Here is a 126,286-nt window from a genome sequence, read left to right as displayed (position 1 = left end):
TATTTTACTCATTTGTACCACAGTAGTAAAGTATACATTTAAATTTTATAGAAAAAAAAAATTAAAAGATCAAAAATCCCCCCTTTTCTGTTTTATTTTATTTTAAAAGGTTTTTATTAAAATAGTACAGATTGAAATAGATGCCATTTATACAACAATTTTCCCCACACAAAGGGCATACATAGCAAAAAAGCAGGTAAAGATAACATTCTTATACTCAGATTAGAAATCTAATCGTAGATTTTCTTGTGGGTTATTACAAATTATACATGTTGCGGCTGCTTTAAGTCAGAATTTTTGAACTAAAACAATAAAATTTATTCAAACTTAAATTTTTTAACTCATTCTGCTTCTTATTTGCTTCTCAGACTCAGTAGATTCGCGGATAAAGTCAACAGGAGTGCTCTAAATAAAAAGCGGGTTGTGTCTAAGCTGTCCTCATGCCATGTGCTCACTTGATAGCCACACCACACTCATGTCTAATTATAAGCGCGTCTTGGAGGACTAGGAACCGGAGACACACACTGCAGAGGGTTGGCAGGGCCTGGCGGCAACCTTCTTTGAAAGTGTGGGTGGTAGCCCACAATGCTGATGAGAATTGATGATAAATTGACGTACGATCATAATTCCAATCCCATGCCACTTCTGTCACAAAATTGTCAGGAGCCGCTAACGTGGGCATGAAGGGTAATCAGATGCCAGTACTTCTATACATCTCCACAATGCAGCAGCACATACTAACTCCAAAGATTGGTTGGAAGCAGGTGGTGTTGCAAAAGTAGCCACCACAGGTATACAGTGAAAGTCTCATTAAATCAGTTACTCTTCCCGTGAACGCTCCAATCCAGTATCTTGGATAACTGTGGTAATACAAAACACGAGAGATAATACATACCGACCAGCGCTGTTCCCCAGACCCCAAGGAGGACGTGGCATAATAAGCCCGAGAAACCGTGACCGAGGTACGACCCACCATGGTCTGTGTCGGAAGCAAGTTTATGGGGCCCAGGGTTAGGCTCGGTCTCAGCCTCCACCTAGTTGACCCAATGTGCCATAAGTTATGGTTCCTTTCATCGTTCCAAAGATGGGATGAACCACAAAGAAGTTCCACAGGCCAAACCTGGCGCAGTTGTCCCCAGCACCCTACCCCCAGGACCTCGGCCTCTGCCCACACTCTCAGCAATCTTGAGCATAAAGCAGATTTGGATACTAGTACTGCTATGAACTTCTCATTAATTCAGTTACACTTCTTTTGATTAGTCCAAACCAGTGTCTCAGAAAACTGGTTACACGAGACCAAATACATGTTGCCCAGCGCTGATCCCCACCCTCCGAGCAGGAGGGGGAGGTGGCATAATAAGCCAGAGAAACTGTCACCGAGGTAGGACCCACAATCCTCTGTGTGGGAAGCACGTGAGTGGGCCCAGGGTCAGGCTCGGTCCCAGACTCCACCTTGTGTGACCCAAGGTGCCGTGAGTTACATAGCTATGGGAAACCCATGTGTACCCACACAATTCATTCTGTGTATGTGTCAGATAGCTAAACAACGCAATGGGAAAGCAGTCTGCACCCTACCCAAGTCATTCAGTGTATTTGTGCCAGACAGCTGGACACCGCGCTGGGAAACCTTTGTGCACCCACAACATAGGTAAGCCCACGAAACCCAAGGACAGTATTAAACAGAAAAGAGAGTGCCCAAACATGGCAGAGTTTCACCCCGCCCAGGACCTCGGCCTCGGCCCACACTTCTGCCCAATTCATTCAATGTGTGTGTCAGATAGCTGAACAACGCAATGGGAAAGCCTTTGTGCACCCACAGTATAGGTGGACCCCTAAAATATTTCTGTAGCAAGAGTATAGGTGGACCCCTGAAACCTTTCTGTATCAAGAGTATAGGCGGACCCCTGAAACATTTCTGTAGCAATAGTAGAAGGCGGACCCCTGAAACATTTCTGTATCGAGTATAGTTGGACCCCTGAAACATTTCTGTAGCAAGTGTATAGGCGAACCCCTGAAACATTAGTGTACCAAGAGTATAAGCGAATTCCTGAAACATTGGTGTACCAAAAGTATAGATAAACCCCTGAAAAATTGGTGTACCAAGAGTATAGGCCAACACCGGAAAAAATTTGTTTACCAAGAGTATAGGCGAAGCCCAGAAAAATTAGTTTTCTAACTGTATAGGCGAGGGCCTTAAAAATTGTACAAGTGTACCCCTGAAAAATTGCTTTACCCCAAAGCAGGTGAAACCCACAAACATTTTTTTAAATACAGAACTTGTTGTTGCTTTATTTGTAACAGAGCCTAGAGGCAGCCCTCCCAAAAATTGGTTGTAACAGAACCTTTTGGCCTGCAGAAAAATTGGCAGTTCAGCGTGATGACATGCTGTTTTAGGAGGAGGAGTAAGATCCGAGAGGGATAGACCAAGCTACTTCTCCAATGCTTGTGTTAGCGACAGCTGAATGCTACGCTGAGAGACATTGCTGGAGGGAGTAGAGCCGGGAGGTGCTCGTGCCTGTGTCCTGGGAGGGGGATTGGATCTGTGTGCCAGGTTGTGGCACAGGGTTAAGAGGCAGTGGTGTGATCCGGAGGGGGTGAATAGACTTCGTTCCACCTTGTTGGGGTGCTTGTCCATCATATGCCTGCGCATGCTGGTAGTGGTGAGTCTGGTAGTGGTGGCTCCCAGGCTAATCTTGGTACGGCAAAGGTTGCACACCACTGTTCATTGGTCGTCCGCGCTCTCACTAAAAAACATCCACACCTTTGAACACCTAGCCCTCACCACGGAGGCTTGCCGTGAGGGGGTGCTGTGGGAAACAGTTGGGGGATTATTTGCTCTGGCCCAGCCTCTCCCCTTGGCCACCCCACTGCCTCTTTCAACCTGTCCTGCTGCTGCACTTGCCTCCCCCTCTGAAGCCCTGGCTTCACTAGGCTTGGCAAGCCAGGTGGGGTCAGTCACCTCATAGTCCACCAGCTCTTCCTCTGAATCCTCTGTCCACTCCTCCCTCAGACTTACTGCCCTTACAACAACCTCTCTGACAGACAACTGTGTCCTATCATCCTCATCCACCAAAAGCTCTTGAGACAGTTGCCGGAAGTCCCCAGGCTCATCACCTGGACTCTGGGAAATTTCCAAATGTTGGGCATCGGTCATGACAAACTCCTTAGGTGGGTGAGGAACTGTTTTTTCCCACTCAGGGCAGGGACCCGAGAACAGTTCCTGGGAGTCTGCCTGCTCAGAATATGTCATTTTCCTGGAGTGACGAGGCTGGAAGGAAGGAGGAGCAGCCAGAGGATTCAAAGTTGCAGTCCCTAGTCCGGTCGGAGTGGACTGCGTGGAAACTGGGTGTTGGATAAATTGCTGGATGCGTTATCCGTGATCCTTGAGAGGACCTGCTTGCACTGCTGTGCTTGTAATAAAGGTCTGCCATGCGCACCCGCAAAATATGAAATGAAGCTCAGGAGTGGAGAGACGCTCTCCTAATCCCTCAGCAGCTGACTCTGACTTACCCCGCCCAGGACCTCGGGCTCTGCCCACACCTTCACTTGGACGCCCACGTCCACATCCTGGACCCTTGCCCTTACTCTTCATCATGTCAGCTAATTCACCGCACACAGAGACTTGAAGATACAGGCTCTATGCTGTGACAGAAAAAATTAAACCGCTGTCTTGCGCTGATACCTATGGGTAATTTACCGCTCACCGATACCTGTAGATTATAACCCCTTAGTGACAGCCTCATTGGGATTCTACGTCCTGGCCTGCTGGGCTTTATTCCTAGAGGGTGTAGAAATATGCATCCTCTAGGAATGAAAGCCCTGCAGGCTCAAGACGTAATAGCTCCATGCTGCCAATTATTGGAGGTAGCCGACAGCATGGAGCTGTCATCCAGGGCCGCGGGACCCCAATCCCCGTCATGCGATCGCGTTAAAGTTGATGGAAAGAAAATTAAAGTTAAAGTTTCAGCTCCCCTTACGGATCTGATCCGTAAGGGAAGCTGAGAGTACTTACCCCCCCCCCCCCCCCGTCCTCCGCGCCGTTTGGCATCTTCTGGGTTTTCCCCGACCCTGCCGCCGGCGTATGCGCGCCAGACGCATTACATCACGCGCATGTGCAAAGAGCCGGTAGGCCTGAGAAATTTAGAAACTCCCTGCTCTCGTCTAGTATGTGTAGCCGAGAGCAGAGAGCTGTCAGCGGGAGCCACTGTATGCAGTTCCCGGTTACATGATCGCTGCTATCCAATGGATAGCAGCGATCATGTAAAAGTTAAAAAAAAAGTTTAAAAAGTGAAAAAGAAAAAAAGTTTGTTTCATCTCCCCTCATGGATCATATCCATGAGGGGAGATGAAATTAGGTACCTTAAGCCCCCAGAATTATCCGCGGACCTTGCCCGGCTTCTGCGCACGCGTCCGTCACCAAAATGGCAGATGCAGGCGCAAAAGCCGCAGATTGACGGGGTAATTTAAAATCTCCCTGCACCTGGCTACTAAATGTAGCCAAGAGCCTGGAGATTTCATGGGGTGCCATGGTATGCTTTTCCTAGTCACATGATCGCCGTTATCCAATGGATAACGGCGATCACGTAAAAGTTAAAAAAAGCTCAATTTTCACCTCCCATCACGGATCGGATCCATGAGGGGAGGTGAAATTACTTAAATAAGGCCATCGGCGATGTCCCCTGATGGGATCCTTATCCGCAGACCATCCCCCAGTTTTGGCGCATGCACCCGTCGCCAAAATGGCGGACGCAAGCGCAGAAGCTGGGGAGGGCAAGAGGAAATTTTAAATCTCCTTGCTCCTGGCTACTAAAGGTAGCCAAGAGCTTGGAGATGTCACAGGGGGCCGCGGTGGATAATGGCGATCACGTAAAAGTCAAAAGACAGTTAAAGTTTGACGCTCCATTCAGTTTGGGCCCCGTTGTGCATCCAGACAAAAAATTAAGGCCACAATGGGTATGTTTCTGAACACGGATCAAATGGGGGTATACATTTTGGGGCGAACGTCTTCATTCCTATGTATGCTGTACAAAAAAAACTTTTTAAAATGACATAATTGCCAAAAAAAACAAAAATCGTAATTTTTTCCCTCTGCTTTGCTTCCATTCATTTAAAAACGGTTGGGTCAAAATACTCAGTACACCCCTAGATTATTGCGTTAAGGGGTATCGTTTTTAAAACGGGGTCATTTGTGGGGGTTCTCTGTTGTTTTGGTCGCTCACGAGTTCTACAAGTGGGCAATGGGGCCTGAAACACCTTCAACCAAAATTTCTGTTCTGAAAACCACCCGCTGCTCCTTCCAGTTAGGGCCCCGTTGTGCATACGGACAGAAGATTAGGGCCACAATGGGTATGTTTCTGAACATGAGACAAACGGGGATATCCATTTTTGGGTGAAAGCCTCCATTTATATGTCTGCTGTCCAAAAAAAAACATTTTTAAAATCACATAATTGATAAAAAAAAAAAAAAAAAAAATCGTACATTTTTACTTCTGCTTTGCTTTGATTCATTCAAAAACTGTTGGGTCAAAATACGCAGTACACCCCTAGATTAATGCGCTAAGAGGTCTAGTTTCCAAAATGAGGTAATTTGTGGGGGTCCTCCGTGTTTTGGCCGCTCGAGGGGTCTACAAGTGAGCAATGGGGCCTAAAACGCCCTCAAGCAAAATGTCTGATCTGAAAGCCACCGGCTGCTCCTTTCAGTTTTGGCCCCGTTGTACATATACGGACAGAAGATTAGGGCCACAATGGGTATGGGGGTATGCATTTTGAGGTGTAAATCCTCATTTTTATGTGCACTATAGAGAAAAATCCTGTGTTAAAAATTACGTATTTGCAAAAATATGAAATTTTATTTTTTCTACTCTAAATTTCATTAATTCCCGAAAAGAAACTGTGGGGTCAAAATACTCCTGACTCCCCTCAGTGAATACACTAAGGGGCGTAGTTTTTAAAATGGCGTCATTTGTGGGGGTATCTATAATTCTGACACCTATGAGCCTTTGCAATCTTGGCTTGGTGCCGGAAAATAAAGTGTTCCTCAAAATGTTGATAGATAATGTTAAATTTGTACATCTCCTAAATGGTTAAAAAAAAACCCCATTTTTCCAATGTACGTCCAGAATAAAGTAAACAGATGATAATATATATCTTAGCAAAAATTTATACAGTATGTTTGCACATATTTGAGATATTACAGTTGAAAATGTAAAAAAAATGACAATTTTTTCAAAATTTTCCCATTTTTGGTGTTTTTAATAAATATACACAAATTCTATGGGTCTATTTTTACCACCTAAATGAAGAACAACATGTGGCGAAAAAACAATGTCAGAATCACTTGGATATGCAAAGCCTTTACGAAGTTATGATATGTTAATTGAGACACATCTCAGATTTCCAAAATTTGGCTCCGTCACTAAGGCGCAAACAGGCTTCATCACTAAGGGGTTAAGGAGTGGCAGAAAAAAAGTAACCCAGTGGATAGTGCTGATCACTGCGGCTACTTCACCGCACACAGTGAATGTTAGATGTCAGATACTCTGCACAGGGGCAGAAAACAATTAATCCAGTGGATAGTGCTGATAACTGCCAACACAGAGAATGGTTGATTTGAAATGCTCTGCAGTGCCCCAGGAAAAATTAGCGTACTGTTTAGCGGTGAGAACTCTGCCTAATGCACTGCACACAGAGAATGGTATAGGTGAAATGCTCTGTACAGGCCTAGATGCTTGAAAATAAAAATTGGTGCAATACTGCTCCCAGCCAGCCACAAAAGTAATACACACAATGAGGAGTAGCCCTGAGAAGGACTGTTGGGTTCTTGATGTCAGGATCCCTGCCTAACCGCACCCTACACTTGCACTTTCCCTATCTCAGCGTAGGCAGCTCTTTTCCTAACCTCTGCCAGCATGCTTCTGAGACGAGCTGCGGGCAGCATCAGTTTAAGTACTCAGTGATCACCTGATCGGCCCAGCCACTCACTGCTGTAGATGTGCAGAGGGCTGGCACGTCACAGCAGGAAATGGTAATGCCCTGCAAGTTCATTGGCTAAAATGGCGCTAAACATGCAGGGAAGTGAAAGTGACTCGAGTACCGCCTGTTGCTCGCCTCGAGTACCGAGCATCTCGAGTAGCTTAATACTCGAACGAGCATCAAGCTCAGACGAGCGTTAATTGCAGAAGAAAAGGGCTTGTGTAAGGGAGTCAATGGAAAAATAACAAGTTATGGCACTTGAAAAGTAGTGATAAAAAATAAATAAACTGCTACTGCATAGGGAAGGCATTAAAACAAGCTAAAGATACGTCATCAATAATATTTTTGCCAGGGAAACCCCTTTAATCTATAAAGCAGTTTGTTTTTATAGCCTGCCTTCATTTTTCTTTTTCATATCGTCAACCCACAGCTGTAAAATCATAAAGCAATATTCGATTTGATCGAAATGATCATCATCTGATTGTTATCAACAAGATTTGTTAATGGCTATCAAAAATACATGATTTTATAGTGAGCTTTCGAACCTACTCAGGGTTTTTCCTCAGACTTATGGTATAGATTCAAAGAAACATGCATTTATATATACATACATGAAAAAAGGCACAGACAGGATGTGATTAATTTGCACTTAAAATAAATGCCAGAACAGGATGGGCAGAGGTGTAAATAATTCACTGATAAGGATGTGAAAGTTTTATGGTCTCTGAATTGGTGTTAGGGGTCATTGTGTTCTAGTATTTTTTTAAGTACAAATTAATCACACCATGTCTCCGCCTTGTCATATGTATGTGTATATAAATGCATTTTTCATCAGATCTATTCCATTAGCATGAGGCAGAATCCAAAGTAGGTTTAAAAGCTTACCCCTACCCCTCATCATGGCGGATTAAGAATAGAGCAGGGCCCAAATAAAATACCCCACTGTACAGCACTGACAACTGGGCCTTAATTCACCGCACACAGAGACTTGTAGATAGCGGAGGCTCTATGCTGTGACTTGAAAAAAGAAACCCGCTGTCTTGCGCTGATACCTAGGGGTAATTTACTGCTCGCAGAGACTTGTAGATAAGAGAGGCTGTATGGAGTGGGAGAAGACTCTAAAGCCAGTGGATAGTGCTGGTAACTGCGGCTATCTCAACCCCACCAAGAAAAGGGTATTGTGAGACGCTCTGCACAGTGGTAAAGCTGAAATACTTTGCAGTGGCCCAGGAAATATTACAGTACTATTTAGCGGTGAGACCGCTGTCTAATGCACTGCAGACACAGAACGGTATAACTGAAGTCATTTGCAGTAAGCTAAGAAATGTTAGAGTGCAGTTTCACGGTGAGAGCTGGTTGTACAGCACTGCTGGCTGAGAACGCTATTACTGAATGGCTGGGAACAGGCCTAGATGCGTAATACAAAAATTGATGCACTACAACTCCCAGCCAGCCACAACTATAATGCACACAGTGAGCTGTAGCCCTAAGAAGGACTGTTGGGGTTCTTGCACAGAGGATCAGGAGGGCTGTATAACTTTCCCTATATAGGCAGCTCTGTCCCTAAACTCTGCATAATACACTGCAGACTGAGAACAGTATAGCTGAAATGGCCTGCACAGCCCGAGATACTTAAAAGAAAAAATTGGTGCACTACTGCTCCCAGCCAGCCACTACAGTAATGCACACAATGAGGAGTAGCCCTAAGAATGACCGTTAGGGTTCTTGAAGACTGGATTCTACTCGAACACTTTCCTTATATCAGGAGCAGCACTTTCCCTAACCTCTGCCAGCATGCATCTGAAGCGAGCCGCGGGCGGGACCAGTTTAAGTACTCGGCGGTCAGCTGATCGTCCCAGCCACTCACTTCTGTGGGGGGGGAGTGGCACGTCACAGGAGGGAGTTATAATGCCTTCCCTGAATGTCTATTGGCTAGAAAATGGTGCTAAACATGCGGGGAAGTAAATGCAATTGACTCGAGTACCGCGAAGTGTGCGTCTCGAGTAACGAGCATCTCGAGTACCCTAATGTTTGAACAAGAATCAAGCTCGGACGAGTGTGCTCGCTCATCTCTAGTAATGGTTCATAACAGTTCTCAGTCTTTGGTTTCAAAGGTGTATACAGAACGGATGACCAGGATCCTGGAAACCACTCAGTTAGGCAACTGGACACTTGTGATCAACTCTTTTTCAGACAACATCCTATCATGTCCACAAGACAGCTGAGCATTCTGTCTCTTCGATGTTACACATTTTGATCAAAACATGGGTGCCGAATAAATTAGGGTGGTCGCAAGAAATCATTGTCCAAATTTCTTTGATGGGAAGCCCTAAAAAGTTGCCAATAAAAATGAGATTGTCAAAATTTCAACTTGATTGCATAATGTTAAGACCTGCCTCATCAGCCTTAAAATATTCTAAAAACGCTATTTTTCTAAAAAAAAAAAATTATAACCGTTTATCTTAGGAATGTGTTATTGTTTTACGTTTTGTGGAGAATGTGCCCAACTTCAATTTTAACTCGCGCAACTTGTTTGATAAATGTACAGATCAGAAGATATTTGGCTTTTTCGTGGACCAGACCCAGGATTTAAAAAAAATGTAAAAATTCGCTATAAACGTGATAAAATTACTTTCTAACCATGCTTTTGTTGTTCAATGAATTCTTTGCTTTCAGACACATCACTGGATATATGTCCCGTCAAATTACTTGCAGTAAACTGCCATCCAATGGTCAAGTTTTAAGGCCCATTTACATGAAGAGATGAGCGGTCAAAAATCGCTAAAAAGAGATTGTTTGAGCGATCATCAGTGCATCTAAACACACGGCCATCATGCCCTTGCGTGCACTGCTAGCTGATCGCTAAATTCAGGCCAACCTAAAAATTGTCGTTCAGCCTTATCAGGAGTTCTCCACTGGTAGTGCTGTATAGCATTGTTTCCCGTTGGAGAGCTAAGGAACTGAAATCAGGATCAAAAGCATGTTCAATTAATTGTACGCGTCGTTACGGATGCGTCAATACCAAATATGTGGGATTTTTTATTTTTTTTATGCTAATATGAGAAAAAGCAGAAAAAAAGGGGTTTTTTTAACTTTTTTTTACATTTTTATTATTTGTACTTTATTTTGCTCTTATTTTTACACCATCTGTGTCCCTCTGAGAGACTTTTACTATAGCACTAATGATCGCTGCGATAAGGCATGTCAAGACTTCTCTCCTGCCATGCCTTATCGCTTATTACAGCGATCTTAGGCAATGGCAATACAGGACACCAGTATCTGGCGTCCTGTTGCCATAGCAACCAGCTGGGCTTTCGCGATGTTATCGCGAGAGCCGACTGGAGTCACAGAGGGAGCGCGCTCCCTCTGTGAACCCTTTCACTTCCGCGATCTACTTAGATCGCAGCAGGGAAGGGGTTAACAGTGGGGGGGGGGCGCATCTCTGATGACCCCCACAGTCGCAGCAGGAGGCCGGCTACTAGTGACAGCTGGCTCCCGCTGCGGGATAGTGCGAGATCTGCTATGATCTCACGCTATCCCTATGACATAAGGGTACGTCATTTTGCGGGAAGTACCCCGCTCCCATGACGTACCCTTACGTCATGGGGCGGGAAGGGGTTAAAAGACCAAGACTTAGTTTTTACAGTGTTAACATCTTTGGGTTGTTCCAGTCGAAGATATGCTGAAATATGGCGCTCACCCTAGGGTCGATCCACCACATCCAGGTGAACCTTATTAGATGGGTTTCAAAACTGTTTGAAATGCAGGGCAACCCGCCGAATTATCATGGCGTCATTAATAGGTTGCTGGTCTACATGGTGAACTACATATATCAGAATGGTCTGGCACCCTGTATCCACTGTGTGTGGGAGTATACACCAAGCAGCCACCCCCCTCATTATCAAGAGGCAGTGTGAGTGGCTGTCTCATCGGTGTCCTGCACAGGTGTTATTGGCTCCTCCATTTGGTAGTCAGCTACCTGCATGGTGAGAGGAGGATGCATCTATATGCACTCCTCACCCAGTAAGTAACGGCCATTTTCTGTGATTGTTTTTAATTTTTAATTTCCCCTTCTGTGATGCACTTATTAGATGGGTTTGTACCTATAAAAACACCCCTTTTGGGCAAAAAGCCCCCAATGAATGCAAGAGCTGGATACCTAGTGATATACTCCCACTAAAGCAATGGGGACAGATTATTGAATGGCATTCATGACATAAGTGGTTGTCTTCAAAACTAGACTGTCTTTAGAGCTAGAAACCCATCTAATAAGATTCGCCTGGACGTGGAAGATGGGCCAACATTTTTTGCTCAAAATGTGCACTAAGAACCTTGGATTTATATGCAGTTAGTATAAAAAGTTAAGCAATTTTAATTAGATATGAAGCACAAGTTTTTGTTACTATTATGGCAGTCTTAGCCTGGCCATACACATTGGATTTTTATCGGCTTTCTAGTGCTCTCAGGAAAGTGAATAATTGTTTAACAAGTTCATGTATTTTCATTGACCTTTCAAATTCAGGAATAAGCTGAAAGGGTGATAGACGACTCCAGTCTTTGTTGAGATACACTCGAGAGATACACTTGAGATACAGTAGCTTGGACTCATGGATGTTGAGATGCCAGATTATTGAAGAATGCTTGATCACATTTCGGATTCCTTGTTTTGTCTTCCGAACAAATAACTGCACTTTCCACATAAGTCCACATTCTTGCAAAAACATGGAAACTTTTATTTAACAAGTAACATTCAGTAATGGTTTATAACAGATCTCAGTCCTTTGTTTGAAAGGTCAATACAAACCGAATAACCAGGTACATAAGACAGCCATACACTTTCTGGATCAATAGTTGCGCCACACCTCTCTCTTTGACAGTGTCCTTGCTATAGCCCATGAGACAGACAGCTTAGCATTGTTTTTTCTTCTGTTGGAGTGAAATCTCCCTGTTCTCACCACATCAACAGCTGACAAATGATGTTATCGGCTGGACTTTGTTTTTCTGGTTCCCAAGTTTCCTAATCATCCCATCTTAGGCTGCCTGTCTACGGGCCAGTTTGCATTGCATTCGCCGCAGCGATAATCTGGCCACAGGGAACCCAGTGAATGCTCTCCATAGCTTTGCCATGGAGAGCGCAGCCGCCCTGTCCACAAGTGGAGAAGCATTACGATTCTCCGCTCACGGACGGCAAATCGCAGCATGCTGCGATTTTTTTTTCGTGGTCCTCCGCGGTCAGCCTGTCAGATAGGCTGACCGGCGGAGATCTGTATGCTGGCTCCTGCTCCCAGGCGGCGGCTTCCACGGCGGAGATCTGCCACAGGATACCGCAACGCCCGTGGACAGGCAGCCTTAATGTGACAAAAACAACCCAAAATATCAATAACAACATGGTAATAAAAGGGGTGCATCCCGTTAAATTACCTCCACTTTTAACTTTTGCCATCCTTGGCAAACCACAATGACCAGCAATAATAACAATATTAATAAAACAAAAAGAAAATAGAATTTCATAAAATAACAACCCAAACAGGTTAACACTTTAAGATGTGAATCTCAGTCTTTTATGAGTAGTGCCCTCTCTTGTCACAATCACAGGACTAAAGTAGGTTCCAGAGCCCTACTCTTGTACAGTGGAAAATCCACCTACGGCTCCTTTTTTCTCATAAAATGGACCAGTTTGACCCATATTAAGCTCATTGGCTGCCAGTTGACCAACTGTTTCTGCCTACATACCCCAATTCATTGTGTTAACAAGGAACAGCATAGTTTGGCTCAGAGTCTTTATAGTCCCTAGTTTCCAAAACAGTGTGTCTTCTGAATTGGGTTGATCCAAGGTTTCACACCATGGAAACTTACCTGCTGGCTCATGAGGTCTTGCTACCGCAGCTGCCCCAACCCCACTAGTTCCATCAGCTCTCATATGATCAATATGCTCATTAATGTGCAGGTTTTTTAGCTCCATCAGCTGCTCTGAGGGCTATGCAGAGCTTCCATAGACAAAGACCTTGTGCTGAAGCTCTTTATCTGTGATGAAAACACAGCATCTGAGTACATCAAATTTATTCACTACTCCCATGCTCGAAAGGTGGCCTTTACTCCAGGGATAGCATGCTGTACTGGAATTAGCGCCAAATGTGGTAATTTGGGAGACAAGATGACTAAAGAATTCTGAAATTTTGTCTTTTTTCATTGTTCACCATATTTGGGAAAATAATGTGATACTTTAATAAATTGGACGTTTTAATAAAATGGACAAGGCAATATCAATACTGTTAAAGATTTTATTGTTGGGATTTTTAGAAAAATTGGAAAAGGGATGAGAATGAAGGCAGCAGTTTTGTCATCATCTCATGAAATCTCAACAGTACACAAGTCCTTTAAAATGTATGTCGGCAGATTTTTTCACCTTACCTGCTGATGCTTTCTAGTTTTTGGATTCCATGACAGAGCCATTTTTACCAGTCTTGTCTCAGGGAGGTGTAGAATGTGTCCAGCAAAACAGAGTCCATCCATGACTTGAGAATAGAGCGGCCGCATACCAGAGCAATGGTAGATTTCTTCAATGGTAACTCGAACATCGTAAATAGCCTTAAACATGCAATGACCAAAAATGGCAACAGCACGCAAAATACATTTACTATCAGAGATATACATACCTATAATCTATACTCTAACCACAATAAATAAAGCAACGATCTTTGTATATAATTCAATTGAATTACATTGGCCCATCTACCAACGTCCAGGTGACCAAGCTCTCAGATGGGTCCTAACACTAATACCAGGTAGTAAACCTCAACCTGAGAAAGCTGAGTTCCTACCTCTCAGAATGCTCCGCTCTTGGGACCAAGCCCACAAATAAAAGCAGGGAAGGTAGGGTACAATTCAAATGCTCCAGTAGGAGGGACAGAAGGCAAATGGGCAGCAGGTGTGCAAGACCAAGTGAAGGCAGCCAAAATAAAATAGAATAGGTCAGCAGTACCCAATGGAAATATATCTCAATAGAAATATACAGCTGCACGTTAAACCGTGGCTGCAGCATACCGTAAAAGCAGAAACCAAAAATGGCAACAGCCAGCAAAATAAATTTACTATCAGAGATATACATACCTATAATCTATACTCTAACCACATTAAATAATGCAAGGTTCTTGGTATATAATTCGATCGAATTACATGCAATGAAACGGATGGAAAACATTAAGTCACCAGCTAATACATGTGGTTGCTTTCCATGTTTCAGATGGATACAGCACAGTTGGGATAATGATTGCATCGAGAACTTGTATCTTTATACATAATGGAAGTGAAGCACTATATAGGATGTAGACACTGGACATCATTTTCTGTATCCCCGTCTTTGATGGTTGCACTGTCAAACAAACTGTTCATCCTCTAGCAGCTGCTGTTGTTGGTTGACCAGGATTGAGACGTGTGGATGTGACGGATCCAACTCCCATAATCTGTGTCTTCTCACAGTTAATCCATAAACCAACCATTGGCATATCTCTTTCAAGAGCTGATACTGTTTTTTGGAGTTTAGGGAGCGATGGTGTGAAAAGTGCTATATCACCAGCAAAGCCCAAGTCAGTAAACCATTGTAGTGGGCTGCCTCCCACAATGCCTACTATATTTGGCCCAAATGCTCATTTCATGACATGTTTGAGCACTAGTTTAAAAGTGAATGGCGACAGGATATAGCCTTGTTGGACAACTGTGTTGATGTTGAAGAAATCTGTAGCTCCTGTGTCAGTTTGAATGTAGCAATTAGAGCTGGAGTACAGTACATGAAAAATGTTAATGAACTGATCGAGTTTGCCAGAGGATTTGATGATATTCATAGGGCATCTTGGTGGAGGCTGTGGAATGCCTTCTTAAAATCAATAAAGCACACACAGCTTCTGCTGGAACTCAATTATGGTTAGAGTTGTGAATATCTGTTCAATACATGACCAACCTTTTCGTAATCCTGCTTGCTCTTCATATAGTTGCTCATCAGCTGCTTTTGCAGGGCGCTGCAACAGGACATTACAGAATACCTTGCCTGTGACCAATAGAAGTGCGATACTACACAAGTTGTTGAAGCTTGAAAGGTTGTCCTTTTAAAAATTTACAATAACTTCTCTTGTCCAATCTCTTGGGCCTTGGCCACTTGTCCAGCAAGCACTGAAGAGGGAGGTGAGGGCATTAATCAAGCTTCAGTAGTTCTAGGCTGATCTCATCAGTACCAACAGTCTTGCTATTTTTGACAGTCTCAGCCTCAATGCTGGTGATCATTCCAATGTTGCCCGGAAGCTCTACAGCTTGAACTAGGGGTTCTTCTGATAGCAGAGTCACAGGGGTAGGCTGATTGAAAAGTTCTATAAAGTGCTCGACTGAACACAGGTCTTGGTCTGCTTGTGTGATAAGTGACCAGCCATCTTTGAAATTAACTATAGACATGAGCGAACGTACTCGTCCGAGCTTGATACTCGTTCGAGTATTAGCGTGTTCGAGATGCTCATTACTAGAGGCGAGTACCACGCGATGTTCGAGTTACTTTCACTTTCATCTCTGAGACGTTAGCGCGCTTTTCTGGCCAATAGAAAGACAGGGAAGGCATTACAACTTCCCCCTGCGACGTTCAAGCCCTATACCACCCCCCTGCAGTGAGTATATAAATCGGCCCCTCCCGCGGCTCGCCACAGATGCATTCTGACAGAGATCAGGGAAAGTGCTGCTGATGCCGGAGCTGCTATAGGGAGAGCGTTAGGAGTGATTTTAGGCTTCAAGAACCCCAACGGTCCTTCTTAGGGCCACATCTGACCGTGTGCAGTACTGTTGAGGCTGCTTTTAGCAGTGTTGCACAATTTTTTTTTTTTGTATATCGGCCGTGCAGAGCATTGCGTCCGCAGTCTGCAGTCATTGTACAGAGTATAGGGCCAGTACTGGTGAGGCAGGGAAAGAGATATTCAGGCTATATAAGCAGTGGGCTTTTTCCAAAAAAATTGATCGCCGTCATCCCGCCAGAGGGAAACAGTATACATAATATTATACGCTGCCTACAGTATCTACCTGCTGGGGGTAGTAGTTGTAATTAATACGCAGCTAAGCGTTACAGCAGGCTTGCGCAAAATTGTTTCCTGGATCTGCTGTCTCTGTTACATGATCGCCGTCATCCCGCCAGAGGGAAAGAGTATACATATTATACGCTGCCTACAGTATCTATCTGCTGGGGGTAGTAGTCCTAATTAATACGCAGCTAAGCGTTACAGCAGGCTTGCGCAAAATTGTTTCCTGGATCTGCTGTCTCTGTTACATCAGCGCTGTCATCCCGCCAGAGGGAAAGAGTATACATAATATTATACGCTGCCTACAATATCTGTCTGCTGTATCAGCTCAGCATTTTAAAAAAATAGAAGCAAAATACTTAAGGCCTACTACTGGCCTTTGGCCACTTGACTGCTTCTGCGCTGTGCATTCCACTAGCTCAGTCATACGCACCTACGTCTCACTACAGGCGTGCGCAAAATTGTTTCCTGGCTCTGCTGTGCGTTCCGTAAGGGAAGTCAGCCTCCAACCACAGGCCAATAAGCGGCACATTTAATTACAGCGTTCTGTTTCTGCACTACTGGTAATACAGCATGCTGAGGGGTAGGAGTAGGCCTAGAGGACGTGGACGCGGGCGAGGACGCGGAGGCCCAAGTCAGGGTGTGGGCACAGGCCGAGCTCCTGACCCAGGTGTATCGCAACCGACTGCTGCTGGATTAGGAGAGAGGCACGTTTCTGGCGTCCCCACATTCATCTCACAATTAATGGGTCCACGCGGTAGACCTTTATTAGAAAATGAGCAGTGTAAGCAGGTCGTGTCGTGGATGGCAGAAAGTGCATCCAGCAATCTATCGACCACCCAGAGTTCTGCGCCGTCCACTGCTGCAATTCTGAATCCTCTGGCTGCTGCTCCTCCTTCCTCCCAGCCTCCTCACTCCATTACAATGACACATTCTAAGGATCAGGCAGACTCCCAGGAACTGTTCCCGGGCCCCTGCCCAGAATGGCCAGCAATGGTTCCTCTCCCACCGGAGGAGTTTGTCGTGACCGATGCCCAACCTTTGGAAAGTTCCCGAGGTCCGGGGGATGAGGCTGGGGACTTCCGGCAACTGTCTCAAGAGCTTTTAGTGGGTGAGGAGGATGATGAGACACAGTTGTCTATCACTCAGGTAGTAGTAATTGGAGTAAGTCCGAGGGAGGAGCGCACAGAGGATTCGAAGGAAGAGCAGCTGGACGATGAGGTGACTGACCCCACCTGGTTTGCTACGCCTACTGAGGACAGGTCTTCAGAGGGGGAGGCAAGTGCAGCAGCAGGGCAGGTTGGAAGAGGCAGTGCGGTGGCCAGGGGTAGAGGCAGGCCAGACCGAATAATCCACCAACTGTTTCCCAAAGCGCCCCCTCGCGCCATGCCACCCTGCAGAGGCCGAGGTGCTCAAAGGTCTGGCAGTTTTTCACTGAGTGCAGACGACCGACGAACAGTGGTGTGCAACCTTTGTCGCGCCAAGATCAGCCGGGGAGCCACCACCACCAGCCTCACCACCACCAGCATGCGCAGACATATGATGGCCAAGCACCCCACAAGGTGGGACGAAGGCCGTTCACCGCCTCCGGTTTGCACCGCTGCCTCTCCCCCTGTGCCCCAACCTGCCACTGAGATCCAACCCCCCTCTCAGGACATAGGCACTACCGTCTCCTGGCCTGCACCCACACCCTCACCTCCGCTGTGCTCGGCCCTATCCACCAATGTCTCTCAGCGCACCGTCCAGCCGTCGCTAGCGCAAGTGTTGGAGCGCAAGCACGCCGCCACGTACCCGCACGCTCAAGCGTTAAACGTGCACATAGCCAAATTTATCAGCCTGGAGATGCTGCCGTATAGGGTTGTGGAAACGGAGGCTTTCAAAGGTATGATGGCGGCGGCGGCCCCGCGCTACTCAGTTCCCAGTCGCCACTACTTTTCCCGATGTGCCATCCCAGCCCTGCACGACCACGTCTCCTGCAACATTGTACGCGCCCTCACCAACGCGGTTACTGCCAAGGTCCACTTAACAATGGACACGTGGACAAGCACAGGCGGGCAGGGCCACTATATCTCCCTGACGGCACATTGGGTGAATTTAGTGGAGGCTGGGACAGAGTCAGAGCCTGGGACCGCTCACATCCTACCCACCCCCAGAATTGCGGGCCCCAGCTCGGTGGTGGTATCTGCGGCGGTGTATGCTTCCTCCACTAAACCACCCTCCTCCTCCTACGCAACCTCTGTCTCGCAATCAAGATGTGTCAGCAGCAGCACGTCGCCAGCAGTCGGTGTCGTGCGGCGTGGCAGCACAGCGGTGGGCAAGCATCAGCAGGCCGTGCTGAAACTACTCAGCTTAGGAGATAAGAGGCACACGGCCCACGAACTGCTGCAGGGTCTGACAGAGCAGACCGACCGCTGGCTTGCGCCGCTGAGCCTCCAACCGGGCATGGTCGTGTGTGACAACGGCCGTAACCTGGTGGCGGCTCTGCAGCTCGGCAGCCTCACGCACGTGCCATGCCTGGCCCCCGCCTTTAATTTGGTGGTTCAGCGCTTTCTGAAAAGCTACCCACGCTTGTCAGACCTGCTCGGAAAGGTGCGCCGGCTTTGCGCACATTTCCGCAAGTTCCACACGGACGCTGCCACCCTGCAACATCGGTTTCATTTGCCAGTGCACCGACTGCTGTGCGACGTGCCTCCTCAATTCTTTACAGAAGAGTGGGCCAGGTCCTTGGAAACTTTGAGGAGTTTACCCAGATGGTGAGCGGCGATGCTGCAATCATTAGCGTCACCATTCCTCTGCTATGCCTCTTGAGAAGTTCCCTGCAAAGCATAAAGGCAGACGCTTTGCGCTCGGAAACAGAGGCGGGGGAAGACAGTATGTCGCTGGATAGTCAGAGCACCCTCCTGTCTATATCTCAGCGCGTTGAGGAGGAGGAGCATGAGGAGGATGAGGAGGAGGGGGAAGAGACAGCTTGGCCCAATACTGTGGGTACCCATGCTGCTTGCCTGTCATCCTTTCAGCGTGTATGGCCTGAGGAGGAGGAGGATCCTGAAAGTGATCTTCCTAGTGCGGACAGCCATGTGTTGTGTACAGGTACCCTGGCACACATGGCTGACTTCATGTTAGGATGCCTTTCTCGTGACCCTCGCGTTACATGCATTCTGGCCACTACGGATTACTGGGTGTACACACTACTCGACCCACGGTATAAGGAGAACCTTTCCACTCTCATACCCGAAGAGGAAAGGGGTTCGAGAGTGATGCTATACCACAGGACCCTGGCGGACAAACTGATGGTAAAATTCCCATCCGACAGCGCTAGTGGCCGAAGGCGCAGCTCCGAGGGCCAGGTAGCAGGGGAGGCGCAGAGATCAGGCAGCATGTACAGCGCAGGCAGGGGATCACTCTCTAAGGCCTTTGACAGCTTTCTGGCTCCCCAGCAAGACTGTGTCACCGCTCCCCAGTCAAGGCTGAGTCGGCGGGAGCAGTGTAAAAGGATGGTGAGGGAGTATGTAGCCGATCGCACGACCGTCCTCCGTGACGCCTCTGCCCCCTACAACTACTGGGTGTCGAAGCTGGACACGTGGCCTGAACTCGCGCTGTATGCCCTGGAGGTGCTTGCTTGTCCTGCGGCTAGCGTCTTGTCAGAGAGGGTGTTTAGTGCGGCTGGAGGAATCATCACAGATAAGCGTACCCGCCTGTCAACCGACAGTGCCGACAGGCTTACACTCATCAAGATGAACAAAGCCTGGATTTTCCTGGACTTCTCTTCTCCACCAGCGGACAGCAGCGATACCTAAACAATACGTAGGCTGCACCCGCGGATGGAAGCATTGTTCTCTATCACCATCAAAAACGTGGACCTTTTAGCTTCATCAATCTGTGTATAATATTCATCCTCCTCCTCCTGCTCCTCCTCCTGAAACCTGACGGAATCACGCCGAACGGGCAATTTTTCTTAGGTCCACAAGGCTCAGTCATATAATTTTTGTAAACAATTTTTATACGTTTCAATGCTCATTAAAGCGTTGAAACTTCCACCTGAACCAATTTTTATTTTAACTGGGCTGCCTCCAGGCCTAGTTACAAATTAAGCCACATTAACCAAAGCGATTAATGGGTTTCACCTGCCCTCTTGGTTGGGCATGGGCAATTTTTCTGACGTACATTAGTACTGTTGGTACACCAATTTTTTGGGGCCCTCGCCTACAGTGTAATCCAATTAATTTTTTGCCCACCTGCATTAAAGCTGACGTTACATCAGCTGTGCTGGGCACTGCAATGGGATATATTTATGTACCGCCGGTGGGTTCCAGGGAGCCACCCATGCTGTGGGTCCACAGGGAGTTGTAACTGCATGTGTCTACTTCTAAAGAACCACAGTCTGACTGGGGCATGCAGTGTGGGCCGAAGCCCACCTGCATTTAACATGACATTACCTCAGCTGTGATGGGCAATGCAATGGGATATATTTATGTACCACCGGTGGGTTCCAGGGAGCCACCCATGCTGTGGGTGCACACGGAATTCCCATTGCGGAGTTGTACCTGCCTGTGACTATTTATAAAAAAACGTGGTCTGACTGGGGCATGCAGACACCTTGACAGAATGAATAGTGTGTGGCACATAGGTTCCGCATTGCTATGCCCACGTGTGCAGCTCCTGATGGCGGTGGCACAGGATTAGATTTCTCATTGCTTCTCTACAGCATTGTGGGCTATCGCCCCGCCCCTTTTAAAGAGGGTCGCTGCCTAGCCGTGCCAACCCTCTGCAGTGTGTGCCTGCGGTTCCTCCTCATGGCAGACGCACTTATAAATAGACATGAGGGTGGTGTGGCATGAGGGCAGCTGAAGGCTGCGCAGGGACACTTTTGTGCGCTGTGGACACTCGCGTCGTGCGGGGGGGGGGGGGGGGGGTTGGCAGCATGTAACCCAGGAGAAGTGGCAGCGGAGTGTCATGCAGGCAGTGATTGTGCTTTGTTGGAGGTAGTGTGGTGCTTAGCTAAGGTATGCATTGCTAATGAGGGCTTTTCAGAAGTAAAAGTTGTTGGGAGGGGGGGGGCCCGCTCTTGCCGCTATTGTGGCTTAATAGTGGGACCTGGGAACTTGAGATGCAGCCCAACATGTAGCCCCTCGCCTGCCCTATCCGTTGCTGTGTCGTTCCCATCACTTTCTTGAATTGCCCAGATTTTCACAAATGGAAACCTTAAAGGGGTTGTCTCGAGGAAGCAGTGAATTTTTTTTTTTGCCCAGTCCCCCTTATTAAGCATACATTACTAAGCCCCCCTGTAAATGACTTTTCTAGCTGGTTTGTACTTACAGTTCCAGCGTTTCAGCACACAGTCACCCACCGCCAGGCAGCAGGTAACCGGCGCTAGACCCCTGACAACAGACGAAGGCCCCCCCGGCCCAGCGGCAGCCCCCCCCCCCGGCCCAGCGGCAGCCCCCCCGGCCCATCACTTACCTGGGCGGCGGGACGGCAGGACGGCGGGACAGCTGGGCGGCTTCTCGGGACAGCTGGGCGGCTCAAGTTTCTGCACCTTCCTCTAAGAGAGGATGGTACAGAATGGCCGCTCCAGCGCGCTCCCGAGAAGTGACAGCTCGTCTGCGCATGCGCAGAAGAGCTGTAGCGGCTAGCAGGCTGAAGCGGCTCGTGCTGAGAGCAGAAGACCGGACTACGCAAGCGCGTCTAAAAAAGCAAGCTGCCAGCGAATTTAGACGGAACCATGGAGATGAGGACGCTAGCAACGGAGCAGGTAAGTGAATAACTTCTGTATGGCTCATATTTAATGCACGATGTATATTACAAAGTGCATTAATATGGCCATACAGAAGTGTATAACCCCACTTGATTTCGCGAGACAACCCCTTTAGCGAGCATCGGCGATATACAAAAATGCTCGAGTCGCCCACTGACTTCAAAGGGGTTCGTTACTCGAAACGAACCCTCGAGCATCGCGATAATTTCGTCCCGAGTAACGAGCACCCGAGCATTTTGGTGCTCGCTCATCTCTAATTAACTAGTATTCCTTGTCCAGTGCCCTTGGGGTAGTGCCCATGGGTCACAGACTTTCCTGTATTGGCTAGATTATGCACAATTCCGAAGCACTCTAACTGGTACTGGTACAGCTTCTTGTGCATCGCTTTCATTCAACTCATTCATGTTTGTCTCAGCGGCAACTGCGCTTGAGTTGGCTATCAAAGAATTGATACTGCTCTTTTGTGGCATGTCATTGGTCATTTGATATAGCATGGTATTGAATCAGTTTACTTACTGTCCTTTGTCTATCAATCGCCATGATGGCTCCTGGATCCATCACTATTTAAAAGTTCTGTTATGGACTGGCTGGGGCAAATGGACAGAGACCCCCTAAGCCAGCCCTCTCACGTGTCCCTACCTACTTGCCCTCCTGGGCTAAGCCCCAGGGCGACAACTGGGTGACGGTGCCTCCACTGCTCTAATGACAGGGACCCCAAGGAAGGAGGGACAGGGGGAACGGAGGTGAGTACCGAATAGCAGCCAGGAAACAAAACCATGCAGACCAGAGAGTAGTCGTAGCAGGCAGGGTCAAACCAGAGAAACACGTGCGGAGTACAAGGGGGCAAAAACAGAGTTAAAGTCAAAGGAACAGCTGAGGTCATAAACACTATAGTCAGATCAGTAACGCAGGTGCAGGCAGAGCAAATCCAAACCAAACACTGCGGAAGTTGCAGGTCAACTGTGGAGAGAAAACATCTCTAGCTGGGACCCATGACCGCTCCTCCGGACCAAACCCCTTCCACGATATAAGGTACTGGAGAGAACACCGTACCTTCCTAGAATCCAACACTTTGTTCACCTCATATTCGATCTCACCCTGCATTAGGGTGGGCGGCAGGGGACCGGAGGTGGGCACCACTGGAGGGACATACCTCTTAAGGAGCACCTTGTGAAAAACCCTATGCATTCTCCACATGTCCGGCAGTGCCAGCTCATATGCCATAGGATTAATCACCCTTGTGACTAGAAAGGGGCCCACAAATCGGGGAGCCAATTTCAAAGAAAGCACTTTTAACTTCAGATTTTTAGAAGACAAGTATACCAACTAGCCCACAGAAAAAGGTTCTGAAATGGCACGTGTACCTCTGCATCTCCTCAGCACCGCATCCCTGGACTGTTCTAGGTTGCCCTGCACCTTCTTCCACACCTCCCATAGACCCTGGATCTAAGTGTCTGCAGAAGGATTGCAAGAGGAAGAGCGGAATGACACAGCAAAACTCAGATTAAAACCAAAATTACAGAAAAAGGGGGAAACACCAGATGCCGAATGTGTGTGGTTATTGATAGCAAATTTAGCCAACGCTAAATAGTTGACCCAAAGACTCTGACAATTGTTCACATACATTCTGAAGTACTGAACCAGTTCCTGGTTCATACGTTCCGTCTGCCTATTAGACTCTGGGTGGAAGGCAGAGGAAAATGACAAATCAATACGGATATTCTTAGAAAAAGCCCTCGAAAACCAGGCAACAAATTGGACTCCCTGGTCGGAGACAATATCCTTGGGAACCCCATGCAGACTCACAATCTCCTTGATAAATATGGTGGCTAATTCAGGAGCAGACGAAAGCTTAAGAGCAGTAAAATGCATCATCTTGGAAAATCTATCAATGACCGAACACCCCTGGGACTCTGGCAAATCGGTGATAAAATCCATCGACAGATGGGTCCATGGTCTCTCTGGAACGGGAAGGGGAAGAAGCGGACCTTCAGGCTGTCTCCGTACACTCTTCCCTTGGGCACAATTAGGACAGGCCTTGACATATTCCCTGATATCCCGAGGTATTTGTGGCCACCAATAGAGGCGGCCATGCAGCTCCAGAGTGCTTCGGACTCCGGGATGACCTGCCAAGACCGATGAATAAACTTCCTCCAATATAAGAAGCCGCAAGGGGTGTCAGACGTAAGGGCAGCTACCACCATGCCCGGGCCCAGAATACTCTCCGGCTAGAGTCTCCTCTAACTGAGGTACCCCGAAACTGTGTGACAAAGCATCAGCCTTGACATTCTGGGACCCAGGCACATATGTGACTACAAAATTGAAACGCGAAAAAAAACAGTGCCCACCTGGCCTGACGAGCGTTCAAGCATTTGGTGAACTCCAGATAAATTAAATTCTTATGGTCAGCGAGGACCGTAATTGTATGCCGAGCGCCCTCTAAAAAATGTCTCCATTCATCAACTGCCTATTTTATGGCCAATAATACCCTGCAGCCAATATCCTAGTTGCCTTCCACCTGATTGAACTTCCTGGAAAAGAACGCACAGGGTTGGAGCCCAGGTCAGTCGGAAAATTCCTGTGAGAGAACTGCCCCTATTAATGCTCAGAAGCATCCATTTCAATGACGAACTGGTGATCTAGGTGCGGCTGAGCCAAAACCGGTGCTGTAGAAAAAACCCTCTTGACTAGTGTGAAGGCCTTAAAAGCCTCCTGTGACCAGGAATCAGCCTTAGCCACCTTTTTGGTCAGATCAGTCAAGGGTTTGGCCACCACTGAAAAGTTTTTAATTTCCGATAAAAGTTTGCAAACCCCAAATGCATTGTAACGCCTTCAAGTTAGTGGGTTGCACCCATTCGGTGAGTCCATCCGGATGACTGACAGAGAAATAACATATCCCAGAAAAAGCAATCTCCTGTACCCCGAACAGGCATTTCTCAAACTTAGCATACAGATGATGGCCTCGAAGGCGGGAAACAACTGTTTGTACTTGTTTGACAAGGCTCTCCCAACCAGAAGAGAATATCAGAATGCCATCCAAATATACAACCATGTACGCACCCAGGATGTCGTGGAAAATGGCGCGTTACTTAACCCGAAGGGCATGACTAAACATTCAAAATGCCCCAAAGGAGTATTAAACGCCCCTTGTTCAAGGCCCTATAATCAACACAGGGCCGAAGGCCACCATCCTTCTTTACGAAAAACAACCCTGCCCCTGCGGGTGATTCGGAAGGACGTATATGGCCCTTGGCGAGACTCTTGGTAATATACTCCTTCATCGCCTCGTGTTCAGGGACTGTTACGTTATATATTTCCCCCTTGGGGATCTTGCTACTGGGAATAAGATCGATCTTGCAATCCCATTCACGGTGCGGCAGCAATGTCTCAGAAAGTTGTTTTAAAAACACGTCAGAAAAGTGCTCAAGATACAGAGGTAACCCCTTTACCTTACACTCAGTGTAATGCACCTGGATCAAGACCAAATGCTCATGGCAACCTTGCCCCCACTGCTCCAGTTCTGCGGTCCACCAATCAAACTGGGGATTGCGAAGCCGAAGCCAGGGTAACCCAAGGACTAAATCAATGGAAATGTTCTCCATCACCAGGAAAAAACACATCTTTGAATGTAGCGCCCCTACAGAAAAAAAAAAACGAGTTCAGGAGTCTTCTTATTGATTAACCCTGCTAACAACAGAGTGGAATCAATACCCAAGACCTGGATAGGTAAAAGACATGCACACGTAGACTTGACAAATTCAAAATTAACTAAATTTGCAACAGATGACCATTATACGAAATAGAGAACGACACAAACAATTTGGAACATTCCGGAAGCACCTGAGCCCCTAGGCGATTTCCCTGGAGGTCGCCTAGGAGCAGAAGTTTCTGACGGCTGTTTTTTGGGACAGTTGACGACCGGATGACCTGGACCTCCACAATACAGGCATAATCGATTCCTGAGCTGGAATTCCTTGCGCTCCTTTGGGACATAGAGGCCACTTCCATTGCCTCAACATCGTTGGATGCTGAGGTCAAGGGTGGATTCTCAGAGCGGGTCACGGGCAGTTCTGTCCAAGTCTTGCATTGGGCTCTAGGACGACGGTCGGCCTTTACCGAGATTATCATCGCCTGTTCTAACGTCTCGGGTTCCGGGTGCGACAACAATAGATCTTTAACAGACTCAGACAACCCACTCAGAAATAAATCTTTTAGAGGGCGGTCATTCCATCTAGACTCCACATAAAACTGTCGAAACTTGGAGCAGAACTCTTCCGCAGGACATCTTTCCTGCCGAAGACTCAATAACTTACTCACGGTGTACCACACCCTATCTGGCTCATCATAAATCTGCCTAAGTGCTGTAAAAAAGGCATCTACCAATTGGCGGGTCCGGTAGTCAGGGGGTAGCAAGAATGCCCAGTTTTGAGGGTCGCCCCTCAAACTTGAAATATAACCTGCACGCCTCCTGGAAAGAGAAGAACGTCCTAAGGTCACCAGAAAAAACGTCAGGTAGTGCAATCTTGGGTTCGACCCCCGATCCAGGGGTGAAAATGCAAAGTTTACTGCGAGTGCATTGCAATTAGTGAAAAAGCTCACCACTGAACATGCGATTTTCATTCACATTTTTCAAGTGGAAAAATTGCTTCGTACTCGCATAAAACTCAATGGCTGAGATTTCTATGGGCTCACAGAAAAATTAGAAAATTCAATGGGAAACTTCACTCTGCGCGCCATGTGACGTGTTTTTTGGCCCCATTGAAACCAAGAAGTGTTACTAATAGGCAGTAAGCCTGCATGGTGCCCCACATATAACTGTGTGACCGACACCCTGTAGAGGCCTCATCTATGTACAAGTATAATACTAAGCCGCCTCCTCCTATGACCGGTCGCTGTGTGAGGGGCCGCTCCTCTGTAAGCCTGCATGGTGCCCCACATATAACTGTGTGACCGACACCCTGTAGAGGCCTCATCTATGTACAAGTATAATACTAAGCCGCCTCCTCCTATGACCGGTCGCTGTGTGAGGGGCCGCTCCTCTGTAAGCCTGCATGGTGGCCTACATGTAACTGTGTGACCGACAGCCTGCAGAGGCCTCATCTATGTACAAGTATAATACTAAGCCGCCTCCTCCTATGACCGGTCGCTGTGTGAGGGGCCGCTCCTCTGTAAGCCTGCATGGTGCCCTACATATAACTGTGTGACCGACACCCTGCAGAGGCCTCATCTATGTACAAGTATGATACTAAGCCGCCTCCTCCTATGACCGGTCGCTGTGTGAGGGGCCGCTCCTCTGTAAGCCTGCATGGTGCGCTACATGTAACTGTGTGACCGACACCCTGTAGAGCAGAGGTCCCCAACTCCAGTCCTCAGGGACCACCAACAGGTCATCTTTTCAGGATCTCCTATGGTAAGAACCCCTGTGGCAATGTCTGAGGCACCGACAATAATTACATCACCTGTGCAATACTGAGGAAATCCTGAAAACATGACCTGTTGGCGGTCCCTGAGGACTGGAGTTGGGGAACCCTGCTGTAGAGGCCTCATCTATGTACAAGTATGATACTAAGCCGCCTCCTCCTATGACCGGTCGCTGTGTGAGGGGCCGCTCCTCTGTAAGCCTGCATGGTGCCCTACATGTAACTGTGTGACCGACACCCTGTAGAGGCCTCATCTATGTACAAGTATAATACTAAGCTGCCTCCTCCTATGACCGGTCGCTGTGTGAGGGGCCGCTCCTATGTAAGCCTGCATGGTGCCCTACATGTAACTGTGTGACCGACACCCTGCAGAGGCCTCATCTATGTACAAGTATAATACTAAGCCGCCTCCTATGACCGGTCGCTGTGTGAGGGGCCGCTCGTCTGTAAGCCTGCACGGTGCCCTACATGTAACTGTGTGACCGACACCCTGCAGAGGCCTCATCTATGTACAAGTATGATACTAAGCCGCCTCCTCCTATGACCGGTCGCTGTGTGAGGGGCCGCTCCTCTGTAAGCCTGCATGGTGCCCTACATGTAACTGTGTGACCGACACCCTGTAGAGGCCTCATCTATGTACAAGTATAATACTAAGCTGCCTCCTCCTATGACCGGTCGCTGTGTGAGGGGCCGCTCCTATGTAAGCCTGCATGGTGCCCTACATGTAACTGTGTGACCGACAGCCTGCAGAGGCCTCATCTATGTACAAGTATAATACTAAGCCGCCTCCTCCTATGACCGGTCGCTGTGTGAGGGGCCGCTCCTCTGTAAGCCTGCATGGTGCGCTACATGTAACTGTGTGACCGACACCCTGTAGAGCAGAGGTCCCCAACTCCAGTCCTCAGGGACCACCAACAGGTCATCTTTTCAGGATCTCCTATGGTAAGAACCCCTGTGGCAATGTCTGAGGCACCGACAATAATTACATCACCTGTGCAATACTGAGGAAATCCTGAAAACATGACCTGTTGGCGGTCCCTGAGGACTGGAGTTGGGGAACCCTGCTGTAGAGGCCTCATCTATGTACAAGTATGATACTAAGCCGCCTCCTCCTATGACCGGTCGCTGTGTGAGGGGCCGCTCCTCTGTAAGCCTGCATGGTGCCCTACATGTAACTGTGTGACCGACACCCTGCAGAGGCCTCATCTATGTACAAGTATAATACTAAGCCGCCTCCTCCTATGGCCGGTCGCTGTGTGAGGGGCCGCTCCTCTGTAAGCCTGCATGGTGCCCTACATATAACTGTGTGACCGACACCCTGCAGAGGCCTCATCTATGTACAAGTATAATACTAAGCCGCCTCCTCCTATGACCGGTCGCTGTGTGAGGGGCCGCTCCTCTGTAAGCCTGCATGGTGCCCTACATGTAACTGTGTCACCGACACCCTGCAGAGGCCTCATCTATGTACAAGTATAATACTAAGCCGCCTCCTCCTATGACCGGTCGCTGTGTGAGGGGCCGCTCCTCTGTAAGCCTGCACGGTGCCCTACATGTAACTGTGTGACCGACACCCTGCAGAGGCCTCATCTATGTACAAGTATAATACTAAGCCGCCTCCTCCTATGACCGGTCGCTGTGTGAGGGGCCGCTCCTCTGTAAGCCTGCATGGTGCCCTACATGTAACTGTGTGACCGACACCCTGCAGAGGCCTCATCTATGTACAAGTATAACACTAAGCCGCCTCCTCCTATGACCGGTCGCTGTGTGAGGGGCCGCTCCTCTGTAAGCCTGCATGGTGCCCTACATGTAACTGTGTGACCGACACCCTACAGAGGCCTCATCTATGTACAAGTACAATACTAAGCCGCCTCCTCCTATGACCGGTCGCTGTGTGAGGGGCCGCTCCACTGTAAGCCTGCATGGTGCCCTACATGTAACTGTGTGACCGACAGCCTGCAGAGGCCTCATCTATGTACAAGTATAATACTAAGCCGCCTCCTCCTATGACCGGTCGCTGTGTGAGGGGCTTGTTGTCAGGTATTCCCACCTGTGTGACCTCCTCATATATCATTCTGCTTAGTACTAAGAGTTGGTGTCTTTCCTTCACCCTCCTCACAGATCACAGGAGCTCCGTCCCTCCCGTCACATCATCGGCATCACAGAGCCTTCATCTGCCACTTCACCTCACTGCTGAGCTCCGCCCCCTTATACACTGATCACATGACTGTGACATCATCACAGGTCCTTCAGCCACCACTAATTCCCACTGCTGAACTCCGCCCCCTTATACACTGATCACATGACTGTGACATCATCACAGGTCGTTCAGCCACTACTAATCCTCACTGCAGAGCTCCACCCCTTATATATTGATCACATAATGTTGACGTCATCACAGGTCTTTCAGCCACAACTTCTCACTGCTGAGCTCCAACCCTTAATATACTGATCACATGACAGTGACATTATCACAGAGCCTTCATCTGCCACTTCTCACTGCTGAGCTCCGCCCCTTATATACTGATCACATGACTGTGACATCATCACAGGTCCTTTAGCCACTACTAATCCTCACTGCTGAGCTCCGCCCCTTATATACTGATCACATGATGGTGACATCATCACAGGTCTTTCAGCCACCACTTCTCCCCCTCGCATATTAACTTTTACACAACATTTCTGCCCTGTTCAGCTATTCCAGCAATTTGATTAGTTGTTTGGGTTGGCTGATTCACCAAAAAACCAATCAGGTTGCTGAAACTGCGGAATAGAGCAGAAGTGCTGTGGAAAAAGTTAATATGCCTCCCCCTCACTGCTTATCTCCACCCCTTACATACTGTTCACATGATAGTGATGTCATCACAGTTCCTTTATCCACCACTTCTCCTCACTGCTGAGCTCCTCCCCTTATATACTGTTCACATGATGATGACATCACACAGGTCCTATTGCAGTGTAGCAGCCCCTGGTCCCTGCTGTTACCTCTGTTATCTGCTACAGGATATATATATACACATATACACCGATATCAGCTACATTATATTACAGTATCAGAGCTCTGCGTGTGACTCCGGCCGGCAGGTAAGAGACGCCGGAGGGGTTGTTGCTTGTGATGAGGTCAGACATGTTCTCTCTGTATCCGTGTAGTCGGCCACCTCTCGGACACTTTACGGATCGGCGCTCTCCACCGATCTGTGTTATGCAGCTTCTTTCAGTTCCATCATTTGCATGTTGGTGTGGGCTTCACCCCTTTCCAATCCAATTTGTATCCTGGTTTTCCTAGGGGGCTTACTCTTTTTCTGCCGTTAGACAACAGCGCTATCTGCTGGCTAAAGCCAGTACTGCATGAGGTGACAAATTGGATAGGCTCTGATAGCAGAGAGGCTGGCAATATACAGTAGGAGAACCCCGACGGACATCTGCCAACATCGGAGCTGTACAGCCTTAAATTATAATGACTTTAGAGGTCAGACAGTGGATTGGAAAGGGTTAATCCAGCGTGTTGTTTGGTGGCCGGGTCTTCTTTTACCGCTGACCGCTCCAAGCATCATCCATGTTCATAATGAATTAGCTCACATTATGTGGCCGGAGTACGAGAGTCTCTGTTTGTAATTTTGCCCTCCAATGACAATTTCGGTTTGCTGCGGTCTCGGACGGTTTTGTTCGTGATCTTGGCGGTCCGAGGAATTCGTAGGAGTTTCCTCCAACACCGAAGTGTGAAGGCATCAATCTTCCTCCGGTCTGTGCGCAGCCGTAAGTTGTGATTGGGAAGATGATTGCGTTGACCCTCCGGCTTTTCTTTACAATAGTTCTGTCTTTGTTTCCCCAGACCTCATCCATACATAACATTGCGCTGTGACCGGGCGCGGTTCGTTGTTTTACTTCGTGTCCTGATTCTCCATCGTGGTCGATTGTTGATCCGAGAAGATGACGTCTTGAACTGCTTTAATTTCTTCATTGTTGATTTAGGTTTTTTTTTGTACCGTCACCGGCTGTTGTCATGGTCTTAGTTTTCTTGATGGTTAAGTACGGTGCGGCTTTTTAACTTTTTTAACCTCTTAATGACCGCCCATATGTCTTTTGACGGCATCCATTTAGGGGCTTTTTTTCTGCAGTGCTGTCTTTTGACGGCGCTGCTTTAGAAGCCCGGTGTGGGTCTCCAGTTCCGGGGAGAGCGGGTGCTTGGCTGTCAGATGAAGAAACCTCAGATCCCTGGTGTTTAACCTTTCACAGGCTGCGGTCAGTGTGATCGTGGCATGTAAAAGGCTGGCATAGGGAGTGGGTTACAGTATTATTGTATCTTGACACCACTGGAAGTAGTGGTGGAACCAAGATACAAGGTGTTTGACAGTGGGTTGACTCCCCCGTTCGTGATTGGCTGCACGGCATTCTCACCTTCCTCAGGCTCGCAGGTCCTGCTTTTGGCCCTGCGGTGACTGTATGCGGCATCCGAGCAGCCCCGCTGTGACTCAACCTCTGCTGCCTTGTAGCTGCAATGTGGGTGCCTTGTAGCGGCCCCGCTTCTGGTCACGTCCTGCGGCTTACAGGTCCTGCTTCTGGTCCCACAGTGACTTTCTCGACCTCACAGCTCCTGTTCCCTCCACTGCCTTGTAGCAGCCCCGCTGTGACTATCCGTGGCAGACCTTCCTCACCCTCACACCTCCTGCTCCTGGCCGTGCTGCTCATTTCCATGCTGTCACTGTAGCGGAGCCGGTGAAACACTGCATGCCATTTTCCCCTACTGGGACCGCTGTCACAGTACCCGGCACACCCACATGGTGCTGCATTAAGGCTGGGTGTTTTTTGTATACAATTACATCCAAACAAAAAAAAAAACTTTATAAACTGGAACCATGCTGACCCGGAGATGAATGTTATCACATTATTTATTTTGTACACTAAAGGCCATAAAAATGAGATCCAAAATACTAATAGCAGAAATTTTTTTCCCCCTAAAAAAAAATATAAAAAGTTAATAAATTCATATGTACCCAAAAATGAAGCAATTAAAAAACAACCCTTGTCCCACAAGAAACACAAGCCCTCATATGGTTATGTTGATGGAAAAATTAAAATGTTATGGCTTCTGTAATGCGTTGATGGAAAAAAAACCTGAAAAATTAGTTGGTCATTAAAGGGGTTGTCCCGTGCCGAAACGTTTTTTTTTTTTTTTCAACAGCCCCCCCGTTCGGCGCGAGACAACCCCGATGCCGGGGTTAAACAAGAACACCGGACAGTGCTTACCTGAATCCCCGCACTCCTGTGACTTCTTACTTACCTGCTGAAGATGGCCGCCGGGATCTTCTCCCTCGGTGGACCGCAGGGCTTCTGTGCAGTCCATTGCCGATTCCAGCCTCCTGATTGGCTGGAATCGGCACGTGACGGGGCGGAGCTACAAGGAGCCGCTCTCCGGCACGAACGGCTCCATTCAGAAAAGAAGAAGACCCGGACTGCGCAAGCGCGTCTAATCTAGCGATTAGACGCTGAAAATTAGACGGCTCCATGGAAACGAGGACGCTAGCAACGGAGCAGGTAAGTGAAAAATTTCTGATAACTTCTGTATGGCTCATAATTAATGCACAATGTACATTACAAAGTGCATTAATATGGCCATACAGAAGTGTATACCCCAACTTTGTTTCGCGGGACAACCCCTTTAAGGCGCAAACAGTCTTCGTCACTAATGGGTTAACTTTTAGTATCAGTTGGTAAAGATCCTCCCGACTTTCTGCCACAAGGTTGTATCATCTGCAGATCTGAGATTGTTGATGTTTCTTCCACCGATCTTGACTCCGATGTTGGCTTAGTGTAAATTACATTGCCTCTAGATCGCCTCTGCATACAGGTTGAACAATGTAGCCTCGGCGTACGCCTTTCCTGATTCTGAACTATTTCGTGTTACCATTGGAGGTCCTGACTGTAGCCTCTTGGTTCACATATAACGACTCTATGAGGTTGCCCCGAAGTCACCGGATTCCCATTTGTCTTAGGCATGGCCACAGCTTCTCGTGTTCAATGCAAAGGAAGGCTTTGCTGTAATGGATAAAGCATATGTACACCATGATCCATCAGAGATTTGCAATTTGGTCTCTTGTCCCTTTTTCTTGGGGAACCCCGGCTTGTGCGTCAGGGAGTTTCCATCCCACTGTCGCTGTTATGCGTTCCTGTATAATCTTCAGTGGGATTTTGCTTGCAGGAGATATCAGGGCTATTATTTTGGGCATGAAAACTGACCGTACCCAATCTTTTGGCCATAATTGGGTGTCCCAAATCTTGCAGCAGAGTGCTGTTAGCATCTGGACTGGCAGGGCATTGAGGAGCTCAGCAGGTATGCAATCGATTTCAGGGGATTTCCGATTTCTTAGCTGATTCACAGCCCACTTAAGTTTGTCCTCCAGAATATCAGGTTCTAATTCTGTTAGGCTGGTTTCACATCTGCGTTTGAATCTTCAGCTGTAGGTCCCGTCATAGATGCGGCTGAAGATACCAGAAGGAAAAGCTGGGCACCTAGGTGGAAAGCGTGCAGACCGCATAATAGACAATAGGTTTAACCGGTTGCTGTTTGGTTCTCTGCTAACAGTGCAGTTTTGATGATTCTAGTGTTAGGGAAATCATCAGAGGGATTTTCTAGTGTTTCATTGCCTGGTCCGCATTATATGAGAAGTTGTGTATACAAATCCCTGACACATGACAAAGTCTGTATCATCCGACAACGATGCTCCTCTGAGTTTATTACAATGCAGACAATGCATATATAAGTTCACTTACGTATGATCCGTAATGCACGTCCCCTCTGTAATCATGAGAACTCATGATTGGCTCTAGATGCTAATGGTTTAACTGGGGTTATTGCCTCAAGACATGTCAAACACATAGTTCCCAGGAATAGAAACTAGATTCTGTATTCACTGTTCTAGTGGTTTCTATATGAATAGAGGGGGTTAGAAACCGCTATCTCTAGACAATTCGAATCCAGGAAAGGATATGGGCAGAGTATGAGCCTTTATCTACATACCAGTGTTACAACCTGAACGAGTTAACCATTTAGATGCTAGTTATCCACTAGGGAGGAAGATATACCTGTGTGTGTGTGTGTGTGTGTGTGTGTGTGTATGTACATATATTATTACTATAACACTAGTGAGACACCAACAATAGTACAATCTGTGCCGTGGATCTGGGTAATGGTTACACTATAAGTGAGTGAGCGTGGTGAATCAGAGGGTGGATAAAGCAAGAAAACTATTATGTAGCGCACATGTTCAATAGTGTAGAATAAATCACACAATTAAGGCGTGGCCTGATGTCTGTTTTGTTTAACCCCTTAGTGACTTATCTTTTTTTTTTCTATTTTCATTCCCCGTTCCCACCTCCCTTTTAAGAAACCCTAACTCCTTTGATTATCCATCAACGTTGCTGTATGAGGGCTTGTTGTTTTTTGCAGGACGACTTGTATTTTTCAATGGTACTATTTAATGTACCATATAATGTACTTGAAAACTTAAAAAAAATTGTAAGTGGAGAAAATGGAAAAAAAATGGAATTTCGCCATCTTTCGGTGCTATGGTTTCTGCGAAGCACAACTGCAACAAAAATGACATGATAACTTTATTTTATGAGTCAGTATGACTACTACGATAGTAAATTTATATAGGTTTTTCTTTCTGTACTACTTGTATTTTTTTTCAAAGATATATATTTTTTGTAAATTATTTTCTGCCACCATCTTCTGTGCACAATAGCTTTTTTATTTTTCCGTTTACATTTTTCTGTAACATTTTGGAATACATATGACTTTTCAATCACTTTTTATTGTATTTTTTTCTTGGAAACAGGTTGACCAAAAAGCGCATTTCTGCCATTATTTTTTTTTTTGACGACTTTCATCATGTGAGGTAAATAATGCGCTACTTTGATAGATCAGACATTTATGGATGCAGCGATACAAAATATGTATTTTTGTATTATTTACATTCTTTTATTATAAATATGGCAAAAGGGTTTTTTAAACTTAGCATAACCTTACTGATCTTATTTTTACTTTTTTTTTTTAGTTCCCAGAGGGTACCACAACTTGTGATGCTTTGATCGTACATCATACTGCGATTGGGCAGGCAGTCTATCAAGCCAACCCACAGGAATGGCTTGATAGGCATTCTGCCATGACAGCCCTGAGGCCTTTCAGAAGGCTCCTGGCTGCCATGACACTCACACAGCTCCCTGCGATCTCTCCACGGGGAGCCGTATGGGATCCCTGAACGTTGTTCGAGAGATTTAAATGCCACTGTCACAATTGACAGCAGCATTTCGAACGATAACATCCCAGTTCAGCCACGCTGTTTCCGCTGGGTGTTAGCTGTAAGAAACAGCCGGCACCCATGATGTATGGAGGGACATCAACCTGCACTATAGTCACTAAGGGGTTAAACCAGCATATATAGCACATTTTGGGCTGAGGCTGTATATCACACATGATTATGTCCCTTGTATGATTTAGAGTTCTCCTCTTTTATAAAGATGACGACGGGGCTAAAACCATCCAGTTGATCCAATGATCTCATATTATCCTTCAAAATGGTCCTTCTACCGAAAAAACCTACCAAAAATGGGCAAGGACAGGAATGAAATCACCAAAAGAATATCCCTTCATACATACCCCAAATGTGCAGGACGTAACTGTACATCATGTAGTGTTAAGGGTGTTCAGATCGCAGAATTCAACATGGATTTTTGCAAATTTGCGTGTTTAATTCTCAGCATGGAAATAGCATGGAATTAACGAAAAATGGCATGTAACTTTTTTTTTTTCTTTGTACTGGGATTTTAAATCTGCATGATATGGTTTATAGCACAGATTCCCATAATTATAATGGGTGCAGATTTGCGGTAGAATTTGCAAGGGAATGTCAATATCCACAGCAAACATCTGCCGTCTGTGTGGACATACCCGTATACATGTGGTGACGGCTCTGAGAACCTGCGTCTCTCAATGCTGAGTAAGTGAGGTTCTGTATATCACACATGATGATGTCCCCGTATGATTTAGAGTCTCTCCTTCTCTCATAAAGGGCCGGCAGTACTAGAACCCTCCAGTTCATCCAGTTCTCTCATGTCCTCATCCAAAATGGTCCTCATGAATGACCCACCGAGGATGGAGAAGACCAGCAATGAGATTACCAAGAGAATATTAAGCTTCACCTTAGAGATCATCTACCTGCTGACCGGAGAGGTAAACTGTTCTGCATTTCTATCATCTTTGTCTGCTAAACAGGTCAAAACCGTCAAATGACATTGCAGAATAACGGATGAGAATGCAATCATGTTGTGCCTCACAAACAGAACTTAATAGATATCTTACAATTATCAGGTTGCAAAAACCTGTGAGCCACAATGTGACCACATTCACTTCCATTAGTTTGCGATGTTGGTTGGCTATTCTGCAATTTCTGATGCCATGACCTTTTTCGGTCAAAGCCCTAGCCTTATATAAAGCATAGCTTACTTTTCAGAATAATCTGCAGTGTGTGAATGAGGAATCACTTTTTTTCTAGCCATTGTATGACTTTAATCCTGTATTTTCCAATGCCCCCGACCCTCTGTGCATTGTATATCTACGTGCCGCTGCTATGTAATGTGTTCTGTGTTCTACAAATTTTACACAGAGAACTGCAGATTCTACTCTCAAATGCTACCTGTCCATGGGCGTATTTGGGCGATAATCGGGCCGCGGGACACGCAGTGAACGCTTTCCATAGCGTTGCTATGGAAAGCACAGCCCCCTGTCCACGAGCGGAGAATCATGGCGATTCTCCACTGGCGGGTGGCAAATTGTGGCATGCAACGATTTGCCACGATCCTCTGCAGTGAGCCTATCTGTCAGATAGGCTCAGTGCGCAGAACCGTCAGCTAGCTCCTGCTCCCCGACGCCCGTGGACAAGCAGCCTAAGTCTCTGCAACAGACACAGACATAAAATCATCATGTAGAACACTATGATATAGAAAAAGTACTGCTCTCCCACGCTGTTTTCACATCATATGATGGTTTTAATCTAGGGCCAGATACACCCTGCCAGATTTGCATTGCAAAATCCGAGGCCAGCGTCTGCCTCCCAGTTCTTCAGCAAATACCTGCCATTTACATGCTATGAAAAACCGCTTTTTCTTGCCCTTGAGTGGAAATCAATTGCGATTTTCTGCTCGCGGGTGTAAAATTACAGCATGTTCTACTTCAGTGCGTGCTATGCACAGAAGGCTTCCATTGAAGTCAATGGAAGCCATCCATCCCGGGGACTTTAGCAATCAACTTTACAGAAGGGTCGCGGGTTCTACGTCATCGCCTAGCGACGGTGCGGGAGAATCAGTACTGCGCATGTTCGATGGCTTGCCAGCCGGAACATCCACAGCACAGGAGTCCGTCTGCACTGACAGATACGCGGGGTCACCAGCCAGGCACGGGGTTGGATTCCACTGCGGGATCCCGCATCCGGAATCTGACCCTTTCATGTGAAGCCAACCTAAAGGTATCTGGGGCACAAGCAAGCCATGAGTCAATAGTTTATGGTAAAACAAGAAGTAGGAGAATGCAAAGACCCCTGTTCACAGCAGTCATCAAAAAGCTACTCGGCTATGAAACACGTAAAAGCAAGGACCAAAGTCTTAATGGTACCTTTTTAGAACATGTAATTTTATTGTTTGGACTTAATAATAAGTTCTTTTTATGGAGCCGGCATTCTCCTACTTGATGTAGAACATTACAAGGTGAGTGAGCAGGAGAGATGTGATTTCCTTAACTAAACACAGTAAACCGTAGTTTACGATTAGTTTGTAGGCTGTATCTATGCTATCCTCTATTTCTCTTGTCCCTTACCCCTCTGCTATCTATAAACTTCAATGACCACAATGACTGCTCATCCTGTTCTAAAGTCCTCATGTCTTCTGTCATTTGACAATAGGCTAGTAGAAAGGGAGACCCCTGGTGGCCAGCATTGTAGGGGGACATTCTAGCACAAAAGCATCATTTTAGATAAGTAAAGTAAATTGTAGTTTTGCTAGTTATCACATCATATAAGCACAAGTTGTTTGAAATGTTAGTGACTATTTAACCAGTTAAACATAGGGAAGTTAAAATACATTCTAGGAAGTAATAGGAACAATTCAGTGTCCGGTATAACGGCTTCCAGACCTTCCAAGTGAGGGAGAACTAAAGAACTGAACAGCAGATAATGTGAAGATCGGCTCCCAATATGGTCAGTTCTGTATCGTGGGAACCAATGAGCTAATAGTAATGTTGTAGGAGCAGTGAGAATGGTAAGTAGGCTCGTTGTGATGAGGAAAAACCAACCAACAGCCAGAAGCCAAGAAGCCAACAATTAAATGGCCAGAGTTGGCCTGGAGACTTGGGTTTTTGCTGCTGGTTTGACATCTATATAGAAACAATGCAGACTGACGGCAGGAGGAGCACATGGTCCATCTAGTCTGCCCTTATATTATTACTTTTTATGTATCTGTTAAGATAGATATATGTTTATCCCAGGCAGGTTTACAGTCACTTATTGTTGGCTTTTCAACCTCTTGTGCTGGAACTATTTTTCCAGCATCTACTTCTCTTTTAGTAAAATATTTAGTGACATTGCTTCTGATCTCCACTAACTCTAATTTCAGATTGTGCCCCCTTGTTCTTGAGTTTAGTTTCCATCATGCCCTCCCTCTCCCTTCTTTCTTCCATGCTATACAGATGAGGTATTCTGTCTCTCCAGATAATTTTTGTGTTTCAGATCCTTAACCATCTTTAGACTTGTTCTATTTTTTATCAACGTTCTTCTGTACAAGAAATCTCCAGAACTGAACATAGTATTCCAGATGTGGTCTCAATGGAGCTCTATACAGCAGGATCACAATCACTATTCTTCTACTGAGGGAGGAATAAAGGGTTCAGTTCTGTACCTGTCTCTCTCCATATGCAGGATTACACAATGGTGAAGAAGACAGTGGATGATGGTATGAGTCTCAACAGCCATCTTCATGAGTCAGGAGGATGGAGCAGGAGCCAGAGCCCCATCACAGAGGCTCCTCCTCACTTACCGATACATGAGCAGAAGATCCTAGAACTCACCAACAAGATCACTGAGCTGCTGACTGGAGAGGTGACACTGCTGGGAATGCTGGGTAATTATATAGTAACAGCACTAGAGGAGTCTGGGTAATGACGGTATCATTGTGTTGTCAGGTTCCTATAAGGTGTCAGGATGTCGCTGTCTATTTCTCCATGGAGGAGTGGGAGTATTTAGAAGAACACAAGGATCTGTACAAGGACATCATAATAGAGAACTACCAGCCTCCGATATCAGAAGGTAAGAAGATACATACAGAATATATATTATGTTGTACAAATAAAAACCTATTCACAGCCAGCATATATTTCAGACTATTTTATGCACCTTTTATCAGAAAATGTCCTGGAAGTTTTTTTGTCTAATCCTCACAAGTTAATGGTGAGAAGGATTCATTTAGACACTGGCGACCAGCTTTTTTACAGGTGCCATAGCTGGGCTTAGTGGTCAATGATCATGAGGTGATGGGGTCAGATTGGAGTGCCTTGGGCCCATAATTGAAATTGATTCTTGGGGCCCACCCTAAAGTTACATACTTCAAAAGGCATAATGGTCAATATTGACTGCCGGCTCTGAGGGATTAAAATTTTCTGTATCATAGTTAAGGTTTTATTAACATGGGAGTAATTGAAGTGCGATGATAAAATGCCCAGAAAACACATATAATCTAGGAACCTGTTATGGCTACAGCTCTCACGTTAAGTTCCTTAGTGTACTGTGCTGATGCAAGGCATGGGCCAACTGGAGATAACATGTTATTTGTGTGTTCCAGTAATAATTTGGTGGTTTTATGTTACATGCTACAATGTTGTTTTTAAAAAATTAATAAAACACTGAATGAGAAGAAGTAGAGATCCAAAATGGAGTTAGACATGTTTGTATCAAGGCCTTCTTGTCTCCAGGTCCCAGGAAAGAACCAACTTGTTTAAAGAATTTTAACATTTAGCATACATATATATCAATATTAACTTCATATAGCCATTATATAAATCATTTATATGTTTGTAGCCTTCATTTTACTTTTAATTTAATGCAGAAACTCTGTAGTCAGCATGTAGCTTCCTTATGAAACCAATTTCCTATTTTGAGTCTAATTAATGTTAGTTTTTCTAGCACCGGCTGTGTTTTTAAATCCTGTGGTTAAGATAATACTGTCCGTCCTTCGCGGTGACCTCTCGCCATAAGGCCGCCTGCAGACAGCCGGGTCTCATCCGGCAGAGAGCAACGTGTACTTACCCGCGCCCCGCAGCTCCGGATCTTTCATGTGCTGGTGCCGACCGGAGCCGGCGGCGGGTGAGTAAAGTTTCTGCGAGCCCCGCACAGAAATATGGCATGCCGTGGTTTGTTTGCCGCACGAGATTTCGCGCGGCCAAACCGCGGCCGTCTGCATAGGAATGCGTTTATGAACGCAATCCTATGCAGGCTTCCAGCGGCAGAAATCCCACTGCGGAATTTCGACCGTCTCCTAGATTATATATTTATGTAGGTGGTGCGAAGTTGTGTCGGGCACAACTTGCATTGCACAGCACATGGACACATATTATAAATTTGTCTACTTTGTGATTTGACAATAAAGATATATAATTTTATCCATTTTAATCCTAACAGATTATCCCAGTGAGAACTCTGATGGAAACTTCATGTTATCGCCTACTTATACAGTAGAAGAAGATATTGTGCAGCACTCTCCAGGAGAAAACCTCACTACTCTTCATTTACAGCCTGGATATAACAGTTTAGATAAGAAGCCATACTCCTGTTCAGAATATGGTAAATGTTTGACAGATAGAGCAAATTGTATTATACATGAGAAAAGTCACTTGATGGAGAAGAAATTTCCATGTCCACAATATGGAAATTCCAAACTCAGAGATCATCTAACCATTCATTCAGAAGAGAAAACAATTTCAAATTCTGAATGTGAGAAATATTTTACAAGAAAATTAAATCTGGTTACAAATGAAAAAAGTCACACAGGAGAGAATCCATATTATTGCTCAGAATGTGGGAAATGTTTTGAGCACAAATCAGTCCTTGTTAATCATGAGAGAATTCACACAGGAGAAAAAACAAAAACATTTTCATGTTCACAATGTGAAAAATGCTTTACACAGAAATCAAAATTTATTACACATCAGAGAATCCATACAGGAGAGAAGCCTTATTCATGTTCAGTATGTGGTAAATATTTTAGAGACAGATCAAATATTGCTAGACATCTGAAAATTCACACAGGAGAAAGGCCACACACATGTTCAGAATGTGGGAAGAGTTTTAGAGATAAGCCAGATTTTGTTAAACATCAGAGGATTCACACAGGGGAGAAGCCATACACATGTTCAGAATGTGGGAAGAGGTTTACAGAAAAGTCAAGTCTTGTTAAACATCAGAGGATTCACACAGGGGAGAAGCCATATTCATGTTCAGAATGTGGGAAGAGTTTTACAGATAAGTCAGATCTTATTAAACATCAGAAGATTCACACAAGGGAGAAGCCATACACATGTTCAGAATGTGGGAAGAATTTTACATATAAGTCAGATCTTGTTAAACATCAGAGGATTCATACAGGGGAGAAGCCATACACATGCTCAGAATGTGGGAAAGGTTTTATAAGAAAATCAACTCTTGTTAAACATCAAAGAATTCACACAGGAGAGACACTGTATTTGTGTTCCGAATGTGGGAAGCGTTTTACAAGTAACTCATATCTTGTTAAACATCAGAGGATTCACACAGGGGAGAAGCCATATTTATGTTCAGAATGTGGGAAGAATTTTACAGATAAGTCAGATCTTGTTAAACATCAGAGGATTCACACAGGGGAGAAGCCATACACATGTTTAGAATGTGGGAAGAGTTTTACAGATAAGTCAGATCTTATTAAACATCAGAGGATTCACACAGGAGAGAAGCCATACACATGTTCAGAATGTGGTAAGAGTTTTACAAATAAGTCAGATCTTGTTAAACATCAGAGGATTCACACAGGGGAGAAGCCATACACGTGTTCAGAATGTGGGAAATGTTTTAAAAGAAATTCAACTCTTGTTAAACATCAGAGGATTCATACCGGAAAAAAGCCATAATTAGGTGCAGAATGTGGGAAAGGTTTTGCTACTTATGACAAATGTAGGGAGCATCAAGGACGTCACTTAGGAAATAAGCTATTTTGATCTTTATGTGTAAATTGTTTTACAAGGAAATTTTGAAAGCTCAGTCAGAATTCATATAGAGAAAAACAATATTTTTGTCTGAAAAGGAGAAAATGTACCATATAATGTATTGAAAAAAGTTTTTTTTTTTTTGGGGGGGGGGGTTAATTTCTACAGTATTTACTAATCAGCAAAAATATAAATCTTATTATGCAAGTTCGTCCAATTACAGCAATACCAAATTAGCTGTTAAGAATAAAATTAATCTCAAATTAAAAAACCTTGGTTCTTGTTACCAAATTTGAAGCACTGCTTTTATTTTTCCATTACTGTGCGTTTGTTTTTGGTGGGATGAGCTATAGTCTTTAGTGGTATCATATTTGGATGCTTACAACTTTTTGTTGCATTTTTGGCACTGTGTCCATCACCCCACCACCACCACAAGTTCTGGCTTTGCATATTATTTACAAAGATCATTTTACTCATTTGTGCCATGGTAGTAAAGTATACATTTACAAATTTATAGAAAAGGAAAATTTAAAAGATCAAAAATCCCCTTTTTTCTGTTTTATTTTAGTTTCAAAAGGTTTTTTATTAAAGTAGCACAGATTGAAATAGAAGTCATTTATACAACAATTGTCCCCACACAGGGGGCATACATAGCAAAAAAGCAGGTAAAGATAACAATCTTATACTTAGATTAGAAATCTAATCATTGATTTTCTTGTGGGATATTACAATTTATACAGTTTGCCAGATTACATAAAACTTTTTGAACTAAAACAATAAAATTTATTCAAACTTTAACTTTTGGTCATTCTGCTTCCTTTTTGCTTCTCAGTAGATTCGCAGATAGTCAACAGGAGTGCTCTAAGTCAAAAGCAGGTTGTGTCTAAAACCTTGAATATCAACCAGATTAATCCATAGTCCCCACCCTTCACCAAACCTCTCTAACACATTCGTCTCTATGGCATGTAACCTTTCAAATAGGGCTATTTGTGAAATTCTATCCAGCTCTTCACTAAAGGATAGGTGGGGCTGTTTCCATCTGGTGGCTATGTGAATTCTAGTCACCATACAGATAGTCTGTATGAGTTTGTGAGCTTGATATTTAACCCTAGACGGGCGGTCTCCCAGTAGAAACATTGCCGGGGATTTTTGAAATGAGCCTATAAATGACCTATGCAAAAAGCTATGTACCTGAGACCAAAGTCTGGATACGTCCAGACATGTCCACCAAATATGTAGTTGGGATCCCATCTCCGAGCATCCCCTGAAGCATAGGGGTGAAGAGGATGGATAAAATGTATTAATTCTCACCGGTACTAAATATGTACGGTGTAGGATTTTTATAGATGTTGCCATTAAGGTGAACTGATGACTGCCTTTAGAGATGCTTTGACAAAAATGGTACCATCTTTCTTCCGACAAGCCTCCTAGCGGAGCATGAATGGCAGTTTAGCTCCTGTGGCTGGACTATTCAGCATGTTATAGATTAGGCACAGGGTACTCTTTCTCATGGGGTCGCATCTGTATAGTCATTCAAACATTGTCAGGTCAGGAATTACTAGAGGCAATCTCAACGAGTGCAGGAAGTGAAAGACCTTATTGATCCGATAGTTCTTTGCTGCAGGGGAGTTAAATTTGGCCTGAAATTAAGCTAATGTTAAAAGATAGGATGCCACTACAAAATGGGCTAGATCCGTCACCTCATTATTCTTCTACCATTGGAAATGAACCAGATCCTGACTGGGTGGAAATTTTATGTTTGAAATTATGGGCAACATCTGTGAGAGTTTTGAAGAAAAATGGTATTTGACGCAGTTGTTCCTCCAAATCTGCATTGAATAATAATTAAAGGGGCATATTTCGCATAAATTAGGGACCATGGGGCCGTTTGTCCACGTCAGTTTTGGGAATGTATTAGGGGATATTCTAGATACCTCTGTCTACCCATAGCGGGGCTGTGGTGCCTCCCAAGATCTCTATCCATTGAGCTATTCTTGACGCAATATACTATTTTTTTCAAATTAGGGACAGCGACTACAGCCATCATACTACAGCCATAATAGTTATGGGAGATTAGAGTACATTTTTGTCTTGCATGGTCTTCTGGATTTGGCTCCAAATGCTCGATGGGTAACTATCTGGTCGGACCATGCACCAGTGTATAGGGCCCTATTAGATAAGGATACAACAGAGGGTTTGAACTCTTGGAGGCTAAATGATAATCTCTTAGGAGATGCCTGCTGTCTCAAGGAGATTAGACAGTCCATAGAGGCCTTTACTGAGGTTCACAAAACAGATGTAACGTCTCCAACCATACAGTGGGAGGCCCTGAAATGTGTGTTGAGGGGCATTTTTATTTCCCATGGTCCGAGATTTAAGAAAGACAAAGCAGCCAAACTAACAAACCTCATAAACCAGTTAGACAAAACAGAACAAGCAAACAAGGCAAAAGTGTCCCCATCCTTAAATGTGGAGATCTCGACTTTGTGACAACAGATTCTGGGGATACTGGATAGGGCTTACCTATGCATGAGGGATAGACTAAAGGGAGGGTTTTATGAATATGGGAAGAAATGTAGTTCTTGGCTAGCGAGAGCATTGAACCCAAGGGAAAGCCAGTCCTACATATTTGCACTAAATTCAGCCGATAAAGGAAAGGTTCATGCAGCTAACTATATTCTTGAGTGTTTCCGAAATTATTACAGTGAGCTATACAATATTGAAAGGACTTCAGAAGTTCTCACAGGGAATAATTTAATAGCACTGACCAATACTTAAACAACTTTGCTCTGACACCTATACCCTCGGAAAGTGCTGAGCTGCTAGAGCAGGATTTACCGGATCAAGAAATATTGGAATAAATTTAGAATCTGAAAATAGGAAAGAACCCTGGTCCAGATGGCTTTATCTCCAGGTTTTATAAAGCCTGTGGGAATCTTATCATCCCTGTAATGAGCAAGGCCTTCAATGCGGTCTCGGGGAGCTGCCCTTTCCCGCACCAGGCCTTACAAGCTACCATCACGGTCCAGTCAAAACCAGGTAGGGACCCTATATCGTGCCGGAACTATTGCCCAATCTCCCTACTAAATGTAGATACAAAAATATACGCAACGACACTAGATACACGTTTGCGACCCCTTGTTTCTGTACTCCTCCACAGAGACCAGGTGGGCTTTGTCCCGGGTCGAGAGGCTAGGGACAATACCACCAGGACACTCTTTGATGGGGAGAGCAAAGGAGGCGAAAAGTCCCTTGTCTCCTATCAGTCTACGCCAAAAAGGCATTTGATTGTGTTAGTTGGGCATTCCTTGGGGCAAAACTGACAGAAAATAGGGTTAGGCAGCAAAATTATTAATTGGATAATGGCCCTATATGATAAACGCACAGCCCAGGTTGGGTAAATGGGAAACTCTCTGGACTGATTAATATAAGAAATGATACGAGACAGGGATGCCCCCTCTCCTCGACCCTATACATCTTGGTCATGGAGTCACTAGCCAACACCATAAGGGCAAACAAAGACATTCAGGGTTATAAAGCAGCTCAAAATGAACACAAGGTGGCTGCATTTGCTGATGATCTTCTGGTTTATATCACTAATCCAAGTCAGGCCCTGTCTGCTATATTACAAGAATTTGACAGATATAGTTAGCTTAGTAACTTTAAAATCAATCTGCATAAATCAGAAATCCTAAACCTCACGCTTCCAGCACTGGAAATTCAGCAACTCAAACCACCATTCCCTGTAAATTGGCAAGATGGTCATATCAGATATCTAGGTGTTAACCTGTCCCCTGATACAGGGAAATGGTTCGATTTGAACTATGAACCCATATACTCCTCCATTGTGAAGGACTTTCCAGAGGTGGCGACTGCTGACTCTCTTGTGGTTCAGTAAAATTAATACAGTCAAAATGAATTCCCTCCCTAAACTTCTTTATCTTTTTCAAACTCTACCCATACAGATCCCAAGAAACTATTTCCTTAAATTGAGAAAGGCAGTGACATGTTTTGTGTGTGAGGGAAATCCGTGTGCACCTCAGCTATAGATTGCTGACCTAACGAAAGGGGAAGGGGGGACAAGCCTACCTGATCTACTCGTTTAGGTCCGCGATATGCAAAGCTGTTCTGGATATGGTACATGGGGGGCCCTCCAAACTATGGGTAGAGGGGTTGACTGGGACTCGGGAGATGGAATTCAGAGAGCATGGAAAAGGGAACTTGGACGTTCCTTGTCAGACAATGAGTGGGCAAGGTCCTTGCTCCTGTATCACAAGATGTCAGCTTCAGGTTCCCACCAAGAGCTGAATTACATACTGCTTACAAGGTGGTATCGCACCCTGGCATGACTATCAAGGTTCCATCACGGCATATCTGACTTGTGCTGGAGATGCTTAAAAGGGAGAGGCACATTTACTCATATTTGGTGGTCATGTCCACTAGTCTCTGGACTTTGGAAGGAGATTGAGGACCTATATAACTCCCTGAATCGGGGCTTGTTGTCATTTTCTCCTGAAATTGCTATATTGTCGGTCCTGCCGAGGTCCATAAGCATCAATAAAAGGAATATCCTAAGGTTCTTTATTCTAGTCATGAGAATAGTGATCCCTCGGGTGCTGGCGTTTGATGAAACTGTCCGCATGGAAGAGATGCTGGCTCGGGATGACGATAAATACTTGATTTATTACGCCACTTGGGAGAAATGGCTGGAGTTCAAGAGTCGGCTGGGTTTGAACACTGGCTGGCAAATGGGGTCCGGCCTACTCATTAGTAAGTTTATGGTCATATGCTAATACTAGTCTGAGGCTTGATTTTTGTCATTTTTTGACCATTCTTTTCCTTTCTTCTTGTCTTTTGTTTTTACCTTCTCACTCTTCCCTCCCCCTCCCCTTACCTAGCTGCACCCCAATCTTTTCTTCCCTTCTTTTCCCTCTGCTTCTCCCACACTTTACTCCTACCTCCATGAGACATCATCCCTTAGGGATCGTTTTTTGGAGGTGACTTAGCTTACAAATAATTTGGAAGAGCTACTAGGATTTGGCTGGTTATGAAAATAATAATAGGCTTGGTTCTTTGAGCATATTTCATTCCATTTTATTATGCTTTAATTTGGTATGATTTCATTATGCAGGATGCAGTGATTAGACATTTATGCCCTATAGATATTGACTGCACAACAACAATGCAAACCTAGGGAATGAAGTCAATTGTTCTGTCTGTACTGTAAAAGCTTTAATAAAACATTTTGACATACAAATAAGGTACAGAGAAACCCCCCTGTCTTTTATGATAATGCAAGAGAGCACTCTCAATCCTAGGGCACTTATTGGCCCTGATAAATCTGAATATGAGTCGTTGGAAATTTACTAATACTGCTCTAGGGATTGGGATAGGCAGCATCCGAAATAGATATAATATACGAGGTAATAAGTTAATTTTTACTGCATAAATCCTTACTACCCAAAATAATTTTGGATCATCCCATTTAGTCAATTCTGCTGAGAGTTTTTGTATCATAGGGGGATAGTTCCATTTATATATGGTGGCCAGGGAAGTGGTCAGGTTTATGTCTAAATAGGGGATGTATTGGAGTTGATGCTGGAAACCAAAATTTAAGTCAATGAGGGACGGTGGGGAATTTAGATAGCCAATATCACATGTATCAGGGTTTATTCTAAGCCCTGTGAGCTTCGCTCATTTATCTTGTAGCTCCATTAGGTTGGGCAGAGACCTTAGCGGTTGGGTCAATATAAGTAGTAAATTGTCCACAAATATACTTAGTTTGTAATCTACTCCTCCTATATTCACCCCGTTTATATTGGGATTTTGCGTAATTGCTATCGCGAGGGGTTTAATTGCCAATGCAAATAAAGTCGGTGAGAGATGACCTCCCTGGCGAGTACCCCTTTTAATTGAGATAGGGGATGCCTTGTTTGTGGGACGTTTTAACCAGGTAGAGGGTGTAGAGTAAAGAGACCTAATAGCTTGTGTGAAGGCTGCGTCAAACCACATCAACCTCAGAATATTAAACAAGTACTCCCATGACAGGGAATCAAGGGCTTTTTCTATATCTGGAGCCAGGAGCGTTACCGGGACATTTAGGCCCTTTGAATGGTCGATTATGTTTAAAACTTTTCGTATATTGTCCGGGGCCTGTCTAACCGCGATGAACCCCACCTAGTCCTTATGGACCAGATCTGGCGGAAATTGATTAAATCTGATCGCTATATTTTTATAATATAGTGCTGTAAGTCTTGGAGCCAATTTCAAGTTATCAATAGCCTCGGTGATTTCCTCAGGGGTGATATCCATATTCAAGTATTCTCTTTGATCTTGGAAAAGGGTGTGTAGCAGTAGATTTTCCAGAAAATTATGCCCCAGACATCTACATTACTTTTATGTTTTTTATATAATGATGCGTAATATTTAGCGATGGTATCACAGATTTTGTCTGGGTTAGTGGTGGTCGTATAATGGGGTGTATGAAGTTTGAAAACCGAGTTCATTCTTTGCCTCTCTTGCAGTTTTGATGCTAATAGCCTCTCTGGCTTGTTGGCAATTTTATAGTACCTATACCTGGTCCATTGAAGCGCCCTCTCCACCTTCTCTGACAGAAGGGCGTTAAGCTGTAGTTTAATGTCTCTGATTTCTTTGGTCGGGGCCCTCAAGGGAAGGCGCTGGTTGTAGGTTTCCAGTAAAAATAGCGTTCTCTGCAGGGCCAAGAAGGCCTGGGACTTCTCCATTTTTTTTTTTTGGGGGGGGGGGGGGAGGCCAAACGAATCAGCTGACCTCGGATATATGCTTTATGAGAAAGCCATATCCAATGAGGATGTGATTCCTGAGTAGAATTATGGCCAAAGAATTCTGATAGTTGACTGGAGATCTGTGCCGAAACATTAGGGTCTCCAACCAGGGCTTTGTTCAACCGCCATTTGAAATGGTTTTAGGAGTCTCATCACATTGAATCACTGTGAGAACTAGGTTATGATCTGACACATATGGGTAGTGCCTTGTGGTTGTAAGAAACGTAAAACGCAAAATATAATCTAGCCTAGAATACATCTGACTAGATGATGAGAAAAAAGTGTATCCCCTGTCATTCCCATGAACCTCCCTCCAACTATCTGCTAGCGCCAGCATGGACAGCTTCTTTTCCCAATCTTTCTATTGACGTACTGAGAATCTATCCAGGCTGTTGTTTGATCTATCCAAGGTTACGGAGAAGGGAAAGATTTGATAATGGGAATATGTGAGGAGTTTGTTAGCAATCAGTCTAATGGTGGGCAAGGGATTCTCTGAGGGAGTGTAAATATTAATTATGGCCCACAGCCGATTATGTAATTTACCTAGAAGGATCTATCTCTGTTTGACCTGAAAGTGGAAGGAGTTATGTAGTGGAGTGAGTTCCCCTCTATGTTTTTTAGGCGCAGTGGCCATGAAGTGTCTAGAATAATGCTGCTTGAAGTAACGGGGAGCTGAAGTGAGGGAAAAATGTGTCTACTGAAGACAGATCACATCTGGTTTATGTTTCGAATACATTAGGAAAGCCATTTTCCGCTTGCCAGACAAACCCCTTACATTATGGGAAATCAAACAAACCATTGGGAGCCTGGATTAATGCTTACATCTATCCTTCCAACCGAGCCTCCTATCTCTCCTGGTGTTGTCTGTCTGCTGGTTCTACTGTAACAGTGATGACCTGGAATCATAAAAATGTAAAAAAATAACACAAAAACACAAACGTAATGCCCCTTTCCTAATCCTAGAATGGAGAGACATCCTATTGGGAACAGAGAACAAAAATGAAGAGGTCCTAGGACCAATGTAATCAAGAATCGAACCGATCCTCCTTGTCAGAGGGCTGACAATCATTGATATTCAAGGTAGCTATCTATCCACTACCGGACTAGCACTGTTGTTATGTTGCCTGGTATTTTTCAACATTCAGAAACATTGGAATTCCAAAACATTAAGATCCAAACAAATATTAATATTGACAATAAAGCGATGACTTCCCCAAAATCATTTGACGGGATCCTCGCCTCCCCCAGAACTATTACAATACAACCTCTATATTAATATGGAGTTGAAAAAAAACTTTAAGTTGGACTAGATTGTTCCGCACTGGAGTACTGCATAGAGAGTCTGGCCAGATTTCATGGAGAACAAGACCTGTTCCAGGCACATCACGGGCAAGGTCGTGCAGACCCAACTTTCAATGGCCTCTCCACCTGGATTTGTGCTCTTCCAAGAGCACCATATGCTTCCTCTAGTGATTTGGCAGTATATACCCTTCCATGATGCTGAAAGTGGAGGGCGAAGAGAAATCCCCATTTATTTCGAACATTGGCTTGACTTGGAGCTTGCCTAATTGGCCGGAAAGCTCTCTGCTTGGCCAAGGTCGATGGAGCTATAGCAGCGAACAGTTGAACTGAGTTAGGCAGTCCCGGCAATGAAGTGAGATTCTTCGATGCTGTCAGCAGTTGGTCTCGAACCTCATAATAATGCAATTTAAGAACTACATCCCTTGGAAGGTCAGAATTAGAAGGACAGGCCAACGCTCTATGAATCCAATCTATTCGCAGAGATGTCTGATCGATTTGTGGCAATAGTGCTGAGAATAAATTGATTGCTGTCTCTTTAAGTCCTGTAATTGACTCCGGTAGGCTCCTAATCCGTATATTAGAGCATCAAGAACTATTTTCCAGATGCTCATACTTAGACTCTAAGAGTTCTATTTTAGCCTTCAGGTCTGCCACATGACTGCGGTCAGCCTCCATAGTGTCAAAATTTCATCAGCCCGTCTCTCCAACTCGTCCGTTCTTTGACCCAGATCTCTGATCTGCTCTTTAAACTCTTTTACAGCTGCTGAGAGTTCAGATTCAAAGATTGCCTTCATCTGGCCTAACAAATTGGAATGGTCGGTGGAAACATGACTGATTTTCTCTTTGAGGACTTGATGTAATGACCTTGGATTCTGGTGGGCTCTGAGAGAGCTTCGGGAGGGCCCGACTGGGATTGAGACGCAAACATTCTAGGTAAAGCAGCCTTAGATGGGGTCTGTGGGATCTTCAGTATTTTACCTTTGTTTTTGGCCATTGCTGTATTCAACTTTGAGAAATATACCAAATATTGCGTCAACCTATTGCACTCTGTGAAATTTGAAGGAAGACTGTAATGGCAAGTGGGGCTTAGTAAAGGCTCCCATTTCTACCATATTAGCACTCGGGGTGTAATAGGATAGTGCTGATGGCACTATACACTGCAATACAGAAAAATTACACTGCATTGTATATGTGATTCTTGGTTGCATTCTCAAATTTGCCGAAATAAAGAAAATGTAAAAAAAACAAAAATCCCTCTTTTCCATTTTATCGTGTATAAAAATCCTAAAATGTAATTGCTATAGCCACGTCTGTAAAAGTTTGAACTATTGCAATAAACAAAACAATTACACAATTCAGTTTAATTTATTTCACTCCACTTCAATTTTTTTTCAGTACACTAAATAATAGATTAAATAGTCCTCTTAAAAAGTATAACTTACTCTGCAATAAAAAGCCCTCACACAGTAATTCGGCAAAGCCCTGCAATTGTACTGTCTGAGGGGCTCCATTGAAAACAATGGGACAGTTATACCACGATTAGCACAGCGCTGAAAACGAAGCGTTAATTGCAGAACAAAGTGCTTGTGTAAGGGAGGCCTGAGTCAATGGAAAAATAAAAAGTTATGGCACTTGAAAGGCAGTGAAAAAAAACTTTAAACTGCTGCTGCATAGGGAAAGGTTTAAAACAAGCTGAGGATAGGTCATCAATAGTATTTTTGCCAAGAAAACAACTTTAATCTATAAAGCAGTTTGTTTTATATCCTGTCTTCATTTTTGTTTTTCAGATCGTCTACCCACAGCTGTAAAATTATAGAGCAATATTCCATGTGAACGAAATGATCATCATCTGATTGCTATCTACAAGGTTACTTGGTTTCTCTTGCTGGGATAATACCTTTAATGGCTAACAAAGATACATTATGTTATAGCAAACTTTCAAATCTACTCACGGTTCTTCCTCAGACTTATGAAATAGATTCGAAGAAGCATGCATTTATATATACATACATGAAAAGGCACAGACATGATGTGATTAATTTGCACTTAAAAAAATACCAGAACAGGATGGGCAGAGGTATAAATAATTAATTCACTGATAAGTAAAAGTTTTATGGTCTCTGAATTGGTGTTAGGGGTCATCGTGTTCAAGTATTTTTTTAAGTACAAATTAATCACGCCATGTCTGCGCCTTGTCATATGTATGTGTATATAAATGCATTTTTCATCGGATCTATTCCATAAGCATGAGGAAGAATCCAAAGTAGGTTTAAAAGCTTGCTATAACATCATATATTTTTGTTAGCCATTAAAAGGTATCATATCTACAAGATTACTTGGTTTCTTTTGCTGGGAACAATCAGATTTTGCTCTACTGGCTAACACCGTACCAAACTTTTTTTCATTTTACCAAAAGGATCATGATACAGTTTACTTAATATTTTTTTCTTCCCCTTTTTCTTTATCTACCTAAGATTTATTGCTTAAAAAGGTTGTCTCAATTATTTAAATACTAAAGCCTAAAAAAGGACATAACCAGACAAAAAACATAAAAGAATCTGCCAAATACTTGCTATCAGGAGGAGCTCAGGTGCAAGTTACTGATGACAGCCACTCACACATCCTGCCTACATGGAGGCGGAGGCTGCCTAGCACCATATATGCACTTAATTTAGTCTTTACTAGAGATGAGCGAACGTACTCGTCCGAGCTTGATACTCGTTCGAGTATTAGCGTGTTCGAGATGCTCGTTACTCGTAACGAGCACCACGTGATGTTTGGGTTACTTTCACTTTCATCTCTGAGACAGCGCGCTTTTCTGGCCAATTGAAAGACAGGGAAGGCATTACAACTTCCCCCTGCGACATTCAAGCCCTATACCACCCCCCTGCAGTGAGTGGCTGGCGAGATCAGGTGTCACCCGAGTATAAAAATCGGCCCCTCCCGCGGCTCGCCACAGATGCGTTGTGACATAGCTGAGGGAAAGTGCTATCGTGTTGGAGCTGCTATAGGCAGAGTGTTAGGAGTTATTGTAGGCTTCAAGAACCCCAACGGTCCTTCTTAGGGCCACATCTAACCGTGTGCAGTAGTGTGGAGGCTGCTTTTTGCAGTGTTGCACTTTTTTTTTTTTTTTTGGTATATCGGCCGTGCAGAGCATTGCGCCCTGCAGTAATACTCCAGGGACAGAAGTGTGGAGGCAGGGACAGAAGACATATATTATTGATTGAATATACGCAGTGGGCCTTTTCTAAAAAATATTGGGCAAAAAATCTATTTGGCCTGCCTGTCACTGTGCTCAGTGTTCTGGGTCTGTGTGTGCTGGGTGTAGTAGTTCTACAAAATCATACGCAGCCAGCTAAGTGTTACAGCAGGCTTGCGCCAAATTATTTCCTGGCTCTGTCTGGGCTCTGAAATCACCGCTGTGTTGCAGTTAACAGTGCAACACTCTGCAGTTCTGTGACACACTCCAGGGACAGAAGTGTGGAGGCAGGGACAGAGGACATATATTATTGATTGAATATACGCAGTGGGCCTTTTCTAAAAAACATTGGGCAAAAAATCTATTTGGCCTGCCTGTCATTGTGCTCAGTGTTCTGGGTCTGTGTGTGCTGGGTGTAGTAGTTCTACAAAATCATACGCAGCCAGCTAAGTGTTACAGCAGGCTTGTGCCAAATTATTTCCTGGCATTCCGTAAGCGAACTCAGCCTCCAACCACAGGCCAATTACTGGTAATACAGCATGCTGAGGGGTAGGGGTAGGCCTAGAGGACGTGGGCGCGGCCGAGGACGCGGAGGCCCTAGTCCGGGTGTGGGCACAGGCCGAGCTCCTGATCCAGGTGTATCGCAGCCGACTGCTGCGGGATTAGGAGAGAGGCACGTTTCTGGCGTCCCCACATTCATCGCACATTTAATGGGTCCACGCGGTAGACCTTTATTAGAAAATGAGCAGTGTGAGCAGGTCCTGTCGTGGATGGCAGAAAGTGCTTCCAGCAACCTATCGTCCACCCACAGTTTTGCGCCGTCCACTGCTGCAACTCAGAATCCTCTGGCTGCTGCTCCTCCTTCCTCCCAGCCTCCTCACTCCATGAAAATGAGACATTCTGAGGAGCGGGCAGACTCCCAGGAACTGTTCTCGGGCCCCTGCTCAGATTGGGCAGCAGTGGTTCCTCTCCCACCAGAGGAGTTTATCGTGACTGATGCCCAACCATTGGAAAGTTCCCGGGGTCCAGGGGATGAGGCTGGGGACTTCCGGCAACTGTCTCAAGACCTTTCAGTGGGTGAGGAGGCCGATGACGATGAGACACAGTTGTCTATCAGTGAGGTAGTAGTAAGGGCAGTAAGTCCGAGGGAGGAGCGCACAGAGGATTCAGAGGAAGAGCAGCAGGACAATGAGATGACTGACCCCACCTGGTTTGCTACGCCTACTGAGGACAGGTCTTCAGAGGGGGAGGCAAGGGCAGCAGCAGGGCAGGTTGCAAGAGGCAGTGCGGTGTCCAGGGGTAGAGGCAGGGCCAGACCGAATAATCCACCAACTGTTTCCCAAAGCGCCCCCTCGCGCCATGCCACCCTGCAGAGGCCGAGGTGCTCAAAGGTCTGGCAGTTTTTCACTGAGAGTGCAGACGACCGACGACCAGTGGTGTGCAACCTTTGTCGCGCCAAGATCAGCCGGGGAGCCACCACTACCAGCCTCACCACCACCAGCATGCGCAGACATATGATGGCCAAGCACCCCACAAGGTGGGACGAAGGCCGTTCACTGCCTCCAGTTTGCACCGCTGCCTCTCCCCCTGTGCCCCAACCTGCCACTGAGATCCAACCCCGCTCTGAGGACACAGGCACTACCGTCTCCTGGCCTGAACCCACACCTTCACCTCCGCTGTCCTCGGCCCCATCCATCAATGTCTCTCAGCGCACCGTCCAGCCGTCGCTAGCGCAAGTGTTTGAGCGCAAGCACGCCGCCACGCACCCGCACGCTCAAGCGTTAAACGTGCACATAGCCAAATTTATCAGCCTGGAGATGCTGCCGTATAGGGTTGTGGAAACGGAGTCCTTCAAAAGTATGATGGCGGCGGCGGCCCCGCGCTACTCAGTTCCCAGTCACCACTATTTTTCCCGATGTGCCGTCCCAGCCCTGCACGACCACGTCTCCCGCAACATTGTACGCGCCCTCACCAACGCGGTTACTGCCAAGGTCCACTTAACAACGGACACGTGGACAAGCACAGGCGGGCAGGGCCACTATATCTCCCTGACGGCACATTGGGTGAATTTAGAGGAGGTTGGGACAGAGTCAGAGCCTGGGACCGCTCACGTCCTACCCACCCCCAGAATTGCGGGCCACAGCTCGGTGGTGGTATCTGCGGCGGTGTATGCTTCCTCCACTAAACCACCCTCCTCCTCCTCCAACGCAACCTCTGTCTCGCAATCAAGATGTGTCAGCAGCAGCAGCACGTCGCCAGCAGTCGGTGTCGCGCGGCGTGGCAGCACAGCGGTAGGCAAGCGTCAGCAGGCCGTGCTGAAACTACTCAGCTTAGGAGATAAGAGGCACACGGCCCACGAACTGCTGCAGGGTCTGACAGAGCAGACCGACCGCTGGCTTGCGCCACTGAGCCTCCAACCGGGCATGGTCGTGTGTGACAACGGCCGTAACCTGGTGACGGCTCTGCAGCTCGGCAGCCTCACGCACGTGCCATGCCTGGCCCACGTCTTTACTTTGGTGGTTCAGCGCTTTCTGAAAAGCTACCCACGCTTGTCAGACCTGCTCGGAAAGGTGCGCCGGCTCTGCGCACATTTCCGCAAGTCCCACACGGACGCTGCCACCCTGCGCACCCTGCAACATCGGTTTCATCTGCCAGTGCACCGATTGCTGTGCGACGTGCCCACACGGTGGAACTCTACGCTCCACATGTTGGCCAGGCTCTATGAGCAGCGTAGAGCTATAGTGGAATACCAACTCCAACATGGGCGGCGCAGTGGGAGTCAGCCTCCTCAATTATTTTCAGAAGAGTGGGCCTGGTTGGCAGACATCTGCCAGGTCCTTGGAAAGTTTGAGGAGTCTACCCAGGTGGTGAGCGGTGATGCTGCAATCATTAGCGTCACCATTCCTCTGCTATGCCTCTTGAGAAGTTCCCTGCAAAGCATAAAGGCAGACGCTTTGCGCTCGGAAACAGAGCCGGGGGAAGACAGTATGTCGCTGGATAGTCAGAGCACCCTCCTGTCTATATCTCAGCGCGGTGAGGAGGAAGAGGAGGAGGATGGGGAAGAGACAGCTTGGCCCACTGGTGAGGGTACACATGCTGCTGGCCTGTCATCCTTTCAGCGTGTATGGCCTGAGGAGGAGGAGGATCCTGAAAGTGATCTTCCTAGTGAGGACAGTCATGTGTTGCGTACAGGTACCCTGGCACACATGGCTGACTTCATGTTAGGATGTCTTTCTCGTGACCCTCGCGTTACACGCATTCTGGCCACTACGGATTACTGGGTGTACACACTGCTTGACCCACGGTATAAGGAGAACCTTTCCACTCTTATTCCCGAAGAGGAAAGGGGTTCGAGAGTGTTGGTATACCACAGGACCCTGGCGGACAAACTGATGGAAAAATTCCCATACGACAGCGCTAGTGGCCGAAGGCGCAGTTCCGAGGGCCAGGTAGCAGGGGAGGCCCGGAGATCAGGCAGCATGTACAGCACAGGCAGGGCAACACTCTTTAAGGCCCTTGACTGCTTTATGGCTCCCCAGCAAGACTGTGTCACCGCTCCCCAGTCACGGCTGAGTCGGCGGGAGCACTGTAAAAGGATCGTGAGGGCGTACGTAGCCGATCGCACGACCGTCCTCCGTGACGCCTCTGCCCCCTACAACTACTGGGTGTCGAAGCTGGACACGTGGCCTGAACTCGCGCTGTATGCCCTGGAGGTGCTTGCTTGTCCTGCGGCTAGCGTCTTGTCAGAGAGGGTGTTTAGTGCGGCTGGGGGAATCATCACAGATAAGCGTACCCGCCTGTCAACCGACAGTGCCAACAGGCTAACACTCATCAAGATGAACAAAGACTGGATTTCCCCAGACTTCTCTTCTCCACCAGCGGACAGCAGCGAGACCTAAGCAATACGTAGGCTGCACCCGCGGATTGAAGCATCGTTCTGTATCCCCATCAAAAACGGGGACCTTTTCGCTTCAACAATCTGTGTATAATATTCCTTCTCCTCCTCCTGCTCCTCCTCCTGAAACCTCACATAATCACGCCGAACGGGCAATTTTTCTTAGGCCCACAAGGCTCAGTCATATAATTTTTCTAAACAATTTTTATACGTTTCAATGCTCATTAAAGCGTTGAAACTTTCACCTCAACCAATTTTTATTTTAACTGGGCTGCCTCCTGGCCTAGTTACCAATTAAGCCACATTAACCAAAGCGATTAATGGGTTTCACCTGCCCTCTTGGTTGGGCATGGGCAATTTTTCTGACGTACATTAGTACTGTTGGTACACCAATTTTTTGGGGCCCTCGCCTACAGTGTAATCCAATTAATTTTTTGCCCACCTGCATTAAAGCTGACGTTACATCAGCTGTGCTGGGCACTGCAATGGGATATATTTATGTACCGCCGGTGGGTTCCAGGGAGCCACCCATGCTGTGGGTCCACAGGGAGTTGTAACTGCATGTGTCTACTTCTAAAGAACCCCTGTCTGACTGGGGCATGCAGTGTGGGCCGAAGCCCACCTGCATTTAATCGGACGTTACCTCTGCTGTGATGGGCACTGCAATGGGATATATTTATGTACCGCCGGTGGCTTCCTGTCACCCACCCATGCTGTCGGTCCACACGGAGTTGTAAATACATCTGTGTCTACTTCTAAAGAACCCCAGTCTGACTGGGGCATGCAGTGTGGGCCGAAGCCCACCTGCATTAAACATGACTTTATTACCTTAGCTGTGATGGGCAATGCAATGGGATATTTTTATGTACCGCCGGTGGCTTCCTGGCACCCACCCATGCTGTGGGTCCACAGGGAGTTGTAAATGCATCTGTGTCCACTTCTAAAGACCCCCAGTCTGACTGGGGCATGCAGTGTGGGCCGAAGCCCACCTGCATTAAACATGACATTATTACCTCAGCTGTGATGGGCAATGCAATGGGATATTTTTATGTACCGCCGGTGGCTTCCTGGCACCCACCCATGCTGTGGTTCCACAGGGAGTTGTAAATGCATCTGTGTCCACTTCTAAAGAACCCCAGTCTGACTGGGGCATGCAGTGTGGGCCGAAGCCCACCTGCATTAAACATGACATTATTACCTCAGCTGTGATGGGCAATGCAATGGGATACATTTATGTACCGCCGGTGGGTTCCAGGGAGCCACCCATGCTGTGGGTCCTCACAGAGTTGTAACTACATGTGTCCACTTCTAAAGAACCCCAGTCTGACTGGGGCATGCAGTGTGGGCCAAAACCCACCTGCATTTCATCTGACGTTAGCTCTGCTGTCCAGGGCACTGCAATGGGATACATTTATGTACAGCCGGTGGGTTCCAGGGAGCCACCCATGCTGTGGGTGCACACGAAATTCCCATTGCGGAGTTGTACCTGCCTGTGACTATTTATAAAAAACCGCCATCTGACTGGGGCATGCAGACACCTTGACAGAATGAATAGTGTGTGGCACATAGGTTCCCCATTGCTATGCCCACGTGTCCAGCTCCAGATGGAGGTGGCACAGGATTGGATTTCTCATTGCTTCTGTACAGCATTGTGGACTATCGCCCGCCCCTTTTAAAGAGGGTCGCTGCCTAGCCGTGCCAACCCTCTGCAGTGTGTGCCTGCTTTTCCTCTGGCAGACGCACTTATAAATAGACATGAGGGCGGCGTGGCATGAGGGCAGCTGAAGGCTGCGCAGGGACAGTTTGGTGTGCGCTGTGGACACTGGGTCGTGCGGGGGGCAGCATGTAACCCAGGAGAAGTGGCAGCGGAGTGTCATCCAGGCAGTGATTGTGCTTTGTTGGAGGTAGTGTGATGCTTAGCTAAGGTATCCATTGCTAATGAGGGCTTTTCAGAAGTAAAAGTTGTTGGGGGGGGCACTCTTGCCGCTATTGTGGCTTAATAGTGGGACCTGGGAACTTGAGATGCAGCCCAACATGTAGCCCCTCGCCTGCCCTATCCGTTGCTGTGTCGTTCCCATCACTTTCTTGAATTGCCCAGATTTTCACAAATGAAAACCTTAGCGAGCATCGGCGATATACAAAAATGCTCGGGTCGCCTATTGACTTCAATGGGGTTCGTTACTCGAAACGAACCCTCGAGCATCGCGAACTTGTTTTACAAATGACAGCTTATTTCGAACTCAGAAATAAGCTGAATGGGTGAAAGACCTGAAGTTATATGGTTACATACCGGATTCTTTGCTTTCATCTTCTCTGACAAGTCCACTGATTCCACATGCTTGCAGCAACTTGGAAATGTTTATTTAATAGGTACAATCTAGTAATGGTTCATAACAGTTCTCAGTCTTTGGTTTCAAAGGTATGTACAGAACGGATGACCAGGATCCTGGAAACCAGAAAGTTAGGCAACTGTACACTTTCAGGATCAGCTCTCTGTCAGACAATGTCCTCTCATGCCTACAAAACAGCTGAGCATTCTGTCTCTTCAATGTTGCAGTAGAAGGGCAATCTCCAAGGTTTTGCCACATCAATGGCTGATGAACTACTGCATCACACTGATGTATCTGGCGACACGTCCTTTTTCCCTTTCCCAAGTTTTTTGCTCCCTCCACATCTTAAAGGGACAATAACATAGCAATGGCAGCAGCATGACTCAAAATATTAATAATAACATGCTAAGAAGATGGGTACACCCCATTCCAATTGGAAAAATGGAATTTTAACTTCACATCTTCACAGAAGGGGTGGAATTACAGCTAAGAGCTGCTGGCTGAATGAGCCGTGCTATATCATCATCTACTATAGAAGATGAGCTGCAACCTTTACATAAAGAAAATAAAGGTTTGGTACCGTGTTAGGCAGTAGAGCAAAATGTGATTGTTCCCAGCAAGAGAAACCAAGTAATCTTGTAGATATGATACCTTTTAATGGCTAAGACAAATACAAGATGTAATAGCGAGCTTGCAAACCTCTCTGGCTCTTTGTCAGGCTAAAATGGAATGGCTCTGAAGAGGCATGAATATTTATACACTATTATAACATACATACTTATGACAAGGCACAGACATGGATGTGATTGGTTCGCACTTAGGCCTTAGTCACACGGGCGTATATACGCGCGTAAAAAAAACGCGTGACTATGTCCATTGCCACCAATATGTTCTATCTTTAGTAGGTGCGTTTTTACGCGCGTATATACGCCCGTGGGTTTTTACGCGCGTATATACGCGCGTATTTACGCCCGTGTGACTAAGGCCTTAGAAGGAATACTGCAATAAAAAACAAACTTTTTGGACTAGGCACTGATAGCGGAGTGAAAGTTTTATGGTCCCTGAATTACTGTTGGGGGGGTTGTCAGGCCAAAAGGACATAGGGGATATGAGAGTTTTGATATTGAAGAGTTTGGTGCATATTTATTAAAAGAGCCAAAATTGGGAAAACTTTGAAAAAAAAATTTTACTTTTTCACATTTTTAACTGCAATATCTGAAATATGTGCAAATGTACAAATATCTGATAGGATATATATTTCCATCTGTTTACTTTATTATGGAAGCACATTTGAGAAACTATTTAGGAGATGCACAAAGTTAACATCAATTATTAACATTTTGTTTTCCTAGTACAAGCCAAAATGGCAAAGGCTCATAGGTGTCAGAATGAAAGATACCCCCACAAATGACCCCATTTTTAAAAAATATACCCCTCAATATATTCACCGAGGGGTATTTTGTCCCCAAAGTTTTTTTCAGGAGTTAATGCAATTTAGAAGAGAAAAAATAAAATTTTATATTTCTGCAAATTTAATTATAGCTTTTTTTCTATAGTGCACATGAAAATGGCGATTTTTACCCATAACGGTTACACCTGTTTGTGCTTGAAATTTTAACGTTAATTTTGTTTCTTATTTTACTTTTATGCAATCACTGTTATCCATTGGATAACGGTGATCGCGTGGCTGGGGGTCACATACCGTGGGCCCTGGTGACATCTCCCTGTTCTCGGCTATGTTTAACAGCCGGGAGCAGGGAGATTTTCAATTTCCTGGGCCCTCTGGCTTTCTGTGCATGCCCCCGACATTTTTACTGGCAGGACCAGAACACCGCAGGACATCGCGGAGAATGAAAGTGAGTAGCTGGATTAATGAGGGAAGCTGAAACTTTGACTTTATTTAACTTTTTATTTACTTTTATGTAATCGCCATTATAGTTCAGGACCTGTCGGGGCGTCTCAGCCATCGTGAGCAGCTCCCCTATTGTGCCCGCTGATCCAGTACCTGAACCTAAATGCCCATCACACGAGGTGTTCTTGAGGGACCGGAAAAAATTCTTTGTCTTCCGGGAGGCTTGTAAGTTGTTTTTTCGCTTGCGGCCTCGTTCCTCTGGGTCCGAGCCCCAAAGGGTGGGGATTGTTATGCCTCTGCTCAGAGAAGGGCCTATTCTTTACCGGTTGATTCCACTTTTCTGCAGTTGGTAGACTCTTTTTTCATTGAGCTCGGGAATATTTTTGATGAACCCGATGGTGCAGGTTATGCAGTCAGTAAGTTGTTGGCCCTACGCCAGGGCCGCCAGTCGGCAGGAGAATATTGTTCTAGTTTCAGGCAGTATTCAGGTGAATCTGCATGGAATGACTGTGCACTCAAAGATTTGTTTTTGGTAGGCCTGTCTGACGCAGTAGAAGATCTATTGCTGTTCCATCCGTCACCCTCTACTTTGAATCAGGCTATGGAATTGGCAGTCAGAGCTGATCGTAGACTCGGGTCCAGAAGGGAGGCTAAGCTAGAGTACCATCAAGAACGTGGTGACTGGTGACTACTACAGCCTGTACCCCATTGTCCACCCCCGGAGCTGATGGTATAGAAGTGGATCGGTTGAGTCCTGAAGAATGGAGGCATTTCCAGGTTTCAAACCAACTCTGTTTCTACTGCGGCAAGGCTGGTCATCGCATCGCGTCCTGCCAGAAAAGGCAGATACGGAAGCAGCAGGAAAACTTCAGCTCCTAGGTGACTGTTGGGAGGGTCATCTAGGAGGTCAGGTACTCCCTAAATTACTGGTGCCTTGTGTGTCTTACAAGGCTTTTCACGGGGGAGGGGGGGGGGGAATTTATTGATTCTGGGTCGTCCGTGAACCTTATTCATTTGCAGTTTGTAAAACCACGTTAGGTTTGCCGATCCACTTTACCAGTATCGATGCAACTCCTCTGTCCTCAGAGTGCGGTGGAGGACACCAGAACTTCGGTTCATGGTGGGCGCATTACATTCGGAGGTTATTTCATTTTTGGTCATGGAGAAGATGTCCGTGGATATCGTTCTGGGATTGCTGTGGCTAAGGACACACAATCCTCAGCTCGATTGGACTACTCTGGAGCTAGTTCAGTGGGGAGGGTGCTGTCAGGATCATCTAGTGCCTGTTACATTGTGCTCCACTGATACTATTAGTATTCCGGACTGTTTACGGGATTTTTAAGATGTGTTCTCTAAGAAGCTTTCTGAGGTATTACCCCCACATCGCGAATGGGATTGTAGGATTGATCTGGTCCCGGATAGTCCCATTCCTAAGGGGGCCGTATTTAATCTGTTGGGTCGGGAGCATGAGGCTCTTAAAACCTATATTTCAGAGGCTTTAGCCAAGGAACATATCAGACCATCAAAGTCACCAGCTGGAGCAGGCCTATTTTTTGTTGAAAAGAAAGATGGGTCTTTGCAGCCTTGTGTTGACTATCAGGCTTTAACCCCTTAATGACATGGCCTATTTTGGCGTTGAGGACCAAGCGATTTTTTGGTATTTTTCCATCTCCATTTTTCAAAAGCCATAACTTTTTTATTTTTCCGTCGACGCGGCCGTATAAGGGCTTGTTTTTTGCGCGGCGAGCTGTAGTTTTTATCGGTGCCACTTTTGGGTGCATAGGCTATATCGTAAAACTTTTATAATTTTTTTTCATGATAACAGGGAGAGAAAACGCATCAATTCTGCCATAGATTTGTTTTCCTTTTTTTTACAGCGTAAATCATGCAGCATAAATGACACACTTAATTTTTTTTGCGGGTCGGTACGGTTACAACGATACCAAAATTGTTATTTTTTTTTAGGTTTTTACACTTTTTTGCAATAAAACCCCTTTTTTTTGGAAATCTTTTTTTTTTCTCTATAGCTGCATTCAAAGTCCTGTAACTTTTTTATTTTTCTATGTACGGAGCTCTATAAGGGCTTATATTTTGCGAGATGATCTGTAGTTTTTATTGGTACCATTTTGGGGAATGTACGGCTTTTTGGATCACTTTTATTGCATTTTTTGGGAGGCAAAAAATTAGCATTTTGCCTCTGTTTTTTAGCGTTTTTTTAATGCTATTTGTCGTACAAAATAAAAAGCCTGTTCAACTTTTTGTACACGTCGTTACGGACGTGTCAATACCCAATATGTGGGGTTTTAATTTTTTGTTACCTTTTTTATGCTAATATTAGAAAAAGCATAAAAAAGGGGGTTTTTTTACATTTTTTTTTACATTTTTCTTTTTTTTACGTTTTTATTTTCATTTTTTTTACACAATTTGAGTCCCTCTGAGGGACTTGCAGCACTGTGCCTATGATCGCTGTCATAAGGCAGGGCAGAGCTACTGCCCTGCCATGCCTTATCGCTTGTACAACGATTATAGGCACAGGCAATACAGGACGCCAGTGTCTGGCGTCCTGTTGCCATGGTGACAGGCCGGGCTCTCGCGATGACATCACGATAGCCGGCCGGAGACACAGAGGGAGTGCGCTCCCTCTGTGAACCCTTTCCCTGCCGCGATCTACTTAGATCGCGGCAGGCAAGGGGTTAACAGCGGGGGGCGCATCTCCGATGCCCCCCGCTGTTGCAGCAGGACGCTGGCTGTGACTGACAGCCGGCTCCTGCTGTGGGATAGTGCGGGATCATATGTGATCTCGCGCTATCCCCAGGACGTACCGGTATGTCCTGTTGCGGGAACTACCAGGCTCCCAGGACGTACCGGTACGTCCTGGAGCGGGAAGGGGTTAAACAAGATCATCATAAAAAATCAGTGCTTGCTCCCTCTGATCCCTGATCTGTTGAATCAGGTGGTGGGAGCACGCTGGTTCTCTAAGCTTGACCTTTAGGGAGCTTATAATCTTATACATATTAAGTCTGGTGACGAGTGGAAGACCGCGTTCAACACCCTGTTGGGGCAATTCAAGTGTCTGGTTATGTCCTTCGGGTTATGCAATGCCCCTCCAGTTTTTCAGGGGTTTATGAACGCGGTCTTCCACGATTATCTAGGGGTTTTCATGGTTGTCTATTTGAACGACATTTTGGTGTACTCGTCGGATTGGGACACACTTGTCAGACATCTCCATTTAGTGCTAGAGCGGCTACGGGTGTACCAATTGTATGTTAAATTGGAGTAGTGCTCATTTGGGTCAAATGTGTGTGATTTCTTGGGTATATCATTACTCCAACTGATGTGTGTATGGTGTCAGACAAGGTTACAGCAATCACACAATGGGCTTAACCAGATAATTTGAAGGCTCTTCAGTGCTCTCTTGGGTTTGCCAATTTTTACAGAAAATTTATCAGAAATTTTTCAGTGATTGCACAACCGGTGACTGATCTCACAAAAAAAGGAGTGGACATGACTTAATTGTCTCCAGAAGCTCGAGAATAGAGATGAGCGAGCACCAAAATGCTCGGGTGCTCGTTACTCGTGACGAAATTATCGCGATGCTCGAGGGTTCGTTTCGAGTAACGAACCCCATTGAAGTCAATGGGCGACTCGAGCATTTTTGTATATCGCCGATGCTCGCTAAGGTTTCCATTTGTGAAAATCGGGGCAATTCAAGAAAGTGATGGGAACGACACAGCAACGGATAGGGCAGGCGAGGGGCTACATGTTGGGCTGCATCTCAAGTTCCCAGGTCCCACTATTAAGCCACAATAGCGGCAAGAGTGGGCCCCCCCCTCCCAACAATTTTTACTTCTGAAAAGCCCTCATTAGCAATGCATACCTTAGCTAAGCACCACACTACCTCCAACAAAGCACAATCACTGCCTGCATGACACTCCGCTGCCACTTCTCCTGGGTTACATGCTGCACAACCCCCCCCCCCCGCACGACGCAGTGTCCACAGCGCACACCAAAGTGTCCCTGCGCAGCCTTCAGCTGCACTCATGCCACACCACCCTCATGTCTATTTATAAGTGCGTCTGCCAGAGGAACCGCAGGCACACACTGCAGAGGGTTGGCACGGCTAGGCAGCGACCCTCTTTAAAAGGGGCGGGGCGATAGCCCACAATGCTGTACAGAAGCAATGAGAAATATAATCCTCCATGCCACCGCCATCAGGAGCTGCACACGTGGGCATAGCAATGGGGAACCTATGTGCCACACACTATTCGTTCTGTAAAGGTGTCTGCATACCCCAGTCAGACCGCGGTTTTTTATAAATAGTCACAGGCAGGTACAACTCCGCAATGGGAATTCCGTGTGCACCCACAGCATGGGTGGCTCCCTGGAACCCACCGGCTGTACATTAATGTATCCCATTGCATTGCCCATCACAGCTGAGGTAATGTCATGTTTAATGCAAGTGGGCTTGGGCCCACACTGCATGCCCCAGTCAGACTGGGGTTCTTTAGAAGTGGACACATGCAGTTACAACTCCGTGTGGACCCACAGCATGGGTGGGTGCCAGGAAGCCACCGGCGGTACATAAATATATCCCATTGCATTGCCCAGCACAGCTGAGGTAATGTCATGTTTAATGCAAGTGGGCTTGGGCCCACACTGCATGCCCCAGTCAGACTGGGGTTCTTTAGTAGTGGACACATGCAGTTACAACTCTGTGTGGACCCACGGCATGGGTGGCTCCCTGGAACCCACCGGCGGTACATAAATATATCCCATTGCAGTGCCCAACACAGCTGATGTAACGTCAGCTGTAATGCAGGTGGGCAAAAAACTAATTGGATTACACTGTAGGCAAGGGCCCCCAAAAATTGGTGTACCAACAGTACTAATGTACCTGAGAAAAATTGCCCATGCCCAACCAAGAGGGCAGGTGAAACCCATTAATCGCTTTGGTTAATGTGGCTTAATTGGTAACTAGGCCTGGAGGCAGCCCAGTTAAAATAAAAATTGGTTCAGGTGCAAGTTTCAACGCTTTAATGAGCATTGAAACGTATAAAAATTGTTTACAAAAATTATATGACTGAGGCTTATGGGCCTAAGAAAAATTGCCCGTTCGGCGTGATTATGTGAGGTTTCAGGAGGAGGAGCAGGAGGAGGAGGATGAATATTATACACAGATTGATGAAGCAAAAATGTCCCCGTTTTTGATGGTGATAGAGAACGATGCTTCCATCCGCGGGTGCAGCCTACGTATTGCTTAGGTATCGCTGCTGTCCGCTGGTGAAGAAGAGAAGTCTGGGGAAATCCAGGCTTTGTTCATCTTGATGAGTGTAAGCCTGTCGGCACTGTCGGTTGACAGGCGGGTACGCTTATCCGTGATGATTCCCCCAGCCGCACTAAACACCCTCTCTGACAAGACGCTAGCCGCAGGACAAGCAAGCACCTCCAGAGCATACAGCGCGAGTTCAGGCCACGTGTCCAGCTTCGACACCCAGTAGTTGTAGGGGGCAGAGGCGTCACCAAGGACGGTCGTGCGATCGGCTATGTACTCCCTCACCATCCTTTTACAGTGCTCCCGCCAACTCAGCCTTGACTGGGGAGCGGTGACACAGTCTTGCTGGGGAGCCATAAAGCTGGCAAAGGCCTTGGAGAATGTTCCCCTGCCTGCGCTGTACATGCTGCCTGATCTCTGCGCCTCCCCTGCTACCTGGCCCTCGGAACTGCGCCTTCTGCCACTAGCGCTGTCGGATGGGAAGTTTACCATCAGTTTGTCCACCAGCGCCCTGTGGTATAGCATCATTCTGGAACCCCTTTCCTCTTCGGGAATGAGAGTGGAAAGGTTCTCCTTATACCGTGGGTCGAGCAGTGTGTACACAGTAATCCGTAGTGGCCAGAATGCGTGTAACGCGAGGGTCACGAGAAAGGCATCCTAACATGAAATCAGCCATGTGTGCCAGGGTACCTGTACGCAACACATGGCTGTCCTCACTAGGAAGATCACTTTCAGGATCCTCCTCCTCCGGCCATACACGCTGAAAGGATGACAGGCCAGCAGCATGTGTACCCTCAGCAGTGGGCCAAGCTGTCTCTTCCCCCTCCTCCTCATGCTCCTCCACCTCCTCTTCCTCCTCAACGCGCTGAGATATAGACATGAGGGTGCTCTGACTATCCAGCGACATACTGTCTTCTCACGCCTCCGTTTCCGAGTGCAAAGCACCTGCCTTTATGCTTTGCAGGGAACTTCTCAAGAGGCATAGCAGAGGAATGGTGACGCTAATGATTGCAGCATCCCCGCTCACCATCTGGGTAAACTCCTCAAAGTTTCACTTTCCACTGCGCCGCGCAAGTTGGAGTTGGTATTCCACTATAGCTCTACGCTGCTCATAGAGCCTGGCCAACATGTGGAGCGTAGAGTTCCACCATGTGGGCACGTCGCACAGCAGTCGGTGCACTGGCAGATTAAACCGATGTTGCAGGGTCCGCAGGGTGACAGCGTCCGTCTTGGAGTTGCGGAAATGTGCGCTGACCCGGCGCACCTTTCCGAGCAGGTATGACAAGTGTGGGTAGCTTTTCAGAAAGCGCTGAACCACCAAATTAAAGACATGGGCCAGGCATGGCACGTGCGTGAGGCTGCCGAGCTGCAGAGCCTCCACCAGGTTACGGCCGTTGTCACACACGACCATGCCCGGTTGGAGGCTCAGCAGCGCAAGTCAGCGGTCGGTCTGCTCTGTCAGACCCTGCAGCAGTTCGTGGGCCGTGTGCCTCTTCTCTCCTAAGCTGAGTAGTTTCAGCACGGCCTGCTGACGCTTGCCCACCGCTGTGCTGCCACGCCGCGCGACACCGACTGCTGGCGACGTGCTGCTGCTGACACATCTTGATTGCGAGACAGAGGTTGCGTTGGAGGAGGAGGAGGAGGAGGAGGAGGAGGGTGGTTTGGTGGAGGAAGCATACACCGCTGCAGATACCAGCACCGAGCTGGGGCCCGCAATTCTGGGGGTGGGTAGGACGTGAGCGGTCCCAGGCTCTGACTCTGTCCCAGCCTCCACTAAATTCACCCAATGTGCCGTCAGGGAGATATAGTGGCCCTGCCCGCCTGTGCTTGTCCACGTGTCCGTTGTTAAGTGGACCTTGGCAGTAACCGCATTGGTGAGGGCGCGTACAATGTTGCGGGAGACGTGGTCATGCAGGGCTGGGACGGCACATCGGGAAAAGTAGTGGCAACTGGGAACCGAGTAGCGCAGGGCCGCCGCCGCCATCGTGCTTTTGAAAGCCTCCGTTTCCACAAGCCTATACGGCAGCATCTCCAGGCTGATCAATTTGGCAATGTGCGTGTTTAACGCTTGAGCTTGCGGGTGCGTGGCGGCGTACTTGCGCTTGCGCTCAAACAGTTGCGCTAGCGACGTCTGGACGCTGCGCTGAGAGACATTGCTGGATGGGGCCGAGGACAGCGGAGGTGAGGGTGTGGGTGCAGGCCAGGAGACGGTAGTGCCTGTGTCCTCAGAGGGGGGTTGGATCTCAGTGGCAGGTTGGGGCACAGGGGGAGAGGCAGTGGTGCAAACCGGAGGCGGTGAACAGCCTTCGTCCCACCTTGTGGGGTACTTGGCCATCATATGCCTGCGCATGCTGGTGGTGGTGGCTCCCCAGCTGATCTTGGCGCGACAAAGGTTGCACACCACTGTTCGTCGGTCGTCAGGCGTCTCAGTGAAAAACTGTCACACCGTAGAGCACCTTGACCTCTGCAGGGTGGCATGGCACGAGGGGGCGCTTTGGGAAACAGTTGGTGGATTATTCGGTCTGGCCCTGCCTCTACCCCTGGCCACCGCACTGGCTCGGCCTGTGCCCACACCCTGACTTGGGCCTCCGCGTCCTCGCCCGCGTCCTCTAGGCCTACACCTACCCCTCAGCATGCTGTATTACCAGTAGTGCAGAAACAGAACGCTGTAATTAAATGTGCCACTTATTGGCCTGTGGTTGGAGGCTCACTTCGCTTACGGAACGCACAGCAGAGCCAGGAAATAATTTTGTGCAAGCCTGCTGTAACACTTAGCTGGCTGCGTATGAATTAGGAGGACAACTACACTCAGCACAGACCCAGTACACTGAGGACAGTCACAGTCAGCCCAAATAGATTTTTTTTCCCAAATGTTTTTGGAAAGGCCCACTGCCTATATTCAATAAATATGTCTTCTGGCCCTGCGTCACCACTACTGGCCCTGGAGTATGTAAAATAACTGCAGACTGTTGCACTGTGGACAGGAATACAGCGGTGATGTAAGAGGCAACACAGAGCCAGGAAATAATTTAGCGCAAGCCTGCTGTAACACTTAGCTGGCTGCGTATGAATTAGGAGGACAACTACACCCAGCACAGACCCAGTACACTGAGGACAGTCACAGGCAGCCCAAATAGATTTTTTTCCCCAAATGTTTTTGGAAAGGCCCACTGCCTATATTCAATAAATATATGTCTTCTGTCCCTGCCTCACCACCACTACTGGCTCTGGAGTATGTATAATTACTGCAGGGCGCAATGCTCTGCACGGCCGATATACAAAAAACAAAAAAAGTGCAACACTGCAAAAAGCAGCCTCCACACTACTGCACACGGTTAGATGTGGCCCTAAGAAGGACCGTTGGGGTTCTTGAAGCCTAAAATATTCCTAACACTCTCCCTATAGCAGCTCCGGCACCAACAGCACTTTCCCTCCTCTATGTCAGAATAAATCTGTGGCGAGCCACGGGAGGGGCCGATTTTTATACTCGGGTGACACCTGATCTCGCCAGCCACTCACTGCAGGGGGGTGGTATAGGGCTTGAACGTCGCAGGGGGAAGTTGTAATGCCTTCCCTGTCTTTCTATTGGCCAGAAAAGCGCGCTGTCTCAGAGATGAAAGTGAAAGTAACTCGAACATCGCGTGGTACTCGTCACGAGTTACGAGCATCTCGAACACGCTAATACTCGAACGAGTACGTTCGCTCATCTCTACTCGAGAAGCATTTGAGCAACTTAAGAGGGCTTTTTCCACCGCGCCGGTGCTTGCTCAGCCTGGCCCTCGGAAGCCCTTTTTTTGTGGAGGTAGACACTTCAGAGGTTGGGGTGGGGGCAGTCCTCTCCCAGGAATTGGGGGGCCATTCAGGGTATAGTCCATGTGCCTTCTTTTCCCCTAAATTCAGTAGCGCTGAGCGCAACTACGATGTTGGGAACAGGGAACTGTTGGCAATAAAATGGGCATTTGAGGAATGGCATTATCTTCTGGAGGGGCTCGACACCAGGTGACAGTCTTCACTGATCACAAGAACTTAGTGTATCTTGAGGATGCTAAACGTTTTAATGCGTGGCAAGCCAGGTGGGAGCTTTTCTTCTTGAGATTCAATTTTACAGTCATGTACCTGCGGGGAGATAAAAATGTGAAAGCTCATGCCCTTTCTCGCAGTTTCGGGACTCCAGAGGTTAAGGACTCTTCTCTGGAAGGCATCCTCCCGCCCTGTGTCGTGGTGGCAGCCCTGACACGGAACCTTCTGGCTGAGCTTCAGGAATATCAACAAGAAGCCTCGGAGGGGGTTCCAGCAGGGAAGTTATTTGTACCGAATCCAATGTCTCTGCAGTTGTTGGTTCTGGAAGAGTCTCATTCCTCCATTTTTGCAGGGCATCCGGGGGTCCAGGGGACTTTTGAGCTATGTTCCCGATTCTACTGGTGGCCCGGCATGGCACAGGAGTTCGTAAATCGGTGTTCAGCTTGTGCACTTGGTAAGAGTCGCCGTAAGAGTCCTGAGGGACCATTAATGCCGCTGTCAGTACCTGGTAGTCCATGGTCGCACGTGTCCATGGATTTTGTCACTGACCTTCCTCTGTCACAAGGTTGTTCCATCATTTTGGTAGTTGTTGACAAGTTCTCGAAAATGGCTCATTTTGTTGCTTTGGAAAAATTGCCGTCTGCCGCTGAATTAGTGAAGACTTTCATTAGAGAGATTATAAGATTGCACGGAATACCGGTCAATATAGTTTTGGATCAGGGGGTGCAATTCGTGGCACAATTTTGGAGGGCCTTCTGTAAAAACTGAGGAACATCTCTGTCTTTCTCATCAGCGTTTCATCCACAGACAAATGGGCAAACGGAATGTAAAAATCAAGACCTTTTGAAGTTGTGTATCCCTCCGGTTGCGCATACCTGTGCACACTACTACCGTGTTTCCCCGAAAATAAGACAGTGTCTTATTTTAATTTTTGCTCAAAAAGGTTTAACTTTTTTACATGTATAGCTGCCTGGACACTATTTAAATTGACTTTTTTAATTAACTGTTAGCAGGGCTTAATTTTGGAGTAGGGCTTATATTTCAAGCATCCTCAAAAAGCCTGAAAAATTATTTTGCATCCTCAAAAATGCTGGAAAATCATGCTATGTCTTATTTTCAGGGTATGTCTTATTTTCAGGGAAACAGGGTAGTATTGTAAGAACTACTTTTAGAATATTAACATCTATTTTTTAACACAAAATAATACTACTTTCTGTCACCATATTCTGAGCCTCAAAATATTTTTACTTTTCTTTTTGAGCACTTTTTTATGTGCAGGGAACTGTAGTTTGTATTGCTACCATTTTGGTGTACATATGGCTTTTTGATAACTTTTTATTCCAATTATTTGGGAGACAGGATGACTGAAGAATTGTGAAATTGTGTCTATTTTCATCGTTCACCATATTTGGGAAAATAATGTCATACTTTAATAAATTGGACGTTCTAATAAAATGGACCAGGCAATATCAATACTGTTAAATATTTTATTGTTTGGATTTTTAGAAAAATTGGAAAAGGGATGAAGGAAACTGCTGATCAATGGCAGCAGTTTTGTCATCATTCCATTAAAGGTCAACCGTATGCACGTCCTTTAAAATGTATATGTGGTCAGGTGATCTTTCACCTTACCTACTGATGCTTCCCAGTTTTTGGGCTCCATGAGTCATTTTTGCCAGTCTTGTCTCAGGGAGGTGTAGAATGTGTCCAGCAAAACAGAGTCAGCCTTCGATGACTTAAGAATAGAGCGGCCACATACCACAGCAGTGGTAGATTTCTTCAATGGTAACCCAAACATGTTAAGTAACCTTAAACATGCAATGAAATGGATGGAAAACATTAAGTTACCAGTTAATACGTGTGGTTGCTTTCCACGATTCAGATGCATATAGCACAGTTGGGATCATGATTGCATCCAGAAGTTGTATCTTTATACATAATGGGAGTCGAGCAGTAGCCTATATAGGATGTAGACACTGGACATCATATTAGGTATCCCCATCATTGATGGTTGCACTATCAAACAAACTGTTCATCCTTTAGCAGCTGCTGTTGTTTGTTGACCATGATTGAGGCACGTATGGATGTGGCGTATCCAACTCACATAATTTGTGTCTTCTCACAGTTAATCCATAAATCAACCATTGCCATGTCTCTTTCAAGAGCTGATACTGTTTGTTGGAGTTTGGGGAGCGATGGTGCGACGAGTGCTATATCACCAGCAAATACCAAATCAGTAAACCATTGTAGTGGGCTACCTCCCACAATGCCTACTATATTTGGCCCAAATGCTCGTTTCAATGGCGACAGGTCATAGCCTTGTTGGACACCTTTGTTGATGTTGAAGAAATCTGTAGCTCCTGTGTCAGTTCGAATGTAGCAATTAGAGCTGGAGTACAGTACACAAAAAATGTTAATGAACTGATCGATTTTGCCATAGGATTTGATGATATTCATAGGGCATGTCGGTGGAAGCTGTGGAATGCTTTCTTAAAATCAATAAAACACACACAGCTTCTGCTGGAACTCAATTATGGTTAGAATTGTGAATATCTGTTATATACATGACCAACCCTTTTGTAATCCTGCTTGCTATTCACATAGTTGCTCATCAGCCGCTCTTGCAGGATGTTGCAACATGACATTACAGAATACCTTGCCTGTGACCATTAGAAGTGTGATACTACACAAGTTGTTGCAGCTTGAAAGGTCACCCGTCTTTGAAAACTTTACAATAACGTCTCTTGTCCAATCTCTTGGGCCTTGGCCACTTGCCCAGCAAGCATTGAAGCATTGAAGGTGAGGGCATTAATCAGGGTTAGATTGGCAAGCTTCAGTAGTTCTGGGCTGACCTCATCAGTACCAACACTCTTGCCATTTTTGACAGTCTAAGCCTCAATGGTGGTGATCATTCCAATGTTGCCCGAAAGCGGCACAGCTTGAACTAGGGCTTCTTCTGATAGTGGAGTCACAGGGGTATGCCGATTGAAAAGTTCTTTAAAGTGCTGGACCGAACGCAGATCTTGGTTTGCTTGTGTGATAAGTGACCAGCCATCTTTGTACTTAACTGATGCAGATACAGTTTGCAGTGCAAAAATAGATTAATCAATAATTGTTATCACTTGTTGTTTGAGCCGATCTATGAAAGCCAATGGTTTGTTTGAATCCATGACGAGTTGGACTAATCTGTGAATTAAAATCCCCTGTAAGTATGACCAGGTCATGCCGGGGAATCTCATTGAGAATCATTTGTAACTAATCATAAAAAGCGACTTTATAGGGGACATGGCCTTGATGGAGTTAATGGCGGATGCATAGCAGTTTAGCTTCATACATTACTTACCCTTAGCAACTTCTGAGGACCGAGAAAATCACCACAAGAGCATCAGAGAGCTTCCTGAACCTCAGGATGTCCAAAAGAAAGCCTTCCAAAGTTGGACTGAAGAGGTTTACAGATTTGTTCCCCGCGCGTGGAGAAGACGCAGAGCAGGAAATAGCTGTCACGTCAGATGCAGAGAAGAGGATAATGCCGGGGACGTCAGCCAGAGGAGCCCTTCATGTCAAGAAAGGGGGTAAGAGAGCTTCCTCATGTCCCCCAACATCCAACAACTCCCATCCCCACACTAGAGAGCAAAACAGCTTGTCACTGCAAGCAGAGAGAGGAGAGCAGACAGCCCTGCACAGTGTGGGGAGTAGAAGGAGGGGAGCCAACTACCCACCATCTTCACAAGAGGAAGAGGGGAATGGGGGAGATTAATCACCCTCCTCAAATCAGAGTCTAGAGAAAAGTAGGCCAAGAAGTCAGTCCACAATCCTCCTTAGAGCAGAAAACTGCAGAGGCAGAGGAGAGGTAGGATTCTATTGTGAATATTGAGTGCTCTAGCGAAGCAGCTTCAGAGTTCTTTATCAGGGACATGGTGCTAGCGCTAAGAGGTTCCTTGAAGAAGGAATTAACTACATTGAACAACAAAATCAGCTTGGCTATTACAGGATTAGGAGACAGAGTGGATCTGGAAGATTGCAATAGGTGCAACAATCTCAAATTTAGAGGAATTGAAGAGTCAGTGAGACCGGAAAAATTGTATGTACAGAACCTCATAAAAACATTATTGCCAAACGCTAACCCTGCTGAGCACATCTTAGACAGAATTTGCAGACTCCCTAAACCAAAGAATACACCTGAGCTGGCACCGAGAGATGTGATTGCAAGGGTGCATTTTTTCCACATCAAGGAAGGAATGATGCAAACTTCTAGAAATCTCTATAGGAAAATATCAAATTGTTCTCCGACTTTTCACAAATAACAATGCCTGCTTGCAAGAAACTCGCCCCAATTACAAGAGGTTTGCGCGAAAACAAAATAATCCATAGGTGGGGATTTCCGATTAAGCTAATTGTACTCAAAGAGGGGGAATCCTCCATTATTTCTTCTTATGAAGAGGGCATAGCACAGCTGAAAAGATTGAGTCTACCTACCTCTCAAGAGAACTCTCAACGCTTCATTGCAAGAGATTGGGTCCAGTAAAAAGGTCATCCATCTAACAAAAAGTCCTCTAACCCTCGTTGAAGTTCACAAGTTTCAACTTACCTCTAACTTCAAGACCAATAAATAGTGGTCCTCAAACCATTATTAAGGGTACCATCCTACAGTGGCTGAACTGCTTACACCCCAAGTTAAAACCTTTATACACAGGATCTCTATTGCCCTAGAGACTTGTAAAAGTCTTTTTCAGTTACATTCATTCACGTTTATTTTCACTGATGAGTTATCAAAAAACAGTTTGGTTCCCGCATTTTTATCCCTATTTTCCTTTTTCTTCAAAACCTGGACCTGAAATTCAATAATATCCTTTCCCTTGAAATGTTGTATCCGAGAGAAACATCCAGAAGTGTCCCAAGAGCCTTCAAGACCCGAACAGTCAACTAAAGCAAAAGGCCTCATCCCAACATGTAGGTAAACTTGCTGTCCCTGAACATTAGGGGTCTTAATTCACCTTATAAAAGGTCTGCATTATGGAAAGAGGCCCTGAACTCAAAACTGGACCTTCTATGTGCCCAAGAGACATATTTCGCCCATGGTAAAGAACCCAAGATGTCTCACTCTAAATTTCCCAGAATTTTTATGACAAACGCTCCAAAGAAGAAAGCAGGGGTGCGGGTAGCTGTAAGAGACACGATCGACTTTCAACTCCTGGAAATAGAGATGGACTTGGAGGGGAGATGTCTGATTTTTGTATGTAAAATTGGAGTATTCCTCATTACTTTAGTCAATATCTATGTACCTAATTATCGACAGATGAAATTTTTGAATAGGGTAATGAGGAAAATATGAAAGATGCAAATAGGAAGTCTAATCCTATGTGGGGACTTCAACTCGGTGGTGTATGGGGAACTAGACTCTAGTAACCCGTGCAGACGAAGAGGCACAACACTGTCCTCCTGGCTTCCCAGTAATGACTTGTATGACACTCTTACAAATTTGAATGTGAATTCTTGAGAATTTTCATATTACTCGCCATATTAGACACCTTTTTTCTCTGGGATTGACATGTCTCTGGTGGATCTCCCCACTCTTACAAAATTAAGGAAGGCATCCATCGGAGTGGCATCATGGTTTGATCACGCTCCACTGAAAATCACAATTTGTTTAGAACCCAGCTCTCCCACTTTAGGGAGCTGGAGGAATAATACTTTTTTGATGAGATTCCCTAAATTCCACGAAAAAATTGGTAAGGCGCTGGAGGAATTCTTCTATTTCAATGATTCACCAGAGACATGTTGATTTACGCTATGGAACGCACACAAGTCAGTGATAAGAGCAGCTATATACAGCAAGGGGCCATATATAAGAGAGAAAAGGCCAAATTACTTAAAAACACCTTGTCAGAACTGACCAAAATAGAGAAGTATCTATAAACATCACCATCAACCCACCTACACAACCTTCGCATAGAGACTAGATTGAAAGTGAGGAATATCCTCATCGATAAACACAAAATTTTTTTGAAACACCTAAAGTCTACATACTATATAGCCAATAACAAATATACAAGTCTGATGGCAGGAAGGGTCAAACAAAAAAGAATCAAGTCAAAATCCCCTTCGTAGTCAATCCCAATACAGGAGAAACAGATGTAGTCAATTTTATTAGTTGTTTGACCATCTGGACTCCTACTATGTTTTCTTATGGATATCCGTATGTTGAAAAAAATAATTTCCGATGCAGAGACAACAGTGCAGAAAATGATTGGTCAATAATTGTTATCACTCGCTGTTTGAGCCAATCCATGAAAGCCAATGGTTTGTTTGAATCCATGATGAGTTGGACTAATCTGTGCCCTATAATCCCCTGTAACTATGACCAGGTCACGTCGAGGAATCTCATTGACGATCTTTTGTAACTGATCAGAAAAATCCTCGGCATTTTTAGTTGGAGAATAGGCTTGAAAATTTGTGGTCTTCACATGATGAGACTCAAACCGTCCCATGATTACTCTATCAGAAAATGGCTTCCAGCTGTGGTTTGAGCTGAGAGTATGCATGGTCCATATCACTATATACAGGAAATGTAGTACTTATACCTGCTGTACATATATAGTTATACACAGGAGATACCCAGGTTATACCAGCATGCTCCATATCACTTTAACACGGCAGTATTCTGGTCACTATCTTGCATCAGTATTTGGAGGCCAGAGCCAGGAGTGGAACCTTCTGAAAGAAAGTATAATAGATAGATTTGCCCCTCCCCCATGATTTACATCTGTTGCTGGTTTGGGCTTACAAATACTGATGCTAAATACTAACCATCATACTGCCATGTGAGAGGAACCGGCCCGTACACTTAGGGATCTGAGGCTCAGAGGGGGTCCTAATTATGGTGCAGTCACATGGCCGAACACAACATGGGTCCGAGAAACTTGGACTGATATTGCGCTTGTGCAACTGCGAGTGCATTGCGATTTGCGAAAAAAGTCACAACTCATCACTGAACATGCGATTTTCATGCACATTTTTCATGTGGAAAATTGAAAAATTGCTTTGCACTTGCATAAAACTCAAAAGGCAAGATTTCTGTGGACTCACAGAAAAATTGAACATGCTACGAATTTTCTATCCTGCTGAATAGCTGCGAGGAAAACAGACCCATTAAGAAACTCGTGTGATGCACCCTTCAAGGCATCTTTTTGGAGACTCTTTCTCTAAACTGGATGAGAAAGATGAATGGATGCAGTATATCCTGTAGACCAAAACCAACAGGAATAGGAAAAAGGCACTCTGAGGTTAAAATAAAATCTCATTTTTATTAAATCCCTAAGTAATTAATGTTCGGATGCCTGATACAGACGTCCGCACTGTTGCACTATGATTGACAATGGTATGCATATAGTAATCATAATCCATAAATATGAAAGGACAAAATAACCCATATTAAGTATATACTTATCAAAAAATTTATGTAATTCTCCCTAAATGTGGAAGGCGACCGAGAAATTAATTGATTGAAATGTCCCCAAGCTCCGTAGGAAATGCATGTAATAGTCCATAAATGGCGATGCATTCATAGTCACTAATATGTGGCCACAAGAACGAGATCCACCTTCTTGATGAATATATACTGTTATACGCAGTGTGACTCTTTTCTTTTTTAAATTCCCCCTCAGTTTCATAATGTTTTGCGTATGGACATCATTTGCATACGCCTATAAAAAGTATGCAAATTACTTGTGGATGCGAGGTGTTTTTCTTTAAAATCGCCTCCCATCACTTCAGGAAAGGGAGCGATCCTCCAGTACGGTTTAAAGGGTCAGCAAGTGTTTCCCATAGTTTTCAAAGTGTTTCCATTGTCGTGTTTTTGGCCCCATTGAAACCAAGGAGTGTTACTAATAGGCGGTAAGCCTGCATGGTGCCCTACATGTAACGGTGTGACCGACACCCTGCAGAGGCCTCATCTATGTACAAGTATAATACTAAGCCGCCTCCTCCTATGACCGGTCGCTGTGTGAGGGGCCGCTCCTCTGTAAGCCTGCATGGTGCCCTACATGTAACTGTGTGACCGACACCCTGTAGAGGCCTCATCTATGTACAAGTATAATACTAAGCCGCCTCCTCCTATGACCAGTCGCTGTGTGAGGGGCCGCTCCTCTGTAAGCCGACATGGTGCCCTACATGTAACTGTGTGACTGACACCCTGCAGAGGCCTCATCTATGTACAAGTATAATACTAAGCCACCTCCTCCTATGACCGGTCGCTGTGTGAGGGGCCGCTCCTCTGTAAGCCTGCATGGTGCCCTACATGTAACTGTGTGACCGACACCCTGTAGAGGCCTCATCTATGTACAAGTATAATACTAAGCCGCCTCCTCCTATGACCAGTCGCTGTGTGAGGGGCCGCTCCTCTGTAAGCCGACATGGTGCCCTACATGTAACTGTGTGACTGACACCCTGCAGAGGCCTCATCTATGTACAAGTATAATACTAAGCCGCCTCCTCCTATGACCGGTCGCTGTGTGAGGGGCTGCTCCTCTGTAAGCCTGCATGGTGCCCTACATATAACTGTGTGACCGACACCCTGCAGAGGCCTCATCTATGTACAAGTATAATACTAAGCCGCCTCCTCCTATGACCGGTCGCTGTGTGAGGGGCCGCTCCTCTGTAAGCCTGCATGGTGCCCTACATGTAACTGTGTGACCGGCACCATGCAGAGGCCTCATCTATGTACAAGTATAATACTAAGCCGCCTCCTCCTATGACCGGTCGCTGTGTGACGGGCCGCTCCTCTGTAAGCCTGCATGGTGCCCTACATGTAACTGTGTGACCGACACCCTGCAGAGGCCTCATCTATGTACAAGTATAATACTAAGCCGCCTCCTCCTATGGCCGGTCGCTGTGTGAGGGGCCGCTCCTCTGTAAGCCTGCATGGTGCCCTACATGTAACTGTGTGAGCGACACCCTGCAGAGGCCTCATCTATGTACAAGTATAATACTAAGCCGCCTCCTCCTATGACCGGTCGCTGTGTGAGGGGCCGCTCCTCTGTAAGCCTGCATGGTGCCCTACATGTAACTGTGTGACCGACACCCTGCAGAGGCCTCATCTATGTACAAGTATAATACTAAGCCGCCTCCTCCTATGACCGGTCGCTGTGTGAGGGGCTTGCTGTCAGGAATTCCCACCTGTGTGACCTCCTAATATATCATTCTGCTTAGTACTAAGAGCTGGTGTCTGTCCTTCACCCTCCTCACAGATCACAGGAGCTCCGTCCCTCCCGTCACATCACCGGCATCACAGAGCCTTCATCTGCCACTTCTTACTGCTGAGCTCCGCCCCCTTATATACTGATCACATGATGGTGACATCATCACAGATCTTACAGCCACCACTTCTCCTCACTGCTGAGATCCATCCCTTTACATACTGATCACATGACAGTGACATCATCACAGATCTTACAGCCACTACTTCTCCTCCTCACTGCTGAGATCCATCCCCTTACATACTGATCACATGACAGTGACATCATCACAGGTCCTATTACAGTGTAGCAGGTCCTGGTCCCTGCTACTGTCTCTGTTATTAGCCAGAGACTTGTACCCAGAGGATATATACACATATACAGCACACTGATATCCGCTACGTTATATTACAGTATCAGAGCTCTGCGTGTGACTCCGGCCGGCAGGTAAGAGACGCCGGAGGGGTTGTTGCTTGTGGTGAGGTCAGACATGTTCTATCTGTATCCGTGTAGTCGGCCGCCTCTCGGACACTTTACGGATCGGCGCTCTCCATGCGGTTCTGTGCTGTGCGGCTTCTTTCAGTTCCACCATGTTGGTGTCGGCTTTAATCCAGCGCATTGTTTGGCGGCCGGGTCTTCTTTTACCGCTGACCGCTCCAAGCATCATCCATGTTCCTAATGAATTAGCTCACATTATGTGGCCGGAGTACGAGAGTCTCTGTTTTGGAATTTTGTCCTCCAATGACCACTTTGGTTTGGTGCGGTCTCGGACGATTTTGCTCATGATCTTGGCGGTCCGAGGAATTCGTGGGAGTTTCCTCCAGCATCAGAGTGCGAAGACATCAATCTTTCTCCCGTTTTCTTCAGTGTCCATCATGCGCAGCTGTAAGTTGTGATTGGGAAGATGATTGCGTTGACCATCCGGCATTTCATTGCAATACTTATGTCTTTGTTTTCCCAGATCTTATTTATACATAACATGACGCTGCGATCTGGCGCAATTTGTCGTTTTACATTGTATCCTGAATCTCCATTGTGGGCATAATTGAATTGTGGAATCCGTGTGGGTAATCTGCAGTTCAGTATGCCCATAGACATTCATTGATTATCCACAGGTAACTAAATACCTGCTGATGTCATTTTTCCTTGGCAGATCAGACGCACAGGAAAAAATGCAGTCTGCGCCATTTTGTTTCCCGCGAGGATAGCTTCCACTGAAGTCAATGGAAGCTGTCCGAACTGAGGCACGGCCACAGAAGCCACCATGGCCCTGCCACGGATCCACGGGAAAGCAGATTTAAAAAAAAAAAGCACAGCGCATGTACGTGGCACGCTGCCGGCATGCCTAGATGCATCCGCCATGCAGAAGAAGAAAAATCCAGCCCCGACGGAGGAGACCCGCTCTGCGTCCAGACAGGTGAGAAATTGTCTTTTTTGGTCTTATGGCTGTAATCTGTCCATGCCCTTAGACATGAGGCCTTAATGACCGCCCATACGTCTTTTATTGGCGCTCGTTAAGCGGCTTTATTCTGCAGCGCTGTCTTTTGACGGCGCTGCATTAGAAGTCCGGTGTGCGTCTACCATGCCAGGGTGTTTGCCTGTCGAATGAAGAAACCTCAGATCCCAGGTGTTTACCCCCTTCACACACTAAGGTCCATGTGATCACGGTACGGAAAACGCTGACAGAGGGAGTGAGTTCCAATGGCACCTGGAGGCTTGGATATAGTCTCTGGGTCTGCCAGCTACAGTGGCCGTTGCGGCTCAGCCTCTGAATTAGCTTCATAAACTTTCTAATGCATTACTGCACTGATGCATAGTAGTGTATTAGAGTGATAAAAGATGCTGATAATTAGAGATGAGCGAGCATACTCGTCCGAGCTTGATGCTCATTCGAGTATTAGGGTGCTCGAGATGCTCGTTACTCGAGACGAGCACCACGCGGTGCTCGTCTTGATTAAACGAGCACTGACCATTGAATTCAATAGAGCCGTCAATACAGCCGGCTCCATTGAAAGCAATGGGCTGCCGGCAATCGCACAATGAATTTTCGGGAAGGGCTTAAATATATAAGCCCTTCCCTGCAATTCATCCAGAAATGTGTAAAAATAAAAAAAATATATATACTCACCTGGTCCCGGCAGACGGGGTTCAGCTGCGGCCAGCTGGCAGTTCTCCTGAACTGCTCTCTGTAGTATTCAGCAGCCGGGGATTTAAAATCCCTGCCTGCTAAATGAGCTGCCTCTGATTGGTCACAGCCTGACCAATCAGAGGCAGCTCTCACTCACACCCATTCATGAATTCATGAATGGGTGAGTGAGTGCTGCCTCTGATTGGCTCAGCGCAGCTCTCAGCTGAATGACAGCTGAGCTGAGCCAATCAGTGCCCGTAGGCTGAAGTCTTGGGCGGGGTGCATCACAGCGGGCTGCTGAGGGATTAGGAGAGTGCCAAGTCCCTATGCTCTCCAGCTTCCTATCACAATTTGTCGTTCTGCATGGTAGACCTTTATTACAAGAGCAGTGCAAGCAGGTCCTGTCATGGATGGCAGATAATGCATCCAGCAATTTATCAAACCTCCTGTCTTCTACACAGTCCACTCCTGCCGGCCTGGGGACTGCACCTCTGAATCCTCTGGCTGCTGCTCCTTCCTCCCAGCCTCATCACTCCAGAATGAAAGATTCTGAGCAGGCAGACTCCCAGGAACTGTTCTCAGGTCTCTGCCTAGAGTGGGAAAAAGCGGTTCTGTGTCTCACCTGAGGAGTTTGTCGTGACCGATGCCCAACCTTTGGAAAATTCCCGGGTGATGAGGCTGGGGTGATGAGGCTGGGGATTTCCGGCAACTGTCTCAAGAGCTTTTTGGGGATGAGGATGATGAGACACAGTTGTCTGTCAGTGAGGTAGTAGTAAGGGCAGTAAGTCTGAGGGAGGAGCGCACAGAGGATTCGGAGGAAGAGCTGCTGGACAATGAGGTGACTGACCCCACCTGGTTTGCTACGCCTACTAAAGACAGGGCTTCAGAGGGGGAGGCAAGTGCAGTAGCAGGACAGGTAGGAAGAGCAGTGGGGTGGCCAGGGGGAGAGGCAGGGCCAGAGCAAAGAATCCCCCAACTGTTTCCCACAGCACTCCCTCGCTGCAAGCCTCCGTGCAGAGGGCTAGATGTTCAAAGGTGTGGATGTTTTTCAGTGAGAGTGCGGACGACCAACGAACAGTGGTGTGCAACCTGTGCCACACCAAGATCAGCCGGGGAGCCACCACTACCAGCCTGACCACCACCAGCATGCGCAGGCATTTGATAGCCAAGCACCCCACAAGGTGGGACGAAAGCCATTCACCGCCTCCGGGTCTCACCACTGCCTCTTCCCCTGTGCCTCGACCTGCCACTCAGATCCAATCCCCCTCCCAGGACACAGGCATGAGCGTCTCCCATCCTGCACCCACACTCTCACCTCCACCATCCTCCACGGCCTCTAGCAATGTCTCCCAGCGCAGCGTTCACAAGCATTGGAGCGAAAGCGCAAATACGCCGCCAACCACTCACATGCACAAGCTTTAAACGTGCACATTGCCAAATTAATCAGCCTGGATATGCTGCCGTACAGGCTTGTGGAAACGGAGGCTTTCAAAAACATGATGGCGGCGGCGGTCCGACGCCACTCAGTCCCCAGTCGTCACTATTTTTCCCGGTATGCCGGCACACGGCCCCCGAGCTGTTACAGGGTCTGACAGAGCAGACCGACCTCTGGCTTTCGCCGCTGAGCCTCCAACTGGGCATAGTCGTGTGTGACCACGGCCATAACCTGGTGGCGGCTCTGCAGCTTGGCAGCCTCACACACGTGCCATGCCTGGCGCACGTCTTTAATCGGGTGGTTCAGCGGTTTCTGAAAAACTAGCCCAGCTTGTCTGACCTGCTCGGCAGGGTGTGCCGCATGTGCGCACATTTCCGCAAGTCCACCACGGATGCTGCCACCCTCAGGACACTGCAACACCGGTTTCAGCTGCCAGAGCACCGACTGCTGTGCGATGTGTCCACGTGCTGGAATTCTACACTGCACATGTTGGCCAGGCTGTATGAGCAGCGTAGAGCAACTGTGGATTACCAGCTGCAACATGGGTGGCGGATTGGTAGTCAGCCTCCGCAGTTCTTTACAGAGGAGTGGGCATGGATGGCCAACATCTGCCAGGTCCTCGGAAACTTTGAGGAGTCTACCCAAATGGTGAGTGGCAATGTGGCCATCATTAGCGTTACCATCCTGGTGCTTTGCCTGCTGAGAAGTTCGGGATAACGGTATGTTGCTTGATAGCCAGACCACCCTCACGTATACATCTCAACGGGTTTTGGAGGAGGAGGAGGAGGAGGAAGAGGAAGAGGAAGAGACTGCTGGCCACACTGCAGAGGATACTCGTGCTGCTTGCCTGTCATCTGTTCAGCATGTATGGGCTGAAGAGGAGGAGGAGCATCCTCCTAGTGAGGACAGTGTTGTGTTGCGTACTGGGACTGGCACACATGGCTGACTTCATGTTAGGGTGCCTTTCCCGTGACCCACGCGTTAGACACATTCTTGCCAACACGGATTACTGGGTGTACACCCTTCTCGACCCACGGTATAAGAAGAACCTTTCAACTCTCATTCCCAATGAGGAAAGGGGTACAAGAGTGATGCAATACCACAGGGCCCTGGTGGAAAAAGTGATGCTAAAGTTCCCATCTGACAGTGCTAGCGGTAGAAGGCGTAGTTCAGAGGGCCAACTAGTAGGGGAGGCACGGGGATCAGGCAGCATGTCCAGCGCAGGCAGGGGAACACTCTCCAAGGCCTTTGCCAGTTTATGGCTCCCCAGCAAGACTATGTCGCCACTCCCCAGTCAAGGCTGAGTCAGAGGGAGCATTGTAAAAATATGGTGTGGGAGTACATAGCTGACCGTACCACCGTCCTCCGTGATGCATCTGCTCTATACAAAAAAAATTTTTGCGGGTTTCACCTGCTTTCGGCGTTCAGCAATTTTTCACGGGTACACTTGTACTCTTGGTACACCAATTTTTCAGGCCATTGCCAATACTGTTAGCAAACTAATTTTACCAGGCTTCTCCTATACTCTTGGTAAACAAGTTTTTTACAGCTGTTTGCCTATACTATTGGTACAGCAATGATAATGAGGTTCGCCTATACTCATTCTACAGAATTGTTACTGGGGTCCGCCTATGCTGTGGGTGCACAAAGACTTCCCATCGTGGTGTTTTACCTATCTGGCACAAATACACTGACTGACTTGGGCAGAAATGTGGGCCGAGGTCGAGGTCCTTGGCAGGGTGAAACTTTGCCATGTTTGGGCACTCTGATTTGTTCCTGTGTAATACGATCTTTGTGCACCCACAGCATAGGCAAGCCCAAGGAACTCTAAGACTTCCCATTGCTGTTTTGAGCTATCCGACACCTACACAGAATGAAATGTTTTGGGACACTTGGATTTCCCATAGCTATTTAACTCACGGCACCTTGGGTCACACAAGGTGGAGACTGGGAGCGAGCCTGACCCAGGGCCCGCTCATGTACTTCCCACACAGAGTATTGCAGGTCCTACCTCGGTCTTGGTTTCTCGGCCTTATTATGCCACCTCCTCCTCCTGCTTGGGGTCTGGGGATCAGAGCTGGGCAACACGTATTTTCTCTCGTGTTACAACAGTTATCTGAGACACTGGTTTGGGCCAAACAAAAGGAGCGTTACTGCATTAATGAGACGTTCACAGCTGCACTAGCATCCGAGTCCGCTTTATGCCCACAATTACTGAGGGTGTGAGCCGAGGCCAAGGTCCTTAGCAGGGTGAAACTGCCTTGTTTGGGCGCTCTAATTTCTTTTTGTGTGATACTTTCCTTGGGTTCCAGGGGTTCGCCTATGCTGTGTGTGTACAAAGACTTCCCATTGCATTGTTTTACTTGTCTGGCACAAATACACTGACTGACTAGGGCAGAAATGTGGGCCGAGGTCCTTGGCAGGGTGAAACTCTGCCATGTTTGGGCACTCTAATTTCCTCATGTGTAATACCATGTTTGAGTTCCTTGGGCTCGCCTGTGCTGTGGGTGCACAAAGACTTCCCATCACAGTGTTTTACCTGTCTGGCACAAATACACTGACTGACTAGGGCAGAAATGTGGGCCGAGGCAGAGGTCCTTGACGGGGTGAAACTCTGCCATGTTTGGGCACTCTGATTTCTTCCTGTGTAATACCATCTTTGTGCACCCACAGCACAAGCGATCCCAAGAAACTCAGACTTACCATTGCGGTGTTGAGCTATCTGACACCTACACAAAATGAATTGTGTGGGGACACTTGGATTTCCCATTGCTATGCAACTCGCGGCACCTTGGGTCACACAAGGTGGAGGCTGGGACCGAGCCTGACCCTGGGCCCGCTCACGTGCTTCCCACACAGAGTTTTGCTGCATTGTGGAGATGTGTAGAAGTGCTAGCACCTGAGTCCCCTTTATGCCCACGTTTGCGGCTCCTGACAATTTTGTGACGGAGTTGGCATGGGATTGGAATGATGATCGTATGTAAATTTATCATCAATCCTCAACAGCATTGTGGGCCATCGCCCACACTTTCAAAGAGGGTCACTGCCTAGCCCTGCCAACCCTCTGCAGTGTGTGCCTCCGGTTCCTCCTCATCCAGTACGCACCTATAAATAGACATGAGGGTGGTGTGGCTATGAAGCCAGCGTATGGCATGCGGCCAGCTGAACGCTGCGCAGGCAAAATTTTGGGTGCGCTGTGGACGCAGGGTCGTGCGGGGATGGGGGGTTGGACAGCAATGCCAGCATGTAATCCAGGAGAAGATGCAGTGGTGTTACCCGCAGGCAGTGATTGTCCTTGGTTGCAGGTAGTGTGGTGCTTAGCTAAGATGTGCCAGCGTGTGTGCCTTGCTAATGAGGGTTTGTCCCAAGTAAATTGCTAGGGGGGTGACTGCCAGGCTCTTGCCCCCATTTTGGCTTAATAGTGGGACTTGGGAACCTCAGATGCAGCCATGCATGCTGCCCCTGCCCTTCCCTATCCGTTTCTGTGGTGTTTCCATGACTTTCTAATGTTTTCTGGTGTTTCACAAGTCATCCCCTATGCGGAGCCTCGGTCCCATACAAAAATGTTCGAGTCCGCCATTGACTTCAATGGAGTTCGTTTCTTGAAAAGTTTGACTCAAGCAACGAGCACCCGAGCATTTTGGTGCTCGCTCATCTCTACTTAGCACGCCTTACAAAATACAGAATAGAAATGATCAAAACGTCACATGAATCAACAAATGGTACAATTAAAAAAGTACAACTCCTCACGCAAAAAAACAGACCTTTCACAGCACCATTGACAAAAAAAAAATGAACACAGCTATAAACAAAAAAAAAATTAAAAAAAGAAGACATGAAAAAGTGACAAGGAAAAAAAAAAACTGTATAAATTTGGTATTGATATAATCATACCGGCCTGCAGAATTAATCTTACACAATATTTATACTGCAGAATTGCAGGCTTTGTTAATATTGTCTATAGAAAAAATGGAATAAAAAGTGATCAACATGTAATATGTTCCTAAAAATTGGATGAATGTAGACTAGAGTTCACCTCGCTAAAAACAAGCCCTAATAGAACTCTGTTGACGGAAAAATTAAAAAAGCTATGGTTCCTACGATTTATTTAAAAAAAAAAAAGAAAAATTGGCCATTAAGGCGCACACAGTCTTCGTCACTAAGGGGTTAACTGTTGGTATCAGTTGTTCAAGGTCCTCCTGACTTTCTTCCACAAGGTTGTATCCTCTGCAGATCTAAGATTGCTGATGTTTCTTCCACCGATCTTGACTCTGATGTTGGGTTAGTGTAAATTACATTGCCTCTAGATTGCCTCTGCATGCTGGTTGAACAATGTAGCCTCGGTATACGCCTTTCCTGATTCTGAACCAGTTTGTGTTTCCATTGGAGGTCCTGACTGCAGCCTCTTGGTTCACATCTAATGACTGTATGAATTGCCGAGATGTCCCTGGATTCCCATTTGTCTTAGGCATGGCCACAGCTTCTTGTGTTCAATGCATCCAAGACTTAGCTGTAATGGATGAGGCGTATGCACACCATGATCCATCAGAGATTTGCTATTTGGTCTCTTGTCCCTCTTTCTTGGTGAACCCCGGCTTGTGTGTCAGGGAGTTTCCTGATAAAAGCAAGAAAACTAGGATGTGGTGCACATGGTCAATAGTGTGGGATGAATCACACAACCAAGGTGTGGTCTGACTTCTCTTTTATTTAAACAAGGATATAATTAGAGATGAGCGAACGTACTCGGATAGGCACTACTCGTCCGAGTAATGTGCCTTATCCGAGTACCGCTGTACTCGTGCAGAAAGATTCGGGACGCTCCGCTGCTGACAGGTGAGTCGCAGCGGGGAGCGGGGCAGAGCGGCCGGGAGAGAAGGAGAGAAAGATCTCCCCTCCGTTCCTCCCCGCTCTCCCCTGCAGCTCCCCGCTCCGCAGCGCGTCCCGAATCTTTCTGCACGAGTACAGCGGTACTCGGATAAGGCACATTACTCGGACGAGTAGTGCCTATCCGAGTACGTTCGCTCATCTCTAGATATAATGCATTTCTGGTAAAGGCTATATATCACACATGATGATGTCCCCTGTATGATTTAGAGTTCTCCTTTTTTCATAAAGATGATGAAATACTAAAATCATCCAGTTGATCCAATGATCTCATATTATCCTCCAAAATGGTCCTTTTACCAAATAGCCTACTAAAAATGGGCAAACACAGGAATGAACTTACCAAAAGATTATCCCTTCATACATACCTTGAATGTGCAGGACGTAACTGTACATCATGTAGTGTTAAGGGTGTTCAGATCGCAGAATTCAACATGGATTACTGCAAATCATCGTATCTAATTCTCAGCATGGAAATAGCATGGAGTCTATGAGAAATGACACGTCACTTTTTTTTTTTTTTCTGCACGGCGATTTCAAATCTGCTCGTGGAAAAAATCTGGATCGTATGGATTATAGCTCAGATTTCCACTGATTATAATAGGATGCAGATTTGCAGTGGAATCGGCGCAGGCTCCATGTCAATTTCCATGGCAGCAGTCTGCCGTCTGTGTGAACATACCCGTATACGTGTGGTGAAGGCTTTGATGACTCTAGCGAATGGAGGCACCAACAATAGTACAATCTGTGCCGTGGATCTGGGTAATGGTTACACTATAAGTGAGTGAGTGTGGTGAATCAGAGGGTGGATAAAAGCAAGAAAACTAGGATGTGGCGTGCATGTTCAATAGTGTAGAATGAATCACATAATTAAGGCGGGGTCTGACGTCTCTTTTGTTTAAACCAGCATATATAACACATTTCAGGCCAAGGCTGTATATCACACATGATGATGTCCCCTGTATGATTTAGACTTCCTCTTTTTCATAAAAATGATGACAGTGCTAAAGCCATCCAGCTTATCCAATAATCTCACATTATCCTCAAACATGGTCCTTCTACTGAAAGACCTACCAAACATGGAGAAGGACAGAAATGAAGTTACCAAAAGAATATCCCTTCATACATACCCCGAATGTGCAGGAGTAACTGTACATCATGTAGTGTTAAGGGTGTTCAGATCGCAGAATTCAACATGGATTTTTCCACGTGGATACGACGAACTGTGGATATCTGAAAATCTTCGTGTCTAATTCTCGGCATGGAAATAGCATGGAAACCACGAAAAGTAACACGTCAATTTTATGTTTTTTTTCTACATGTGGAAAAAATCTGTATCATATGAATTATAGTGCAGATTCCCACTGATTATAATGGGTGCAGATTTGTAGTGGAATTAGCGTAGATTCCATGTCAATATCCCCAGCAAACATCTGCCATCTGTGTGAACATACCCGTATACATGTGGTGACGGCTCTGAGAACCTGCGTCTCTCAATGCTCAGTGAGTGAGGTTCTGTATATCACACATGATGATGTCCCAGTATGATTTAGAGTCTCTCCTTCTCTCATAAAGGGCCGGCAGCACTAGAACCCTCCAGTTCCTCCAGTTCTCTCATGTCCTCATCCAAAATGGTCCTCATGAATGACCCACCGAGGATGGAGAAGGACAGCAGTGAGATTACCAAGAGGATATTAAGCCTCGCCTTGGAGATCATCTACCTGCTGACCGGAGAGGTAAACTTTTCTATGTTTCTATAATCTTTGGCTGCTAAACAGGTCAAAACAGTCAAATAACATTGCAAACTAACGGATGAGAATGCAATCATGTTGTGCCTCACAAACAAGCTTAACAAATAGCTTGCAGTTATCAGGTTGCAAAAACCTGGGAGCCACAATGTGACCACATTCACTTCCATTCGTTTGCGATGTTGATTGCCTATACTGCAATCTCTGATGACATGACATTTTTATTAGTCAAAGCCCTAGCCTTATATAAAGCATACCTAACTTTTGAAATGATTTTTCAGAATAATCTGCAGTGTGTATGATTATTCTGGCCATTGTATGACTTGAATCCTCTATTTTACCCCTCGTTTTGGATTGTATATCTACGTGCCTGCTGCTATGTCTGTGTGCTGTGTTCTATAGATTGTACACAGAGAACTGCAGATTCTGCTCTCTAAGTCTCTACAGACACAGACATAAAATCATGACGTAGAACACTACCATATAGAAATATTACTATTCATCCATGCTGTGTTAAATGATGTCATTGTATTAATCTAAGGCCGGATATATACAGCCAGATTTGCATTGCAAAATCCGAGGCCGGCATCCACCTCCATGTTCAGCAGCAAATAATTGCCATTTACACGGGGGAAGAATTGCCGCATTTTCTTCTTTAGTGCATGCTATGCACAGAAGGCTACCATTGAAGTCAATAGAAGTCATCCGTCCTGCAGCCCTTCTGCAATTAACTTTGCAGTAGGGTCGTGGGATTCGCGTCATCGCCTAGTGACGGCACAGGAGAATCTGTACTGTCCGATGGCTCGCTAGCTGGAACATCCACATTGCAGAAGGAAGTCTGCACTAACAGATACGTGGGGTCTCCAGCCGGGCACGGGGTTTGATTTCGCATCCGGAATCAGTCCCATTTGTGTGCAGCCAACCTATAGGTCCCCAGTGCACAGGCAAGCCAGGAGTCAAGTGGCTTATAGTAGAACATGAAGTAGGAGAATGCCAGCTCTGTAAGAAGACCCCTGCCCACAGCAGTGATCAAGAAGACTGTCTGCTTTTAAACACTTAAAAGCATGGAGAGAAGTCTTAATGGTATCTTTTATAACATGTAATTTTATATGGTGTAATTAATAAAAAGCTCTTTTTATGGAGCCGGCATTCTCCTACTTGATGTAGAACACTACAATGTGAGTGAGCAGGAGAGATGTGATTTCTTTAGATGAACACAGTAAACAGTAGTTCACTATTAGTTTATAGGCTGTATCCATGTAAGTCTCTGTTTCTCTTGTCCCTACCCCTCTGCTCTCTATACACTTCAATGACCACAGTAATTCATCCTGTTCTAAAGTGCTTATGTCTTCTGTCAGTCATTTGACAATAAGCTAGTAGGAAGAGAGACCCCTGGTGGCCAGCATTGTAGGACAAAAGCATCATTTTAGGTAAGTAAAGTAAATTGTAGTTTTGATAGTTCTCATGTCCCCCCTCTCTCTTCTTTTTGTCAGGCTGTACAGATGAAGTATTCTGTCTTTCCTGATAAGTTTTGTGTTTAAAATTCTTTAAAAAAGTAGAACAAGTCAAAAGATGGTTATCAATGTTCTTCTGTACATGAAGTCTCCAGAACCGAACATAGTATTCCAGATACAGACCTCTATACAGCGACATCACAATCTCTATACTTCCGAGGGAGGAATACAGGGTTCAGTCCTCTACATGTGTCTTTCCATATACAGGATTACATAATAGTGAAGCAGATATCGGGTGATGGTACGACTCTCAACAGCCATCTCCATGAGTCAGGAGGATGGAGCAGGAGCCAGAGCCCCATCACAGAGGCTCCTCCTCACTTACCGAAACATGAGCAGAAGATCCTAGAACTGACCAACAAGATCACTGAGCTGCTGACTGGAGAGGTGACACTGCTGGGAATGCTGGGTAATTATACAGTAACAGCACTAGAGGAGTCTGGGTAATGACGGTATCATTGTGTTGTCAGGTTCCTATAAGGTGTCAGGATGTCGCTGTCTATTTCTCCATGGAGGAGTGGGAGTATTTAGAAGCATACAATGATCTGTATAAGGACATCATGATGGAGAACTACCAGCTTCTTCTATCACAGGGTAAGGAGATACAGGATATATATTATGTGGTACAGATAAAAACATATACACAGCCAGCATAGTTTTCAGACTATTCAAAGAACTTTTAATTAAAAAAAAAAAAGTGCTGGAAGGTTTGGGTGTCTAATAGTCACAAGTTAATGAAGAGGATTCATTTAGACACCGACAAACAGCTTTCTTACACTCCAGCAGGTGCCACAGCTGGGCTTAGTGGTCAATGGTCATGAGGTGATAGGGTCGGATTGGGGTGCCTTGGGCTCACAGTTGGAATTGATTCTTGGGGCCCACCCTAAAGCTACATGAGAACAATACTGGTTAAAGAAGCATAATGGTTCTTATTGACTGCAGGCTCTGAGGGATTAAATGTTCGGATCCTAGTTTAGGTTTTATTCACATGGGGGAATTGAAGTTCGATGATAAAATGCCCCCAAAACACATAATCTGGGACCCTGTTATGGCTACAGCTCTCACATTAAGTTCCTTAGTGTACTGTGCTGATGCAAGGCATGGGCCAACAGGAGATTCCCTGCTGAGCCAGTCAAAGCCCTTGAGGTGAGGAGTCTGTTCACTCTACTGTCCCGTTCTTCCTGCATATTGACTCCCATGTTAAACTGTGTTACCTACCTGACTGATTACAGCACAGATAGTCCTAGTAATGTAGGACCACTCATAGAAACTGATCAGTTTAAATGTATCATATTAGAACTTGTGAAACCACCCTCAGACAAATCTTCAAAAGCCTGAAATCACACGTGTGTGTCCTGTGCCAGCTTTTGAGCCAAAAACCAGGAGTGGTTTAAAAAAAAAGGAAGTATTTCTACTACTTCCTGTGGGGTCCACTTCTGGCTTTGTATCATGAAAAGTAAAGATCCAATCCGGCTTTGTACGGTGTTCTTTATTGCAGCCGGTCGCAAAAGCCAGACAAGTTCCATCCTTCACCTCGTAAGGGTCAGAGTTTCTTTTACTCACTGGATGTGGAGCCTGTTTGCTTCCCAGACCACCTAATTTGTTAATGAGGCTCTTCTTCCTTTCTCTCCCCTCCTCTTGTCTTTTTATTACATCCCTTTATGTTATTTGTATGTTCCAGGAATACCTTGGTGTTTTATGTTACATGCCACTATATTGTTTTTGAAAAAGTAATAAAATACTGAATGAGACGAAGCAGAGATCCAAAATGGAGTTAGACATGTTTGTATCAAGGCCTTCTTGTCTCCAGGTCCCAGTAAAGAACCAACTTGTTTAAGAAATGCTAACCTCTTATATAGCATATATATATATCACTGTTAATCTAACTCTATATAACCATAAAGCCTTTATATAAACTCATTTATAAATTTGTAGCCTTCATATTACCTTTAATTTAAAGCATAAATCCTGCAGTCAGCATGTAGTTTCCTTATGAAACCAATTTCCTATTTTGAGTCTAATTAATATTAGTTTTTCTAGCCCCGGCTGTGTCTTCAAATCCTGTGGTTAAGATAACACTCTCCGTCCTTCCCGGTGACCTTTCACTATAACTCATTAAACTCCCTGCTTCTATGTCTTGTGTTCAAATGACACTATACGAAATTATTGTGTATGGACCGGTGCTGCTCTAAAGAGGTCCTGGAGGCGAAGATGTGAGAATCGTATTAGAGGGGTGCTTAGTCTGAGTGTGTTAGCTTCCCTCCTGTCCATACATTACACAGCCCACTCACTCTGATCAGTTGTGTAGTGGTGCGGCACCATGGAGAGCAAAGTAGTGTCTAAAAAAAATGCTGATAATCAAATCTCCTAGTGGGACAAAATTACAAAATTAAGTGAAAAAATAACAATTAAAATACCAATGCCCCACCCTTCCCACTTTACTATGTAAAAAAAATGTATGTGGTATTGCTGCATTCAGAATTAATTTAACATTATTTGTACTGCACAGTGAATGCCATTAAAAATTTAAAAAAATGTCAGAATTACACATTTTATAAATCTTGCCTCTTAAAAAAAATGTAATAAAAAGTAGTCAAAATGTTTTATGTTGCTAAAAATCAGATGAATGAAGAGTTTATTCTGCAAAAAACAAGCCCTTATAGAAATCCATCGAAGGAAAAATAAAAATGTTCTGGCTCTTAGAATGCAGCAATACAAAAAATATAGCCAAACATTAAAAAAAAAGTATAAATTTGGTACCACCGAAATCATGCTAACCCAGAAATGAATGTTATCACATTACATATTTTGCACACTGAAGGCCGTAAAAATGCAATCCAAAAAACAGAATTTTTTTTCCATTAAAAAAAAGTATTACAAGTCATACAATAAATTATATGTACTAAAAAATGATGCAATTAAGAAATACAACTTGTCCCACAAGAAACAAGTCCTCATATGGTTAGGTCGATGGAAAAATTAAAAAGTTATGGCTCCTGTAATGAGTTTATTTTAAAAAAAAAAGAAAAATTAGTTGGTAATTAAGGCATAAACCGTCTTCACCACCAAGGGGTTAACTTTTAGCATCAGTTGTTAAAGATGCTGTTATATTAGTGTGGGCATATAGGCATCGGGCGCACATGAACCGGAGCAAGAACAGGTTAGGATTCAGACAGGACATGCTGGCTGTCACCAACTGGACCGAGAACTGCACACTGCAGACTGTACTTACGGACAGACATAAGAAGATAGAACTGGAAAGCAGATGGAATAGCTAAATATAAATACGAGGGTTTAGTTTGTGAATTGGCCAAATCACTTAAGCTGCTAGCCCAGCGATCAGACATCCTCGTGTCTCACGGTCCCTACACTAGCAAGACAACTGACCCCAAGCTGCAGGGAGAATGGCAGGACCCTACCTAATAAGCAAGGCAATTGCCTTGATAAAGGCAGCCCCATGCTGGAACCTTGATCCTGACTATCACTGAAGGGTTAATACACGGAACCAGACAGACTGAATACAGAACACAAATCACACTAGAGCTGGCATGCAAGACAGAATAACCACATAGAACAGGACAGTTCACTCCTCATGTCTAGCCACGAGCACAGACATACAGAACATGACACTGTTCACACCATATACACAGAACAGGGCAATCCACACCTAATGTTTGGCCACATGCACAAACACTGGACCAGCCCCTGTTCTAACACATGGACAGGCATGCAAGACCCACCAAACCTACAGTGAAAGGATACCAGACACCAAACAAACAGCAAGCTGCACAGACAAGGAAACCAGACACCAAACTCACAGCAAGCTGCAAAAGGAAACATGACTGCTCACCAGAGAAACCAAACCATAGAGTGAAGGGATACCAGCTTCCTCTTGCAGAGGGTGGATATTTATCTGCAAACAGACAGCTGATTGGCGAGCAGGAGAACACCACACCCAGACTGCCGAATTCCCTCACCTGTGAAGATGTGCTCCTGGAACTCTGTAGAACAACTGATCCCAGCAGCACAACCTAACGGATGCTCCTGACTTTTTGCCACAAGGTTGTATCATCTGCAGATCTGAGATTGTTGATGGGTCTTCCACCGATTTTGACTCTGATGTTGGATTAGTCTAAATTGCATTGCCACAATATAGCCTCTGCATGCCGGTTGAACAATGTAGCCTCGGTGTACGGTTTTCCTGATTCTGAACCATTTTGTGTTACCATTGGAGATCCTGACTACAGCTTCTTGGTTCGCATCCAACGACTGTATGAGTTGCCCCAGATGTTCTGGAATCCCCATTTGTCTTAGGGTGCATTCAGACCACCGTATATTTGCTGGGTTTTCACGCCCAGCCGATATACGGCGTCCCTCTCTGCAGGCGGGGGGATGGAAGAGCCAAGAGCAGGAACTGAGCTCCCGCACCCTCTCTGCCTCCTCTCCACCGACGTGCACTATTTTCAATGAGGAGAGGTGGGGCGGGGCAAATTCTCAGAACTTAGCTCCGCACCCACCTCCTTTCATTGCAAATAGTGCAGAGGGGCGGAGAGGGGGTGAAGAGGAGGCAGAGATGGGGCGGGAGCTGCAAACAAGGGCATCATATATCGGCTTGGCGTGAAAACCGAGCCAATATACGGTGGTCTGAATGCACCTTTAGGCATGGCCACAGCTTCTCATGTTTAATGCAACCAAAGGCTTTGCTGCAATGGATAAAGCATATGTACACCATGATCCATCAGAGATTTGCCATTTGGTCTCTTGTCCCTCTTTCTAGGCGAACTCCGGCTTGTGCGTCAGGGAGTTTTCATCCCATTGTCGCTGTCATGCACTTTTGTAGAATCTTCAGTAGGATTTTGCTTGTATGAGATATCAGGGCTATTTTTTTGGGCACGAAAACTGACCATACCCAATCTGTTAAAAAAAAGAAAAGATAAGATAGAGAACACCCAATGGAAACATATCCCAATAGAAATATATAGGTACATGTTAAACCATGGCTTCAACATACAGTAGAAGCAGAAACCAAACAATGGCAACAGCACGCAAAATACATTTACTATCAGAGGTATACATACCTATAATATATACTCTAACCACATTAAATAATGCAAGGTTCTTGGTATATAATTTGATCAAATTACATTGGCCCATCTAACAACGTCTAAGTGACCAAGCGTTCAGATGGGTCCTAACGCTAATGCCAGATGGTATAATCTCAACCTGGGAAAGTTGGGTTCCTACCTCTCAGAATGCTCCTCAGAATGCCTACAAATAAAGCCAGGGAAGGTAGGATACCATTTATATGGTCCAGTAGGAAGGACAGGAGGTAAATGGGCAGCAGATGTGCACGACCAAGTGAAGGTGACCAAAACGTCACAATATATGTACAAAAAAAAAGATAAAATAGGTCGGCACTACCCAATGGAAATATATCCCAATAGAAATATATAGGTGCACGTTAAACCATGGCTGCAACATACAGTAGAAGCAGAAAACAAAAATGGCAACAGCATGTGGTAAGAGTATTGATTATAGGTGGTATGTCCTTCTACCAAATACCCTACCAAAAATGGGCAAGGACAGGAATGAAGTAACCAAAAGAATATCCCTTCATACATACCCCGAATGTGCAGGACGTAAGAGGTTACGGGCTCAGTCACACGGGCGTTTATTGCCGCGATTTGCGCATGCGCATGCGTCCGGCGATTTTTTAAAACCATTGCTTTGCAATGGTATCGGACACATGAGCGCTTTTTATGCGCTCGTCCGATAAATTAGAGAACAGAAATCGCAGATCGCACCTATCTGCGATCTGCGATTCCTGTTCTCTTCTCTATATGCGCTCAATGGGGCCGGCGGCAGCAGCGCCGACCCCAATGAGAACATATAGAAGACAAATCATTCTTCTCTGCCACAGCTGTAACAGCTGTGGCAGAGAAGAACGATGTTTGCCCATTGAATTCAATGGAGCGGCAATACAGCCGCTCCATTGAAAGCAATGGGCTGCCGGCGTGCGCGGGGTTAATTGTCGGGAAGGGGTTAAATATATAACCCCTTTCCTGCAATGCATCCTGAAAAGTGAAAAAATTAAAAAAAGGATGTACTCACCTGCTCCCGGCAGCCTGAGATCCCCGCGGCCGTCCTGCAGTGGGTGTGAAGGGGGTGTGACTCAGGCTTGCCCCTGATTGGCTCAGCCTGAGCCAATCAGAGGCTGATCTCAGTCACACCCATTCATGAATTCATGAATGGGTGTGACTGAAACTTGCTTCTGATTGGCTCAGCGCTGAGCCAATCAGGGGCAAGCCTGAGTCACACCCCCTTCACACCCACTGCAGGCCGGCCGCCGGGATCTCCAGCTGCCGGGAGCAGGTAAGTACATACATTTTTTTTATTTTTTCACTTTTCAGGATGCATTGCTGGGAAGGGGGTTATATATTTAACCCCTTCCCGACAATTCATCCCACACTCGCCCGCAGCGCTTGCATTCAATGGAGCCGCTGTATTGCCGTCTCCATTGAATGCAATGCGCTGGACAGCTCCGGCCCGTTTCTAATGAAACGCGGCTAGGAGCAGATTTTCGGGCGATTTTTGGGCCGATTTTTCGGCGCCGGTCACGCGATTTGCGCATGCGCATCCGTCATGCGATGCGCAAATCGCGTGAAAAAACGCCCGTGTGACTAAGGCCTAAGGGTGTTCAAATCGCGGAATTCAACATGGATTTTTCCACGTGGATACCTGGAACTGCGGATTTCTGCAAATCTGCGTGCGTATTTCTCGGCGTGGAAATAGAATGGAATCCACGAAAAGTGACACATCGTTTTGATTTTTTTTTTCTGCACGGGGATTTCAAACCTGCATGCGGAAAAATTTGTATCATATGGATTACATCATAGATTCCCACTGATTATAATGGGTGCAGATTTGCAGTGGAATCGGCGCAGATTCCATGTCAATTTTCACAGCAACATCTGCCGTCTGTGTGAACATGCCCGTATACATGTGGTGACGGCTCTGAGAACCTGTGTCTCTCAATGCTCAGTAAGTGAGGTTCTGTATATCACACATGACGATGTCCCCGTATGATTTAGAGTCTCTCCTCTCATAAAGGGCCGCCAGCACTAGAACCCTCCAGTTCATCCAGTTCTCTCATATTCTCATCCAAAATGGTCCTCATGAATGACCCACCGAGGATGGAGAAGACCAGCAATGAGATTACCAAGAGGATATTAAACTTCACCTTAGAGATCATCTACCTGCTGACCGGAGAGGTAAACTTTTCTATGTTTCTATGATCTTTGGATGCTAAACATGTCAAAACAATCAAATAATATAGCAAACTAACAGATGAGAATGCAATCATGTTGTGCCTCACAAACAAAGGTTAATAGATATCTTGCAATTATCATGTTGCAAAAACTTTTCTCGCTCGTGTCATTGGGTGACACAGCAAAGACCGTGGGATATAGCTACTGCCACTAGGAGGTGACACTAAACACAAGAAGTGTTAGCTCTGCCCTCTGGCTATATCCCTCCTGCCAACACCAGGCTTATCGTTTTTTTAGCTTAGTGTCTCGCAGGAGGACGGTCTCGCCCGTAAGGGCTAAAGGAAGGGCCAGGGCTAAACATCGAGGCAGGTCTCTCCCTGTAAAATCCAAAAATGAGGAGGGCAAACAGCCTGGAATTGTCCCGACTGTTGCTGCCCGGTCTGCCTCAGAAGAAAAGGAGGCACATCCAGAAATTTCTGCATGTGGCCCGCCAGCGAGAGCCCCCCGTATGGTGCCAAGGGTCCGCGTCCCCTACCCATGGGAGTAGATGATGTCACAGGGGAAGTCTGCTGGAGTGGGGGAGTTGCCACCTGTCAGTCTGGAGGGCAGAGGTAAGTATGTGCTTGCTTCCCCCCTGTTATATGTGCTGTGTTCTATAGATTGTACACAGAGAACTGCAGATTCTGCTCTCTAAGTCTCTACAGACACAGACATAAAATCATCATGTAGAACACTACCATATAGAAAAATTACTGCTTTCCTATGCTGTTTTTATATGATGTGATTCTTTTAATCTAAAGGTCCCTGGAGCACAGGCAAGCCATGAGTCAAGTGGCCTATAGTAGAACAACAAGTAGGGGAATGCCAGCTCTGTATAAAGACCCCTGTCCACAGCAGTGATCAAGAAGCCAGTTAGCTTTGAAACACTTAAAAGCATGGAGAGAAGTCTTAATGGTACCTTTTATAACATATAATTTTATATGGTGTAATTAAAAAACAGTTCTTATAATGGACCCGGCTTCCTCCTACTTGTTGTAGAACATTACAATGTGAGTGAGCAGGAGAGATGTGATTTCTTTAGCTAAACACAGTAAACAGCAGTTTACTATTAGTTTGTAGGCAGTATATATGCTATTCTCTGTTTCTCTTGTCCCCTACCCCTCTATACAGGTAAATGACCACAATAACTCATCCCCCTCCCTCCACATCCAGTTCTAAAGTCTTCTGTCAGTCATTCGACAATAGGCTAGTAGAAAGGTAGACCCCTGGTGGCCAGCATTGTAGGGGGACATTCTAGCACAAAAGCATCATTTTGGTAAGTAAAGTAAATTGTAGTTTAGCTAGTTATCACATCATATAAGCACACGTTGTTTGAAATGTTAGTGACCAATCAGCCAGTTAAACACAGGAAAGTTAAAATACATTATAGGAAGTAATAGAAACAATACAGTGTTTTTCTATAACGGCTTCCAGACTGTCCAAATAAAAAAGAACTGAGCAGCAGAGAATGTAATGATCGGCTACCAATATGGTCAGTTCTGTATGGTGGGAACCAATGAACTAATAGTAATGTTGTAGGAGCAATGAGAATGGTAAGTAGGCTCCTTGTAATGAGGAGGAACCAACCAACAGCCAGGAACCAACAGAATTAAATGACCGGAGTTTGGCCTGGAGACTCGGATTTTGCTGCTAGTTTGACATCTATGTAGAAACAATGCAGACTGACGTCAGGAGGAGCACACGGTCCATCTAGTCTGCCCTTATATTATTACCTTTATGCATCTGTTAAGATAGACATAGGTTTATCCCAGGCAGGTTTACAGTCACTTATTGTTGACTTTCCAACTTCTTGTGCTGGAACCTTTTTTTCCAGCATTTACTACTCTATTAGTAAAATATTGTCTGACATTCTGATGTTTTGATCTCCATTCACACTAATTTCAGATTGGACCCCCTTGTTCTTGAGTTTAGTTTCTTTCTTCCTGTAACATTTATAAAGGTTTCCATCATGTCCCCCCTCTCCCTTCTTTCTGCCAGGTTATACAGATGAAGTATTCTGTCTCTCCTGATAAGTTTTGCCTTTCAGATCTTTAACCATCTTTAGAATTGTTCTATTTTTTATCTATGTTTTTCTGTACATGAAGTCTCCAGAACTGAATATAGTATTCCAGATGTGGTCTCACGAAAAATGTATACAGCGGGATCACAATCTCTATCCTTCTAGTGAGGGATGAATACTGGGTTCAGTTCTCTACGTGTCTCTCTCCATACACAGGATTACACGATGGTGAAGAAGACATCGGGAGACTGTGAGATATCCAACAACCATCCCCATGAGTCAGGAGGATGGAGCAGGAGCCAGAGCCCCATCACAGAGGCTCCTCCTCACTTACCGATACATGAGCAGAAGATCCTAGAACTCACCAACAAGATCACTGAGCTGCTGACTGGAGAGGTGACACTGCTGGGAATGCTGGGAAATTATACAGTAACAGCACTAGAGGTGTCTGGGTAATGACGGTATGATTGTGTTGTCAGGTTCCTATAAGGTGTCAGGATGTCGCTGTCTATTTCTCCATGGAGGAGTGGGAATATTTAGAAGGATACAATGATCTATACAACGACGACATGATGGAGAACCACCAGCCTCCGATATCACAAGGTACGAAGATACATACAGGATATATATTATGCTGTACAAATAAAAACATATATATACAGCCAGCATACTTTTCAGACTATTTGATGCACTTTTTATCATAAAAAAACTGCTGGAAGGTTTGTGTGTGTAATAGTCAAAAGTTAATGGTGAGGATTCATTTAGACATCTGCGACCAGCTTTCTTACACTCCAGCAGGTGTCGTAGCCGGGCTTAGTGGTCAATCGTCATGAAGTGATAGCATCAGGTTGGGAATTGGAATTGATTCCTGGGCCCACCCTAAAGCTACATGGAAATAATACTTGTTTAAGAGGCATAATGGTCCTTATTGACTGCAGGCTCTGAGGGATTAAATGGTCGGGATCATAGTTAAGGTTGTATTCACATGGGAGGAATTAAAGTGCGATGATAAAATACCCCAAGAAAAAACATATTATCTGGGAACCTGTTATGGCTACAGCTCTCACATTAAGTTCCTTAGTGTACTGTGCTGATGCTGTGCGACGTGCCCACATGCTGGAATTCTACGCTGCACTTCTTGGCCAGGCTGTACGAGCAGCGTAGAGCAATAGTGGAACCAGCTGCAACATGAGCGGCGCAGTATTGGTCGGCCTCCGCAATTCTTTACTGAGGAGTGGACATGGATGGCAGATATCTGCCAGGTCCTCGGAAACTTTTAGGAGTCTACCCAGATGGTGAACGGCGATGCGGCAATCATTAGCGTTACCATCCCGCTGCTTTGCCTGCTGAGAAGCTCGCTGCAAGGCATAAAGGCCGACGCTTTGCGGTTGGAACAGGAGATGGGGGATGACAGTATGTCGCTTGATAGCCAGACCACCCTCATGTCTATATCTCAGCGCATTTTGGAGGAGGGGGAGGAGGAGGAGGAGGAGGAGGGTAAGAGACAGCTGGCCACACTGCAGAGGGTACCCATGCTGCTTGCCTCTCATCTGTTCAGCATGTATGGGCTGAAGAGGAGGCTCCTGAAAGTCATTTTACTAGTGAGGACAGCAATGTGTTGCGTACTGGGATCATCGCACACATGGCTGACTTCATGTTAGGCTGCCTTTCCCATGACCCTCACGTTAGATGCATTCTTGCCAACACGGATTACTGGGTGTAGACCCTTCTCGACCCATGGTATAAGGAAAACCATTCCACACTCATTCCCAAAGAAGAAAGGGGTACGAGAGTGATGCAATACCACAGGGCCCTGGTGGAAAAAGTGATGCTAAAGTTCCCATCTGACAGCGCTAGTGGCAGAAGACGCAGTTCAGAGGGCCATGTAGGAGGGAAGTTGCGGGGATCAGGCAGCATGTCCAGCGCAGGCAGGGGAACACTCTCCAATGCCTTTGCCAGCTTCATGGCTCCCCAGCAAGACTGTGTCACCACTCCCCAGTCAAGGCTGAGTTGGAGGGAGCACTGGAAAAAGATGGTGAGGGAGTACGTAGCCGATCGTACCACCGTCCTCCGTGATGCCTCTGCTCCATACAACTATTGGGTGTCAAACTTGGACACGTGGCACGAACTTACGCTGTACGCCCTGGAGGTACTGGCCTGCCCTGCCGCTAGCGCCTTGTCAGAGAGGGTGTTTAGTGTAGCTGGGGAAATCATCACAGATTAGCGTACCTGCCTGTCAACTGCCAGTGCTGACATGCTTACACTCATAAAGATGAACGAAGGCTAGATTTCCCCAGACTTCTCTTCTCCATCAATGGAAAGCAGCGGAACCTAATGATTCTTTTCGCTGCAACAGGAGAAAAATTCATCCTCTATCACCACAAAAAAACGGGGAATTAGCTTTGTCAATCACTCTCGGATATTATTACTCCTTCTCTTCCTAAAACAGCATGTCATCACTCTGAACTGCCAATTTTTCTGCGGCCCAAAAGGCTCTGTTTAAAAGTTGTTGTTTTTTTTACAATTTTTCGTTTCAAAAGTATTGATACTTTAACAGACACAAATTTTTTTCACAGGGCTGCCTCCAGGTTCTGTTAAATAAAGCAACAGCGAGCTGTATCTTTAAAAAAAATGTTTATGGGTTTCACCTGCCCTCGGGGTTGAGCAATTTTTTAGGGATGCACTTTTACTCTTGATATACCAATTTTTCTGGCCCTCGCCTATACTGTTATCTAACTATTTTTTCCAGCCTTCGCCTACACTCTTGGTAACCACATTTTTTAGGGGTTCACCTATACTCTTGGTACACAAATGTTTCAGGGGTTTGCCTACACTCTTGCTACAGAAATGTTACAGGGGTCTGCCTATACTTTTGCTACAGAAATGTTATTGGGTCCGGCTATGCAGTTTCTACTGAATGGTTTGAGGAGTTCACCTATACTTTTGCTATAGAAATGTTACTGCGGTTTGCCTATGCTCTTGCTACAGAAATGTTACTGGGGTCTGCCTATACTTTGGCTACTGAAATGTTACTGGGGTTTGACTATACTTTGGCTACTGACATGTTACTGGGGTCTGCCTATACCTTTTCTACTGAATGGTTTTAGGGGTTCGCCTCAACGCTTGCTACAGAAATGTTACAGGGGTTCGCCTATACTTTTGCTACAGAAATGTTACTGGGGTCCGCCTATACTTTTGCTACAGAAATGTTACTGGGGTCTGCCTATACTTTGGCTACTGAAATGTTACTGGGGTCTGCCTATACTTTTCCTACAGAAATGTTACAGGAGTCTGCCTATACGTTTGCTACAGAAATGTTACAAGGGTCTGCCTATACGTTTGCTACAGAAATGTTACTGGGGTATGCCTATACTCTTGCTACAGAAATTTTACTGGGTCCGCCTATACTTTGGCTACAGAAATGTTACTGGGGTCTGCCTATACCTTTTCTAATGAATGGTTTTTAGGGGTTCGCCTATACTCTTGCTACAGAATGTTACTGGGGTCCACCTATACTTTTGCTACAGAAATGTTACTGGGGTCCGCCAATACTTTTGCTACAGAAATGTTACTGGGGTCCGCCTATGCAGTTTCAACTGAATGGTATGAGGGGTTCACCTATACTTTTGCTATGGAAATGTTACAGGGGTCAGCCTATGCAGTTTCTACTGAATGGTTTGAGGGGTTTGCTTATACTTTTGCTACAGAAATGTTACAGGGGTATGCCTATACTCTTGGTACACGACTGTTTCGGGGGTTCGCCTACACTCTTGCTACCGAAATGTTACAGGGGTCTTCCTATACTTTTGCTACATAAATGTTACTGGGGGCTGCCTATGCTGTGGGTGCACAAAGACTTCCCATCGCGGTGTTTTACCTGTCTGGCACAAATACACTGACTGACTAGGGTAGAAATGTGGGCCGAGGTCCTTGGCGGGGTGAAACTCTGCCATAGGTGAGCCCAAGGAACTCAAAGACTTCCCATTATGGTGTTGAGCTATCTGACACCTACACAGAATGAATTATGTGGGGCGATATTGATTTCCCATTGCTATGTAACTTGCAGCACCTTGGGTCACACAAGGTGGAGGCTGGGTCCGAGCCTGACCCTGGGCCCGCTCACATGCTTCCCACACAGAGTATTGCTGCATTGTGGAGATGTGTAGAAGTGCTGGCCCCTGAGTCCACTTTATGCCCACATTTACGGCTCCTGACAATTTTGTGACGGAGGGGACACGGGATTGGAATGATGTTCGTACGTCAATTTATCATCAATTCTCAACAGCATTGTGGGCTATCGCCCACACTTTTCAAAGAGGGTCGCTGCATGGCCCTGCCAACCCTCTGGAGTGTGTGCCTCCGATTCCTCCTCATCCAGTACGCACTTCTAAATAGACATGAGGGTGGTGTGGCTATGAAGTGAGCGTGTGGCACGAGGGCAGCTGAACGCTGCGCAGGAAAACTTTTGTGTGCGCTGTGGACGCAGGTTCGTATGGGGGGGGGGTTGGACAGCAATGCCAGCATGTAACCCAGGAGAAGAGGCAGCGGTGTCACCTGCAGGCAGTGATTGTCCTTGGTTGCAGGTAGTGTGGTGCTTAGCTAAGATGTGCCAGCGCGTGTGGCTTGCTAATGAGGGTTTGTCCGAAGTAAATTGGGGTTGACGCAAGACTCTTGCCCCCATTTGGGAGCCTCAGATGCAGCCATGCATGCTGCCCCTGCCATTCCATATCCGTTTCTGTGGTGTTTCCATGACTTTCTAATGTTTTCTGGTGTTTGACAAGTCATCACCTATGCGGAGCATCGGTCTCATACAAAAATGATCGAGTCGCCCATTGACTTCAATGGGGTTCGTTACTCGAAACGAACTCTCGAGCATTACGAAAAGTTTGACTCAAGCAACGAGCACCCGAGCATTTTGGTGCTCGCTCATCTTTAATGGTGATAAAAAAAAACATGGGTAGCAGGACAAGCTTTATTTATCTATTGGCTAATAGAAATATATTTTGCCTGACAATACATTACAGCTACTGAGCATTTGGTGCTTTCTGCTTATGTAATGAACGCTGAAATCACTAGTTACGAGCGTACATTGACCTGCAGGAAGCAGAAGGTAGTGCAATGTACGTTACATGACCTGATCCAGGAAAATTTGGCAGCTGCAGGTCTTGTGACCCAAGTGACAAGAATATCCAGGAGAAGTTCAGGGAGGAGAGGAGAAGCCGCCTAGGAAACAATAGGTAAATATATAATTTTTTGTTTTTAATGACAGAACCCCTTTAATGAGGTGGTTCTTCCTAATGTCTTTCCCCTTCTTTTGTCTTTTTGTTATATCCCTTTGCGTTATTTGTGTGTTCCTGGAATACCTTGGTGGTTTTATGTTTCATGCCACCATATTGTTTTTGAAGAATTAAGAAAATATGGATTGAGAAGAAATAGAAATCTAAAGGGTAAATGCACACGGGTGGAAATTACATGGTGGGATTTCTCACAGAATTTTCGCCCGTGTGCGCCGCGATAGGATTGCATTAGATAATGCGATCCTATGCAGATAGCCGCAATTTGACAGCGCGGTAAACAAATCGTGGCATATCCACGAGGCTTGCACAGAAATGTCACTGGTGACTCGCCGACTCTGTTCTGTGCATGCGCAGCTGTGCGACAGCCGGCGCAGAGCGAGACGCCAAGAGGAGGTGACTGTCCAGTTACTGCAGGGGCATGGCTCGCATTCAGCTGCGAGGATTCTTGCAGTGGGATCCGACCCGGCTGTCTGCATGAGGCCAAAGTGAAGTTAGACATCTAAAGACTAACAATAAACAGTAACAGTTAAGAACCAACTTGTTTAAGAAATGTTAACCTCTTATATAGCATACAAATATATCACTGTTACTCTATATAACCATAAAGCCTTTATATAAACTCATTTATAAATTTGTAGCCTTCATATTACCTTTAATTTAATGCAGAAATTCTGCAGTCAGCATGTAGTTTCTTTATGAAACCAATTTCCTATTATGAGTCTAATTAATATTAGTTTTTCTAGCACCGGCTGTGTTTCCAAATCCCGTGGTTAGATAACACTCTCCGTCCTTCCCGGTGACCTTTCACCAGAACTCTATTTTTTTGTCAAGTTTACCAAAACTTTAGAGATGAGCGAGCATACTCGTCCGAGCTTGATGCTCGTTCGAGTATTAGGGTGCTCGAGATGCTCGTTACTTGAGACGAGTACCACGCGGTACTCCTCTCGATTAAACGAGCACTGACCATTGAATTCAATGGAGCCGGCAATACAGCCGGCTCCATTGAAAGCAATGGCCTGCCGGAGAGCGCGGGATGAATTGTCGGGAAGGGCTTAAATATATAAGCCCTTCCCTGCAATTCATCCAGAAATGTGTAAAAAAAAATATATATATACTCACCTTGTCCCGGCAGAACGATGTTAGCCCATTGAATTCAATGGAGCCAGCAATACAGCCGGCTCCATTAAAAGCAATGGGCTGCCGGCGATCGCGGGATGAATTGTCGGGAAGGGGTTAAATATATAAGCTCAGCGGGACCAATCAGATGAGAGGCAGCAGTCACTCAGCCATTCATAAATTCATGAATGGGTGTGTGAGTGGAATCTGCCTCTGATTGGTGAGGGCTGTGACCAATTAGAGGCAGCTCATTCAGCAGGCGGGGATTTTAAATCCCCGGCTGCTGAATACTACTCACAGCTGTTCAGAGCAGTTCAGGAGGACTGCCGCTGGCCGCGCTGAACTCCGTCTGCCGGGACCAGGTGAGTATATATATATTTTTTATTTTTACACATTTCTGGATGAATTGCAGGGAAGGGCTTATATATTTAACCCCTTCCCGACAATTCATCCCGCGATCGCCGGCAGCCCATTGCTTTCAATGGAGCCGGCTGTATTGCCGGCTCCATTGAATTCAATGGGCTAACATCGTTCTGCTGGGACAAGGTGAGTATATATTTTTTTAATTTTTACACATTTCTGGATGAATTGCAGGGAAGGGCTTATATATTTAAGCCCTTCCCGACAATTCATCCCGCGATCGCCGGCAGCCCATTGCTTTCAATGGAGCCAGCTGTATTGCCAGCTCCATTGAATTCAATGGGCTAACATTGTTCTTCTCTGCCACAGCTGTTACAGCTGTGGCAGAGGAGAACGATCTTTATGCTGACAGTGTGTGTGTGTGGGGGGTCTCACTCTTGCCACTATTGTGGCTTAATAGTGGGACCTGGGAACTTGAGATGCAGCCCAACATGTAGCCCCTCGCCTGCCCTATCCGTTTCTGTGTCGTTCCCATCACTTTCTTGAATTTCCCAGGTTTTCACAAATGAAAACCTTAGCGAGCATCGGCGATATACAAAAATGCTCGAGTCGCCCATTGACTTCAATGGGGTTCGTTACTCGAAACGAACTCTCGAGCATCACTGAAAGTTCGACTCGAGTAACGAGCACCCGAGCATTTTGGTGCTCGCTCATCTCTACATAACTCCTTTTAATTAGGACCCCCCCTGCTTCCATGTCTTGTGTTCAAGGTATTGACATTATACCAAAGATTTTTTATGTATTTGTTGAAAAACACTGCAGATTATATCTCCACAGCATGTCTATTGTAGCAATTCTGCAATTAAAAACGTGGCCAAATGAGCATCATTTAGGTGCAGATTTGCTCTCAGCAGATATTAGAGTGAAGGGGCCCTAAGAAATCCTGTTTTAGTCATTGACATTTTCGCTTGCAATATACTTGTTGTGCTGCTATGAACCGATAGATGTATCCATATCTCAGTATAATATACATCAGCAAGCATTTAGTCTGCTGTCGCTGCTTCAAAGCGTCAACATTTTAATCACAACCCATAGCTCAAACTGCATCAAAAACCTAAAGTGTTTTAGCCTAAGGTTGTATTTACGTAGGTGATGCAGATTTGCGCCCAGCCACAACTTGCATCGCACAGCACAGGGATACATGTTATAAATTAGTCTACTTTGTGATTTGACGATAAAGATATATAATTGAATCCATTTTAATCCTAACAGATAATCCAAATGAGAACTCTGATGTAAACTTCATGGTATCGCCTAATTATACGATAGAAGATATTGTGCAGTACTCTTCAGGACAAAACCTCACTACCCTTCATGTACAGCCAGAACATCACAGAATAGATGAGAAGCCATACTCCTGTTTTGAGTATGGTAAATGTTTGACATATAAAGCAAATTGTATTAAAAATGAGAGAAGTCACACAGGGGAGAAGCAATTTCCATGTTCAGAATATGGAAATTCCAAACTCGAAGATCATCTGACAATTCATTCAGAAGAGAAAATATTTTCAAATTCAGAATGTGAGAAATATTTTGGAAGAAAATCACATCTTGTTACACAGGAAAAAAGTCACACAGAAGAGAAGCCATATTCATGCACAGAATGTGGGAAATGTTTTAAGCACAAATCAGGCCTTGTTATTCATGAAAAAGGAGTTCACAGAGGAGAAAAAACATTTTCATGTTCACAATGTGGAAAATGCTTTTCACAGAAAATAAATCTTATTACACATCAGAGAATTCATACAGGAGAGAAGCCTTATTCATGTTCAGTATGTGGTAAATGTTTTAGAGACAGATCACATATTGCCAGACATCAGAAAATACACACAGGAGAAAAGCCACACACATGTTCAGAGTGTGGGACCGGTTTTATAAGAAAATCACATCTTATTAAGCATCAGAGGATTCACACGGGGGAGAAGCCGTATTCATGTTTAGAATGTGGGAAGAGTTTTACAGATAAGTCATATCTCATTAAACATAAGAGGATTCACACAGGAGAGAAGCCGTATACATGTACAGAATGTGGGAAGAGTTTTACAGATAAGTCAGATTTTGTTAAACATCAAAAAATTCACACAGGAGAAAAGCCATACACATGTTCAGAATGTGGGAAAGCTTTTATAGGAAAATCAACTCTTATTAAACATCAGAGGATTCACACAGGGGAGAAGCCATACACTTGTTCAGAATGTGGCAAGTGTTTTACACGTAGGTCAACTCTTGTTAAACATAAGATGGTTCACACAGGTGAGAAGCCATATTCATGTTCGGAATGTGGGAGGAGTTTTACACATAAGTCAACTCTTGTTAAGCATCAGAGAATTCACACAGCGGGGAAGCCATACACGTGTTCAGAATTTGGGATAGGTTTTACTACTAATGACGAATGTAGGGAGCATCAAAGACATCACTTAGGGAATAAGCTATTTTGACATTTTTTTTCTGTAAACTGTTTAACGAGGAAGTTTTGAAATCTCCTCAGAATTCATATAGATGAAAACAATATTTTTGTCTTGAATGCAGGAAATGTACCATATAATATATTGAAAACATTTTTTCCACTTTTTTAAACAGAATGTAAGAAAAATTCCGTTTTTCGGGAAGTTCGTTTTTACAGCATTTACTGAGCAGCAAAAATATCAACTTTATTGTCCAAGTTAGTTCAGTTACAGCAATACCAAATTAACTGTAAAGAATAAAAATAATCTCTAATTAAAAAAACTTGGTTTCTGTTGCCAAATCCGAAGCACTGCTTTTATTTTTTCATTGCTGTATGCTGGTTTGTTGTGGGATGAGCTATAGTATTTAGTGGTAGTATTTTTGGATACTTAAAACTTTTTTTTTTACATATTTTGGACTGTGAAGAACCCCCCCCCCCACCACCACCACCACCACCCACCAAAAAAAAAAAAAAATCTGGCTTTGTATATTATTTACAAAGATCACAGTGCAGAGTAAATGTATATTTTACCCATTTGTACTAGTAAAGTATATATTTACAAATGTATAGAAAGAGAAAATTAAAAGATCAAAAATCTCCTTTTTTCCATTTTATCTTAGTGTATTATGTCAATCTCATTTTATGAAATGTGATGGAACACAGTAATGGCAGCTGGGGCTTAGTAAAGGCTCCCACATCTGCCATATTAGCACTCATGGTGTAATAGGATAGTGCTGACGGCACTATACACTGCAATACAGAAATATTACACTGCATTACATCAAGTGGTTGCATTCCCAAGTTTGACAAAATAAAGAAAATGTGAAAAATGAAAAATACCTCATTTCCTATTTATTATGTATAAAAATTATAAAGTGTAATTGCTATAGCTATGTCTGTAAAAGTTTGAATTATTACATTAAACAACAAAATAATTGCACAATTCGGTTTGTTTTTTTCTCACTCCACTTTAACGATTTTCAGTATTCTACATGATAGATTAAATACTCTTCTTAAAAATTATAACTTATTTTGCAAAAAAAAGCCCTCATACAACCAAGTCAATGGAAAAATAAAAAGTTATGGCTCTTGAAAGGCAGTGAAAAAAATAAAACTGCAGCTGCATAGGGAAGGGGTTATCACAAGCTGAGGATAGGTCATTAATAGTATTTTTGCCAGGAAAACCCCTTTAATCCATAAAGCAGTTTGTTTTTATAGCCTGCCTTCAATTTCCTTTTTTCCCTTCAGACTATCAACCCACAGCTGTAAAATCATAGAGCAATATTTCATGTGATCTCAATAATCATCATCTGATTGTTCCCAGCAAGAGATACCAAGTAATATTGATACCTTTTTAATGGCTAACAAAAATACATGATGTTATAGAGAGCTTTCAAACCTACTTCGGGTTCTTCCTCAGGTTTGTGGAATAGATGAAATGTGCATTTATATATTAATACAATATGAAATGGCGCAGACATAGTGTGATGAATTTGCACATAAAAAATATCAACGGGATGGGCAGAGGAGTAAATACTTAATTAGTTCATTGATAAGGATTTGATAGTTTTATGGTCTCTTAATTGGTGGAATACCCCATTTACACCGACAAATGATCGCTCAAAAGTCGCTTCTCAACTTGGATGAGGAGAAGGCTTTTGACAGGATTGGAGTTACACATTTAGGACCCTCAGGAAGATGGACTTTAGAGATGACATTTTGAAAGCCATTCTGGCCTTGTATAGGACTTCTTCTGCTAGGGTCCTGATAAACAAAGTTATTTCTAATACTTTCAGTATTTCAATTTGGACCAGACAGGGGTTATTCGTCTTGACTATAGAACCCCTGCCGGAAGCAATCCGAGTAGAAATGGAAATTAAAAGTATTTTTCTCTCATGGACAACATAAGATAGGGTTCTTTGCTGACGATATTATCTTAATGTTGACTTCACAGTTGGAGTCACTTAGAGCAGTGTCAAGAGTTTTGTCCGCATTTGGGAAAATATCTTATTATAAAATCAACCCAACTAAATCTAATCTGATGGCCTTTTATATATCCACTAACCTTTAAGAACAAATTAAGGAGGAGTTTCCATATGAGTGGAACAACTCAGGAACGCCATACCTAAGTATTTCTTTATCCTCCCCGGTGGGAAGCATTCTAGACACCAATCTATGTACAATACTAGAAGATATAAATTTAGATACATACAATAGAGTAGAATTCTCATGGCTGGGAAGAATTGTGTTGCATAAAATGATGATCCTTCCTAAGATCTAATATATAAACTCCGCACGATCCCACTCAGCTCTACTTCAAGCCTTAGGGATTTGCACAAACAGATAATGGCATTTATCTGGAACAAGAAAAAGCCCAGAGTAGCAGCTTCCATCATGCATAGTTCTAGAGAAACCAGGTGTATGGGTATTCCTAATCTTGAAGCCTACTATAAAGCTAACATTATACTTAAAATTAGAGCCTGGTATACTTAAGTGGATGGGATTAGCTGGCCTAACATAAAACAACACTCTGAGGGGAAAAGCTTCGTAACTTGCTATGCTACTGGCAGGCTGCTTTAACCACACTTTGGCTCTCAAGCTCGGTCCACCACTTGAAACGACCCTGGGAATCTGGAATCAATTGCTACACATTTCTAGGGAACATATCCCAAGAAAGGAGCTTCCCATCCCCATAGAAGTATTGGAATTCTGGGTGGAGGATCTATCGGTGCAGAGGTGGAAAGATATAGGAATTAGTTTACTTTCTGATTTGTTGGAGGGTCCCCAGATGAAACCCTTTATCAAGCTTCAGGAGGAGTTTGGTCTGCGCAATGGAAACTTTTTGAAATACTCACAAATCAGGATAACCTGGTCAATATCCCATGCTCATGTGATCTCACTACCTATGTACCTCTACAAACTTCTCTTTGAGCCTTTCCCATACTTCCTCACTTTAAAATTTTTCTACAGGAGTTCCGCACCAAGAGAAAATTAAAAAAAACCAACCCATATACTAAATTGGGAAAGGGAATTGGGAAATGTATTCTCTTCCCGATAATGGAATCTTGCATTCTTCTGGGCAAACAAGGCATCTCTATGTGCAAATCTTTCAGATGTGCATAGCAAAGTGATCATGGGATGGTACAGATCCCCAGCAGGACTTTCAGATTTTTTTCCCTGAATCTGCTGACAGATGCTGGAGAGGATGTGGGGAGAGGGACACTAATCGACATTTTCTGGAGTTGCCCGATCATTCAGATCATTTGGAAGTCCTTCTTCTCTCTCAAAGGCAGGGTGTTGGGGATCTATGTGGGTCCATCACTTGAACTAGCGATCTTGCTGATGGGGATAGATAAGGTCCCTATTAAATTCAGGAAATTATTTGCACATGGGCTTCTTTTTATGAAACTATTAACAGCAAGATTCTGGAGGTCCGACCACTCTCCGACAGAGATTGAAATTATCCTAATGATGTCCAAACACTGCTCATATGAAAAAAAATTCATGCCTACAGACACGACAAAATTGAGAATTCTATAGAAACCTGGGGGCCCTGGTTAAAACATTTTAAAACAGACATACCCGTTCATTTACAATAATCATGGGGGCAATACCTAATTTAGTCTCATCTGAGTTCACTACATCAATATTCACTAAAGCTTAGACCCTCCGTCAAAAGGAAAAAAAATTGCCCAGGGTCTTGGATGAATCACACTCTTGGAGCGTCAGTATTAGCCTGCCAGAAAACATAAAATATAGTAACTTACCAATTATGGGGAAAATTAAGTAGATCCAAGATATTCTGATCCAGTAATCTGAATTTCCCTCTTCTTCTCCCTCCCACCCTTTCTCTTCCCTTCCTGTCTCTTACCCCCCCCCCCCCTTTTTTAAATTAATTTTTGCATTTCCGCAGTTAATTATTAATAAACCTATAGAACAGCAGTAGTTTTGTGCTAAGAATAAGACTATTATTTTTATTTGTCAATATATATCAAGAGATAAGAATCCAATGTCTTTCAACAGCTGAATGTCTTACTTTTCACACCACCAATATCGGATTGCTGTGATTTTTTTACAGAACAGCTAATATGTATGAAATTTGACAAATGTATTTGGTTATTGTATTATCTGTACAATCTGTTTTCAATAAAATTATTTAACATTAAAAAGCAACTTTATCTATGTCATCAGCATTAGTTGGAGGATAGGCTTGAAGGATTGTGGTCTTCACATGATGAGACTCAAACTGTTCCATGATTACTCTATCTGAAAATTGCTTCCAGCTGATGAGAGCAGCTGTGGTTTGATCTGAGAGTATGAGCCCCACACCATGTATGTCTTATACCAGCTGTACATATATAATTATATACAGGAGATACCCAGGTTATTTCAGCATGGTCCATATCACTATATGAAGATGTAGAACTTATACCAGCTGTACATATACAGTTATATACAGGAGATACCCAGGTTATACCAGCATGCTCCATATCACTTTACCACGGCAGTATTCTGGTCACTATCTTGCGTCAGTATTTGGAGGCCAGAACCAGGAGTGGAACCTTCAGAAAGATAGTATAACAGATAGATTTGCACCTCCCCCATGATTTACATCTGCTGCTGGTTTGGGCTTACAAATACTGATGCTAAATACTAACCATCATACTGCCATGTGAGAGTGACCTAACAGAGGAACCGGCCCATACACTTAGGGATCTGAGGCTCTGAACTCTGGTGGGGGTCCTTACTAGGGTGCATTCACATGGCCCAGCGTGAAATAGGTCTGAGAAACTTGGACTGATATTGCACTTGTGAAATTGCGATATTTATTGCGAATGCATTACGATTCGCGAAAAAAGTCACAACTCATCACTGAAACTGTGACTTTCCTGCACATCTTTTACATGGGAAAAATGAAAAATCGCATTGCACTCGCATAAAACTCAAAAGGCATGATTTCTTCAGACATGCTACGATTTTTCTATCTTGCAGCATAGCTGCGATAAAAACAGACCCATTAAGAAACTCGTGTGAATTCCCCCTTCAAGACATCTTTCTGGAGACTCTTCATCTTAACTGGATGAAAAAGATGAACGGATGAATGGGCTGTCATCCTTCGTTGTTCTATCGAAGTCAAGAAGTATATCATGTAGACCAAAACCAACAGAAAAAAAATATATAAGCACTCTGAGGTTAAAATAAAACCTTACTTTTATTAAATCCCTTAATTATTGTTATAATGCCTGATACAGACGTCCCCACTGTTGTACTATGATTGACAATGGTATGCATATAGTAATCATAATCCATAAATACGAAAAATATCAAATATATACTTATCAAAAAATTCATGAAATTCTCCCCAAGTGTGGAAGCTGATTGAAATGTCCCCAAGCTCCATAGGAAATGCATGTAATAGTCCTTAAATGGTGATGCATTCAGTCACTAATATGTGGCCATAAGAACTACATCCACTTTCTTGATAAATATATTCTATACTTATAATTGTCTCCTTTGATTTGATGGAAGTCACTCATCATAACAATAAGGCCTGGGGGACGTGGCTTGGTCATGGAGCTGTGAGGTTGTGTGTCTCTGAGCTCTGACCCTTAACTTTGCCTTACGGCAAATCAACAGACCCCAGATCAGAATCTGACTGAAATCCAAGCATGGCGAAGAGGACTAGCCGTCAGAGGACAGCAGGAACACCTTCCAGAGGGGCTTCTATGGCCAGATACCTGAGAGTACCAGAGGCTCTCTCACTGCCGACAGGGGAGGAGAACATGGCAGCTCCACGTGTGCACCGCCATTCACCATCGGGACTCACCACAGCAGAATCCCCAGCTGTTAGTAACATGATAAGGAGAGATAACGGAGGGCAGGAGAAGTGAAGGAGCCACAGCTCTCACCCGGAGGCATCCATGTAGAGCTGAGTAAGACTGCCTGTCCATGGGCGATTGTTCATTCCGATAATCCAGCCGCGAGTAACATAGTGAACGCTTTCCATAGTATTGCTATGGAAAGCGCAGCTGCGGCGTCCACGAGCAGAGAATCCTAGCGATCCTCCGCTCGCGGGATCTAAATCATGGCATGCCGCGATTCTCCATGGTGAGCCTATCTGTCAAATAGGCTCACTGTAGAGAACTGACAGCGCCCCCCCCCCCCCCCCCCCGCGGCGGAATATCACTGGCGATATTCTACAACGGCCATGGACAGGGGGCCTAAGGAGAGCAGAGCGGTTGTGAGCACACGGAGAGGGAGGGGGGGGGGGGATGTTGCTGAAGAGTGAATCTCATGATGATGGGCGAGCTCAGCAGACACAACATACAGCCTCACTGCAGACAGCAGCAGAAGTTATGGTGTGCACACAAAAATCTCCACAGCACTGGGGAACCTCTCAGCAACAGTTGTCTTCCCTAGACAATGGAGAGGAAATCAAAAAAGGGGAATGTCACATATTCAACTAACTACTATGAACTCAAACACAAAATTAGACATGGAGGAGCAGAACGTGCAGGCTTATAGCCTAGCTGTAAATACTCTGCAATACGGGTCCCTGACTTCTATAGGTTCTGTGTGCTTGGACAACTCTCTATCTCCCCCTAGAGCCCAAGAATCGTTCACTCCTAGACTAGAGGAGATGTGGACTTAGTTGAATACGCTGCCGACAAAAAATGGCCTACAAGTAGAGATGAGCGAGCACCAAAATGCTCGGGTGCTCGTTACTCGGAACGAAATTACCGCGATGCTCGAGGGTTCGTTTCGAGTAACGAACCCCATTGAAGTCAATGGGCGACCGGAGCATTTTTGTATTTCGCCGATGCTCGCTAAGGTTTTCATGTTTGAAAATCTGGGCAATTCTACAAAGTGATGGGAACGACACAGTGATAGATAGGGCAGGCGAGGGGCTACATGGTGGGCTGCATCTCAAGTTCCCAGGTCCCACTATTAAGCCACAATAGCGGCAAGAGTGGGCCCCCCCCCCCCCCGCACTGTCAGCGTAAAGATCGTTCTCCTCTGCCAAAGCTGTAACAGCTGTGGCAGAGAAGAACGATGTTTGCCCATTGAATTCAATGGAGCCGGCAATACAGCAGGTTCCACTGAATGCAATGGGCTGCCGGCGATCGCAGGATGAATGGTCGGGAAGAGGTTAAATATATAACCCCTTCCCTGCAATTCATCCAGAAATGTGTTACAATAAAAATATATACCGGCGTATAAGGCGACCGGGCATATAAGACGACCCCCCAACTGTCACCTTATACGCCGGTAATACAGTGGAGCAAAGAATAAAAATCATTACTTACTTCTTCAGACGATCTGCGGCGCTCCTGCAGGCTCTTGCTCCCTCCTGGTCCACGGCAGAGTATTGCTTTCTGGACGCAGGGCTTGAAATCCCCGCCTCCAGAAACACCGCCAATCACAGCCATTCAATGACATCATTGTCATTGGCTGTGATTGGCTGAAGGCACATGTGTTTCTGGAGGCAGGGATTTAAAGCCTTTCGTAGAGAAAGCAATAGTCTGCCGGGAACCAGGAAGGAGCAAGAGCCTGCAAACACCAGGAGGGAGTGACAGCCTGCAGGAGCGCCGCAGATCGTCTGAAGAAGTGAGTAATGATTTTTATTCTTTGCTCCACTGTATTGCCGGCGTATAAGGTGACAGTTGGGGGGTCGTCTTATACGCCCCGTCGCCTTATACGCCGGTATATATTTTTATTGTAACACATTTCTGGATGAATTGCAGGGAAGGGGTTATATATTTAACTCCTTCCCGACCATTCATCCTGCGATCGCCGGCAGCCCATTGCATTCAGTGGAACCTGCTGTATTGCCGGTTCCATTGAATTCAATGGGCAAACATCGTTCTTCTCTGTCACAGCTGTTACAGCTGTGGCAGAGAAGAAGGATTTGTCTTCTATATGTTCTCAATGGGGTCGGCGCTGCTGCCGCCGGCCCCATTGAGCGCATATAGAGAAGATTTATGGCCTTTAGAAGGACCGTTGGGGTTCTTGAAACCTAAAATCACTCCTAACACTCTCCCTATAGCAGCTCCAACACGATAGCACTTTCCCTCCTCTATGTCAGAATGCATCCGTAGCGAGCCGCGGGAGGGGCAGATTTCAATACTCGGGTGACACCTAATCTCGCCAGCCACTCACTGCAGGGGGGTGGTATAGGGCTTGAACGTTGCAGGGGGAAGTTGTAATGCCTTCCCTGTCTTTCTATTGGCCAGAAAAGCGCGCAAATTTCTCAGAGATGATAGTGAAAGTAACCCGAACATCACGTGGTGCTCGTTAAGAGTAACGAGCATCCCGAACACCCTAATATTCGCCCGAGCATCAAGCTCGGACGAGTACATTCGCTCATCTCTACCTACAAGCAATGCTGCAGAGATCTGAACGGAGGCAGGAAAAAATATTAGCCTCTGTGCAAATAGAATTAAAGTCAATGTCGCAACAGATAGCAACGCAGGAACAAGCTTCCTCAATATTAGACCAGCGCATCACCAAGCTAGAGAATGTCATAGAGGCCCAAGCTTCCTTTAATACATCAATGCTTCTAAAAATTGACGATCAAGAAAATAGGGGACGTTGTAATAACATCAAGTTGAGAGGAATTCCGGAAACAGTTACCCCTGATGATCTACGTCATTTAGCAACAGTCTTGTTCAATAAGTTATTAAGTCATCTAGCAGCAGAGGTCAGGATTGACCGAATTCATAAATTAGGGGAATTAACAAAGTAGACCTCAATATGCCCCGAGATGTTTTATGTAGGGTACATTTTTATGAAGAAAAAGAAGAGATTATACAATGAGGATGGCATCACGGGTCTATACATAATCAAGATATGACAGTCACTATATATCCAGATCTTTCAAGACGCACTCTAGAAATGAGACGACTCCTCCGACCATTCCTAAAAATGATGGTGGAACAGGGAGGGACTTATCAATGGGGCCACCCCTTTAATATAAGCATCAGAAGAAACGGAAGAACGTTTATCCTGAATTCGCCAGCACAAGCACTGGACGTTTCTTGGGTTTGGAGAGTCTACAGCTGCCAGATTGGCTGGCATTTCCACTCCCATTTTTGCAACCAACATCTATGCCGCAACGGAACAGACGGGATCTGCAAGTGAGACATCGTCACCTACACTCAACAGCAGAGGTTCATTTGAATCGAACATCACCGCAGAATATGCCGTCTGAATTGGAAGAATAGGAGTCTCTTATGTACAAAGGGACACTAAAAGTTTCAAAGAAGCAGAACTGTGTAACCGTTAAACTTTAGTAGAGGGGAATTTGCAGACCTCTATATAAGAGGTGTGTACGGAGGCCCAACAGGTTACTGGACGTTTTACATACCTCCATATGCCTCATCATTTTAGATTCTTTACTAGAGATGAGCGAACGTGTTCTTCCGAGCTTGATATTTGTGCGAATATTAGGGTGTTCGGGATGTTCGTTATTCGTAACGAACACCATGCGGTGTTCTGGTTATTTTCACTTCCTTCCCTGAGACGTTAGCGCGCTTTTCTGGCCAATTGAAAGACAGGGAAGGCATTACAACTTCCCCCTGCAACGTTTAAGCCCTATACCACCCCCCTGCTGTGAGTGGCTGGCGAGATCAGGTGTTCGCCTAATATAAAAGTCGGCCCCTCCCGCGGTTCGCCTCAGATGCCGTGTGAGTTAGATGAGGGACAGTGCTGTTTATACCGGAGCTGCTGTAGGGAAAGAATTGGTAGTTAGTGTAGGCTTCAAGACCCCCCAAAGGTCCTTATTAGGGCCACTGATAGCTGTGTGTTGGCTGCTGTTAGCAGTGGCAATTTTTTTTTTCTCAAAATCGCCTCTGCAGACCGTTGCACCTGGCATTAGGGACAGAAGTGCTGCATAGGCAGGGAGAGTGTTAGGAGTGAGTGTAGCCTTCAAGAACCTCAACGGTCCTTTCTAGGGCCATATTTATCCGTGTGCAGTACTGTCCAGGCTGCTGTTAGCTGTGCTGCATTTTTTTTTGCTTCTCAAAATCGCTTCTGCAGAGCATTGCACCCTCCATTGATACTGCAGGGAAAGAATTGTATAGGCAGGGCCACAACACAGTTATTATTCATTGAATATATGCAGTGCTGCCTTTTGCTTGTAAAACAAGTGAAAATAATTCTATTTGTCCGGCCTCTGTCCGTCCTAAGGGCGGTGGACACGTGTCGGCTGCGTGTGACACCTTTAAAAATCATACGCACCCAGCTACGTTTTACTCCTGGCTTCGCCATTTGCTTTCCTTAATTGGGAAAAAAAATACCTGCTCTGCCACAGTTAATAACTCTGCTACCCTCACGTTCTGTGACACATTAGCAGGGACACAGCACAGTTATTAAACTTCTCATGTTCATAGAATATACGCAGTGCTGCCTTTTGGTGCCAAAAAACGGAAAATAATTCTATTTGTCCGGCCTCTGTCCGTCCTAAGGGCGGTGGACACGTGTCGGCTGCGTGTGACACCTTTAAAAATCATACGCACCCAGCTACGTTTTACTCCTGGCTTCGCCATTTGCTTTCCTTAATTGGGAAAAAATATACCTGCTCTGCCACAGTTAATAACTCTGCTACCCTCACGTTCTGTGACACATTAGCAGGGACACAGCACAGTTATTAAACTTCTCATGTTCATAGAATATACGCAGTGCTGCCTTTTGGTGCCAAAAAACGGAAAATAATTCTATTTGTCCGGCCTCTGTCCGTCCTAAGGGCGGTGGACACGTGTCGGCTGCGTGTGACACCTTTAAAAATCATACGCACCCAGCTACGTTTTACTCCTGGCTTCGCCATTTGCTTTCCTTAATTGGGAAAAAAAATACCTGCTCTGCCACAGTTAATAACTCTGCTACCCTCACGTTCTGTGACACATTAGCAGGGACACAGCACAGTTATTAAACTTCTCATGTTCATAGAATATACGCAGTGCTGCCTTTTGGTGCCAAAAAACGGAAAATAATTCTATTTGTCCGGCCTCTGTCCGTCCTAAGGGCGGTGGACACGTGTCGGCTGCGTGTGACAGCTTTAAAAATCATACGCACCCAGCTACGTTTTACTCCTGGCTTCGCCATTTGCTTTCCTTAATTGGGAAAAAAAATACCTGCTCTGCCACAGTTAATAACTCTGCTACCCTCACGTTCTGTGACACATTAGCAGGGACACAGCACAGTTATTAAACTTCTCATGTTCATAGAATATACGCAGTGCTGCCTTTTGGTGCCAAAAAACGGAAAATAATTCTATTTCTCCGGCCTCTGTCCGTCCTAAGGGCGGTGGACACGTGTCGGCTGCGTGTGACACCTTTAAAAATCATACGCACCCAGCTACGTTTTACTCCTGGCTTCGCCATTTGCTTTCCTTAATTGGGAAAAAAAATACCTGCTCTGCCACAGTTAATAACTCTGCTACCCTCACGTTCTGTGACACATTAGCAGGAAAACAGCACAGTTATTAAACTTAGATTATTCATTCACTAGAGGCAGTGGGGCCTTTCGTTTTCAAAAAAGGGAAAAAATTATATTTGGCCTGCAGTCTTGCGCCAATTTATTTCCTGCCTGTGAAATCAAATCACTGGTAATACAGCATGCTGAGGGGTAGGGGTAGGCCTAGAGGACGTGGATGCGGCCGAGGACGCGAAGGGCCAAGTCAGGGTGTGGGCACAGGCCAAGCTCCTGATCCAGGTGTGTCGCAGCCGACTGCTGCGCGATTAGGAGAGAGGCACGTTTCTGGCGTCCCCACATTCATCGCCCAATTAATGGGTCCACGCGGGAGACGGTTATTAGAAAATGAGCAGTGTGAGCAGGTCCTGTCCTGGATGGCAGAAAGTGCTTCGAGCAACCTATCGTCTACCCGCAGTTCTGCGCCGTCCACTGCTGTCAATCCGAATCCTCTGTCTGCTGCTCCTCCTTCCTCCCAGCCTCCTCACTCCACTACAATAACACCTGCTCAGGAGCGGGAGCACTCCCAGGAACTGTTCTCGGGCCCCTGCTTAGATTGGGCAGCAGCGGTTCCTCTCCCACCAGAGGAGTTTATCGTCACTGATGCCCAACCATTCGAAAGTTCCCGGGGTCCGGGGGAAGAGGCTGGGGACTTCCGCCAACTGTCTCAACAACTTTCTGTGGGTGAGGAGGACGATGACGATCAGACACAGTTGTCTTGCAGTGAGGTAGTAGTAAGGGCAGTAAGTCCGAGGGAGCAGCGCACAGAGGATTCGGAGGAAGAGCAGCAGGACGATGAGGTGACTGACCCCACCTGGTGTGCAACGCTTACTCAGGAGGACAGGTCTTCAGAGGGGGAGTCAAGGGCATCAGCAGGGCAGGTTGCAAGAGGCAGTGCGGTGGCCAGGGGTAGAGGCAGGGCCAGACCGAATAATCCACCAAGTGTTTCCCAAAGCGCCCCCTCGCGCCATGCCACCCTGCAGAGGCCGAGGTGCTCTAAGGTCTGGCAGTTTTTCACAGAGACGCCTGACGACCGACGAACAGTGGTGTGCAACCTTTGTCGCGCAAAGCTCAGCCGGGGAGCCAACACCAACAGCCTCACCACCACCACCATGCGCAGACATATGATGGCCAAGCACCCCGCAAGGTGGGACGAAGGCCGTTCAGCGCCTCCGGTTTGCACCCCTGCCTCTCCCCCTGTGCCCCAACCTGCCACTGAGATGCAACCCCCCTCTCAGGACACAGGCACTACCGTCTCCTGGCCTGCACCCACACCCTCACCTCCGCTGTCCTCGGCCCCATCCAGCAGTGTAGTTCAGCGCACCGTCCAGCCGTCGCTTGCGCAACTGTTGGAGCGCAAGCGCAAGTACGCCGCCACGCACCCGCACGCTCAAACGTTAACCGTCCGCATAGCAAAATTCATCAGCCTTGAGATGCTGCCGTATAGGGTTGTGGAAACGGAGTCCTTCAAAAGTATCATGGAGGCGGCGGCCCCGCGCTACTCAGTTCCCAGTCGCCACTACTTTTCCCGATGTGCCGTCCCAGCCCTGCACGACCACGTCTCCCGCAACATTGTACGCGCCCTCACCAACGCGGTTACTGCCACGGTCCACTTAACTACGGACACGTGGACAAGCACAGGCGGGCAGGGCCACTACATCTCCCTGACGGCACATTGGGTGAATTTAGTGGAGGCTGGGACAGAGTCAGAGCCTGGGACCGCTCACGTCCTACCCACCCCCAGAATTGCGGGCCCCAGCTCGGTGGTGGTATCTGCGGAGGTGTATGCTTCCTCCACTAAAGCACCCTCCTCCTCCTCCTCCTCTGTCTCGCAATCAAGATGTGTTAGCAGCAGCATGTCGCCAGCAGTCGGTGTCGCGCGGTGTGGCAGCACAGCGGTGGGCAAGCGTCAGCAGGCCGTGCTGAAACTACTCAGCTTAGGCGATAAGAGGCACACGGCCCACGAACTGCTGCAGGGTCTGACACAGCAGACCGACCGCTGGCTTGCGCCGCTGAGCCTCCAACCGGGCATGGTCGTGTGTGACAACGGCCGTAACCTGGTGGCGGCTCTGCAGCTCGGCAGCCTCACGCACGTGCCATGCCTGGCCCACGTCTTTAATTTGGTGGTTCAGCGCTTTCTGAAAAGCTACCCACGCTTGTCAGACCTGCTCGTAAAGGCGCGCCGGCTCTGCGCACATTTCCGCAAGTCCCACACGGACGCTGCCACCCTGCGCACCCTGCAACATCACTTTAAGCTGCCAGTGCACCGACTGCTGTGCGACGTGCCCACACGGTGGAACTCTACGCTCCACATGTTGGCCAGGCTCTATGAACAACGTAGAGCTATAGTCGAATACCAACTCCAACATGGGCGGCGCAGTGGGAGTCAGCCTCCTCAATTCCTTTCAGAAGAGTGGGCCTGGTTGGCAGACATCTGCCATGTCCTTGGTAATTTTGAGGAGTCTACCCAGGTGGTGAGCGGCGATGCTACAATCATTAGCGTCACCATTCCTCTGCTATGCATCTTGAGAAATTCCCTGCAAACCATAAAGGCAGCTGCTTTGCGCTCGGAAACGGGGGCGGGGGAAGACAGTATGCCGCTGGATAGGCAGGGCACCCTCCTGTCTATATCTCAGCGCATTCAGGAGGAGGAGGAGGAGCATGAGGAGGATGAGGAGGAGGGGGAAGAGACAGCTTGGGCCGCTGCTGACGGTACACCGGCTGATTGCCTGTCATCCTTTCAGCGTGTATGGCCTGAGGAGGAGGAGGAGGAGGAGGAGGAGGATCCTGAAAGTGATCTTCCTAGTGAAGACAGCCATGCGTTGCGTACAGGTACCCTGGCACACATGGCTGACTTCATGTTAGGATGCCTTTCTCGTGACCCTCGCGTTGCACGCATTCTGGCCACGACGGATTACTGGGTGTACACACTGCTCGATCCACGGTATAAGGAGAACCTGCCCACTCTGATTCCCGAAGAGGAAAGGGGTTCGAGAGTGTTGCTATACCACAGGACCCTTGCGGACAAGCTGATGGTAAAATTCCCAGCCGACAGCGCTAGTGGCAGAAGGCGCAGTACCGAGGGCAAGGTAGCAGGGGATGTGCGTAGATCGAGCAGCATGTACATCCCAGGCAGTGCAGCAGTCTTTAAGGGCCTGGCCAGCTTTATGGCTCCCCACCAAGACTGTGTCACCGCTCCCCAGTCACGGCTGAGTCGGCGGGAGCACTGTAAAAGGATGGTGAGGGAGTACGTAGCGGATCGCACGACCATCCTTGGTGACGCCTCTGCCCCCTACAACTACTGGGTGTCGAAGCTGGACACGTGGCCTGAACTAGCGCTGTATGCCCTGGAGGTGCTTGCTTGTCCTGCGGCTAGCGTCTTGTCGGAGAGGGTGTTTAGTGCGGCTGGGGGAATCATCACAGATAAGCGTAGCCGCTTGTCAACCGACAGTGCCGACAGGCTAACACTCATCAAGATGAACAAAGGCTGGATTTCGCCAGACTTCTGTTCTCCACCAGCGGACAGCAGCGATACGTAAGCAATACGTAGGCTGCACCCGCGGATGGAAGCTACGTTCTCTCTCACCATCCAAAACGGGGACATTTCTGCTTCATCAATCTGTGTCTAATATTCCTCCTCCTCCTCCTGCTCCTCCTCCTGAAACCTCACGTAATCACGCTGAACGGGCAATTTTTCTTAGGGCCACAAGGCTCACTCAAATAATTTTTCTGAACAATTTTTTTAAGTTTCAATGCGCTTAAAAGCGTTGGAACTTTAACTTGAACCAATTTTTCGTTACACTGGGCTGCCTCCAGGCCTAGTTACCACTTAAGCCACATTAACCAAAGCGATTCACCTGCCATCTTGGTTGGGCATGGCCAATTTTTACTGAGGTACATTAGTACTGTTGGTACACCAAATTTTTGGGGCCCTCACCTACAGTGTAATCATAGCAATTTGTATGTTCTTCGCCTGCACTCATGGTACAGAAAGGTGTGTGGGGTTGGCCTACACTTTAGCTACATAAATGTAACTTGGGCCTTGGCTATACTAAGGCTACTGAAATGGAACTAAGACTGCGCTCCCGCTATACTGCTGCTTCGGAATTGTTACTGGGGCCTGTC

At 45.9% G+C, this 126,286-nt stretch overlaps 2 protein-coding genes across 4 annotated transcripts; both read left to right on the top strand.

The window, feature by feature from the left end:
- The first annotated feature begins 36,269 nt into the window (after positions 1–36,269).
- LOC136608245 (zinc finger protein 585A-like) lies at positions 36,270–111,102 on the top strand. Of its 3 annotated transcripts, none has more exons than XM_066589096.1 (5): positions 36,270–36,426; positions 92,294–92,680; positions 99,197–99,357; positions 101,630–102,016; positions 109,459–111,102. In XM_066589096.1, the coding sequence occupies exons 4-5, from the start codon at positions 101,932–101,934 to the stop codon at positions 110,682–110,684; spliced, it is 1,311 nt and encodes a 436-aa protein (XP_066445193.1). In that variant the 5' UTR covers positions 36,270–36,426; positions 92,294–92,680; positions 99,197–99,357; positions 101,630–101,931; the 3' UTR covers positions 110,685–111,102. The 3 variants fall into 3 exon arrangements, with proteins under 3 accessions (XP_066445193.1, XP_066445192.1, XP_066445194.1); XM_066589095.1 differs by lacking the exon at positions 36,270–36,426 and adding an exon at positions 90,404–90,560; XM_066589097.1 differs by lacking the exons at positions 36,270–36,426; positions 92,294–92,680; positions 99,197–99,357 and adding an exon at positions 100,167–100,308.
- LOC136608123 (zinc finger protein 271-like) lies at positions 39,383–42,932 on the top strand. Its single transcript, XM_066589087.1, has 2 exons — positions 39,383–39,547; positions 40,916–42,932. The coding sequence occupies exons 1-2, from the start codon at positions 39,400–39,402 to the stop codon at positions 42,394–42,396; spliced, it is 1,629 nt and encodes a 542-aa protein (XP_066445184.1). The 5' UTR covers positions 39,383–39,399; the 3' UTR covers positions 42,397–42,932.
- Positions 111,103–126,286: the final 15,184 nt, after the last annotated feature.

The sequence above is a fragment of the Eleutherodactylus coqui genome, chromosome 1 (genome assembly GCF_035609145.1).
Source record: "Eleutherodactylus coqui strain aEleCoq1 chromosome 1, aEleCoq1.hap1, whole genome shotgun sequence".
Classification (NCBI taxonomy): Eukaryota; Metazoa; Chordata; class Amphibia; order Anura; family Eleutherodactylidae; genus Eleutherodactylus; species Eleutherodactylus coqui.
Note: the sequence above shows the minus strand (reverse complement) of the source record. Positions and strands in the feature narration are given on the sequence as shown.

What these genes read in the sequence shown, in the direction of transcription:
- LOC136608123 (XM_066589087.1), top strand. Translation starts at nt 39,400, where the DNA reads ATGACGGTATCATTGTGTTGTCAGGTTCCTATAAGGTGTCAGGATGTC. An exon ending in CCAGCCTCCGATATCAGAAG is followed by an intron (nt 39,548 to 40,915) that starts GTAAGAAGATAC and finishes TAATCCTAACAG; the next exon opens with ATTATCCCAGTGAGAACTCT.
- LOC136608245 (XM_066589096.1), top strand. Translation starts at nt 101,932, where the DNA reads ATGGAGGAGTGGGAATATTTAGAAGGATACAATGATCTATACAACGAC. An exon ending in CCAGCCTCCGATATCACAAG is followed by an intron (nt 102,017 to 109,458) that starts GTACGAAGATAC and finishes TAATCCTAACAG; the next exon opens with ATAATCCAAATGAGAACTCT.